The 144179-nt window shown below is 35.8% G+C and overlaps 8 protein-coding genes and 3 pseudogenes across 8 annotated transcripts; 4 read left to right on the forward strand and 7 right to left on the reverse strand.

The window, feature by feature from the left end:
• Positions 1-5116: 5116 nt before the first annotated feature.
• Positions 5117-7218, reverse strand: LOC141829516 (putative LRR receptor-like serine/threonine-protein kinase RKF3). Its single transcript, XM_074717006.1, has 2 exons — positions 5563-7218; positions 5117-5492 (listed from the first exon to the last, which is right to left on the reverse strand). The coding sequence occupies exon 1, from the start codon at positions 7158-7160 to the stop codon at positions 5592-5594; it is 1569 nt and encodes a 522-aa protein (XP_074573107.1). The 5' UTR covers positions 7161-7218; the 3' UTR covers positions 5117-5492; positions 5563-5591.
• Positions 7219-20094: 12876 nt separating this feature from the next.
• On the forward strand, positions 20095-20742 carry LOC141829615 (rapid alkalinization factor-like). Its single transcript, XM_074717129.1, has one exon. It carries the CDS (start codon positions 20151-20153, stop codon positions 20520-20522), a length of 372 nt encoding a protein of 123 aa, XP_074573230.1. The 5' UTR covers positions 20095-20150; the 3' UTR covers positions 20523-20742.
• Positions 20743-23438: 2696 nt separating this feature from the next.
• On the forward strand, positions 23439-38626 carry LOC141829459 (auxilin-related protein 2-like). Its single transcript, XM_074716929.1, has 8 exons — positions 23439-24190; positions 26949-28680; positions 28756-28894; positions 28996-29093; positions 29167-29232; positions 29325-29414; positions 36491-36667; positions 38305-38626. The coding sequence occupies exons 1-8, from the start codon at positions 23571-23573 to the stop codon at positions 38341-38343; spliced, it is 2961 nt and encodes a 986-aa protein (XP_074573030.1). The 5' UTR covers positions 23439-23570; the 3' UTR covers positions 38344-38626.
• Positions 38627-40885: 2259 nt separating this feature from the next.
• Positions 40886-50136, reverse strand: LOC141829234 (pumilio homolog 24). Its single transcript, XM_074716656.1, has 17 exons — positions 49782-50136; positions 49439-49492; positions 47245-47306; positions 47043-47124; positions 46702-46825; positions 46531-46614; positions 46082-46196; positions 45011-45161; positions 44707-44919; positions 44317-44388; positions 43711-43761; positions 43591-43641; positions 43349-43456; positions 43098-43271; positions 41817-41891; positions 41336-41580; positions 40886-41235 (listed from the first exon to the last, which is right to left on the reverse strand). Exons 1-17 carry the CDS (start codon positions 50031-50033, stop codon positions 41094-41096), a joined length of 2055 nt encoding a protein of 684 aa, XP_074572757.1. The 5' UTR covers positions 50034-50136; the 3' UTR covers positions 40886-41093.
• Positions 50137-63038: 12902 nt separating this feature from the next.
• On the reverse strand, positions 63039-64074 carry LOC141829096 (MYB31 transcription factor31-like; annotated as a pseudogene).
• A 6689-nt stretch (positions 64075-70763) lies between these two features.
• Positions 70764-71647, reverse strand: LOC141828955 (uncharacterized). Its single transcript, XM_074716348.1, has 2 exons — positions 70900-71647; positions 70764-70792 (listed from the first exon to the last, which is right to left on the reverse strand). The coding sequence occupies exons 1-2, from the start codon at positions 71591-71593 to the stop codon at positions 70764-70766; spliced, it is 723 nt and encodes a 240-aa protein (XP_074572449.1). The 5' UTR covers positions 71594-71647.
• Positions 71648-74385: 2738 nt separating this feature from the next.
• LOC141828873 (protein FREE1-like) lies at positions 74386-83613 on the reverse strand. The gene is made up of 10 exons (XM_074716260.1): positions 82539-83613; positions 78063-78149; positions 77838-77969; positions 77035-77184; positions 76595-76660; positions 76399-76509; positions 75279-75368; positions 74975-75002; positions 74817-74890; positions 74386-74745 (listed from the first exon to the last, which is right to left on the reverse strand). The coding sequence occupies exons 1-10, from the start codon at positions 83469-83471 to the stop codon at positions 74668-74670; spliced, it is 1749 nt and encodes a 582-aa protein (XP_074572361.1). The 5' UTR covers positions 83472-83613; the 3' UTR covers positions 74386-74667.
• A 6518-nt stretch (positions 83614-90131) lies between these two features.
• LOC141828871 (protein FREE1-like) lies at positions 90132-99213 on the reverse strand. The gene is made up of 10 exons (XM_074716259.1): positions 98136-99213; positions 93749-93835; positions 93524-93655; positions 92722-92871; positions 92282-92347; positions 92086-92196; positions 90967-91056; positions 90659-90686; positions 90500-90573; positions 90132-90428 (listed from the first exon to the last, which is right to left on the reverse strand). Exons 1-10 carry the CDS (start codon positions 99066-99068, stop codon positions 90351-90353), a joined length of 1749 nt encoding a protein of 582 aa, XP_074572360.1. The 5' UTR covers positions 99069-99213; the 3' UTR covers positions 90132-90350.
• Positions 99214-106446: 7233 nt separating this feature from the next.
• Positions 106447-107815, reverse strand: LOC141830075 (uncharacterized; annotated as a pseudogene).
• An 11701-nt stretch (positions 107816-119516) lies between these two features.
• Positions 119517-120987, forward strand: LOC141829166 (aquaporin PIP2-7-like). Its single transcript, XM_074716585.1, has 4 exons — positions 119517-120014; positions 120090-120385; positions 120480-120620; positions 120719-120987. The coding sequence occupies exons 1-4, from the start codon at positions 119723-119725 to the stop codon at positions 120836-120838; spliced, it is 849 nt and encodes a 282-aa protein (XP_074572686.1). The 5' UTR covers positions 119517-119722; the 3' UTR covers positions 120839-120987.
• A 16368-nt stretch (positions 120988-137355) lies between these two features.
• On the forward strand, positions 137356-140328 carry LOC141830215 (protein ALTERED PHOSPHATE STARVATION RESPONSE 1-like; annotated as a pseudogene).
• Positions 140329-144179: the final 3851 nt, after the last annotated feature.

Raw genomic sequence — 144179 nt, forward strand, 5'->3', positions numbered from 1 at the left:
TCATTTTCACTTTGCAAGTCCTTTTTTGGCATCTTTAAAAATAAAAATATAATAATAATTAAACACAGAATAACATAAATAGTCATATAACATAAAATTCAAGTAACATAATAAATTAAAATGTCAACATTCACAATCATCCAATTACAAGAGAATTTGTCTAAAACCACAAGATAAATAAATAAACATAAATATCACATATTATAATCTAACCCACATAACCGTAGCTATGGAAACCCTAAGCCATTTTCCCCTTCTTGCATCTTTATTGTCATTTCTATTACTATGATTTTCTTCTTGATGTTCATGTTCACTATTATTATTAAGTTTAGCATCAACCTTGGCAAGCAATCCCTCGTCTTGATCAACATTAATCAAGTAATTGTGTAAAATACAAAACAGAGAATAATTTCTTTTTGACTTTCAACTCCATAATTTGGCTCTGTTGAACTTCCTATAATAGCAAATCTCTTCTTAAGGACTCTAAAAGCTCTTTTAATTGCATTACGCAAGGAAGAATGTTGAAGATTAAATAACTCCCAAGCATTTTGTGGTAGATTATGGCTATATTCTTTTAAATGATAACGTTCTTCTCGATATGGTGTAATAAGATTGCTTTTCAATATGAATCCAGCATCAACAAGATAGTATTTTTCTTAAAAAATATATTATTAAATTGTAGCAAGGAAAGTCTAATCACAATATATGTCATATAATTTACCTTTTGGAATTTTAAGATACTTTTATATGGTTAATGTATTTTTTATTATTTTTGAGTCGGACGCTGTCCCTTCCCACTTGGCTAAGACATAAGTGAATTTCAGATCAAATGTGCATGCTACTAAAATATTTTGTGTTGGAAAATTTTTTCTACCACGAAACTTTGGGGCATCAAAGGAAGAAACTTTAACACAAATGTGTGGTCCATCTATTGTTGCAGCACAATCTTGATATACTATGTCTAAATTATGAATAATTATGATCACATATATACATAAATCTATACTAGTTAAAAAGATAAGAATAATACTTTCATCTTAAAAAATAGATAGATTCGATTGCTAGTGAAGATTTCTGAATGAACTTGTGATCCATCCGGTTGTTTGAAAAATTTGTCCTCCAACTCCATTATAGCTCTTAAAATATTATGGAAATGACGATTCACTGCTTCTCTCAATTGATAGAAAAAGAAGTCAAGTTCACGATTTGTAACATTGTGACCTAACAAAAAGAGTGATTTTGCTACTTGTTCTTCTACAATGATCCTTATTGTAGGTCGTACACCACCTTCTTTAACTAAAAGATTACACAATCCGACAAATGCAGGACTCATTCTAATTATACTATGACATTGATCATTAGTTAGCACTTTGTCATTAATTCATTTCGTACATGTTCCCCTTCTAATACTATAAGACGAGGAATTTAACTATTTTATTTGTGCCTATTTTGCACAAACCAAGCTACAATCAAATAAACAACTTGTGCTGATGCGAGTTGATACATACGATGTAACTTAATAAAATTAAATTAATATCACACAAAATGTTCATACTGTTAAGTAGAAAGTAAAAAAAAAAAAAAAATCTCAACTTCCTCAAATTAAGATCATACAAGATATTTATCCTAGTAAGCCTAGAGTGCAACAACTATGTCTATTTGAAAAAAAATTTCAAATGCACAATAAGAAATTTCATACATAACTGAAATATAAAAACATAATGAAATTGTTTGATCAAGATTGAACATGTAGGGATCTATATGCGCCAAAAAAAATAATTTTAGCCGCATAAACGCAGCGAAAAGGGATCCCTCCAAAAGATCCATGCGAAAACCCATACTCATTTTATTATTCTATCTACTAGAAGTGAGGTTACCTTCGATGCGAGCCCTTCGCAATCCCGATAGCAACTCTTGCTTTCTGAGGTTGGAGGATCTCAGCGCGATCAGTGTGTTCGCGCCTCCACGGTATCCACACGAACAGCGAGATGGAGAGGAACCAAATTGCGGTGCTAGCCACAAAATATGGTTCGACCAAGGAGGTAGAAGAGAAGGGAAGAAGATCTCGAAATCATCCAAGAGGGGAAGAAAAAAACTCTCACCCTTTTTATATACCACCATGGAATATCAAGGGTTTTGGCTTTTGGTATTCCATGGAATTAATACCCATTAATCCCCTCTTAAGTGATCATGCAACCTCCCCTTTAATGGATCCGAATTTGACTTGAGTCCTACTCAAGTCTCACTTAATCCTACTTGACTCGAGTCTAACTCGAGTCTTATTCAATCCGAATTGACTTGATTGGCACTAAGGGCTGACACTAACAATCTCCCACTAGCACTAGTGCCAATCATTGTAATCCGAATTGACTTGAGTCCAACTCGAGTCTAATTCAATCTGAATTGACTTGAGTCCAACTCAAGTCTTATTTAATGAGTCTACCTTGAGTCACACTCAATGAGTCTAATCTACATTAGACTCAATCTAATGGCCCAATGATTCATCACATGAACCATCTCCAAATCACATGTTCTAAGTGTGTGACCCAATAGGTTCTCATAACATTGACAATGTCTTTAAAACCATTTTAGAGACATAAGCAATGAACAGCATCTAGCAATACATCATTGCTACCCAAGTGACGAGAATGTCGAGATCCGACACAACCTTTTCGTGACTACTATCTTGTATGACTCAGTCCTTCTATCCTTGATATCTAGATTGATCAATGAGGCATAGACCGTATCATCCTCTTATCAATCATGTATTTCTTGATCTCCAAGTAGACTACTCAATCAAATAAGCTCAATATCTCATATTGACTTATTCGAGCATGATCATGCATTTTTGCAGTCCTACTCTATCAAGGGGCCCATAGATATCACTTCCGTCATATGGAAGGGATAGATCTCATCTACATCACTCACATCCCTCCGCATAACTTATTGCATACCCAGTAATCACCTTTATAGTCACTCTGTTACAGGTGACGTTTGACGAAGCCAAAGTATACAATTCATTATGTAGGAAACCGTAGTGACTTCAGGTCTAAGGACTATTCATACTAATAGTCACATGAAAATGTTTATGACACTCATATAATGATCCATGAAACATTCTCATGGCGGGTCAATTCAGTACATAGTCTCTAATATGTACCCATGTGTCAATGTGATATCACATATCCATGACTTGTGAGATTAAGTCATCAATTGACCTACATGCTAGTCTCAACGCATTAATATTGTCCTTGCATATTAATGCTCGACTAGAAATAGTTAAGAGTAGTGTTCTATATATGTCTATAGACTCTCACTATCAATTCAACCAATTGATATGCTGTAGACAAGAACCTACTACTCAAGGACACTATTATATTTATATATATAGCACGGATAACAAATAAATATAATAAGCAGACCTTCAGGGGCGGCTCAAGCCTACGAGAGGCCCTAGGCGAATTTTTTTTAAAATAATTATTATTATTTTTAAAAAAATTCTTTTATCTTTTTTTTATTCGAATTTGAGACCGACAATGGTGGAGTTAAAAATTTTTTAAATAAATTAAAATATTAATTTTAAAAATAATTTTTTTATATAAAATTAAAATTTTAAGCTTTTGAGATGCAAAATTATTAATTAAATTTTTATATTCATTTCATTTGTAATTTCTTTAGTAGAAATTTAATTGATCTAATACATCAGTAATGTTCATATCTTTATATTGTAAAAATTTATTAACAATATTAACTGCGAATAAGATTACAAGTTTACAACAGGAATCATTGATAAGAAAAATAAGAAATTAACAAAAGCATAAAAAAAAAAGATTTGATAGGGAAATAAGGAAGACAATACCTTAATTTATGTTTTAAGATTATCAAAAAATCTGTAATAAAAGATCTTAATTTTGATCGTTTCTCTCCTTACACTCCTTGTGATGATCTCAAAAATATCTTGAGGAGAGAAAATAAGCTATCAAATAAGTAAAATATTTGAAGTTGAGCAAAATAAGTTATTAGGTTAATAAGGAAAGAAGGAGAGAAATATAAAGAAACTAGTAAAATTAGAGTTTTAAGAATTGAGAAATATTAAATATATTGGAATCATGTCAAAATCTTAATGAAATTCAATGACCATGCGAAATCTCTATAAAATCTAATGATCATGTCAAATCTCTCCAATACCTTGCCTTTATTAATAAATATGATACATGTGTTCCCTAAACAATCATCTCATGATTAACACTAAGGACTAACACTAACAGAACGGTCATCTAGTTCTCATGTTCATAAAAAATAATATACTTGTGATAAGAGTATTATAATAGATGATATAAAATCAAAAATCCCTAATGGTGGTGGAAAATTGGAAGGTGATAAAAAGGACAACGCATGAAGCAAGTTCCTAATGGTGTCTGTAATGTGAAAGGTTGCCTAAATCACACTCCTCGCACTACGAGGACAGATGTCAAAATAGACAACAGTTAAATCAAACAATTGATTGGATCTCGAATGACTTCTACGGATTGGTAAAACCATTTTAAAACTATAAACCAAAAGGATAGCATGTTCAGTTTAGTGCAACTTTTTGAAAAAAAATACACGTAAACCAAAAAGAACCAGAGAGAAAACACATAATCCACTAGCATTTTATGGTTTTCAATGTAGCGTAGTCAATGTAGTGTAGTCCACGTTGAATAATGGACAATGAATCAACTTTCTTTTATCCGCTAATTTAGTTCGTTTTAGCAAATTAGGTAGACTGAATAATTTGATAACTCTCACATATACCCTTAGATTAGACGAACCAAGGTTCACGGAGCTCTTAGGAAGGTTCACTTGTTGGCAATTAATAATAGCATTTATCTAAGACAACGGAGGAGGAGGATTATCTATCTCTGTCCTCTTGAATTTTATCCTCGAAGAGATTTATAACAAGGGTCGACGTCGATGTCATGAAATGCGAGCAATTAAATCCTGATGGCTCACATTGTGTGAGGAGCGACGACGACACAAAGATGAGATACCTAATAAATGAGTTATTTTAGAAATTAATATTTTAACATAAAAATAAAATTGAAATAAAATATTTTTGAATTCTTCTTTTTCTTTTCTACATTTCAAATCGGGATATAAAAAATTACATTGTGAGTATACAAGAATAAAATTTATCCTACTCTTCCCTTCTCCTAAACTCATTCCATCCTAAACAAGTATCAAAATTCTCCTCCTACTTATTAATCCTTCTCTTTCCTTCTCTCATCTCCTCCCGAACAAAACATAAAAGTAAAATGTGAATCCATCAAGAGTTATTGCCATGTTGTAGAATCATTTTTGCTTTGCTTTACATCCTTGTGTCTTCTCTCCAATGCCTGGATCCATTCACAATTTCGATATGGACTAGGCTCACCAGTATTTTCCGGTGTCTTGTTGATCACCAAAAGTAACCTCGAAGGACTAGCGAGCTCCAACTCGGCCATGAGAAATCACTGTAACAAGAAGAGATTGTCATTTACAGGGATGAAGGTAAAATGTGCGCCAAGGTGAGACCTTCAATACCATGGAAACCGTAGACATGAAAGCTTCGTTCACAATGATTTGTCCATCTTGGAAACACCCGGCGACCATTTTGATACGATTCCCGAATCATTTGAAGCCTCATCCTTCCCAAAGGTAAATGACTGGTACCCAGCAGAGCTAGAGAGCAGGGCCGACTCACTGCTACTTTCAGTATTCTCAGTGTCCGAGAGAATTGGAAAGGGTCGGTCCGTCGCCGGCACAGCCAAGTCGGTCTCCAATATCTTCAGAATTTGATCCATCGAAGGTCTTGCCTGATACTGAGGATGCGTACAGAGAACGGCGACATGAACGTACTTCTCCAGCACTTCTTTCGGCCCCAATTCATCCATCCCTTCCTCGATAACATCCAATGCCCTCCCTCTTCTCGCCAAGGACCACGCCCAATCGTTCACAACAAAAGCCTGTCCATCGCTCCTCGATCCGAATGCCTTCTTTCCACTGAGGAGCTCGAGCAGCAGCACTCCGAAGCTAAAAACATCACTTTTCTCAGACAATTGCCCGTACAAGGCGTATTCAGGGGCAACGTATCCTAGGGTTCCGGCTACCTTGGTGCTGACATGGGACGTTCCCTCCGGCGTAAACTTCGCCAGCCCAAAGTCTGCTACTTTGGGCTCAAAGTTCTCATCCAGAAGTATGTTGCTCGCCTTTATGTCCCTGTGGATGATCGATGGTTGAGCGCCGGTGTGGAGGTAGGCCAATCCACGTGCCGTTCCAACTGCGACCTTTTGCCGCAGCGGCCAGCTCAACCGGTGGCGGTGACCCTCTGTGGCAAACAGATGGTCATGGAGGCTTCCGTTCTGCATCAAATCGCAGACGATGATCCTCTGGTGCCCCTCCATCTGGGTGGTGGCGATGCAGTAGCCTCTCAGCGCAAGGAGGTTCACGTGGCGGACGCTGGCGATCACCTCCACCTCGTGGGCGAAGCTTGCGTCCCCTGAGGCGGAGCAGTTTTTGAAGCGTTTCAGCGCGACCTCGGTCCCGTCGGCCAGGACGCCCTTGTAGACGTTTCCGTAGCCGCCGCGGCCGATGATGTTGTCCCTCGAGAAATTTCTGGTCGCCAATTGGATATCCTCGTAGGTGAACTTGATTAATGTCGTGCTCGCGCTGATCGACTCTAGCGCCCGAGAGGGCCTAGTCTCCGCTGGTGCTGGCGGCGTCCTCCGCAGGGAACGGCGCCTTCGGATCCAGATCAAGGAGGCGAAAACGAGCAGGAGAAGGAACAAGATGCTGCAAACGGCGTAGATCCAGATGGACGATCGGCCGCCGCGTCCGCCGCCAGAGCGGGGTGGGGATGAAGTGGAGTTAGCGGAGAGGAGGAAGTAACAATACGCATTATCGACGCTGGAGGGGCTGCCGCTGATGGCGGCGGCAGAGTATATGAATGGGTAGGAGTTACAGTCGGAGACGTTTCCGTAATCGGGCCCGGGAAGGTACTCGGCCTTGAAGCGGTTGAGGCTGGCAGTGCAAGCGGCGCAGACTTGAGAGGACTGGAGGGATTGATTGCAGTAGGAACCGATTTCGGCAATGGCGGAGCGCGGGACGCGGTCCTCGAACTCCCCTCGCGAGGTGAGGTTCATGCAGCCCTGGGCGATCCAGTCGGTGCGGAAGCCGCAGGCGGCGCGGACGTCGAACGGACCGGCGGGGAAGATTGGAGCTATGGCGGCCTCGAAGCCGTCCCAACAAGCGGGAGCGGTGGCGAGGGAGGCGTGGAAGAGGGAATTCGTTAGGAGGTATTGGGCGAAGACGAGGTGAAGGAACTGGAGGGTTAAATTGCAGCGGGTTTGGGGGTCGGCGTTAACGGAGGAGGCGGAGACGAAGCGGTTTATGATGGAGAAGTCGAGCGGGCAGGCGGCGGGGGAACTTTGGGAGAGAGCAGTTGGGTAGGGCAGAAGGAACAGAGTCAACACGGACAAGGCGGCGAAGGGGCGCAAGGGCGTAGTCATCGTAACCAACGACGGACGCCTGTTGGAACCTGTGCTACTCGTTCGATCGATCATGTAGTTGATCTCGTAGTTTTTTTATATTTTATAATTTTTAAATAATTTTATTATGCATTTTTTAAGAATAACAAATGAATGCCTGCCGTACTATATAAAAAAACACACAATTAAACTATATTAAAAAGAGGTAATTAATTCATATATTTATTATGTATTTATTGTTTTTGAACCATTAGGATAAACTATTGATGTTTCCAGTATAAGATAATAATGGAGACACGTGTCGCAATGAATGCAGCGAATGAAATAAATTGATGAAAAAAATTATTGTTTTTTATTTAATTATTATAAATTTCAAAGTGTTCGGGTCAACCTCTTTTGGCGGTTAATGAAATACCAATCGACACAAAGGTAGTGATATAAAAATCTTAGAAATTTTGACTTTAGCCCATAATTTATATGTTTTTTTATTTTCCATCTTACTTTATAAATAAAATTAAAATATTTCCATAAAACATGCTAATAAGTTAACGCGTCACAATCACAAGTGAGACTGCCCATATAAGTATTTTTTATTGTATTATAGGATAATTATGCTTTTATTTATTTTATTTTTTAAATAACTGATAATTTTATTCTATTCTGAAATAAACAAAAGAACCAATTGAGTTAACTTGACAAGCATATTACATAGGATCAGCGGATCTAACGAATTAGTTAAATTAAACAAGTGAAGCGATAAGAATCAAAGGGTGAATATTTTGATCAAGTCAATTGTGTTCAATGGACATATCATGTTAAAATGAGTTAAAGTCCCCGGGGCAAAAGGGTGAATTGTAATTTTTGAGCTACGGCGTATTTGTAGGAATTTTTCTCCAAATGGGGAACGCAATCAAAGGATGTTGGGCATCTGGATTGGCCGCCGTATGCGCTTCCCGATTTACCCTGGTGGTCGGTGGAAAACTTCCATGGGACCGGACCGACCACCCCCAGAGATGTGGCTACTGGGATTATCATTTTTTTTAAAATGAGTTAAAGAGTTCATATGTTAATAGGAATTAATATTTTGAAGGCTAAATTTTAAGTATGTATAAATTGTATTTCGAATTTACAAGGATTCAAATGGATTGAGTAAATTATATGACCTAGTTGAGCTTAGCCAGACGAGCACATTGGACAAGTGCAAAATAGATCAAACAATCTAATTCAAATTTTAGCTATTTCATAGGAATAAATCTCATTAGATCACTTTTAAAAAGGAAACTTCAAAGGACTTTTTTTTATATAAAAAAAGGTGTTTTAAGGGCAATTGAAAAGTTTTATTTCTTATTTTTGCTCTTATTGCAGGATACATTTGATTGAATACATCACAATTAGTTCCGAAAAAGACAACACGAAAAATTATTATATCATTTGTAAAATTGTATTATTATTTTTCAATCCGAAAAGACATCGATCGACACTTTCAAAGTTTCAATGACAATGATAAAAAGGATTATGAAAATAATATTTATTCAAATTCTGGATGGAAGAACACTTATTAAGGATGAATAAGCATGGGCCTACTGCGGGGCCCATCATGGTGGCCTTCGTCATACGCAAGGTGCGGCCCCACAGTGGGTCCGAGAATGTGACCTAGGGAAATACGTATTAAACTTAAATTAATGCGTACAAATCAGCTATAAAATTATGACGGAGCAATTTTAATAAACTTTAGGGAAAAAGCACTCATTTAATTATATATATATATATATATATATATATATATATATATATATATATATATAATTTTTATTATATTTATTTGATGCCTTATTTAGAAGAAAATTATAATTTAGCTGTAAATTATAAGGAAATGTTCTAATACTAATATTTTACATGCCGCTTGCACCACCTAATACAAAGTTTCTATTTTACAATTTTTTTAAAAAACGCATCTTTTTTAATATAAAAATTCTAAAATATGCTCTAATCCATTTTAACCTCTAAAATAGTCCTTTAGTAAAAGGGAAAAAAGTTAACTAAATCATCTCTCAAGCAAAAATATATTTACAAAAAACATATGCTTTCCCTCACATAGAGCATTCAAATTTGAGTATCAGCTTCAAGCACTAAGCTTTGACACATTCCTCAGAAACACCAAAACCAGAACTTCTGAAGAACCATAGAGCAACTGTTGTCTTCAATAGCTCTGAGAGTACGCAAACTGATACGGATCGTCGAGGTTAGTGTTCAACACTATCTTCGTAAACGATATTGCTCCGCTACGGTGCTAACGGATAGCAGCAATTCGTTCCCAAGATACAACGACGAACGTCTCGAAATAGTAGCACTCCAAATTCCGAGACCGTCGAACTTTCTCGTAGGCTTTTTAGACTTTGAATGCACTATATGGGATGAATGCACAAGGAACGAGGAGAATCGATGAATTCGATGATATTTCCAGCATCTGGAGGGTTTTATTTATACCAAATGAAGAGGTTGAATGCCCTTTGGAAGAGAGGATGTGTTCCTTGGGCTGGATCGATCTCGATCGTCCAATCTGGAGGGTTGTAACCCTTCACATAGCCCACTTTAATCTCATCCATCAGATCTGAAGGGTTGTGACCCTCAGATCTCGCCTCTTGTCATCAGCAATCGGATCTGGATCTAATGATCCATTCGATTTGACGCTTCTGATCAAATCTCATCCCAAGTGGTCAGATCACAACTCTTCGTGATCCAACGCTCCAGATCGCATCACAAGCGATCCATCACACCTCTTTGATCAACGGTTGTCATCCGTTCGCCCAATCAACAGTCCAGTCATCTCTTCTTGTCCACGTGGATGCCACATAGGCATTGCCACGTCAGATACGATCCTGACACGTCACCCAAGTGCCACGTAGGCACCGCAATGTCACCTGGAGCATAAATTTAAGCTCCTCGCGACGACGCGAAGTGCAAAGTGCGCCTACAAAGCGCCCATTGCGCACGTGCGCGCGTGGCGGGCTCACAGGTGCGAGCACCTGCTCGCCCCTGAGAAGAGAACACCTGTTCTTTTTGTGTTAACTTCATTAACACAGCATCATTAATAAGGAAAGAAAACACATTGAAAATTTTCGATGTGGGACTATTCTCCCTTGCATTTCCTTATATATAACATTAATGAATAATTAATGTTATTCGGGCCGACTTTAAACAATTAATTTCTCATTCACCCTTAATCGGTTTTGAGCAAATTAATAGTCTAAATCTATCTACGCGAAATATAGATTTCGATTTTGAAGTCAATTACGACTTTCATCAATTGATGGCATTCTGATTTTTTCACAAAATCGTATTGGTCCATTAAGGCCCCAATATCCAACAACAACTAGATCAACAGTTGAAACGATCTAAAACTTCTTGATGTATCAACAAACGACTTGAACTTCAGATCAAGATCAACCTTGCAATCTCCACTCACATTTAACCATCATGATTACTTAAGACCATACAGTCTATTTTAAATGCCTTGACATTAGAGCTGAGCAAGCGGGCGGGTCGGACGGGTTCGTACGATTTTCCCACCCGACCCACCATTGGCGGGTTAATAAAATTTAAACCCAACTCGATTTTTTTTTCGCATCAAATTCGGCGGGGCGGGTGCCGGCGGGCGGACGGATTGGCGGGTTATCGAATGTAAAAAAATGAATTTTACGGATGATAATTGATCTAATAAGCGTCTACAAAAGAGTCTAAAATACAATCCACAGTTTTATAACTAATCAACAATGTTCATACCAAAATAGGAAGCATCTCATGGCCACACAAAAAAATAAGGATAATTCATAATTCAACACCAAAGTCCAAGTCCAGGTAATTAGGAATTATCCAAGTTGGGGCAAAAAATTCAAAATGCAGCACTCTTTGGCCTACAAGTAGATAAATCAAAGTTTGTTATATAATAGATTAATAGGACACAAGATTTAATTTGAATGGCACCACTTACAAGTAGGAAAGTATGAGACTTTTAATCATCAAGACAATGCTTGCCATTTTCTTTCAATGTGCTTGAAGAATGAAAACAGAAAAGAAATAATAATGTTTAAGTTTCAGCCTCATAAATGGTTATGAGAATAAATAAAACTAACCAAAGAAACCAAATTAAAGTTTACCATCTACAATTTCTTCATATTGCTTAACAAGTTAACATCCTCCATGGAGATTCCCATCATAACCTCTTTTTTTTCCTTATCTATTATTAAACAAATCATTTTTAATATATGTATACATATATTTTATTATTTGTATATAAATAGGCGGGCGGGTCGGGTTTAGTCGGATTTTAAAATTAAAACCCGAAACCCGCCCGTGTACAAGCGAGTTTGTCAATTTTCTATCCATTTTTATTTTTAATTTTTTTTTAAACCTGCGGGTTGGCGGGTTCCGGATGCGGGTGGTGGGCGGGTTTAGCAGGCCGGGCGGGTACTGCTCACCCCTACTTGACATTATTGTTTCGATCAATTCGCCATGGATGGTTCAAACACCGGTTCAGAATTGCTGACGTACACACTCCTCAAAAAGAATCGCCAAGAGAGACGGGAGGCCCTGAAAAGCACTTAAAAAGAGGGTTAGACTGGCGCCGGAGGTGCGCCCCGGGAAGCTACTCCGACGCTCAAGTCAGAAAAGAGAAAGAAGGAAAGGAAATAAATAGCATGCGTAAGAGCTAGAGCGAGAAAGAGAGAGAGAGCCCAGAGACCTCCTCTATCCTTCATACCTGCAGGGTTTATATAGTATCAGACGGAGCGTCATCTGCGAAGATCAGCGCATGTGATTGGCTATTGATGCGCTATTAATGTGGTAAGGATAATCTTTGAGGGTTTTCGAATATCCAATGGTTCAGATTTATCGATCTTCATCTGACGGTCTTGTGCATTAGTGTGCAGGATTTTAGGGGGACAAGTTTAGGAACTTGATCGTCGTCCTTATCCTTTTGGATGAGGGATAAATCTGAGCCAAGGAGCCAGTCGAGATCTGCCACATCAATTACATAATTAGAAGCCTAATTGCAACACATTGGATACAATAAAAATTATAGATGAAAATCTAGAACAAGTCTGTGAAATATAATGTGCAGACAATGTGCATGAACATCAATCATCTTGGATTAATTCATGGTCAAAATGGTACTATTGTACTTAGAAATGACAACCAGTTCTAAGAGATGAGGCACCACACGCTTTCAAATCAAAGCTTTCTACAAGTTCCTCTGTGCCACTGCAAGTGTGCTAATCTGATGAAATTTCCATCTGCTTCATCCTTTTCTGTATAATTAGTACCTTCTCTGGACTTCCAAAGTTATGATAACCATAAGCGATTTCTTTTGCAGCATTTCTTCAAATAAAATAGCTCAATAGTTCGCTCTTGAGTAGAAAAGTTTGTATTCCAATATGCACTTATGAGAGTAGTTTATGTAATTGCAACAGGGCTAAGGCATTTAACTTCCAAACAAATTAAAGGGCCAAGTATTGAGCCTTTTGCATGCAATTTTAAAATCTCACATGAATACTATTCAATGTCAGAGCCAAGATTTATATATTATAAATATGTATGGGCTAAAACTTTTTAATAAAAAAAATATCCGGGCTATAATAGAATTCATCATCTATTTTTTTCATTTTTAGACTTCCCTCCCTCCCTCACTGTTCGGTTGTAACACCATGAAAAGAATAGCAAAGTGAAAACTTTGATGTCATCGCTCGTAGATGTTGGATGGGGACAATATCATTTTGGCGAGAACACGAGCAAAAGACGTTGAGGTCGAGCGAAGATTTGAAGATTGAAGGAAGAAACAACAGTATCCACTCGGATGATCTTTCCAAACTGTTCGGTTGAAACATCCTTCGGGCAAATCTATCTATTTTTTGATCATATGATATCAGGTTCTTAAAAATTTTACCAATGCATGATCCCAGAGGTAATCAATCTGGCTTCTATAATTCTTTATCAATACGTTCGTTTCTCGGCCACAACAAAGTCTTCTCCCTGATTACAGTCCGTATTCCACAATTTTTGTGATCTGCGACTATGGTCCGTATTGTAGCAACGGCCTTAGGCAAGGAAGAGGAAGAGGCGTGGTCAATGGCCTTCTTTCTCGGTGGTTTCAATTGAAATCCAAATCGTCCAACAAAAGCATGGATACTGTTGTTTTCCTGATCTGACAATTTTTTAGCTCCGAGACCAATCCAAATGGCGGCAATAGCAACCGCAGCAGTGGCCATCCTCGGCAGTGCATCTCTCAGGATCGATATGGCACTGCCCACTTCTCATGCCTCTACGCTTCCTCGAAGGGTTGGCTCTCCCATATCCATCCCTTTTTGCTCTTCGATTTCATCTTCCACTCCGCTTCCTTCCTCTCCATCCTAGATCCGATTGAAGCATCAGGTTTTCCTTCCCCAGTACGGATCTCATCGGCTGCTGCTTGAGGCCTCTCCTCGCATGCTAGCGTAGATCTGTATGAGGAAAAGCAGTAGCAGCGGCGGGGAAGATACCCGAAGGCGGCCAAGATGAGCACAAGGGAGGTGTCGATGCCGCTCTCACTGGCCAACAGTAGGTTCTTCACTCTCGGGCTTGTCACCACCTGCCATATCGTCAACACCGATTATACCCCTTCCCTCTTCAGAACTCGTTCATCAACCTCTAGGTTTTTGTATTCACCCAATCTTAAGCTCATCGCAATTCCTCTTCTGGTTGTCTCACACTCAAAAGTCTAATGCTCCTCCCTCACCTTCTTCACAACGTAACTCACTTGCCGCGCTAGATCGCCGGAGGAGAGGATCCGACATGTCTTCTGACCGAACTGAAGGGAGAAGCCATTGAAGTTTGTAGTCAAAATTTAAGAGATCTACAGTTCTTTTTACTTAATAAGTTTTGAAAGAACTGAAGAATTTTGATTATCAGCGTTATCTTTCATTTTTGATTTGAGGTTTCCAAAATCATTATTTTCATAATTATTTTTCGTTTAATTATTTACTTTTACTCATAACTTATTTTTTTATTTATTTGAATATCGATGGGTAATCAAAACGGTAAACATAATAATTTCATTAAGTTGTATCGTATGCATCAATTAGCATCGACCCAAATTATTTGTTTGGTTGTGGCTTGGTATACGCAAAATAGAAACAAATAAAATAGTAAAATTCCTTGTGTTGTATGGTTAGAAGGGAACTTGTACGAAATGAATTAATGACAAAAGTGTTAACTAATGATTAATGTCGTTGTATAATTAGAATTAGTCCTTCTATAATTGTGAGCTAGATTGTGTAATATTTTAATCAAAGGAGGTGGCTTACGACCTACAACAAGGATCACTTGAAAGAACAAGTAGCAAAACCATTTTATTTGCTAGGTTATAATGTTACAAATCATAAACTTGACTTCTTTTTTATCGATCGGGAGAAACAATGAGTCAACATTTTTATAATATTTTAAGAGCTATAATAAAGTTGGAGGATAAATTTCTCAAGTAATTGGATAGGTCATAAATTCTTTTAAAAATATTCAATAGCAATCGATTCTACTCATTTTTTTTAATGAATATATTATTCTTATATTTTGCTAGAATAGATTCATGTCTGTGTTCATAATTATTAATAATTTGGACATGGTTAATTATATCATGATTATGTTAGAGCAATAGATGAAACACATATTCGTATTAAAGTTTCTCTCTTTTGATGCTCTAAAGTTTTCACATTTGATATGAAATTCACTTATATCTTAATCAGGTGGAAAGGGACAATATATCCACTCAAAAATAATAAAAAATACATTAAACAAAGAAGAGTATCTTAAAATTTTGAAAAGTAAATTAAATGGCTTATATTGTGATTAGCTTTCATTGCTTTTACAATTTAATAACACATAATTTTATTTTAGGAAAATACTATCTTATTGAATCTCCTTTAAAAGAATATAGTTGTAATCCATCATAAAATGTTTGTGAGTTATTTAATCTTCAACATTCTTCTTTGTGTATTGTACTTGAAAGAGCTTTTAGAGTCTCTAAGAAGAGATTTCCTATTATAGGAAGTTCAACGGAGCTAAATTATGACGTTGAAACTCAAAAAGAAATTATTCTCTATTGTTGTATTTTATATAATTACTTGATTAATGTTGATCTTGAGGGATTATTTGCCAAAGTCGATGCTGAACTTAATAATAATAATGAACCTCAAGAGAAAAATCATAGTAATAGAGATGACTATGAAAATGCAAGAATGGGAGAATTGCATATAGTTGCAGTTATGTGGTTAGATTATAATATGTGATATTTTTGTTTATTTGTTTATATTGTGATTTTGGATAAATTCTCATGTAATTGGATGATTATGAATTTTGATATTTTAATTTATTATTTATTTGAATTTTATGTCATATGGTTGTTTATGTGATTATGTGTTTTGATTATTATTATATTTTTATTTTTAAGGATGTCAAAAAAGAAAGACTTGCAAAATGAAAATGCAAGTGTAAGCAAGACAAATACTTAGTGTGTTTGATGCATATTTAAACCAACATAATATAGGCAATAAGGTTAGTGGAACCTTTATTACACATGCATTTGAAAATATTATAAATTGATTGAAAGTAAAATTTTTTGACAAACCTATCGATAAGGGCAGGATTCAAAATCGCATGAAACATATTTAAAAATATTGATTTTCATGTTATGATCTATACAAGAATGATATGAGTGAGTTTGCATGGATCCCACCATGAAAATGTTCATCATTGAACCTGAAGTTTGGCAACAATTAATTGAGGTATCTTTCATGATATGCATTTGAAACCTATATTTGATTTATTCTTTAATATCATCTATGAATGAATGTTTGATGTAATTATATGTAACTTATAGATAAAACCAAAAGCTGTCAAATGGAAAAGCAAGCATATTCAAAATTATGAGAAGTTAGTTCAATTATATGGGAAAGATAGGACTACGAGACAACATGATAAAACTATGTCAGAAATGAGAAAAAGAAGAGCTAGCATAGAAGTGGACAATAATGTTGGTGGAAATCATTTTGAAATCATTGATAAAATTGAATTTATGATATCTCAATAGGAAATTTATTTGGACAATTTGGATGCAATCAATGAGGATCAAATTCCAACTCTTAGTTTTGAACCAACTAAATCTCAAGCAAACTTATTTGTTGGAGCATCATCCAAGAACAAGAGTGCAAAGAAAGGTAAAGTTGATTATGACAATATAAACAATATTGCAATTAAACAAGTAGCTCAAACCATTATGAGTTCAACATCTAAAATGGTTGAGTCAAATGAATTTCTTATTTCTGAGAATGAAGTGTGGAGTTTGTTGAGTCTATTAGGTGTTGAATAACATAAAATTTCTACGTACTATTTGTATCTTGTTCAATGCTTGAAGATATTGAGAGCTTTATTTGGATGTCCTTATGAATATCACAAAAACTTATTATTCCAAATGATGGATGAAGAGAATCCATTGCATAATTACTTTGTTGCTTGTTATGTGATATATAATTGGATGATTATATTTGAATGTTATGTATTATTATTTGGATATTATGTACTTGGATAATTTTGGATGTTTGTTTAATTATTATTATTTAATGTAAGACTTGTTACTTTGATGATTAAATATATAGCGGAAAGGATATTGCTTTTAAGATGGTGCTTTTTTTACTTCACTTTTTGGTTACTAAATTCAACTAAGAATGTAAAGCTTGCAAAGGGCATTTAAACCTAATAGAAAAATGAATTGATAATATTTTATATGAAAACTAATTTAGAGTAGTCAATGATAATTTTTTATTATTGATAGTATAAAAGAATTAAATTTTTTATTCAAAAAATAACTAATTTAAATAATAATATTTAAAAAAATAATTTTTTATTCAAAAAATATCTAATTTAAATTTATAAAATAAATATTAATATTATAAAAAATTAGATCAATTATATCTAATTTAAAAAGTGAGGATATTTTTATAATTTTATATATTTAATTTTAATTCTTCTACTTCTCTTTTCAAACAGGATAACACATATTAAATTAATGAGCTTTGCTCCCTCTCAAATAAAAAAAATATAAATATTTTATTTGTCCTCCCTTTCCCTTCCATTAATTAACTTTCACTCCATCCAAATATAGCATTTAGGGAAATACGTATTAAACTTAAATTAATGCATACAAATCATCTATAATTTAGCTGTAACATTCTAAGGAAATGCTCTAATACTAATACTTAACATGCCGCTTGCACCATCTAATACAAAAGTTTCTTATGTACATTTTTTTTAAAGACGCATCGTTTTAAATCAAAAATTCCAAAATATGCTCTAATCCATTTTAACCTATAAAATAGTCCCTTAGTAAAAGAAAAAAAAGTTAATTAAACCATCTCTCAAGCAAAAGTTAAAAATAAATAAATAAAAACATGTTTTGCTTCAAGCACTATAAGCTTTGACACATTCCTGAGAATCACCAAAATCAGAGCTTACGAAGAAACGTAGAGGAACTAGATCAACAGTTAACAGTTGAAACAATTTAAAACTTCAAGATATATCAACCGTGCAGGTATTCAAAGTGATGACATTCACCCTGAGACATAGCTGAATTGGTTACGACAGAATAAACTTATAGAAAAAGATAAGGATTCGAATCTCAACAAAATCGAGCAATATCCTCTTCCGTCGTGACCAACTGCAGTTTTTCGATTTACCTCTTCACCGATAGTCATGGGTAGAAACGCATCCAAAAATTAGAGTTAGGAGGGGGGGGGGGCTTGACTTAATATAATGAATTATATATTATTATCCCTATATATATATATAATAATAATAAAGTCATTTACACTATACCATTCAATAAAGTTGTGTCCTACGAGATTTTGAAATATAAAATTCATCTATAATAGAATTTATATCTATATCTTTAGTTAAATATTGTTCAATATAGAGTGTCAAACAATCATCAAGAAAATCATCCTCCATTTCATTACGAATTAACGTCTTCACATGCTTCATTGCTAAAAAAAACTCACTCAGTAGTGACGGTAGAAACATGTAACGTCAATACAAGATGAATCAATTTGGTCAACATAACACAAACCTTTAATCGCCCACTCTCAGTCATGGAAATTGAAAAGCAATCTCTTGATCTAGCGGCAGCAACATGCCGACAACGGCCGCGGCGGTAGGCGGCGACAGCAAGCCGACATTTGTGTCTTATATGGACGAATCCATGAATTAGAGTTCAAGGAGTCTAGTTCATTGAAAATTACTAATAAATCTAGTTCATAGTCACCAACTTGTTTGAATTCAGCCACCATATAGTCTTCCATTGGATGACTTGATTTCCTCTTCCCACATATTTGGGCTGGGCTACAGCCCAAGACAGTCATAGTGTAGATCTGTCTCTGGTCATGGGACCGATCGTGTAAGGCCGTTAGGATGACAAATTTCACCTTTTGAAAAAAAATAATGACATTCAAAAGAAACAACAATCCAACTATCCAAGCACAAGGAACAACAAACGACTTGAACTCCAGATCAAGATCAACCTTGCAATCTCCACTCACATTAATCATCATGGAAAGTTTCGTTCTTAAGTCTAGTTCAGCTAATGACGTACTCCCTTGTAGATTATTACTTAAGCATGCTTGGCTAGTTAAGTCTATTAAACCATTGGCAAGTACTCTTTTCTACCTATTCTCACAGTCCAATTTAACTTGTCTGACTGAAATATAGTATTGCTAATATTATTTCACTTTACTATTTCTATCTATTATGTTAATTTAATATCATAGAAAAATTTTAGTGGATCAAAAGAATCAGACACTAAATAAAAGAAGTCCAAATATATCAACTAAATATATAATTATTTCTAACTATGTTTTCAAGAATTATTTCTATTAGTATTGTGCTAATTTTATTTTTCAAAAAATAAAATCTTCTATGATTGAAGGATTCGATTAATCGAACGGAGAGAGGTTCAGTCAATTGATCAGAAGAGGGTAAGCACAACATATCAATTCGGATCTCAACCCAGAAGGAAATACAAACACAATAGACCGAACCTATGTGGAAACAAAGGATCAGATAAGACCATCAAGCAGTGAAGGAAACTCTAAGGTTCAATCGACCGATAGAAATGTTCAATCGATCACAACAATCGGATTATGCGGAATTGAATTTGATCAAATCGAACTAGCAAGAAAAGAAAGAGGATTCAATCGATTGACAAAAGATTCAATTGATGGATAAGAGATCATAAAAAAATTAAATCAAATTTAAATAATTATTTTAATAATTTAATTCATTTTAAATTCAGACTTCATTTAACTCAATTATATTATTGAATAAGTTTAAACATGTTAGAGCTAGACTCGGCTAAGTTTACTGTCCTAATTAAATAGATTTATTATTTCTTTTTAGTTTTATTATTATTATTATCATTATTATTTAATAAGAATAATAATTCTCACCACCACCGCTATTTCTCTATATATCACAAGCCACAATGCATGCGCACCGTGTCACACTACAACAACCACATTACATTACAGCTTGTGAACTTCCATCCAAGCACGACCGCCTCCGCAAGATCACATGGCGAGACCAACCGTTTCACCTCTTCTCCCTCTCTTCCTCCTCCTCCTCCTCCTCCTCGCGGCGGCGGCGGCCTCCGGAGCCTCATCAGCAGCAGGGGTCGCCGGCGAGCTGCCTCTGGGGTGGATCCCGGGCGCCGGATCCGGCTGCCGCGGGAGCATCGGGGAGTGCCTCGCCGGAACGGAGTTCGAGCTCGCCTCGGAGGCCAGCCGCCGCATCCTCGCCCGCTCCTACTACATCAGCTACGCCGCCCTCCGCCGTGACAGCGTCCCCTGCTCCCGCCGCGGCGCCTCCTACTACAACTGCCGCCCCGGCGCCCAAGCCAACCCCTACTCCCGCAGCTGCTCCGCCATCACCCGCTGCCGAAGGTAAATCAGATCATTCTACATCAAGAAAAAAAAGCAAGCAGAACGATCGATCAATCGAACTCCGATCCGTCTCGTTACAATTCTTTCTCCAATTTCTTCGTGGATTGTGTTCTTTCATTTGGTACTATATACTGTAAACAAATTAAATTTCTCTTTTTTATGTCAGTAATTCATCAGTATTTTGAGTCGTCGATGTACGATATATTTACATCGTTTTATATATAAAAAAATATCGTATGGACGTGATATTATAATTGAATTCAGCAGCCTGGACTGAGCTGTTGATTTGACCCAGAAAATATATAGTCGTGCATCCAGACATATCATGATGATATTTTCAGAGTATAAATGATCGAAATTGTTAGAATGATAAATTTTATCTTTTATTAAATAAAATATTATTATCATATTTTCTCGTGTATAACATCCATCTACGATTGAATGAGCGAGACATCCGGAATACTTTTGGATATCTTAGTTCATCCCAATGCTAAATGTCGGGTGAATTCATCGTTTCCATGTGAGTGCCACCTCGCCACACATGGATGGCCAGTCTTTGGCTGTGAGCTGGGGGCAATGAATGAAGTATCATTGCCGACTTATCCAGCTTGCTACAGATATGCGCTGGCAGCTGGCTCCATAATATTTAAAATAATATTTAAAAATTAAAAATCCACGTAATCAAAATCAGATGTTTTTTTAATTCTAGATATTTTATTTTTGTAAAAATAAAAAATAATATTTACATGTTTGTAGGGCCACCGGACCTTTTCAATTAGATCGCGGAAATTAAATCAGGATCTAATAAATATTTTTTTACACAAAATTATATTTTAATTAAAATATAGATTTACATGTTTGTAGGGCCATTGGAGCTATCAAACGGATTAACACACAACGAGACAAACTAATTCATCAAAAATTCATCATATAATAAAACAGCAGAGCAAGAGAATGAGGCATAATAAATCGACCTACTAATTTGCAGATTAAGAAATCTTCAACTTAATTCAAAACGGATTATGGATTAGACAGACCAACCCACAAGTATGTCAAAAAATAAAAATTTATAAAAAATATTAAAATTTTTAAATTTAGATTGAAATTTTTTAAATTTGAATTATGGTTTAGAATGATCAAGTACACAAGCTAGTCCATTAAATTTCCTATTTTAAATTTAAATTTTAAAGAAAAATAAAATTTTTTAATCCATGGACCAATCCAAATCCATAATGGATTGACCCATGTGGATCGTGGGCCTAAACGAATCGACCACTTGAACTCATCTTAAAATTGATTAATAAAATTTCATTAACCCATCTAAATTATTTAACCGGACAGATCAACCTAATAAAATTCAATCTAAATTGACGGTTCTAATGGCCATTAAATCTCCAATTTTATTTTATTTTGAAAAAAATACTCTTTTATTTTCATTATTATAAAAATATTGAAAAAATACTTAGCTCAAAAATATCGTTCTATTATTAATACTATGGTAGTTTTAGTTAAAATTACTTTTAATAGAGATTTTTATTAAAATTATGATATTTAATTGATTTTGAATAAAGACCAATTTTGATCAAATTTAAATAGTTTTATTAATATTTGAACAGTTTAAACTTTACTTAGTAATTTTTAATATATTAAAATAATTTTAATCAAAATGGTTATAATTATGTTGGAATAGAGATATTTGTAAGATATAAAATACTCTTTTGATATTTAATAATAATAAAAATAAAAGAGTATCTTTTTTATTTTCACCATTAAAACAACACAATGAATAAGATTTAGTTATGCATGCCTATATATGAACATAAAGAAGATAAAAATTTAGATGAAGAGACTCAAAATATTTAGTTCCAACTCAAATTTGATGAAGCTACTTATATGATTAATCCAATTGTTTTCTGAATTTATTAAATTCTAACTATAATCTGTAATTATGTACGAAAACACTGATCATTGTAAATAGTTCTTTAGTCACGGCTTATAACGAAATTTAATTTTAATATCCATTGAAGTATCAGATGGTTTGGTTGAATTATATAAACTATGGTTTTTATAATTTAGCATTTTGTACTAGCTTTAACTTTGAATTTTCAATGCTAATTCCAAATTGTTATATTAATTAGTTAATATTTTTTATTTGATGCAATTTATCGTTTCAGCTATTGAAATATCAAACATCAAATTAGCATTTCAATTTTAATATCAAATTTACATATAAATTGGCTAAAATTGATGTAACACAAAGATAAACACATTCATGATTTGAGTTTTTTTATCTCCCGGGTAGTGCAATGATAAAACACTTAGAAAAATAATAAAAAAATTAAAATTAAGAATTTGAATCTCAAATAAAATGAATATCTTACAAATCGATTTTTAAATATACATAAATTTTATTTCAAATTTATTTAGTAGACGAATACAATAACTATTTCCAAAATTTATATATTTAGATTATAAAAAAATACATTATCACATAAACAGGTTACCTTCACACTTAAATCACAAGAGAAAAATTTTATGGATCATTTTTAAAAAAATTTTGATCATTAATGACACAATTATGATACATAAACTCTTACAATTGGAAAAAGGAAAGCAAAAAAAAACCCTTCAGTTTTATGCATTTTCCACGGACCACTCCGTGGGACTAAACTGATTGGTCCAACAGGCTGCATCCTATCCCAACCATTTCTCCTAATCCCTCGTCCCATTCACAACATATCGGTCTTCTTCGAGTTTCCGAATCTTGACTCATCGACTGCTCCGCTCCGAGCAGCGGACACCGATCTCCAACGAATGAAAAATCATGAACCCCGTGAGGCACCCTGATTCTGTACTCCCGGCCCGGGTTTAATTATGTCCGGTCGAGTCAAGGTCCATCCTTTTTCTAAATCCCAACTCATCGCCGAACCTTCGTTGCTCCTCTTCAACCCCTTCCCTCGATCGCCGTCCGGCAGCCGGAGGCCTCCGCCAGCGGAAATCTCTTCCTCCAGAGTACAAACAGTGATAGATACGATCGGAATCTTCCTCTATCATGGATGAGCTATCTGATAACTTTGCTCGCGACTTCGGGCTCCGGCCGCAGGGTAAGTCCGCCCCCATGTCCGCCTCCAAAACAGAGGCTGTAGGACTACGAGAAGGATCCTACTCTGCGGGATCCTCCTGGAGCACGGCAAGATCCGGACGGAATCCAACCTCGACGAACGACCCCTTCGTCAGCGACAGCGGAGCTGGCATCTCCGATGATTATGTCTTCGTTGGCGTCTTGGGATCGTCTAATTCGTCTTCTCGTGGTCGTTCTGCTACTTCTTCATCGCCGACATCCTTGGACGGCCTCGCGGATTTCACTACAAAGACCTCGTCGGCTTTGCCTATCTATGATAAGCCGGTATATGATGACGATATATTCGACGGGGCTCCGGGCCTGAAGAACTCGTCATCGGCGAAGTATGAGGATGTTTTTTCTTCCATTTTATCAGGATCCGGTCATGTTTCGACACCTCCGTTTGCGGATCTTCTTCAGAGCTTTCAGAAGCAAATGCCAGAGTCTAAGGGCAGGAGTGATGGGAGATCTTTGGAGAAGGAGGAACAAAATATCTCAGAGTTTGATGAGCTGATTTCAGGATTCGGTAGGAACAGCCCGCTGAAAGACAGGTATGATGTCTGACCAATAAGTGAATTTGATTGTTGCTTGTTTGCTGAACGTTACAATTGCACAGTAAATGGTGATGTTATCCCTTAATTGAACTTGGGTCAACAATGAAAACATTTACTTAGCTTGGTAATATTTAGAAACCTTGCTTGTATCAAAAATATTCATGCATCAAAGCAGTTTATTAAATATGTTTATATTGAGATTCAGGATAGTAACCTGTTGTGTATGTCCAATTTTCTTATTTTGTTTGTTTAGATCTGTGATACACCACTTTAACTGAATTTTGTGACTTATATCTTCTAGTTGTTGAAAATGGAGGCAAATATGTTATTGGTCTATCAGAAAGAAAAAGTCGTGCATCTGATGTTGTTTTGATGGGATTATTTTCCATCCTCCAAGTGAACATATGAGCAATAACACTAAAGTGGAAGTATTCTAAATAGTTACCCCCCTCTAATGTTGACCTTTGCTTTTATATATGTGCTCCATTGATTAGACCTGGTTTTCTTTTGAAAGTTGGCTATATAAGGAGATTCTTGGAGCCAACTGAGTTAACATTGCTAGAGACACTAGTGAACATGGCTTTTCCTTGTCAATTAAATCAAAAGCTTATAGCTTATCATATCAAGGTATCCAAGTGGGTTTATTTGGATAAGGAATCAGTGTTCGTGGCATTCATTGGCCTCATGGTGCTTGTGTGGGCCTAAGAAATGCCTTAAACCAATTGATTAAATTAAACTAAGTTGCCTTGTGGCATTCTTTGGGGTAGTCAAAGCTACCTAGCAACCAGGCGGACTTGTTTGAGATACATATATGGAATTTGAATGGATGTATCTGCATTATGGCTAGTAGGATCTGCTGTGGTGTTCCATAGTGTCCACACAGGGGCTAGGTTGAGGTAAACATAATCTTACAAGGATATGTAACTATCAACTGGTCACTATGTAGTTATGGGAACATGTGGCATCTTAAGGAACTAACATTTACAGAATGTCAGAATTCATAGGGACAAGATGATGATAGTGATGGCTATCATTGGATTGCTTAGTCTGGGATATCATCTATTGATTGGTCAATCGGGGTAGTTAGTGGTAATGGTGTTTGGTTGGGCAGATTCAAGCATCAGCTCAATCTACTACTGCATCTTTTGGCATGCTCTTTGTTGCTTTTGCCATGTTTCATTGGTTAATGGGTGGGTAAATATACTCTTGCCATATGAATACTATGTCAGGTGATAAAACCTTTAAAATTTACAAGCCAGTGAACCATTTTAATTCCCTTCACCCTTCCACTTCCTCCTCCACCTCCCTACACTTTGGTTCCCCTCCCTTTGTGATAGTAAGATGTATATAAGGTACATAAGAGATAGAATTAAGCTGACAACTTTAGCAATAAGTTCAAGTGGACAAACCAGTTGATCATATCATCTGAGTTAACCGTATAATTTGTGATTTATGCACTTTGGCATATTTATTATAATGGTACCTTTCTTGTCCTTTTGGCAAAAGTCAAGCATAGGGGATGCAATCTCAAATTGTGATGGAAAAGTAATCATCCATTATTTGCAGTTTTCTTGATGAAAACATGCAGGAGACCCTTTGATAAATGATGAGAAACACCATTTTGAAGTAAGTTGTGAGTTTTAAAAATGGTTGACTTTCTACTCTCTTTTGATCTGAAAGCTTTAAAGTGGAAGTAGCCCTTGAGGCATGAAAATCTGTGACTAGAATTACAACAAAATTAAGACTTGAGACTTGAAATTGTAATTTTAAAGTAAATGCTAGACTTGAAACAAAACTAAAACTTGATGCATATAATTAAAAATATTCTAAAATGAACTAGATTTGAAGCTAAGCCAAAATTATGAGCTATGTTTTATACTTAACCCATTTTTTATAGGATTTGCTATCACTATCTTCCACATGGCCAATAAAATTATTTACTTTGCTTCCAATTGTACTAATTTTAGCTGTGAAGTGTTTGAAATGTATGCTTTATCAGTTGAATATTTGTTTTTCTATGACTCCTTGTATTTTCAAGAAATCTTGTCACACTCTTAGCTTCATTTAGTTAATTGTACAAACAATGTACCAAATGGTTCATGTGCAATGTTTGACTTACATGCATATATATCTCTATAAGCTGATGAACTATATACTTTTATTGGGATGGCTGTAATAGCTGGCATGCTACTTGTTAACTTTTTGAGGTGGCTTTGTCAAGTTGGATGTTTTTGTACTCCATACATAGAGTACAAAACTTATGAAGGTCTGAAAAATGGTTAAGATGGGGGAATTGAAGACTTTTTTTTTAAAGATCAACCCAAACAAAATTGAAAATAACCTAAAACATTCTAGAAAAGAAATAATCACATATCTAAAAGGATTCTATTAAACTTGGATACCCTGTGTCCTCTAAATAAGACAATTTCCAAATACTAAATTACCTTAATTAACTTATTCTTTTAAATATAAGGATCTTCAAAATAAACTCTTACATACTTTAGTATTAAGTTCTTAATTTGCATTATCTAACTATTTATCCACTCTCTATAGAAAACAAATCGAGCTGCTCCCCAGATTCTAATCACATTACTGAATTCCTTGAAGTCTCTGCTCTCTGATCTTTTTCCTTAATGCCAAGTCTCCATTGATTATATAGATTCTAGCCCTTATTTCCACATTTGTCAATTTTCATTGATGTCAAATTTTCGTTCTTGCTATCATCATATTTTCATAATATGAAGTTCTTTTGCAGGGAAGCTCCAGAGGCTGGACGCCAGAAGCCAGATGCCTCAGCAGCTACACCATCTACAAATAAGGCAGAAGATCCATTCGTTGTTTTGGAGTCTGTATCTACCTCAGCATACTCATCATCTGGTTTATCTTCTGACCCTTTAGAAAGCATTGGGAGGCCTGTAAGTTCAAAAAACATGCATTCTACTAGTAAGAGGATCTTTGCTAATAGGAATGCTTTTGATGGAAATTCGAAGTCAGTAACTACATCTTCAGACGAAATAGATGAGAGACACAAGGAGAGGAGTTTTTTAGATGATTTTCAGACTAAAAGTTCTAGTTATGATGAATTAGGAACGGAACCACCTCACCACTCTTTCACTTATGTATTTGACAATATCATGCCAAAGGTGGAAGTCAGAAAATTTGATGACTTGCACAGCCCCATTGGTAGAAGTGGCCCTCATACAGACACGCATGAAAGAAATACTACAGGGGATCAAGCACCTAACATTTACAGACATACTGAAACCGGAGATGATGTCTGGCTTACTGTTTCAGAAGTCCCCCTTCGCACTCAACCTACAAATGCTCCACCTCCTTCAAGGCCACCACCTCCACTTGTCATAAAATACACACGTTTCAATGTTGATGCAAAAACAAAAGATAATGAGCCTCTTCAACAGTTTGGCCATAGCCATCCTTATGATACAAGTTCCATAAAGAGATTTCCATTAGACAACCTTGAAGATTTTGCTATGAGCAAATCTAAAGCATATGCTATGCATAACGAAGACATTTTCAATAGTGTAGAATTAAATCAGAAATTTTCTGCAGCAGCTGCTATGGACAGAGGTGAGGCAAAGTTCCAACATGGTGAGGAGGTAATGGAAAGAGAATATGACACAATATTTTCTAGGAACCATGAATATGCGCAGCAAGAAAGAAATGAAAAGATAAATTTCGAAGGAAAAGATCTTGGAGGTATGGAAAGAGTAGAAAGATTGGACCAGGAACGATTGCAAAAGGAAAGAGAAGATAGAGAAGAGGCAAAGAGATTAGAAATGGAGAGAGAGCAAGAACTAGAGAAGGAAAGAGAAAAGGCCAGACAAGTTGCAGAGAGAGCTATAAGAGAGGCTAGGGAAAGAGCAGCTGCTGAAGCTCGACAAAAAGCAGAGAAGGCAGCTGCTGAAGCACGTCAGCGGGCAGAGAGAGCAGCAGTTCAGAGGGCGGCTGCTGAGGCACGTGAAAGAGCTGCAGCATTGGCAAGGGAAAGAGCTGAAAAGGCAGCTGCAGAGGTAAGGGAGAAGGCTGCTATAGAGGCAAGGGAAAAGGCTTCCCTTGAGGCAAGAGAAAGAGCTGCAACCGAGGCTAGAGAAAGAGCCACAGCAGATGCTAGAGAAAGAGCTGCTGCAGAGACAAGAGAAAGAGCCGCAGCAGAGGCTAGAGAAAGAGCTGTTGCAGAGGCAAGAGAAAGAGCTGAAAAGGCAGCTGCAGAAGCAAGGGAAAAGGTGAATGTGGCTAGGGAAAGGGCTGCTGTGGAGAGAGCTGCAGCAGAAGCACGACAAAGAGCCCAGAGAGCTGCAGTAGAAAGAGCAGCTGCAGAAGCTCGGGAAAGGGCAGCTGCAGCAGCTCGAGAAAAGGTGGCTGCTGCTGCTGCAAGAGAAGAACAGAAGGAAGAAAATGATCTTGAATCATTTTTTGGCATGGGCTCCCGAGCAACTAGTGCCCCAAAGCAAAGATCTACCTCTTCGGTAAGAAACAAAATCCATTCTGGGGTCAAGACCATGTGATTTGTGCATGTTAACACTGGCTGTCTTTGTTTTTAGGAAACGACGTTTGAAGTTAAAGTTCAGAATAGAGGGGGCTCTGATGGATCACTGAGAACGGCCTCAGGTTCTTCATCTACCGTTAGGAAGCCATCTTCTAGTGCTAATATTGTGGATGACCTTAGTTCCATATTTGGAGGTAGTGTTTTTTCTAGTGCAGCTTTCTTTTGGTTCCTGTAATTTTTCAGAGCTAGTAGTATAAATAGGTTGTTTCAACTAATAACATGTTTACTCTAAAAGCACCCCCATTATCTGGAGAATTTCAAGATATTGAAGGTGAGACTGAAGAACGAAGAAGAGCCAGGCTCGAGCGCCATCAGAGAACGCAAGAACGTGCAGTAATGTTCACAGCTTTGTTACTTTAATAGACTCCAATTTTAGGCAGTTAGCCCTATTGGAATTTGTTCACAGATAAAAGCCCTAGCTGAGAAAAATGAGCGCGATTTACAAATCCAGAAAGAGCAGGCAGAAAGACATGTAAGCTAGCAAGTTCTCCAAACTAAACTTGGTTGGAATCTTTTCTACCTTCTGTATTTATATGATAACTTATGCTATATGATGAATTTCAGAGGATTGCTGAGACATTAGATATTGAGATAAAACGTTGGGCTGCTGGAAAAGAAGGCAATCTGCGTGCACTACTCTCAACACTACATCATGTGAGTTCTCATTCTAAATGGTTGAATGTCTTGCCTATGTTGCTCAAAAAACATTACTGCATAAAAAGTTCTAAAGCTGATCTGCTGAGTGATTATAACTGTTTCAATTTTCCTATATGCTGTGGTAAATGTTTTTAAAGACACTAGGAGTTAATGAACATATGGCCTAGGAAACAAGATGCAGGCACATGCTAGCAAAACCAAGGCACATACTTATATAATTTCATATTTGAGTTATTTGCATGTGTAATGTATATGTGTAGGCAAGCACATTTATATGCGTATGCAACTGAAATTGTGTAACTCACTAACAATTCAGAAACTTCTATTAATAAGCAGCACTTCAATCCTAGATAGAAATCTAAACTCAAATTTTATATGGATAGTCATCTATTCCTTGAACATGGTCGTCAATACCATCTTATCATTTGATACTAATATAGATTGTGTAAGTTGGATTTGTATTGGCATAGGTATTTTGAAATCTCATAAAGATTGATGTTGTAATTTAAAATATTAGGGATTTGAAAAACTTAACTAGAACTGAATTAGAATTGACTAGAAAATAGATGGAAACCATAGAATCAATTAAATTTTGGTTAAAATAAGAGTGAAAATGATAGAATCAGTTGAAATTTGGTCGAATTAACTTAAGACACCAGCGAGTTAGGTCAATCTAGCCAAAGTTTGGTCGATCCCAACTTAAAACATAGTAGATATGCATGGAAGGGGTAGAGAGCCTTTACTGATATATTAATTCTGTATTAAATTGCTTAGTGTCATCACCTCTTGAGATATATCACGAGATTGCATGTTCAGCCTCAATGCTCACGATTTGACTAGCTTGCCTCATCTGTCTCTTTCACTCTCTCTCGATTTACAATTTTCTAAAATCCTTCCTTCCTATAATGTCAATTTGATCTAATTTAGGTCCCAATTACACTCTATAATACTAGATACATATATTTTTTATCAAATAAGATATATTATTCTAACTTTTTAAAATCTATATTAATAAATTTGATCTTATTATTTATTAAGACCTATTTGTATTATTTTGTTGATTCTACGTTAATAAATATGATTTAATAAATATTATTTTTCTAATCAAATATAATTTTTAATGATAGTACTATTTTATTTAAGATTTCTAAAATATGATATTAAATAAGAACGATGATAGTGAAAAGGTAATTATAATAAGCTTTTACTAATATATGTGTTGCTAATTTAATTCTATTAATTCTACAATTTGTTATTTATGATTTGTATTATTAAAATTCTGGTATTTAAAGAAACATAACAGGAGAAAGAAATAAAAAAGGCTCCCCTTATTTTCAAAATCTTTAAATGAGCATCCTTATTTTGATTTATATCAAAGGGGCACCCAATCACCTTTTTACTCATTATACCCTTTTAGTTTTATCCAAGGAATGAAATCTCGAGCTGTTTCGTCTGATATGGGCGAAAAATTTCATTTCGCTCGCGGACTGAAACCGGCACAGTGAAGGCTTTGGTGTCAACGCACCCTGAGGTCCTGCTGAGCCTTTGCGACTAGTCCGGAGGGATCCCCGCAGCCGTGTGACGAATCCGGAGGCATTGCCGGGCACATGCTCCTCCTTCGGAGGTGTCGTCGAGCTTACGAGACTCATTCGGAGGCATGTAGTGTGAATTGGTTGGTGGTGGCATCAGCGATGACAGCAGAGGGGAAGGCGAATGACAACGGTTCCTCAGCAGGTGTTGCGGCAGTGGTGGGATGTGCACGGCCATAGATGGGGAGGCTAGCTGCAGCGCTACTGCTGCGGTGATCGGAGGACAGCTGAAGGAGGTTGTGGCGACATGCGGGCGTGGGCAGCAGGAGAAGACGAGGGTAAGAAGGAAAATGAACTTAGATTTTAATCAAACCTAAGTTAATGTTTCCTATCAACTCCTCATTTAAATAGGATAACCAAACAGACTTTTTAAAACCCTAATCAATTTATCCCATTAAAATATTTAAAAATTCATTTTAAATTCTAACAAAATCTAATAAAATTCTAATAAATCATATATATTCTTTTATATTTATTTTCTTATTTATTATTTATTATTTATTATTTTATTTTGTATTAACTTTAATGAAGTTCTAATCGATTAATTTGATTAAATTTTTTTCTCTCTCTATATATAATTGTGGTGTATAATAGGAGGCGTCCCCGGGTTCGCGCGATGTCTCTGGAGTAGCGCAGCAACGGGGGTGCATCGTGAGAATGCGTAACAGGACGGAAATAGTGAATTTAGATTTAATTAAATTAATAATTTTAATCAACTCCTAGCTACTATGATTGAGATAATTTAAACAGACTTAATTAAAGCCTAATAAAATTAACCCATTATATATATTTTAAAAAATATTTTATATTTTATTTTAAATATTTAGATTAAATTTTTTATTTTTAATTAATATGTTTTATATTTAAAAAATACTGAAATTATACCGGTACGACACGATACAATATTGAAACTATATCGTTTTGATCCAGGATTGAAACTTTACCACAGGTAGAGATTTTAAACCTTAGTTTTATCTAATAAAACTGCCTTTTTTACCAATCTGAAATAAAAAACATTTTAAGTTCTAACTTTAGTCCTGCTACAAAATGAATATAATATTGCAATTCTCATTGAATTGCTTGAACAGTTTAATTAAGGAATATATTGCAATTGACATTGAATTCTCAAACTAACAAAATGAAAGGATTCAATTTGTTAATTTGAAAACTTTCCAACTCTACATATGAATAGTCAATGGTTTGCAAAGTGAACAGTCAAATACATTTTCATTTGAATTAGGACAGTTTTTGCTTGAAACTCACAAAAGTAAATGGTTTTAAATTTTATCGATTATTTTTAATAAATCAGGATAAAAATGAGTATAATGGGCATATTATAGGTGATAGGGTTCCCCTTTGATAATATTGAAAATAGGGATGACCTTTGATGATTTTGGAAATAAAGGGCACTGCTTTGATCTTTTTTCCTCGAATAATATAAATATTATTAAAATTCAACATAACACACATGCCATCTATGAGTTTGTTCTATTGTTTTCTTTTTTTTCTTGATGAAATTGATTTCACATATCCTACCAATCAATACCACTAGCATTTAGACTTTTCGACTATGTAGTCCTTATATCGTTGGTGATTCTGATAACCATAACCTTGAAATCTAAGATAATACGATCATCATCCTCATGAAATAAAGAACTGGTATTATCATAGTTGTTGCCTAATGTATAATGTCATGCCTTGCACAAGCTAGACATGTCATGAAGCTAACTTTGCTTGTGTGTGAACTGCAATAATGCCAAATAAAAAATATATGCAGATGCCAACCAAACTAATTAAATGCATAACTTTGAAGAAACTCCACCAATATTATGCACAAATCTCAATAAATAATTTAGAAGTAAAAAATGTGAGCATAAAAATACAAAGTGGATATAAGAGGGAAGTGCATGATGTAAAATAATACATCTCATAACCAAATTTAATGAGTAGTAAATAGTCAAGTTTATCATTTTCTATATTTAACCTCGTTAATCTCTTAGCACAAATTTTTCTTAAATTCTCTTGAATGGTTTCATCGTTTATCGTGATTCCTTTTTTATAGTCTTACAATTATTACCTTTTGTATTTATCAGGGAATGCTATAACATTACATAGGGGCAAATGACTTGCAATCTGCCCAATAACCCAATAAAGGATACATCAAACATAGAAATGAACGACCCACGATCTACTCAGTACGAAATGCATCATAAACATAGATAAATATATATATATATTGTGAACAATTTGCAATTCATTCGATAAAGATACCTTGTATATATATAAAGTAAATAACCCGCAATCCACTCAATACAAGAACACATCATATATAAATATAAAATAAAGTGTGAATGACCTGTAATCCATTGAAATGCATCTTACAAAAAAAAGGGTGAATGCCCTTCTATCCACCCAGTGAAAAAAACATTTTATATAATATAGTTGAAGCATACACACACGAAAAGACTCGAGGGACATTTTTGAGCATGGAGGCAATGCTTTATGATATAAGTATTTCATTTATCTTATTAATTCAATATAAGTAGTCATGTAACTCCTTTAGAATGTGAAGCCAAAGCTCTATGGTATAAGTGATGCAATTATTGTTTTGTTAATTTATATAAGTAATCACACAACCCCTATAGAGCGTGAAGCCGAAACACACTAACTCTTTTCAAAATGTGGAACTGAAGCTCTAAGATATAAATAATGGTTTCGTTGTTTTATTGCTCAGTATTGAAAATGTGGAGCTGAAGCTCTAAGTTATAAATAATGGTTTCGTTGTTTTATTGTTCAGTATACAAAGTTATTCTTTAATTCACATATTTTCAGTATACTTATTATTTCTTGTTGATTAGTTGTCATCAAAACACTCTAGACAACTATGAATGTCAAATGGACAAGCAATAGAGATAAGGGTAGAGACAATTACGAAAATAGTTTTCCTTTCCAACAACTTTAGAATTATATGATCTACTTTCATAAATTTAATCATACGCAAGACAAATGTAATGAAAGGAAGAATAAACTACCTCAAAGAAGAAATTCACATCACATACAAGATGACTCTAAACATAACGAGGTTATGCTAGTAACTACATATGTTAGATGTGAATGAGAACACATTAATTTTGATTTTGTTCCATAAAGCATTTTTCATGACAAGTACACTTAAGTTATTCATGATCACTGTCAAAAGGGGCAAACTACTTAATCCTCAAGCTTTATGAAATACACAACATAGTGTCTTATGAAAAAGAGTCTTGATTTATTAGAACATAAGTCATAATATTGAACAAATTTCTGATTTAAATATGTTATATTTACGCTAATAACTAGGCCACAAAGTGGAAACGACTGAGTTACTATTGCTCTCCTTCAGAGCAAGACAATAAAGGTAGCTCAGTAAGAAGCTAGCGCTCGCATCAACGAATCGATTGTGCAAAAAATTCCAACAAGAGGATAGTGATTTCCTGAGATGGGCAAGAACAACCTACAACCATGAGATCAAATAGGATAGTGATCAGTCGCTTGCCTTGTAGATGACTAGGTCACACATCATGTGAAAGAATCAACGAAGTTGTGATTGCTTTGGTGGAAGCAATGGTGGCGACGACCCAAGGCAGCATTGGTACATCAAGAGAGAGATCATGAAGGAAGAGATTGGAGATGGAAGAGGTGGTGGTTCTGGCGGCAATGATTGCTTTGGGGAGAGGTGGCCATGGTTGTGGTATGACGGCAGATGGTGGCGGCAGCTGGATTAGAGGGAAAAGAAAGTACGATACAGTTTGGGGGAGAAGTGGGGTTAGGTTACTCATTAACATTTTTGCAAATGAGTCCATTAATTTTAAAAATTTACAATTAGGTTCCTGAAAAGAAAACAAATACTATAACATATAACCCTCATCATCTTTCTCTACTTGTTGGTCAAATTTATGTTGCACTACAACTTTGATCGAACCACTATCCTATCAAGTGCCTTCTCTTGCCTTTCTTATTAAATTATGTTGTCTATCAAAGTCCAGTCAAAGCTTCATCTCATTAGGACTAAGGTTAATTTCTACCTAGCAGATTGAGTTAGATTTCAATGTTTGGTTTGCTAAAGTTGACGATAGCCATCCTAGTTTAATGCAGGTCTTTCTTAGTCAAGCTTTTCCCTACTCTGTGTGCAGTTTCATTTCTTGTCAAATAAAGTATGGATGCTAGGATCGGACCAATATTTGGTATATGGATACTGGTTCTGGAATCTCACAAGTTATAATTGGCTCTTGCTTATATGTTTTGTTTACTTGATAGTTGGGAAGATGAACGCGTGGAGAAGGGAACAACTACCATTAGTGGTGCTTGTTTTTATGTTTTGTTGCACCTTCATTTAGAGAGAATTATACTAGTTTGTTAATCCTTCAACCCCTCAAGTCCTTTTTAATGGAACTTGTTCCACCTAGTGTGAATTTTGTTTATCATCATGGCATGTGCACTATTGACAGAATGTGAGGTTAACTAGAGAATGCCAAAGATTTACATTATATCTGAATAACTAACACAGGGCTAGGAGTTTACCTATTGAACACTTCTTCTTCCTGACATTTTATTTAAGGACTTTCGACCAGACTATTACTTTTTCACCTTTTTCATTTCTTTAAAATAATTGCAGCCTGTCTTTTGTACTTGATCACATTTTATTCTTATTTAATTATACTAGCCTGTGTATTGGATCTTGTAAGCTCAATAACTAATAACCACTTTCTTTTGAATTGCATTGCCAAGATAATTCCTTGCTCAACAATGTGAAAGCAAAGAGGGTTTTGCAAATTCAGTGGATTTTGCTAATATATCTGCTCATTTAGCTGACTAAATGATATTTTGGGAAATTATGAGGAATGTGTCAACATCCATTTCTCTATCTGAAGCTTCTTCTAGAATATTTTTTGAGGATTGTGTAAACACACATTTCTATATCTGAAGCTTCGTCAAGAATATCTCTTCCAGTGAATCTGCCCTTAGTAATTGGAAAACTAAAGTATATTAGCCCACAATGCCCCATAGGATTGAAATAGGGTATCACACATCATATAGTTGATTTAAGATTAGCTTTTTTCAGTTGTTCCTCAACTTGAGGTGGCCAGTTTTTTTTATCATTGTTAATCTAGCAAGCTTATTATAGAGCTTTCACTTTTAAGCTTTTTGCAATCCATTTTTTCCATGTTGATTCAAGATAAGATCTATGCTGCACATGCCCTTATCAAGTAATCACACAAATTTTCACAGGCAAACTCAGAAATGTAGAAAAGTAGTCTTTTGCGCGTGTGTGTGTATGTGTAAAAGAAACATATTTTTAGAAGGGACGTCTCTGTGACCCTCTCTGCCTCTCAGAAGAAACTTATTAACATGATTTTATTTATAAAAAAAAAAAAGGTGGAAGGAGCACAGTTGAAAACTTTGTAGTTCTTTTACCTATATTTTTGTTTTGAAACATGCTCATAGGTCCTTTGGTCTGAGTGTGGCTGGCAACCTGTATCATTAACGGATCTTATTACTGGTGCGGCGGTGAAAAAAGTTTATAGGAAAGCAACTCTGTGCATCCATCCTGATAAAGTGCAACAAAAAGGTGCTACTCTTCAACAAAAGTACATAGCTGAGAAGGTTTTTGATCTCCTCAAGGTCTGTATTCACATGCTAATTATCCTTGTTTTAGAACTTATTAATTGAAATCATTGACATTGTTCACTCCATATTTAACCTTGTGAGTTTTTATAAGAGTATTGAATGGTTTGTTCTCCATAATGAAGCTACAAACATAACTCCACGTGCTTTTTCATAGTTGAAAGATGAAAATTTGTGCTTAAGAGTCATGACATGGTTGGGCAAAATAATGTTTAACATTAATATTGAACTTTAATGGTGGATCATGGCCTGCTATTTAAATTTTGTGTTATAGCACTAGTGGGAGAAAATTTTCTGGACGTAGTTAAAGAACATGGCATTTATTTTATCATGTTGGATCCATATTTGACGAAGTGACTATCCAGTTGAGCAAATAACTTATTTGCAAGGACAGGTGGCCTGTAAAGGGCTTGGAAGTTGCAAATGCTACTTACACCTTTTAAATAGTTGTATATTGCATTTGCAGGTTGTGACTAATCAATAAAATACCAAAAATAGAATATACATAATTATTCTATAAAAATTATAAGATAAAAAATGTGTATAATAAAATATTTTCTAGGTACATTTACTTGTGTATTACCTATAACATTCTTTTAAACCATAGGAATTCAAATAAAGCATCTATTCATTCCGCATACCAAGCAAAGGAATACCTAATCCTTATCTTTTCAATTCCATTTAGTGAACCCAACACACTATAAATGACTAAATGTGGGAAGAGTATCTTGTGCATTTTTTTTTGCTTTGTAGTTTAAACCCTGAATTCTCCATGTAAAGCCAGCAAAGCTAAAGTTCCCAGAGTGCTGTTTCTTTGTACTTCTGCTTTGTGTAAGATATTCTAGGCTGTAAAATTCTTAGAGTTTAGTCTGTGAAATTCATTGCGAGTTTAGTTAATATTGAATCAACTTGACTGCTGATTTTGCTTTGGTTTGTGCAACTGCCTTTATAATGTCTTTGATTACCTGGTTGGACATTTCAAAAGCGTAAGATGAGATTTTTGGGGAAGTCTAGGGGGGGGAAAAAAATCCCAAGCAATATGTAAATATAAAGGTTCAGGATTTTTTAGGAAATTTTGATCTGATGAGGTAATGAAAAAGACATTTAGATTCCTTGTAATTGTATTCACTATTGTTCATAGCTTTGAAAACAGAACAGAACTAAGAAATATGATATCGTGATTGATCCTTCCCATTTCTTCTTGATTGTAACTTCTAGGTGTTGCTTTACTAGAATTGTTGATGACTTTATTTTGATTAATTTTTTTTATCACAGTTAACATAATTGAGAGAATCATGGTTTAATTTTGTATGCATGAATAAAAACACAAGCTGAGGATATTCTTGTCTCAACTCGAAATTTAGGTCAAATATTTCAAAAGTAAAACCAAGGGCACAGGTGTCTAGAACTTCTTGAGTGCTAGCTTCTATTTTTTTGTTCAAGTCTCCATTTTGTAAAGAGTTTGGCTCTTGACTTAGTTAAGATATCCTTAAAATGCTGGGTTGAATATGGAAATGCTTAGCAAATGTTAGTTTCATAGTTTTCATTTATGGTGAAAGAAAAATGACTGAAAAACCTATTTTAGCATTGACTAGAATGCCTTCCCTTTCTGAATGTTTTGTTATGTAAACCAGGAGGCTTGGAACAAGTTCAACTCCGAAGAGCTCTTTTAAGAAGTCCTCGAGGCGACTTTGTTGCATGACTTGTTGGGTGCATATTAACGTCTTCACATTTTGTTTTCTTCTCATGTTTATGGGTTGTGTATTCTAGTTTGGTTTTTTTTTTTTTTTGCATTTCCAGAAAGTTGCCTATTTGTTTGATTTGTGTAATGCCTTGCAGATTCTTTCTTCTCTATAATGTTTTTCCTCTTTACTTTCCTCCCTTTACACAGTTTTTAGTATTCCTGGTCAGTCTAGAATTTTCTTTAAAAGAATGAGAAATTATGGTTACGCATTATTTTTCTGTTTTTGATAAGATTGCATGTGATTCTTCTCCAATATCCAATGACTTGGCTCGTCGAACTTACATTTTAAACCTTTATTTTTAATATATATTGTACTTATTCTTGTATTGTTACTAATGTGATATGATGTGATGGTGTTATTGTTGGGATTTCTGTCTGTGATATAATTGTATTGTTTATTTATATTCAAGGGTTTTGTAGTGCCTTGTTAAAATATGTCAGTGATTTTAGAGAATTTAATTTTTTAAAAGTACTTTTAATTCAAGGACGGCATCGCAAATGTCATTTATGAAATTTTTTAATAATATATTCTTTTATTAAAAAAATCAAAAGATTGCAATGATATTGCATAGCTGATGACATTTATGATGCTACAATCACAGCGAAAGCTAGCTCTATGATGGGGTTAAAAAAAAAAAAATTAAACTTGTACTTTTTTAACAGATTAAATTTCTTGTCATAAACTTTTTGGGATGATGTATTTTGTAACGGATGTTGTGATAAAATCATGGAAATGGGCTTTGTGATGGAAGATTGAGCATTTGTGGTGACTTTTTAAAGCCCTAGACTTTTATAGTCTAAGATCTCCTTGAACTCCAGCTCAACTACATTTCTACCTCTCCTCCCTTCGCGATCTCATCTTGTGGAAAAACTCAGTGCTGAGCTCTCCATTATTTGGAATTACATCTCCTCCTCCTTGTTGAGCAATAACCTGAGTGACCTGATCCCTTCTTAGATCGGCCAACTACAGAAAACCACCAATCCTGTTGGAGCTAGGTGAGTGCAAGAGCCTAAGCCTGAATAGCAACCAGTTCAATGGGCTACCATCCAACATGATTGACATCACGGCACATGCCCCCGGGGCATAAATAGTCCAACATGATTGGTAACCATCACTTTAGTCATTGACAAAGCAGAAGACAAAGCAACATGTTTAACGCGGCAACGATGGTAGCGATTAGTGTCTTGGCACCAACAGCCTGCTCTAGTTCACCGGGATCCGACAGGACCTAGCCAGTTCTCTGAAATTATCCTTCATTAAAAGTTGAAATCCGTCATCACGACCATCTTTAAGAAGATAAATTGAGAAGTTGCAATTGGTTATGACGGGGAAGGACATTGCCTTGACTTCGTCAAGATTCAATTTTTGCCCACTTCAATAAGTCAACTCTATCGTAACTAATTTTAACTATGTTCCGGGAGCTCTGAAACTACACCTGAGCATGTAACCAACTCAACTATGCCTCAAGAGTTCTGAAATTACACCCGAGCATGCGATACACCAATAACAATGGCGCCGTGATCTAAATTGTCACTTTTAAATCTAAATAAAATAAAATTAATAAAAAAATTCTTAATGACTAATTTTTAAAAAAATAAAAATTATAGCAATCCTGAGTCTCTTGGAAGTCTAACATTAATTCCATATCAAAATAAAGTCCCACTAGCATTTTTTTTAAAAAAAAACATACCATTTCTTCAGCCTTTTTGTTTCCGACTATGTTAATTGCAATGAAAAATTAAGGCAAATTAATCCAGAGTTTTTAAAGTCAAATTAGCTATCAAAGAATTCTTTTCCAAAGCCTCCCAGGAATCAATGTACGCGGCAAAAAATATTCTTAAAAGATTATGGTGCTATTTTTAATATTTGTATTTAATCTTCACTTCATTCACAAGATGTTCCTGTCGATCGATACTTGTTTTATCGGCTGATAGTGGATGACAAGTTTAGGTGACGACGGAAATGGAATTTCACAGGTCCGCAGTTTGGGGTTGAAGACACTTCAAGCCGGCAAATGCATTACAGGCCCTAAAATCTGTGATACACAAAATAGACAGATGCACAATTCGAGAAATAGCAAAAAATAAAAACAAAAAGAGTCAAGATCGCAATCAAAACAGGGATCTAATGAGATATAGAGAATAGATTCCGAATTGACTACAACATTGTTGTAGTCATGGTATATTCTGAATTTGCCATTTTATCGTCATTATCTTTTTTCTGTCATTTTAGGTCTGAATTTCAAAATTATTTAACATTTATTCTTTCTTTGATTTTCTTCCCTCTTACGTTAGTTTTATGAATGACCATATTGAAACCCAAAAACTTAATTCATGACATCAATAAACCAGTCTAAAACTTGCAATAAGAATGACTTCTGCAACATAAATAAATGAATATTTTTTAAGATATTATACACGGATAAAACTAGTAATCGTTTCTCCTCTCATGAAGTCTAACCCGCAAGAATAAACACTCAACATGATTGAGTTTTGATTCTCTGAATCTCGATTTATCGAGAAATGCTGCAACTTCTTTAAGCTGATATGTGAAGCCTACTAAAGCCAAACTTGCATCAGGTTACAAGCAAGAAAAACTTCACAAGGGCTGTGCTTATACCGATCCGCAATCAAAGACATTAAAGACTTGGGTACAAAAACAAAAAAACAAAAGACTGCTTAGGAATCAGCTGTTTTTTCTGTAAGCTTGCTCTCAGGGGCTTTGAGAATGTCGCGGTCCATCAAAAGCTGAAGCTCAGGCTTTGCCAAATCTTGGATTGCAGAAACTGATGATTGTAGGAATGCATGTAGGATTTTGGAACTGTAAGAGGCCACCAGAAAATGTACATTGTCAGATAATCTATTAATGGATATCATATTCATGATCTTTTTACCAAAAACATGAGCAGTTTGTTTCTTACCTGTGACCTTGAGCCCAAATGTCGCACTTGCCTTCTAAAGCCATTTTCCACAGAGCAGTAGCAAAACTAGGGGAGTTGAGAACAAGTTTCCTGATCAGCCTGCTAGAGTGAAAGTTCTCGAAAACATGTTCCTCTTCTGTTTCATTTGTCTTGGGCTGCACAGCCAGAGAAGCTATTGCTTCATGCAAGGCATTTATTCTATCAGTAAAAGATTGCAAGACGCCATCGCTTCCACCAACAGCTAACTGCGACAGAGGGGATAGGTACGACAAAAAATATAAGGAGGATCAAATCCATACAAAAAAATCACTGCTGAGAAACCCTTAAAGATTAAATTTAAAAACAAAATCTAAAGATTAACAATAAAATTCCAAGAAACAATAAAATTCCAGGGCTGCTGGCCATACTAGTTCACCAGGCTAATATAGTACATGGATATTTTAAAGTAATGTAGTTCAAAAAGAGAAATGGCAGGCCAAACCTCATAAACAACATCTTTGCCGAAGTTTGAACAGAGTAGCTCGCCAACATTATCAATACAAATTCCAAAGAGTCCCTGCAACAAATCATCATATCTTTATTTTATTCAAAAAACATAAACTACATATTGCATACATTAAAACACTAGACTTGATTTTGGACTCCCAACATCTGCATTTTAAAAATATTAGAGATCTGCAAGGATGACTGAAAATCTAGAAAAAGAAAAAAAAGAGGTTCAAACATTAATGAGTGATACACGTATAATACTAGAAAATTTGTAAACTAATATTAATAACTAAATTTAAATTTTATTTCTCATAAAACAAACAATCCTGAAGGGGAGCCTTGGCGCAACGGTAAGGTTGCTGCCATGTGACCTAGAGGTCACGGGTTCAAATCCTGAAGGGGAGCCTTGGCGCAACGGTAAGGTTGCTGCCATGTGACCTAGAGGTCACGGGTTCAAATCCTGAAAACAGCCTCTTGCCAAAGGCAAGGTAAGGCTGCGTACAATGGATCCTTTCCCCGGACCCCGCATGGCAGGAGCTTCGTGCACCGGGCTGCCCTTTATAAAACAAACAATCCTGACGGACTAAAATGCCTTTCCATGAATTTGGGAGGAAGCCAAAGTGGTGGAAGAGGATTTTTCTATCCCTCCCTTCTCCCTTTCTACCCAAAGAAATGGAAGAAAACTCTTTTCTTACCCCATTTTCCCTACCCTCGCTTCTTTTTCCCCACCTTTTCTCCATAAGTAACACAGCTTCAGAGAACATATGACAATTTCCATTTCTGAATACCACCAACTTACGCTTCTAAATATCTGATTGATCCTCTAGATTACAGAGCCCACAATTTACTTCCATTATCTCTCCCTACATGCACATGATATATGTGATAGTGTTCGATCAACAGCCCACTGCATAATCTCATTATTCAATTCGTTTGGAATTTAGATTCTAATGTCCATTAAATCAATGTAATCTACAAGTCATAGCAAAAGAAAAGTCAAGTATATTCATGCAGTATCAAAACCTTTATTAGCAATATTATGTGCTTCAGTTTGTAAGAGCATAGCTTACAATAGATCCATAACTATGTGCCAATGTAAAATATTGAACAAACATGAGACACCACTGCATAATATTTTGTTGTAATAAACTCACGCTAATAAGAGGTAGAAAAGGAATAATGCCTTGAGAAAAATGTGTATGTTGTATGCACATTGTACAAACAGAATAGTATTTTATTTTCTCAAAAAAAAAAAAAGAATAGTGAACTTTACCTCAGCAAGCCCACTCTCGACTAATAATTCATGTCTCCTACGAAATGAATTTTTCTTGCTTCCAGTAGCAGACTGAACTATTCTACCTTCCTTTTCATTATTATCAGTCAAGAAGTTCTCCCCTTGTTCTGCTGGAACTTGGTTTATTTCTGAGAGATCCTTTGTCTCATCCACCTGAAATGAATTTCAAGGGCTTAGATTTATTCCCAACTCTGGTGAAAAGCACAAAGTGAGTGGAATTATGTGCTTGCCTGTTCAAAGAGAGAGGCAACAGATAAATTCAGACAAACCAGGTCCTCAGGTGTGAAATATAGTGAACTATGTGGATGAAGCAGCTGTAGTAGCATTCGCCTTCCATTCTAATAAGTGATTAAAAATCTTTTTTCATTAGTCGCATGAAAACAGGTTTAGTTAAAACCACAAATGCTAACATAACTGTTCCTGTGCAACACACATCAGCTAGGTTACCACTGTATGATGCAAAAGCAAATACCTTATCCAATACTAGCTCCTTCAGCATCGTTTGGAGTTCTTGTATCACAATCTGTAAGATGAGCTCCAATTTTGTTAGAAATTGACAAGGTTTTATCGAATAAACTGAGGAACTACTAACCTTTGTTAGAAGCTTTGTGTCATCCACTACTGAAAGAGTGCAAACAAGCAACTGAAATAAAACACTGTAAAATCAGTATGAATTCTTGATGTCAGATATTTTCTTTCATCATTAAAAAATCATTACAACACATTAGATCTTATTATTACTAATGGGCCCTTACAAACAAATCATACAAAACAGTTAAAACTATCTAAACTATTGTTAGACTAGAAGATCAAAAGATGACCAACCAAACAAACAAATCATGCAAAAAAAGTCCTAACAAAAAATATTTTCTTGTAATATGAAAATCTACTCAAAAGAAAAACAAATCAAACTATCTAAAACCTTGATAGATGCTCATGCGCCTCCAACAACTCTATACCTTTGAACTGAGAAAAATAATGAAAATTATTTAACAGATGCATCTAACTGATAATTAATATACACAAAGAAGCAGCAAGGCAAACAAAATGGAAGCTGTGTTATTATCTAGAAAAAGTAATATTGACACCAAAAGGACACAGAAATAATACAGTTACAGGAGGGCAAGAACATGATATAGTAATCAAACTTGGATAGCTTCAGATGTTTCTAGAACTAAAGGGTTAAGAGAGCACTTACAAGACTTCCAAACTGATCAAGAGAAAGCTTTCTGATATGACCTTTCATGCCTTTAATAATTTTTTTCCTTTCCTGAGAGATTACCACAATGCAAACTCAAGGATAAGGTTTTGTAGAAGAAACATTTTTTCTGAGGTTAAAGTAATTATAATCTATATCCTAAGAAAATAACTAAGTTGCATCTTTCCAAATGAAAGTGCCAAATAATCACCTACTCAAACAAGTTGCCAGGGTGATCATAATACTAGGTCATAGAAACAAAAAAAAAAACATAAAAAGGGCAAACATACTCTTGTGCTATCAATCTAAATATATTGAAAATAGTTGTCACTAATAAGCACCTGAGCTGGCTAACAGAAATGAATAAGCACACATAATCATAATACACACCTTTGCAGTTGCATGCTTTACACAGATGATACAGATCTTTAGTCCATCTCTTGTTCGGACCATTCGTGCAAGAAGAGGCTCTTTTACATTTTTGCTTTTGATTTTCCTCTTCTTCTGCATCTCTGGGGCTGAGATTTGTGGATTCTCCTCTGCAGTAGGTGAATCTTGCACAAGAAGAGGTAAAAGTTGTTGAATCACATCTGCAGCAGAGGACTTGAAAGGGAAACATATTAGATAGATCTTATGAGGAAACACATTAGAAAATATCAGTTTTATTAGCATGAATGTTAGAGTGAAAAATCACCTTGTCGGCAATGGTAAAAAACTCGAGGATTGCTTTGTGTACAATTGAATGGTTGACAATCCCCTTCTCAATTAGTGACTGAAGTACAGAATACATATGACGCACTACAGATGATTTTTGTAGTTGGAGCCTAGAAATTATATCCACCAGTCTGAAATAAGACAGCACATAATAAGAGCATCAAGATAAAAAAAAATAACAACAAAATTATTCTGATGCATGGTTTGAAGTTCCATGTCATGCCAGACGGTCAGCCAAAGTGTACTACTACTCCAATAAATTAGCAAAACTTGACATTGGTCAATTAGTATCGTACTGTGTTGGCCCATGTCAGCATGCATCAAAGCCAACTGAGATGAGCTTAAATGAAATTTAACTAATGCACGTAATTTATTTTTTTTGTAACTTGTTTTCCAAAATTCTAGTTTAATTCATTATCTAATTTTTATAGTCTTATTTTCAAAAATAAACAAGTTAAGCAAAGAAAAAGAAAACAAAATTAATGCTTACTCGAATTCTTCTCAACATGTGTTATACTAAAAATTATGCAAAACTCATTTTTATAATTGGTATATATTTGAAGTAAAAAAAAAACTAAGTTGAAGAAGATTGAATGCATAAATTCATTAAGGCACACTTAATCACATGTCATGTGGACTATCACCATAGCATTTACTAAAATATTTCAAATCAATTGACTATGTAGTTGTTAGTGTTATTTGTAGAAATAATGCATGCGAAATTTATTTAAATTGGCTTGCCAAATTTTAAAGCATGCCAAAATCCTGAGTGTCAACATAGTACAATGTCAAAACAGCACAACAAATATAATATTTCTGACTTCTCATTTAAAAACCTTTTCCAAGGTGCTCTTTTTCTCTTTGTTAACATTCCCCCATCTCCCCTTATAAATTTACTCTTCCACAGTAAAAACAATCCAATAACTGTCTTGTAGAATTTTTTAAAATATTATTGCATTATCAGAACTGGTGGTCAGAGAGAGAGAGAGAAGCAACAAACTGTTAGGAAAAATAAGATGCATATGGAAAAAGAACCTTCTGTATCACTTACCTGCCAGAATTTGTCAAGGTTAGGTCCTTAAATAACTGAAGCTCAGTAGAGTACATCTCCACCAAAAGGCTTTGCTTCTGAGACCCACTTGCCAAATGGAACACATAGTCAACGACTGCAAAAAGGAAACAAATTAAACCGTGTTGAAAACACAGAACTAATACTTTATTTAAATCAAATGTGATTATGTAGATTCAAGCTAATGATATCTTTTCAAAAGTACAGGAGATAAGTTGGGATTGGAGTCACCTCTCATAGCAATATCAGATGACCTATACTAATATAAATCTGAAATATTGAGATGATATAATTTATAACAATAATTCTTGCACTTGCAGAATAATCACAATAGGCTTGCGTATAACCCATCTTCCTTGTTCAACAAATTAAAATTAGCATCGAAGATGCAAAAAAAACTGTATTGCATGAATTGTTTATATCATGCATACCTGAAGATCCAACTGAATGGCGCAGAAGTGAGGTAACATGGCCATGAAGAGAGGATATGAACCATTCTAATTGTTTTTTGCTAGCTGAGGTACAAAAAGAAGAAATTTATTCAACTTTACAAAAGACTTGCATAAAAGAAACATCTACTACCCATGAGTTAGGGAAAATACCATGATCCAAAATTTTCTTTACTAAATGAACTGCATATTTTTTGCATGAAAGGGTGAGAAGATGAGGCCGAAGAGCATCAAAAATAGAATCCCTTTCTTCTTGTGTACAGTATTTGACACATGTCTGAGGAATAGTGAAAATCAATAAATGAACTAAATCCATGTAAACTAGAATGGAAAAATGTATTACTAAACATGTCATTTGATGAAGAATTCTCATTTGTCTAATATTCCACCGCAAGTAACACAGTGACAATATGAAACCGAAACACATGAAGATCAGCACTGGAATTTTAATTTCAAAATGGAACAATAGGGTCCATAGTAAAAACTTGACTTACTTGGAGCACCCGTGCAAGAACATGCGAGCCAGCAATCTCCAAATATTTTCCATTCATCTTATGTAGAGCTTGAGTCACTAGCCTAAAGATATACGCCACAATATTAGATAAACAAGATGGGGGGGGGGGGGGGGGGGGGGGGGGGGGGGGGGGGGGGGGGGGGGGGGGGGGGGGGGTTTAGATGACTCATTTGAGCACTTACTTGGATCGATCTTCAGTGCCAACATTGTAACGCCTCATTTTTTCCCACAAAGAAGCAAGTTCCTGCAAGATACTTTAACTTCTTAGATAAAAATTACAAATAAAAATCTAACAAACAGCTTTGAATGTGCTTAATGTATTTATAACTTGTGAATGCAAGACACAATAGAATGAAAAATGGGATCAAGTCAACCCTGAATTTGGGCTCCTAAAGGCCAATGCATGGGATGGATTCTCTGCGATTGCTATAAACTTGGTGTTATAAGTGTTGGCCAAACTAGATATTCAGTATGAGTGATTTAACTACAAATAGCAACTCTTATCTCATCTTCATCTTTAGGTCTTTGATACCCTGAACTAGGTACCAAAAAGTCATTAGGCGACATTTAGTGGATTGACATGTTATCTTGTAGAGTAATGTAGATTACCTTGCGAGTAGATTTGAGGCAAAAATCGCATGTGCAAAACTGTTAGAAATTAGAGAAATTGCATATTTGCCATTACATAAGTCAAAATTTTATGTCAGTAATTACATTATGTATCCAAAAAAAATAGATTTGTTATGATAACAATTTTTATTGACCGTAATTAAGATATATGTTCTTAACTTCTAACCTCTGCCTTTTATTTATGATGGTAATCATTTTTTCAATTAATATACAATTTCTATCCAAAGTGGATCCTAAAATAACATATAGCAATCCATTTTTTTTCCAAATACTCTGATCAAATTCTATGTGGTTTACCTTGAACCAAATGATTAATAGACTCTTAGAGGAAGAAAATGCTGAAGCAATAGAGTATGTCAAACAAAAAGAAAAAACAAGCAGTGTTATTTTTTGCAAAATATCAAAGAAATATATAGCTTTGAGAGACACATTTAAGATGATACAAATATGTACTTAGGCGATGTAAAATTATGACAAATATGCACATTAAACAAGGAAGAGGAACACCAAAGAAAATGATTAAGATAAAATTTATTTAAATATAGATGATGATATAGTAGAAAATAGAGCCCAATAGCGTAGGAGGATCCATATAGCCAAACACACTTAATGGGATAAGCTTGGTGGTTGTTGTATCAAAGAAACGTATAGAGCAAAATACATAAACTTATGATTTAGGCATTTTTGGATAAGAGAGCTATGACACGAAGGAGAATAATGGAAGAAGGAATTTTAAATAAAGGTATATGGGAAACAGTGAGGATTAGGGCTAAAGAGAGATCAAAAGTGAGTAGAAAACAAGGGGATAAAAGACAGAATAATTTCATCTTAAAATATATAGTGATATGACCGAATTGTGTTCCTTCAGATTACCACCTCCATCCCCCCCCCCCCCCCCCCCCCCCCCCCCCCCCCCCCCCCAAAAAAAAAAATAAATAAATAAATAATAAAAAGTCATTTAGATCTCCTTACTAGAGGCAATGCAGAATGCCTTGACAAGATAGATTAAAGAAGACAAATATCTAGATTGCTAGTCACTAAATTTCTATCTGATATCACACTTCCCTCTTGGAATTTTTCCTCCCATATACCACAGGAAACAATAGTAGTTGTTTGCCAAGGTTACCATGTTTGTTGTAGCATGCTAAAACGAGTTTAAATGGCATCAATAAAAATTGTATTGAATCAACATCAACCTACAGGGTACATGTGTCCAAACAACCCTGTACTTACTCTAAGAAAATCCTTGGCTTACAGTATCTACAACATGGTCTACTGTTTTTCCCCCTTATTTAAGATTTGGGGGACATAATTGAATGTGCTCATTAACTTAGTCAGTCAAGTGGAAACCCCCTTCTTGTACAACAAATGAATAACCTCAACCCCAAACCAAGTAACTTTTTCAAATTAAAAAAAAAAAGTGTCTAACAGAGAATGTCCTGAATATAGGACTCCAAAAAATTAGAATATCAACCACGCAGCATATTATCATAACATTAGGTAGACATGTGAATGGATTATGTGCCAGAAGACATTTAGTAAACAAGATTCTAGATTCACTGGTTCCAAGTCAATAAAGTCTGTATTGATTCCTGGAACTAGAGTGGAACAAGTGAAGTTAATGAGATATAAAGGAGTGGGTTAACTTTAAAAAAACACCAAAATACTGAATTCTGTAAGTAGCACTAGTCGTTAATGATATTTTACACGAATAGGACACAATTGTGCAATCAAAATCAAACTTACTTTCTCAAGGTGGTAATTTGGCTTCCTCTTCTTTTTCCTTGCTTCTGACATTTCCTGAACAAGCAGACATACAACATTGAGAATTTGGTGGGTTTTATGGTCCTGCGTTCTCAGTGCAAATTAATAATGAAAAGAATATAGTCCCGTTCCTCCTCATTATCATAGTAAATTCAAGGGAATAAAACAAAGACGATTGAACTCTCAGAAAACTTCGAATCAAGCTTACAAAAACTCAGGAGAAAATAAAATTTCTCAACAAATATCAGTATTATCAACATAATAACTCATCCTGAAAGCCAAACATTAAAAAAAATGTATGCAGAAACATCACAGGTGAACGGACCTTAGCAGCCAAACGCCGTTGTTTGGGAGTTTGAGGCTCCTTCGACCGAACAGAGGCCTTATTATCAGATTTGGAAGGTTTACTAGCTTTGAACCCAGGCTCCTTGGACTTCTTCTTGGCATCCAGCAATTTGAGCTTCGCCGGCTTTGGAGCGGACTCCTTTGGCTTCTTCGACCAGGTCCCGCCTTCTCCCTTACCTACGGAGGCGTCTAGCTTCCTCTTCTTCGTGCCACGCTCCTTTTCGGCCGCCATGAGAAATACTAGTCGAAAGAAACAGAGAAGAGAAGTGGCTAGGGTTTTGGTTTTAAAAGGGAAAAAATACAGTCGAGAGGCACAGAGAAGAAAAGGTGCTAGGGTTTTGGTAGCCGAGAAAGAGTGTTTCAGGGGCAGCAGAATCAATTTAGTTGATGACGTGATCGATTTTTATTTAGGGTGAGTAAAAGTTTGTTTAAACCGAATTAATTAATTATTGATTTAATTTAAAAATTAAATTCGGTCGATTATTTTAAAATTTTGTTTTTTAATTCGAAAAAAAAATATTAATTAATTTGATTAATTTAAAAAATATAAAAAATTTTAAATTTGGATTACAAATTAAAATAATCAAGTTGAAATTTTTAAATTTAAATTACAATTTAGACCGATCAAATTTATTAATTCATTAAATTTTCTATTTTAATTTTATATTTTTTAAAAAATAAATTTTCTCAATCTGTGAGTCAATTTAAATCCGCAACGGATCAATCCACGTGAATCACGGATCTAGTCTATCTGAATCAATCTTAAAATAGATTGATAAAATTTTAACCCAATTCATCTAAATTATTTGACGAAATAGACCAATCTAATGGTCTCAATCTAGATAACTATAGTCAATAAGCACATATGATTTGAGTTTTGATTGCCAGTGTAAAAGGCACAATCAACAAACTTAAATCAAATTTCATACCCCGTGAAAAAAATCCGAATACACCAAAAGTATATGTCAACCATAACTTCTATTTATAGATGACAAGATCATCTAGGGACATGTAAAAGTTTGATTAAATCGAATAATTAATCGATCACTAATTGAATTGAAAGTTGAGTTTGATTATTTCATAAATTTAATTTTTTTTAAATTATATTAATTATTTCAATTAATTTGATTTGATTTCAATTTTAAAAATTTTAATTCCATTAAACTAAATAAATCAAACCTTAAATCTATAAATTAGAAAATCCAAAATCCTTAATTCTAAATTAACCAAATAAAAATTAAAATCAAATAAAATTAAAAAGTTCGGTGAATTTGATTGAAAACCAAATTAATTGATATTATATCGATTTTATTTATTCAATTTTTATTTAAAAAAATTAATTTATTTATTTATCTTGAAAAAAATCAATTCACGATTTCAATTAATTTAATTCATTTTCATTTAATTTTAATCAAATACTCCATCTTAATTTTATCCGTCAGATGTTTTATTTTTTCTAAAATAACCCATAAAAGTATCATTGTTTTAACTAAAATATTATCCAACACTGTTTATAATTCTACTACTGCCATATTATTTTTATATTTATAAACATATTATTGATTTACTTCCTCAATTAGGGTGTAAAAGCATTTAAATTTTTTATTTTATTGAATTTATTTATTAAATTTTTTACCATACTCAAAATAAAATTTATCTAAATCTATTCGCTCTCAAAACTACACTATCTATCCATCAATAGGAAGTTTGATAAAATTTTCATTCTTTAATCTTCAAATAGTTAGATGTAAGTCGGATATCATATGAATTTGATACTAATAAAAATATTAAAATTTGAATTTTAAATGGGTAAATATATTTAAAAATGTTGTTATATATAAATTATATTTTAAAGTTATTTATTTATTTTTTGGTAATCTAGATTTTTAAATTTTCAAATTGACTGATCAAGTGACTGATACAACTTCACAAAAATTTTCTATCGAATACTAAGATAAATCTAAAAAGTGCTCATATTGAGACTATCTACAATCAACTTTCCCGATCAATTCATTGTTACAAAGCATCATAGCTCTACCAGATGATAGTTTAATTTGATCCACTCAGATAATCATACTTCGTACTCAAGCAAGGCATCCGAATCCACAACTACATTATATCGCCAAGAATGAAGCAATCCTACGCAATCGTCGACAATCACGAGCGTGTACGTCAAGTGCGGCTGCATGCATAAAAGATGTCGTCGAGGTGTTCGATACAGTGCCTGATTCAAAGGAACAGCCACATGCGGACCACCGTGATCGGAGCCCACGTGATGCACGATCATTTCCCGGAGACGACGATCACCTACTTGTGCCGAATGCAAGAGGATAGGTTGCAGCCGGAGAGCGTCGTGCTGCTCGGGCCACTGGCCGCATCTGTGCACGCCAGCCCCATGGACATGGAGGCATGGAGGACGGTCTGGAGCCTACTTCTATCGGGCAGAACGGAGGCTTAGTGCTCAGTGGCGCCAGAGCATGCAGGAGAACTACAGCAGTACAGCTGCATCTGTTAGTATCTAATGGGACATTTGTATAATTAATAAATATATATGGTCATCAAATAAATTAAGTCAATTTTGTGATCTAAATTTTATTTGGAATTTGACTTAAGAGCATATTTATTATGAATTATAAATGTGGATACCATTTGTAGTATTTCTAATTTGATGAGGGACCAAATTAGAAATATGTCAATCCTTATAAGGGGTTATGGTCCCCAAAAGGCAGAGCGACAGAATTGTTTCGCTGAATCCCCATCGTTAGAGAAACCTAAGGAAACTTAAGGAACTCTGCACCTTTTGGAAGATCATTCTCGACTGCTAGTGATGGACTCCGGTACGCTTTCGAATTTTTATTTCTTGTTGTTTCTTAAGAATTGGATAGACGATGTATGCGTTGAGATTTCTCGACATTAGGGCAAATGCAAAACTCCAACAATTGGTATCAGAGCCAAGTTTATCTCAGTTCTTAAGAAATTCTACTGTGCTGTTCTATTCTATTTTTTTCTTCCCGAACACCTTGTTGTTCTATTTTTCGCAATTTCTCTACGAGTTTGGCCGACGACGAACACGGCAACACACCGGCACTGTCCGCATCTCGTGGCGTCGGCGATTTGGCAAGAAACGAGCGGCCTCGTGCAGGCGCCGGCAAGGCCGGTGCAGGTGGTGCGCGGCAGGAGAACGCTCGTTTCTCAATTAGGGCAGAGAACGTGAATTAATCAAGTTAATTTTAAAAAAAAACCACCACAAAGTGCATGAACCGTTGCATCGGTTTTGGCAAGTTGCATCGGTTTTGGCAACGTGCCATTCTCGATTTTTCAAATAAACAGTGACGTGGTGTTAAACCATGACATGGCATTTTAAATGAAAAGTGACGTGGGATCAACTTTTCAAATGAAACGTGAGCCTAATTTAATTCTTTTCCCATTAATCAAATTTCAAATTACATGGCCGTCAGTTAATTAATTTTACAGTTAATTACATGGCTATGAGTTCATTTAAAGATTAACCTTCGTTTTTAATCTTGTTCTTTAATTAGCATTTAGTTCTTTATTCAAATTAAATAAGTTGAATTATGATGTTGTCAAAGTGACCTCTCTAATTTGGTTTATTTAATTTTGAATTTTGAATGTTTGTAATTGTGTATTTCCATGTGATCATTTGATCGGCCCAAAGGAAGGTCAATGGTTGACCGGAGTACATAAATTACCTGTGATAGTAAACACGTAACAATTATAAGGATTTCACATGAGAATAGCAAATCAATCCAAAGAGGGGTTTGTTATTTGTTGTGCTTTATTGTTAGTGTTTGATTATTACAACAAGAATATTACTAGCAGTTAATTTTACTGTCCAAAGACTTGAAATTAATGGTGCACTAGATATCTTGAATGGGTTTGCTAATTATTTTGAACTAGATTGAAAAATTAAAATAGTGTGCATGTTATTTACAGTTTATTTTCTGTTCTCTTTTCAGTTAATGTTGCAAATATCTCTGCCAACTTAAATTCAATACCGGTCCTTAATGGTTCCAACTTTAAGGACTGGAAGGAGAACATTCAGATAGTTCTCGGATGCATGGACATGGACCATGCGATACGGATGGAGCAACCCCCTACTCCTACGGTAGCTAGCTCTCTTGAAGAGAAAGCTAAATTTGAGAAATGGGAACGCTCTAACCGCATGAGTCTAATGATCATTAAGCGTGCAATTCCGGAGGTGTTCAGGGGTGCAGTGTCTAAGGACACCACCAATGCTAAAGATTACCTTGCAGAACTTGAAAAGCGCTTTGTCAAAAGCGATAAGGCTGAAACAAGCACTATTCTTAAGAGCTTGATTTCAATGAAGTATAAGGGCAATGGTAACATAAGGGAGTACATCATGAAGATGTCCAATCTTGCTTCAAAACTTAAGACATTAAAGTTTGATTTGCATGAGGAGTTACTTATGCATCTCATTCTGATTTCTCTTCCAGTTCAATTCAATCACTTTAAGGTCAGTTTTAACTGTCAAAAGGAAACGTAGAATTTGAATGAACTGATCTCTCATTGTGTTCAAGAGGAAGAGAGATTGAAGCAAGAAAAGACTGAAAGTGCTCATCTAGCAAGTACATCTAAGGATAAGGGCAAAAAAAGGAAGAATGTGGATGCTGCTGGTCCAAATGCAAAGAAACAAAACAATGGAGATTGTTTCTTTTGCAATAAGGCTGGACACATAAAGAAGGAATGTACCAAATATCGTGCATGGCGCGAGAAAAAGGGTATGTTTCTTAATTTGGTTTATTCTGAAGTAAATTTAGCTTCAGTACCTAGAAATACTTGGTGGTTAGACTCCGGTGCTACTACTAACATCAGTATTTCAATGTAGGGTTGCCTGAACTACCGAAAGCCAAGTGATGCTGAAAGACGCATTTTTGTGGGCGATGGAAAATCAGTAGAAGTTGAAACAATAGGGCACTTTAGATTGTTGCTTAGTACTGGTTACTATTTGGACTTAATAGATACTTTTGTGGTACCGTCTTTTAGACGGAATTTAATTTCTGTTTGTTATTTGGATAAATCTGGTTACTCTTGTTCATTTGGAAACAATCAGTTTAAGTTATCTATTGGTAATTCAGTTGTTGGAACCGGTTCATTAATGCAATATGACAATCTATATTTACTTTATACAAATGCTTCATATAATGAAATCCTAAATATTGAATCAAGAGGTACTAAACGAAAACTAAATGATAATACTTCGGGTGCATTATGACACAAACGTCTAGGTCACATCTCTAGAAATAGAGTTGAACGTCTTGTGTCAGATGGGATCCTGAATTCCATTGATTTCACGGACTTTAATGTCTGTGTTGAATGCATTAAAGGAAAACAAACCAAAGATAGAAAATTGAATGCATATAGAGCTATGAAAGTCCTTGAGTTGATACATACGGATGTATGTGGGCCATTTTCAATTCCTTCTTGGAATGGTCAACGCTATTTCGTATCATTCATAGACGATTTCTCTAGATATGCATACATTTTTCTTATTCAGGAAAAGGCTCAAACATTGGACGTGTTCACGTCATTTAAAGCTGAAGTTGAAAATCAACTCAACATAAAGATAAAGAAAGTAAAGTCCGATCGTGGTGGTGAATACTATGGTCAGTATGACGGTTCAGGTGAACAACGTCCAGGGCCTTTTGCCAAATACCTAGAGGAGTGTGGTATCGTCCCACAATACACCATGCCGGGCTCTCCAAGCATGAATGGTGTAGCGGAAAGACGAAACCGCACTCTACAGGATATGGTAAGGAGTATGGTTAGCCATTCTTCCTTACCAAAGTCACTTTGGGGTGAGACATTAAAAACTGCAGCATACATTCTAAATAGAGTACCAACAAAAGCAGCTGCTAAAACACCTTATGAGCTTTGGTTAGGACGAAAACCTAGCCTAAAGCATTTCCATGTTTGGGGATGTCCAGCTAAAGCAAGGCCTTATAAGTCTCATACGGATAAATTGGACCCCAAAACAGTTAGCAGCTATTTTATTGGCTATTCTGAGCGATCAAGGGGCTATAAATTTTATGATCCCAACTTAAAGTCAATTTTTGAGACGAGTACAGCTGTATTTTTTGAGGATATTGAGTTTGGGGGAAAGAATCAAATAAAGGATTTTGTCTTTGAGGAAGAATCAACTTCTACTTCGGTTAACGAGGAGTTGATTCCTATTCCGATTTCTTTGGACAATGATCAGGATTCTCGTCTGGTCATTGAAAATACCGGAATAATTCTAGAAAATCAAGACAATGTTAATCTTCCAGAGGTGCAAACTCAACAACCTCAAGAAGAAGCTATTGAGGAACAAGTGTCATTGCGGCGATCTACAAGAGAAAGGAGAAGCACTATGTCGGATGACTATGTATTTCTTCAGGAACATGAGGATGATCTTGGTATGACGAAAGATGATCCCATCAACTTTCGTCAAGCCATGGATAGTTCCATTTCAGAAAAGTGGATTGATGTAATGAATGAAGAGTATAAGTCTATGCAAGACAATAAAGTTTGGGAACTTGTCCCATTACCAGAAGGTATGAAACTTATTGGTTGTAAATGGATTTTTAAAATCAAAAGGGATTCAAGAGGTAATGTGGAAAAGTATAAAGCTCGTCTTGTGGCAGAAGGCTTTACTCAAAAACATGAGATTGACTATAAAGAGACTTTTTCTCCAGTTTCAACTAAGGACTCTTTTAGGACAATCATGTCACTTGTTGCACATTTTGATATGGAGCTACATCAGATGGATGTAAAGACGGCGTTTCTTAATGGAGACATTGATGAAACAATTTATATGGTGCAACCAGAAAACTTTGTGTCAGGAGATCCAAAGAATATGGTTTGCAAATTAAAGAAATTCATCTATGGGCTTAAGCAAGCGTCTCGTCAGTGGTACCATAAATTTCATAAGGTAATTCTCTCATTTGGTTTTGGAGTGAATTTAATTGATGATTGTGTGTATCACAAATTCAGTGGGAGTAAACACATATATTTGGTTTTATATGTGGATGACATTTTGCTTGCCACAAATGATATAGGCTTATTGTACTAAACCAAGAATTTTTTGTCAAGAAATTTCGAGATGAAAGATCTTGGTGAGGCCTCATTTGTATTAGGAATTCAGATACATCGGGATCGTTCTCGAGGTATTCTTAGATTGTCACAAATGAGCTACATCGATAAAGTACTAAAAAGATAAGGCATGCAAGATTGTAAACCAGGAAACACCCCGGTCGCTAAGGGAGACAAATTTAGTCTCAAACAATGCCCTAAAGGAAATCTTGAAATTCAGGAAATGCAAAAGATTCCATATGCTTCGGCAGTTGGAAGTCTTATGTATGCTCAGGTTTGTACGCATCCGGATATTGCGTACATAGTTGGCGTATTAGGCAGATATTTAAGCATCGACATCGACATGTTGTGCTGGGTAGCAGTGTAGGTAGGTTGGAAGAGGCGTTGCAGCTGATACGCAGAATGTCGATGAGGCTGCTTGCGTAGGTCTAGGGCTCGTTGCTGACGGGATGCAGGATTCAGAGCAATGTGGAACTCGCGGAGATAGCTGTGGCAGAGCTTCGTGCAAGGCGAAAGAGGCGTCGAGGGAGTGTGTTGGCAGTTGTCCGACATATTTCTACCTGAATGGCAACATGAAAGAGGAAAGGAAAGGAAGGGGAAGAGAGGGAAAGGAAGGGGAAGAGAAGTATTTATATTTTTCTTGTTTGGGAGGAAGGGAAAGTTCATTAACGTAACATGCACTACCTTGTTTGGGAGAAAGGGGAAGGAAATGAAGGTTAAATATATAAAATTACAAAAATATCCTTACTTGTTAAAATAGATCTACAATAATTTAGAAATAATTGTTCGTTAGGTATTTTATTTTATCTAATATCTTAGAACTATTCGTTCAATGAATTCGTCAATCGAAATTATACACTAAATATATAAAATTATAAAAATACTTTTATTTTTTAAAATAAATATATATGTAAAAATATATATATAGCTCATAAGATTAATAAAATTTAATATTTACAACTTAAATAAATAAAAAAATTAAAAAATAATAAGTAGATATATAAAAAATATACGAAATATAGAATTTGTATACTTTGGTACGATAAAAGATAAATCAACATTTTTATATATATTTTTATAAAAATTTACTGATGTAAAAATTTGCGATGAAAGTCGACATCGAGGAGTGCGAGTGATAAGATCCTGTGATGACTGCGTTATGTGACGAGGAGCAACGGTGCAAAAATCTAATAGATAAGTTATTTTAATAATTAATATTTTAATATAAGGGTAAAATTGGAATAAATATGTTTTAACATTTCCTTCCCCTTCCTTACACCCCAAATCGGAGTGTAAGGAATTATGTCTATTTATGGGCATGCAAGGGGAAAGCTTACCCTTCCTTCCCCTTCTCTCCCCTTCCCTCACTTCTTTACAAACAAGGTTACAAATTCCCTTCCCCTTATTTACCCTTCTTTCCCCTTCCCTCACCTCCTCCCAAACAAGTCGTCAGGGATCTCGGAAGCTGGTTGGGAGCAGAGGGAGCATGAAGACGCCTATGCGTAGTGACATCGAAGTCGATGAGAAAGTGAACCTCGATGTTGTGGCAGGGATTAAGTGCACCTCGTCGAAGGGTTGGCCTAGCCTTGCTACGAGATTTGAGTTTGACTTTTTTTTGTTACTTTTGTTATTTGAATAAAGGACTTAAATTAAATTAATTTGATATTTGTATATATTTCTTCTACAAAAGGTGGATCCGCCACCTTAGCGGCCCCATACGGTCGGCCCCACGACCATCTGTGAGGAGGTAAATCGAGAAAGTGCAGTTGGTTACGACGCAGGAGGGTATTGTCGGGCTTCGCCAGGATTCGAATCCTTGCCCTCTTCTGCAAGTCTACTGCGTCGTAACCAACTCATCTATGCACTGATATTTGTATTTCAATGCTAGAGCTCATGACTTTTGAAGGTCGATTATATGTGAATGATAATTTGATATGATTGATAGCTCGGTGACTCTAGCTAAGTTGGAAATAGAAGAAGAATGGATGGAATATCTGAGGGATCACAAGATGAGAAATATTAAAAATAGTATTGATGACAATCTATGAATATGCATGTGTAACTGAAGCATGAAATATGATATATAAAGTGAGTTGAGAGCTTTAATGTATCCGAGAGACAAATAGTCTGATAGAAGATGATCTAGGGGTGAAATTAAGCTACGCAGGTGAGACTCTAGTAGTAAGTTAGGAGAGTTGAGTGACTTGTACATACATGTGGGATAAAAGTAAAACTCAACTTAAGTGCAAGATTTTGATCATTAGGACAATCAAGATCAGGGGTTCTAACTGAGTGAAGAATTAAGTTGATTAAACAATTGACTTGGGCCTGAAGTGCAAAAAAATAGAATGTTTCTATTTGTAACTTAGATGATTGGGCAATCAACTAATACTATAACATGAAAACAAGGAATCATTCATATGATAAACTTGTGCTGCAATAATGGATGACCTAAGAGCTATCATGGATACAGTAGACTCAAATAGTTATTGACAAACTTAGTCGGAGATGATCACACAAAATAGTTAATTGATAGTGGCTAACAGTAAATTGATCGACAAAATATGAGTCTTTCAACAAATAAAAAATGAAAAATTGTTGAAAGCTATAAAAGGAGAGTTTATGTAGAAATTTAAAGATTTGCAAAATAGAATTGGTTAAACTCATTAAAAGTCTCATGGTTAAAAAAGTATAAACAAGTTTAGAAAAATCAAGAGATAAATGGTGTTAAATTTAACACGAACTCAGAGGTCGATATCTTCGTCAAACACTTTTGGCCAATATCTTTTAATAATGACCCTTGATGACTTCAAATTAGAAGGGAAAGGACTACTCAAGTTGTCTAAGTGTCTAATACTGTCATGAATTTAACATCAGGTCATTCGATTGATTGAACATATTTATTGGTCTTATAGAGGACTCCATATATAAAACGATACTCATTTCTCAAGAATTAAAGTTGTGACGATTCTAAAGAGTTTAAAATATAGAAAAGGAGTATAGATGGGATCTAAAGAGCGATAGAAATGCAATGGTATCAATTTCACACATCCAACTTCTTATAAATTATAAAAATATTTAGATGAAAATGTTTGATATATAATTAACAGACAGACCTTTTATTATGTCTTTAAAAAGAAGTTTATTAATTTTAAAAGTTCCTAATAGCAATTAATTCATACTTCAAAACTAGAACACAAACTACCTAGCTTAGCTAGCTACCTGGGTCAAATAAAGCAACTCTCCTTGAAGCTGCTGTGCCATTTTCGAATTTCAGTCTCTGTCAACTCCAGACTATTCTCATCTAACGTTGACAAAACCGATCCATGATCTTAACGCCACTACTCATTTTAGTTTCATCAAGCTCAAAGTCATCTTACACATTTCAGAGTGCAATTATGAAGCGTCTGTCGGTCGTTGAATTCCAGGAGAAGAAGCTTGCGGCGCCAGTGGCTCTGTGGATCAGTTCGGAGGCCGGCAATTCGATCTAAAACATGCATGCTTAATTAATTAATTTGTTAGCTTTGTCCACATACGTACAAATTCTTCAACAACTTGTTCTAGATAGATATCAATCATGTCCTTAATTATTCGGAACGCCATAAACATGCATGTTGTGAATTAAAGCTAAAGGTTGGTGAGTGTTGGAAAAGGAGGGCCGTGTCTATGGACTCTTTCATCGATCGGCAGAGCTTTGGCCGCACACTTGGAAAGCCGAGCTTCCATCACCAGGCAGCTGCATGCCATGCAATGCCATGCCATGCTAGGTGAGACTGATCAATCTTAATTATTCAAAGCACAAACGTCACTTCACAATATCTTGATATATATTATCGAAACTGCACTTTTTAAATTGATTGTGAATTAATGTTCTTACACGGCATTGAATGTAAAATAATTGTTGTATATATGCCTTGGTCGAACTTATTAATGATATAAGCATGTGTCTTGGTGTCCAAGTGTCGATCGACCTATGTGATTAATAGCTAGCCATGCGATCGGGCACCAAATGAGGATGTTGAGGTCAGTATGGTAGTGCAACAAGCTAATCAATGCATGGTAAACTAGTGAGAGCCAACAAGAGTCATCAAGATCATCGACTCCTACGAAGGTTAGTGAGAGCAAGATTAGTAATGGGATCGGATGACAACATGCAAACCAACCACCGTTAGGTGAAGAAGAGGACATGGGTTGACAGGGAGAGACGATTGAGTTTATAAAAAAAAAAACTTTTTTTTCATTCTCTCCTTGTTGCATTTAGGTAAACAAATCACACAAAATCATTTTCACTCTAAATTAGTAGTAGACTACAATACAAAATATTTATGTGTCTAATCGCCGATCAAATCTTAGTCTAATTGAAGTAGGTTGGTTGATTTGAATGAGCAAAGTAAGTCGAGTAGTATAATTAGTTGAAGTGGGTCAATCTATTTTGTTGGATAATCAAATCGATTAGTCTACTTTGGTTGATTATGTTGATAAGTCTAAATGAATCATGCATTATTAACTCATTAATTGGGTTATTTAAGTGATTAGATGATTCTTATTAAGATGGCAATCTAAGTGGGTTAGGCAAGTAAAAGATATGTTCAAGATAATCGAGTTAGTCTATATAGTGAACTTATTCAGTCAAATCTACTTTGGTCTATCTACCTAATGAACTTATGTAACAGATTTAGTCAAAATTACTCTTAACATGTTTAAAATTATTAAGTAATTTTAATTTGGTTAAAATTAATTTAACTTGGTCAGAAGTGATTAAATATTATTGGAATAATTTTGATCAAAATTATTACAAAGTGAAGTGCTTGACCAAAATTACTTAAATTAAAATTGCTCCAACCATTCTGTTCCATGTTTGAATAACTTTTGTCAAAGTTACTACAAGGGTTTCAAAATATGTGTGCCATTTTGATTTTTTTTTTAAAAAAAAAAATAGTGCCATTTTAATTTACACTCAACTTCTATTGTAGGAAACTAATTAATTAGTTTTAACTAAACTTTGGTTGAGTACTAAAGCAATATATAATGTATCTTAATTATAATTATTTACGACAATGATATAATTTTATAATATTTTTTCACTCAAATTAAGATTTAACCAAAGCTAAATAATGTGCTAAATTCTTAGCAGTGGCCTACAAATGAGACTAACAAATAATAAAAATATTAAATATACCTTTAACATCATATTTCAAGCATAGAAAAATAATAGAAAACTAAATTTTGACTAAGATTTATATTAAAATATAATTGAACACTGACAAGTATTTATGAAACGTAGAAATTTAACATTTGACTCAATAATTAGATTTAGAAAAGTCATCCGTTAACTTATTTAAGTATAATTTTCTTTTGACACTCAATCATTTTTGTCAAAGTCTTAATTGAATGTCAAATATATTATACAATTCTTAAAAATCACATCATACATTCTAATAACTCTAAGAAACATATTTTATTTCTAATCCCAACTACGGCAAAGTATTTTTCTTCAATAGAATAAAAATCTAGGACATTATTATTAAATATAAATTAGTTCATGTGTTTTCGAATTTATCCTAGTAATTTCATGAAATCAAATCGACCATTTCAGAATTAATTAAATTATAAAAATTAAATACATAAATTATCAAAAATAAAATAAAATACATATTTATTTTTTTATACTCGACTGTCTTGGACAAGAGTGTTTTAGAAAAGAAGAGTATCATAAAAATTGATCTTCCAAATAGAAACTGAAAATGATGTCCTTTTAGGTTAATTTCAAATGAAAATTTATGTAAATTTTTAAAAAATGTTTAAAATATAGTGCACAAACACAAGGTAGCAATATTAACAATCTTATAGATGGTCATGAGTTTATAAGTATAAACATTAAAAAAAACTAGATCAAATCTTTATTTTCTAGTACTGAAATAATGAAAAATATCCAGGGAAAGAACTTTTCTTCTACATTCATTCACAAGCGATAGAGAGACACAGTGAGGATTTCTTAATTCGTTCATGGTATTTTCTGCTCTCTTGGCGATGGCACTTCTGTTGAACAATGGAAGGACTGATACTGTGATTTCAGTAGCTTCGCCAACAAGGATACCAGTGTGGCAGGAAGGAGAGAAACAACAGATTGAATATCAAAACACTCTATAATCACATTTCTTCACATTAAGATCGCTTAATTAGCTACCATCCACCTGTGGATTCTCCTCCTCTCCCCCCTTACCTACATACCTTCATGAATTAATTTAAAGGATTGAGCAGAAAAGTACAGTAGTTAGCATTAATTTAAAGGATTGAGTTCTAAGTTCTGAAGCCAAGGAATCCTCTGTGCTCGAATTCTTCTGCTCTGGAATTGACCAGCATTGGATTAGCTTGTAATTGCTGCGGCAAGGGAGGCCCAATGGAGAGCTCAAGATTGAGATCCGGGAGCTTGGCTAGACGCCATGCCGACGAGGGCTCCTCGTCGCTGCTGCTGCTGTTCTTGTCTTCCTTGCCAACAAGTTCAATCATGAAAGGAGGAGTTGTCCTTTCGATGGAGATCGGTGCCGAGTTGGAAGAAGAAGAAGGATTGGCGTCGGTGAAGGGCCGGTGAGTCACCGGATTGACTCCCCTGTTCAGTAGCTTTCTTCTGATATGACTGTTCCAGTAGTTCTTGATCTCGTTGTCGGTTCTTCCTGGCAATCTCGCAGCTATAAGAGACCATCTGCACTTTTAAAAAAATTATGCATAATTTGGAGTGATCCTTTGCGATTTTGAACACTACGTTCAGTTTGTGAATATATATACACACTTGTTGCCGAGGAGGCTGTGGAGCTTGATGATCAGCTCGTCCTCGTCGCCACTGAAGTTGCCGCGCTTGAGGTCGGGCCGGAGGTAGTTGATCCAGCGGAGCCGGCAGCTCTTGCCGCAGCGGAGAAGGCCGGCGGCCTCGGGCAGCGACCGCCAGCACCCCTCACCGTGGGCGCGGATGTAGGCCACTAGCCGATCGTCCTCCTCCTTCGTCCATGCCCCCTTGTTCGTGTGCGCTTTCTCGCAGCACGGCGACCTCCCCATCAGATTATATATGAATTGGGCTATCGTCTCACTTCTCCCTCTCTCTCACACACAATCTATCCACTCAGAGATCAGCTTTGGTATGTGTTATAAAGAAGAAGAGATCGAATATCGGTGGGGAAAAAGTAGGAGGAGGGTGAGAGGAAGGCAGGCGTACCCCTACAACAAGAGGTAGGTCGACATCACCATCTTGTTCTTACTCGTTCCAAGTTCAACCTCATGATTGGCCGCCATGACCGCCCACCGAGGTGGGTAGGTGCAAACTGCAAAGCCAGGACACACTACACAGTACATCGATGGAACTGTAATTAATGCTTTGCCAATTGGGATCTTCCTGTCAATTTGTATGAACAGTAAATGTGCTTGACGTGTGGAGTGTAGTGTGTGGTGCATGGTCTGACAGGAACAAGCTAACCGTGAGTGGGAGTTGGTCATCTCCACCTGATTCCATGTGCAGCATCGCCATTTTTCCTCGGGCATCTATGTGCACTTGTCAAGCATACGCACGTTGATAAGACCAAAGGCCTCGACGACTACACTGTAGCTTTTCAATACATGACGCATTCATTTTGCCGGTTGCATGTGACGAACGTTCTTGTGCAGTGAGAAAAGTCGTCGCCGTTCTCATCTTCCACAGACTGCAACATCATGCGAAGACTTTTTCACGACAAATGCTTTGGTATATATATCCCAGGAAGGCAATCAGTCACTGCTGCATGTTAACTGGCATGGGGCTAGTTAACTCACTTTAGGCTTCGAGGATATGTTTTAGCTTGCGTCGTTGGGATTAGGTAGAGCTAGCTGTCTACATGTCTGGAAAGCTAAGGAACTAGCTCGATGGAATCCACATGCACCAGATGCAAACTCCATGTCCATGGCAGTATATGAAGCTAGAAGACGAATGCGGTGGGTAAAGCAAGCTGGGAATGAATGATATGGTTGCGGTTGAAGTACTGTGGAGTTTGGTTCACCCTTCCACCTTTGTTTTTTTGTAAAAATTAAAAGACTAATTTTGCATGTGCTTTTTCTGAGGTGCAAGCGTGAACAGGGAGCTGAATAAGAGTTTATACTTAACAATGATTTAAACAAATATCACTAGGGGGCGCTTGGTATACATTCGGTAATGGGAATGGGTATTATTTCCATTGAGGGGTTAATGACAATGGGAATGATTACCGAATTTTTGGTGCTTGGTATAGATACTGGAATGGGAATGAGAATCAGTCCAACGAGTTCGCCGTCGATGCTGTTGTACTTGAAGTCGTCGAGCACGGTGACGCGGCAGTCGTGGGAGGAGAGGAGGCGGAGGTGGAGGGGATGGGCGAGGAGAAGCAGGTCACCCCATCCCTTTTTCTCCCACATGTACTCCACAGAGAAGGGTTGGGTGAAGAAGGCTTCGTCGGAGATCGGATAGCAAGCGTTGAACCGATCGAGGACTGGCTCATAGGCGGGATCAGGGAGAGCTGCGAGGCGCACGACGCCGACAAAGCCCGGGGCGAAGAGCAGTGAGTTGCCCTGCTGCGCGAGGAGTAGCAGAGGAAGGTCTGGCCGCTGTTGAGGAGGAGAGTGTGCTTGGTGAAGGAGGCGTTGGCGGAGACGTCGATGAAGGCGTTGACGGAGGAGATGGAGATCGCGGTGGCGGCGGTAGTGGTGGAGCAGGTGACGAAGGGGCTTCCGCGGATGAGAAAGAAGCAAAGCGAAGGGGGAAAAAGTTGCGCAGATGGGAATGAGTTTGATAACCAGGGGAGGGGTAGGTTATGAAATCAGGGATATCAAATCCTTATTTTGATTTCCATTCCCGTCTACCAAGCATTAAGAATGGGAATGAAATAGATTTCATTCCCATTCCTCTCTCCTAAACCCGCCTACCAAGCGCCTCCTTAAGAGTGTGTTTCGTTTAAGAGATAAGATAAAGAATGAAAGAATGGAGTAGAAGCTAGAGTTGAAGGAATGCATGAAATTGTTCTTATTTACTTTGTCAATGATGTGGTGGATAAGAAAATCTACGCGTGGCAAGGCTACATCAGAGGTCAAGTTAATAGTTAAGCATAGGTATATCAAAATCAAAGCATATATAGAGGTTAAAGTAGCCACCTGACTATTTCAGTCTGACCACCCGACTTTCTCAGCTCAGATCATTTGACTTTCTCAACTTGGTCACTTGACTTCTCAGCTCAATCATTCGACTCCTCCTTCAGCTCGCCCACTTGACTCCTCTTTCAATTTGGTCACTCGACTTGTCCCTTAGTTTGGCCTACTCGATTTTCTCAGTTTTGCTATCCGACTCCTTCAACTCAGCCATTCGATTCTCTCAGCTCGGTCATCGTTGAAACGGACAACGACAGTGAATATTCTGAAACACGTGACATCGTGTGGGTGGTGAAGCGGTTATGCTTCTGTCAAATCTGATTTCCTAAATGTCTTCCATCACACATGTGACATTCAGTGAATAGAGATGTCATTAATAGTTGCTGCCTTTCCATTAATTCTTTCTCGTATTGAATTGCTTGATTAACGGAAAAAAAAACTTCTTTGTTTTCTTCTTGCTATCAGATGTGACCGGACATCCTCAAGTAGGCCGAGGAAGGGGGATTGAATGCCATCAAAACTTACGTCTTCTGGAACATCCATGAGTCTGTCTATGGCAAGGTAAGCCTTTGCTTCCTTTTCAACCTAACAAAAGTGCAATCACATTGTTGAGATCTAGACAATGATTGAGATCTTACTGTGTCACACACTTCAATTTTGAGGGAAGATACGACGTAGTCAAATTCATCAAGCTGGCGCAAGCCAAATCATGCAAAAGTTCAAGGATGAAATGTAAGAAAAATCGATAGGGAAATCTCAACACAAAACCCTAAACTCTACTCAATTCTCAAGAAATCACAAGCATAATAATCAGAATTGCGGAAGCATACCAGAATTCATGGTTTGCAATCGATCTCGAGTCAAGATCTTCAATTTGCAGATTTTCCTAAGAATCCAGAGAGTTTTGTCGATGGGAACAAAACTGAAGCGTCGTTCTGTAAACTGGGACCATAACCCCTTTTATAATTATCCAAATTTGCTTATTTCTAATTTGACCCCTCAATAAATTAGAAATTACACATGTGGTATCCACACTATTATATTCATGACAATTAAGCCCTTAAGTCAAATTCTTTAATCATAATTTTGACCACATTAATTTTTGACTTATTTAATTGATGACATGACATTTATAATTACAATTATGATCCCAAAATTCTAATAATCTCCCACTGGATCATATATGTAAATTTATAAATGTGTTAACTTTAGTGAGCTCAAAATTTTGTCATCATAGTCATAGGGCTTCCTTAACAATCTCGTCCATTAATTATATAGACATAGGATCAATGTAGTCTTTGTTGTATCTATCACAACTAAACCATCAGTGGTCACGTACATCAATATAATCAAATGACATAGATCAATCATGAATGTGTGGCATGAAAATTACATGCAAGGTGATCTATTCATGTCAATTTTCAACTGGTCCTCCTTAACCAAAGTGAGATCAAAATATTAACTTAAGTTGTACAAAGTGTAATGAAGTAAACATTAAACTTTATATCTGATCAGAAAAATCTTGGTATATAACCAAACATATATAGAAAACATATATAGTACAAACTCCCACTAGATCTAGATTTCACCAAATTGAATAACACCCATATGAGTGGTATGCTCATAGAAGACATTGGGTGGTAAACCCTTTGTAAAAGGATCTGCTATCATGGAGTTTGTGCCTATGTGTTCTATCGAAATCTGTCCACTTTGTACTCTTTCTTTCACAACAAGGAACTTGATATCGATGTGCTTCGATTTTGTCGAGCTCCTATTGTTGTTGGAATATAATACAGCTGATCTATTATCACAAAATAACTTCAATGGTCTCTCAACCATTCCCAAAATACGCAGCCCAGAGATAAAATTTTTCAGCCATATTCCATGATTTGATGCCTCATAACATGCTATAAATTCTGCTGCCATGGTGGAAGAAGCTGTCAGTGCTTGTTTAGCACTTCTCCAAGAGATAGCTCCGCCAGCCAATAGAAAAACATAGCCTGAAGTGGATCTCATGCTATCTTGGCATCCCGCAAAATCAGAGTCAGAATATCCCATGATCTCAAGAGTATCTGACCTCTTATATGTGAGCATGTATTCACTAGTTCTTTTTAAATATCTCATTACCCTCTTTGCTGCTTTCCAATGATCCATTCCTGGGTTGCTCAAATATCTGCCCAACACTCCAACAATGTACGCAATATCCGGACGCGTACAAACTTGAGCATACATAAGACTTCCTACTGCCGAAGCATAGGGAATCTTTTGCATTTCTTGAGTCTCGAGGCTTCCTTTAGGGCACTGTTTAAGACTAAACTTGTCTCCTTTAGCGACCGGGGTGTTACCTGGTTTACAATCTTTCATGCCAAATCTTTCAAGCACCTTATTGATATAGCTCTTTTGCGATAATCCAAGAATACCTCGAGAACGATCTCGGTGTATTTGGATTCCTAATACAAAAGATGCATTACCAAGATCTTTCATTTCAAAATTTTTAGAAAGAAATCTCTTAGTATCATTTAACATAGCTATATCATTTGTGGCAAGTAAAATATCATCAACATATAGAACCAGAAAGATATGTTTACTCCCACTGAACTTATGATATACACAATCATCTACCACATTCACCTCAAAACCAAATGAGATGATAATTTGATGAAATTTATGATACCATTGACGAGAAGCCTGCTTTAATCCATAGATGGATTTCTTAAGTTTGCAAACCATACTCTTTGGATCTCCTGAGACAAAGTGTTCTGGTTGCACCATATAGATTGTTTCCTCAATGTCTCCATTGAGAAAAGCTGTCTTGACATCCATCTGATGGAGTTCCATATCAAAGTGTGCGACAAGTGCCATGATCGTCCTAAAAGAGTCCTTCGTTGAAACTGGAGAAAAGGTCTCTTTAAAGTCAATCCCATATTTTTGAGTATAACCTTTAGCTACAAGACGTGCTTTATACCTTTCTACATTACCATTTGAATCCCGTTTGGTTTTAAAAATCCATTTACAACCAATGGGTTTCACACCTTCTGGTAATAAGACAAGTTCCCAAACTTTGTTGTCTTGCATTGACTTATACTCCTCATTCATTGCCTCGATCCACTTTTGAAAATTTGAATCTTGCATGGCTTGACGAAAGTTGATTGGATCATCCTTCGTCATACCATTATTTTCCTCATGTTCTTGGAGTAGTATTATATAATCATCTGGAATAGCACTCCTTTTTTCTCTAGTGGACCTACGTAAAGGCACTTGTGTCTGCACTAGTTCTTGAGGCTGTAGAGTTTGTTCTTCTGAGGGTTGATTAACAATGTCTTGTTGTTCTTGTATTGCATCCTGATTATTATCAGGAATAAAATCCTGATTATTATCAGAAGCAATCATAGGAAGATATACCATTTCCTCTTGAAGAGTAGTGGGAATACATTCCTCCTCAAAGACAATGTCTGCTACTTTATTCTTCCCCCCAAACTCAATATCCTCAAAGAACGTTGCAGTTCCCGTCTCAAAGATTGTCTTTACCTTGGGATCATAAAACTTATAGCCCCGTGATCGCTCAGAATATCCAATAAAGTAACTACTTACTGTTCTGGAGTCCAGTTTCTTTTCATGAGGCCTATACGGTCTAGCCTCAGCTGGACATCCCCAAATATGAAAATGTTTTAGACTTGGCTTTCGCCTTGTCCAAAGCTCAAAAGGTGTTTTAGTAGTTGCTTTAGTGGGTACTCGATTTAGAATGTAAGCTGCAGTCTTTAATGCTTCTCCCCAGAGTGACTCTGGTAAGGTTGAATGACTAATCATACTCCTTACCATATCCTTAAGAGTCCGATTTCGTCGTTCAGCTACACCATTCATGCTTGGTGAGCCTGGCATGGTGTACTGTGGGACGATTCCACACTCCTCTAGGTATTTAGCAAAAGGTCCTGGACGTTGTTCACCTGAACCGTCATATCTACCGTAGTATTCGCCACCACGATCAGATCTGACTTTCTTAATTCTTTTGTTGAGTTGATTTTCAACTTCAACCTTAAATGATTTGAAAACATCCAATGTTTGAGCCTTTTCATAAATAAGAAATAAGTATGCATATCTAGAATAATCATCAATGAATGATACAAAATATTGTTGACCATTCCAAGAAGGTGTTGGAAATGGTCCACAAACATCTGTATGTATCAATTCCAATACTTCTGTAGCTCTATATGCACCCTCTTTCTTTCTTTTGGTCTGTTTGCCCTTAATGCATTCAACACAAATGTTTAGGTCTGTAAAATCAATCGAATGTAAAATGTCATCCGATACAAGACGTTCAACTCTATTTCTAGAGATGTGTCCTAAACGTCTGTGCCATAATGCACCTGAGTTTTCAGCATTAAATTTACGCTTAGTACCACGTGATTCAGCATTAAGAATCTCAATATAAGAAGCATTTATATCAAGCATATATAGATTGTCATAAAGTATAAGTGAACCGGTTCCAACAATATTAGAATTAATAGATAAACTGAACTGATTGTTTCCAAACGAACAACAATAACCTAATTTGTCCAAATTAGAAACAGAAACCAAATTCCGTCTAAATGACGGCACAACAAAAGTATCTATTAAATCTAAATAATAACCAGTGCTTAACAACAATCTAAAATGCCCTATTGCTTCCACTTCTACCGACTTGCCATCACCTACATAAATGCATCTTTCAGCATCATTTGGCTTTCGGTAGCTCAGGCAACCCTGCATAGAAACACTTATGTTAGTAGTAGCACCGGAGTCTAACCACCAAGTGTTTCTAGGTACTGAAGCTAAATTGACTTCAGAACAGACCAAATTTAAAAACGTACCCTTTTTCGCACGCCATGCGTGGTACTTAGGACATTCTTTCTTGACATGATCAGGCTTGTTACAGAAGAAACAACCTTTCTTGTCATTATCCTGCTTTTGTTTCTTCACATAAGGACCTTTAGTAGCCTCATTCCATCTTTTCTTGCCCTTATCTTTAGTGGTGCTTGCCAAATGGGCACTTTCAGCCTTATCTTGCTTCAACCTCTCTTCCTCTTGAACACAGTATGAAATGAGCTCATTAAGAGTCCATTTCTCCTTTTGACAGTTATAACTGATTTGGAACTGACTGAACTGATTTGGAAGAGAAATAAGCACTAAATGCACAAGCATGTCGTCCGACAATTCAAGGTTAAGTGCCTTCAACCTTGATGCAAGGTGGGACATTTCCATGATATATTCCCGAACATTTCCCTTGCCTTTATACTTCATGGAAATCAAGCTTTTCAGAATTGTGCTTGTTTCCGCTTTATCACTTTTGGCAAAGCGCTTCTCAATCTCATCGAGATATTCCTTAGCTTTGGTGACACTATCAGACACCGCACCTCTAAAAGCCTCAGGTATGCCGCGCTTGATGATCATAAGACTCATGCGGTTAGAGCGATCCCACTTCTCATAATTAACCCTCTGTTCAGAGGTACTAGAATCTGTAGGAGTAGTAGGTTGCTCTGTCCTAATCGCAAGATCTAAATCCATGCAGCCAAGAACAATAAGGATGTTCTCTTTCCAATCCTTAAAATTTGTTCCATTAAGGATCGACACTGAACTTAAGTTAGCAGAAATAGTAGCAACATTTGCTGTAAAAAGAACATAAGAATATAACATAAATAACATGCTCATGTCGAATAAATTAATATAAATGGCAAATCCCATCAAAAGATACCTAGTGCAACAATAATATCAAGTCTTTGGACAGTAATATTATTTGCAAGTGGTACTCTTGTTGTAATAATCAAACACTAACAATAATGCATGACAAATAATAAACCTATCTTTGGATCGATTTATTAAATTCATGAAAAATAAAAACCTTATAAATGTTACGTGTTTATTATCACAAGTAAATGTATAATTTTGTAAATATAAATCTTCCTTTGGGCCGACTAATACTTACATAAATATATACATTTACACTTTATTTAATACCTTAATAATATCTCAATATGTCAAATAAAATTAAATTCAAATATCAGAGGTCACTTTGGTGACATATAATTTAAATTTAATTTAATTTGAAATAATAGATATTAATAAAACTCATACAATCCAATTAAAATTTTAAATCAATATTATAAAATAATAATTTTATTATTATTATTATTTAATTATAATTATTTTATCCAAATAATTAAATTGGATTGTAAAGTTTAAATGGGCCCATGATAGGATGGTCCACATGTGGCCCACATATAGTGTAGGATTTGGAATTTCCAAATGCATTGATTTCTTTCCTTTTTGCAAGTGATCTAACGGTTGTTTTTTTTTTTAATTAAAACCCAAAATCGTTGCCAAAACTGACGCAACTACTCATCGTTGCCAAAACCAATGCAACTGCTTCACCGCCGATGTAACTTTATAAAAACAACTTATTCATTGTGTTTTTTTTTTCAACACCAAATTGAAGGCAGTTTTTGGCAGCGACAGTGATTTCCGACAACGATTTTGATGATCACTTGCCTCATCATGATCGCTTGTCGTGGGTCACTTATGCCGTAAAAAATCGACCTGGATTTGGTCGATTTATTCCATATTTCGACGGCCAAATTCCAAAATCAAATTTCTCCATGTCCGACGATGAACAAGCGGATGAAAAACAGAACAGAACAGTAGGCGTATGAACAACCAAAATAGAATAATTTCTTGAGAATTTGGAATAACCTGGCTCTGATACCATTGTAAGAAAAATCGATAGGGAAATCTCAACACAAAACCCTAAACTCTACTCAATTCTCAAGAAATCACAAGCATAATAATCAGAATTGCGGAAGCATACCAGAACTCATGGTTTGCAGTCGATCTTGAGCAATGATCTTCAATTTACAGATTTTCTTAAGAATCCAGAGAGTTTTGTCGATGGGGAACAAAACTGAAGCGTCGTTCTGCAAACTGGGACCATAACCCCTTTTATAATTATCCAAATTTGCTTATTTCTAATTTGACCCCTCAACAAATTAGAAATTACACATGTGGTATCCACACTATTATATTCATGACAATTAAGCCCTTAAGTCAAATTCTTTAATCATAATTTTGACCACATTAATTTTTGACTTATTTAATTGATGACATGACATTTATAATTACAATTATGATCCCAAAATTCTAATATCCGTAACTTCTTCTCTGTTTCCAGAGACACTTCAATGCTCCCTCTGGAAATGACCCAGTCGCCTTCGACTTGACCTCCATCCTCTTCTGCAACGAAAGATTAAGATCCTGCTTCTCAGAGTGACTTAACACTGCAGACACCATGTGCCACGGTCCATCTTGAAGCCCAAGGACAACCTTCTGGTGATCTTCGAGGAGCACGGAGGGAAGCCAGAGGACATAAAGATATATCGTGACAGTCAAGAGAGACAACATCTGTACCTTCATCTCAGAAAGCCACTCAGCACGGAGGAAAGCCGCTGACGATGCTCTAACTCAAATTAAACATTATATTCATTAGATAACTCGATAGAACTAGACGGCCATCTAAAATATATTATATATGTAGGGGAAGAACTTCATTGAGAAAATTTCATGCTAAATCACTAAGAATTCACCAATAAACTAAAAGTATTATAAGCACATCTGGATATCTATTTCTGATGATGAAATTCAAAAAATAGAGGGACCTCACCGCTTAATTTCGAGGCTATGACTGTTTTACATTTGATATTTTTATTTTAGTCCATTATATAAATAAAAATTACTCTCTAATCTCTACACATTAAAGGTTTAGATCATTTTTACTTGGATTTATACATATTTAACAGTCCATAATGCATAATTATTCATATAAAAGCCCATCTTTTAAATTATTTGTTTTATTTTAATTTTAATTAAATATTTATCTAATAAATCAAATTTATATTATTTTTTAACATATTCTCAATAATCTAAGATTAGAAAATTTTATAAATTACTATGTTTTATTTTTTTATTACATATAAATGAATTCTAAAATTGGTTTTTTAAAAATAACAATAATCATGTATACGCATCAAAAGATTTAAAATTGTTTTTAATGTTTAAAAGATAAAAGTGTTTTAAAATTCTAAATATGTTAAATTCGAATTCCTCTTCAATTAATTTTAAATTTTTAAAATTTAATTTGCTTTAATTTTTAATAAATTTATTTTTTACAATTTATTTCTATATTATCTATGTAGCGCACGTGAGGATAGACTTGTTACTTTTAAAACTATATGATCTCATACACCTTTCCATTACAAAACAAAAAACAAAAAACGTCTCATTAGGGTCGTACCAGTTTGGCATAAATAGAACAGGAGGCAAATTTCATAATGTAGTCTAGTACACCACCATACACACGCGTTGAAGCGACAGAAAAGAATCCTATTTCGTCACATTCACCAATTTATAGTTCTCCTCAGACAAACCATCGTTACGACAGAAACAGAAGCTTCTAAAGTTATCTAAAATTTACTGATTTCGACAAAATAGTTGGGTTTTGAGTTCATTTACAGCATTCATATTACGACCAGGGAGGATGCAGAATGGTAGCAGAACACCACATGCAACAGCAAGCAATGTGGAGTAGACGATCAGTGAGCGCTAACTAGGAAGGGGTGTTGGCAAACACCGCATTCGATCGTCTCGGAACCTGAAGCAGGAACTTGCACCTGAAATCAAGTTAGATACAAAACAATCAGTCCTAGTGCCACCTCAATAGAAGGTTCAAATGTACTCAGACCTGAAGGTGGACTGTGCAGATGGGGCATGCTACTTCTTTCATTCGCTTCCCACCGCTGTCGCTGGTCTTTGTGCCTAAATGAAGATTAACCAGAACATGAAATTAGACTGGATCATGTTTCATGGGGCAATGTCTCATACCAGGAAACAAAAGTGTACCTGATTTGCGGTTTTTGTCCATTTCCTCCTGTTGAGAAGTACATTCAAAACATAAAAAATGTCAAAGTAAGTTTCTATTAAAAGTTGATTATTACTAAGACAGCAAATAGTGTGCTCATTTTATCCAGGCATATACACATTAATTTTATCTAGCATGGTTCAAAGCATTTATGTCTAGAAATATGATACTGATGCCGTGAGCTGCAATTACAACACATCTGTCTCTAGTAGGTTAATCATAATTAAACCTACATTATCTATTCATAATCATGCTTAAGGACAATAGCAACAAAAGAAGCTGCACCTGAAGTTTCCGTGCAAGATCTTCATGGCTCTGTCCAACAGGTTTGCTGGCAACTTCTTTTGCATTGGTTAACCTTCGGGTAACTTCTGCCTACACAAATTACAGAAAAGAGCCAAATACCATAGACGAAAACCACAGGTTCTAAGTTAATGCTTTAGTAATGAATGCTTAAGTGAAAAACTGATTAAACATTACAACTACATAATCATACAGTAAAATCTGTTGTATGTTATGTGGGTAAGATCACCCACTAACTTTGCAAATTGTTGGATGTGCGACACATGTACAATGCAGGATTTATCAAGTTGGAACAGTTACCCACCAAAAGGAACCGAGCTTAGAAATCCAGAAGCAGATAGGAATCCAGTTACATTGGCAGCAGAACAGAGTTGTAACAGGAAACAACCTTGCTTTGCTAGATCCTCTAGGCCGTGTATTATCATTGGCGGGGGACTTACTATGAGGTCTATGAAAGGGGAGATATCCAATTAACTGGGAAAAGGGAAAAAAACTCTAGGCAATTGTGGAATCCTCACCTCAGACCCAATCTGGATCAGCCTTGGACCAGTCTTCTCACATTTCTGCACCTTGGAACCTCCCAGCATAGCCATTCAATCCAAACATCCATCTCTCACCAAAGACACAACCTCACCTTCACTTCGAACCACAAGAAACCTCCCATTTATTCACTATGCTCGAGCACTAACCAGCTACCCAAGCCAACTCCCCCTTGCCCGAACTGCAGGAATTTTGGACAAATAAAACCCCACTCCTAACTTAGCTTACTCAAATTCATTTTACCTCACTTGCTCCTCTAGCCAAGTTAATCAAGTCCGAGCCACATTCTGAAAGCCAGCAAACTTCTACAATCTGTTACAGATATTTTTAGCCTACTTTGCATTCTAAGACAGACAATTTTGTGAAGTGTGAGTTCTGTCAAAAGTTTGCCAAAGTGGCCTGGTACTCTCTATCTAGAGAGAGAGAGAGAGTACTTTTAAATTAAAATAAGATCAAAGAAACTACAAGACACATAAAGGACATAAGCAATAGTGATATAAAATTAGATAATTATATTTTCCTAAATTCCTGGGATGAAACTAGGAGGACAAAGTTAGCATACCATGCATCTATCACAAACTCGGACTTGTTGAGCATTTTCATCTGCAGTTAATGTGATTCTACCCTTAGTGCACTTATCACAGAAAATATCACCACAGTTCCTGCAATGGTGCTGAGAATAAAGGAAGGTTGGTTACAATACTCATGCAAAATTGTATGATCCAATGAAATTGAGATAAATCAGATAAAATTATCACCCTCCGGTTGAAGGCTCCAAAGTCTGATCCACATGATGTACACTTGGCAACAGCTTCATCTGGAACCTGAATTGATAGCAACATGCAAAAGTTTAGTTACAGATGATCATAACTATATGAACGCTAATAGCAGATCAGGATCAAGAGTACGACAGTAATTTAAAAGGTTGCAGTGTCCAGCTACCATCCAACTGTATGGATTTAATACATATGTTGCAAACAAGATGACTATTTGAGCGATTGATGTTCATAAGACAAGAAGAAACAGACTAATGAAAGACACAGTCATAGCAAATGGATATATCAGCTCACCATGCAGCTCAGAGGATATTCAAATGAGATTAACATGGTAATATAGAAGCAGCATACCCTTGATGGGTTTTATATTGCCATTTGAGGGGTAAAAAACTTAGGTTACAAAGAAGAGCATCTGAGTTTACCCAGTGATCTTTCTCTTCATTAGCAGGCTTTATCAAGTTCATCCAATCCACCAATCCTTTTTTTCTTTCAGCTGGTTGATCAGATACCTTGTCAGCATCAGCAGTTGACTTGCCCCTTATTAGGCTGTCACTTCCACCCATCTCCTTGAACTACATTGGGTTTTAGTTAGCTACTTTTACATCATAGAAACATATGCACGAATGGAGAGAGAGAGAGAAAAAAAAAAAGATAAGGCAATTAGGAAGAATTAAATATGAGAAATTTGTGTGATGAGGATTTATGAATTCAATTCACATTTTGTGCAAAAATTACGAAATTAAGAATCTTTAACTCATATTAGTGTATCTTGATTGTGACTAAATGTGTACTGCAAGAACAAAACAAAATATCAGTTCAAGTTAATCTCAAGTATTTGAGGTCAGCTGCATGGATTTTTATCTGCCATGGAACTTTATGCAAGCTCCACAACGGATGCTATGAATAATAAAGCTATCAGCTCATGCTGATCAAATACTATTTCTCCTATGAAAGATAAATACATTTTGTAGAAACCCTTGGCATATGACAAGATTGATAAAAAAAGTAATGAGATTATTCTAACAAAAAGTAACCTAAATCCTAGTGTAGAATAAGAAAAATATCATATATAGCAGACATGTCTTGTGTCCCAGCTATTTTGAAGGGTTTAAGGGAGGCAAACTCGGTTCAAGATATCCTGTACAATATATGACAACAGAGAATTTTACCCTTTCTAAAATATCGAACATCAAAATCAAGGTAAAACCGTCGTCTTAGAGCCAACCTGCACTGTAGCTGCTGTTACTGTGTCAAGTATAGTACTTGTGGTGTAACTATTTGACTGCAACCTAATTCGCCTGGGATCAATGTCAACTGAGCTCTTGGACCAAAAGACAAATGTAGTTGAATCCAACACCTAAATCAACACAAATGAAAATACCATAATTATGAAAAAATAATAATCAGACGTGACACTGAACTTGTATGAATGAACAGTTAAGAATTTTACTTCACATCTGCTCACTGTCTCCAGCGGGTAGATCCTCAAAGTTCTGTTGGTACTTGGGTCAAGCATACGAATTCCATCCAATCCAATCTGGAAAAGAAAGCATGAAAGAAAATCAAGGTAAAAAAATGATAAACTACACAGTCATTTTATTACAAAAACTTTAGAGTAATCTACAGAAACCAAAATTTTGTTGCAAATATTAGCAGCATGGTTAATTGTAAGGAAATTGGAAAGAAAGAAATAGGAAGAAGGGAAGAGAAATAAATCTTGAAGAATTAATATTTACTTCCAGCTTACTTGGGAGCATGGAAAACAGAAAAGAAAGTCAATTGATTTTTTAACTTTTAGAATGGAGTAAAGAAATAAAGTGCCTAAGGAAAGGCACAAAAAAATTAATTGGATAATTAAATCTCTCAAAGGTGTGTGCACGAATCCCGCCATGCAGGATCCGGGGAAAGGAAACATACCTTGCCTTTGGCAAGATAAAAAATAATTAAGGCTCCCCTTCGTGTATTATCCAAAACATAAATGATAAAAAATAATTAAATACAGACCATCTTGAAAAATATAATACACAAGACAAGCATTGCACATTCCAAATTCACCTAAAAGATATAACAAGTCTGCATATCGATTACAAAAGGTCGTTGATTGCTAATTACTGACCATCTTATATATCTATATCTATATATATATATATATATTAGTTTGTTATAAATATCCTTTTATTGATCCAAATCATCAAGGAATAAGGGATTTTCCAATATAAAAATCTCTACTAAAAAAATATTGAGGACTTCAACTTTGAGTGAGAAAGTTCAGAGTTAAGGAAGGGAGACAAGATGATAGCCAGGGTAAAAAAAAGTCATTCGAGAGGACAAGAGCCGTGAGCATTAGAAATGAGGGATGGGGGATGAAAGTGAGAAACACCAAAACTTTAATGTTTAGTAGTTACCATGTTTAAGGGGATAGTCACATTCCTCCAATTTTCTTTCTAAAAAAGTCCTTTTCTCCTTAATTTTCTTCCCTCTACTTTCTCAATTTCCTTTTCCCCTTCGAAATAAACACACAAAAATAAATAACATTCATGTCATTCATCTTCATCATCATCACGTTAGCCATGTTTTCCCCAATTATTTGCGGTAAGCTACACAAATTTTATCATCCTATCACTTGTAACCGTCAGCTCATAAATGTTAGTGCAATAAAAGGAGCATAAATAAGTGTCCATTCCTGACATGAACCATTAGCAGCATTCCACCTAGGTGACCAGACTACCACAACAAAATAGCTAACACTCATGTCCTCCATCATCATCAAGTTAGCCATGTTTCCCTAACTATTTGTGGTAAGCTCATCCTATTGACCTCTATGCAAAAATATATCACTAGTAACCATCAGCTCATAAATGCTAGTGCACAAAACGGAACATAAAGAAGTGTGTCTATTCCTGACACAAACCACTAGAATGCCACCTAGGTAACCAAACTACTGCAACCTGACTAAGATTATTGCTAGCTCGAGAAAGTGGCATTTTCTTTTTTAAAAAAGGGTTGATCCCAGATTTCTACTTCCTTGCCATGGGCATTAGGCCTAACCAAATCTTGTATCCATATCAAAATAAGATCAGATATTGGACCTTAAGATTTGATCTTCTTTCCATATTTGACATTGGCCATTTGTTTTGGTCTATCGACAATATCTAGTGTTGATACAACTGCAGTTTGTGTACATTTGCTAATCACCAAATAAGCAACTAGGTTTTTAGAAGGTGAAGTCCCATGTCTTCACTTTCCCAAGCCTGAAAAAACACCTCTAAGTAGTCCAAACCACTTTACAAAATGCCAAATTATTCTCCATTTAAACTCCTAAAATAAAAATGAAAATCCACATATATTTATGAATTTACAGATTTGCCCTTTCAAAATTTAATTTAGCAAATATCATGGTAGAACTTTAAATTATGCATAAATTATATAGATAAAGAAAAGTTTATCCTCTTTGAATAATAAAATCAGATAGCCATCAATTATGACTATAGAAGCAAGATTTCTACTGAATCAAGCTTTAATTTTTTATGTTGGTTTAGTATTTGGGGGGAGTACCATTCAAGTGTGCATAAAAGTTGAAGTTTGCATTAGAACTTGGCAGATTGTTTAAACATATGTTCATGGATTTTAATTGTGTTTCTCAAACTTTGAAATCACATTTTGAGCTCGTTCTTAACTAGCATTTCGATCCCTAACCAGAATAAAACATGCCATGCATGCTAGGTGTTGGTGCTAGTGGATGTGCCAAATGGTAGAAGAGGAAGAAAAGGGAGAAAGAGTGGAAGCTTCACCAACTTGCATGATTGTGATATGCTAAAGTACCTTGCCTTAATTAAGCATAAAACATGGCACGAAAGCTTCGCTGACTTTGCGCCACATCACGGAAGGCACAAAGCATTCATGTTGATCATGGTTTGCTGAAAAATTTTGCCTCAATCAAAACCTGAAACACCTCATGAAAGTTTTATCGATCTCACTCCACGTTGTGGACGTTTCACTGACCTAAGGGGACTCATGTCAATTATGGTCTACCAAAACACCTCATCTTGATCTACCAAAAACATCGCAAGGAAGCTTTGCCAACCTTTCACCACATCGCAAAAGCTCTGTCGACCTCAAAGGAAGCCTCCTACTATATCGGTGTTGTCATGGAAGCTCTGTGAGATGTTTTGTTGTCTCGGGTATGTTACACGTGTCAATTGGCAGGCAAACAAAATGTTTCACTCATGCTGACTAGCATGAAATGAAAATGCAAAATATTTCCTATAGAACTAGGTTCCTAGTGATATAACTTTCTATAGAACATAATGGACTCCCCAAATATTAAAGCAATATAATAAATCAAGGTTAAATTTAGTATACATTTATGCTATTATTATAAGGACAAACACTCTATTATGCATATAAAGAATTTTATAATCTAGCTTAATATGTGGATTTGTATCGTTTTAATTTTTAGACAATGTTATTTTGTTGTGAGAAAAAATCAAAAATCTTCATTAGGCCGTGGAAGCCAATGCTAAAAATGTCTAAATATATATGTATGGATCTCGGTCATATTTCTTATATGACTAGGTCTTTACCTTGTATAAAGCTCAATGAAGAGATAAGATCCATATAGTCGACTTAAATAGTTGAGACATCTTATTTTCATGGTGATGAATGTTATGCTATTTTAATTGTGAAGAAAGATGATTACAAGGAAATAAAATACATAACAGAGGTGATGGAGGTGAAGAAAGATGAAAGTAAATAACAGTTCGTGTATCACAATTGTCCAATATTGATAGCTATAATATATTATTAATGAAACTTAGCTCATGATAATGAAATTTATAAGGAATTCATACATGGTTTTGAATTTAATTCTAGCTTCACACAATAAAGAACCATTCTGCGGAGACATCAACATCAAAACATTGCCGATATCTCAGCATAAGAAACATGAAACTTTAGGCCTCTAACAACTAGTGAACTTGTAAAGGAGGCAAACAAAGATTTTTTTCCAAAAATTGATATAACTATAAATTAGCGATTAGCCACAAATAACTCTTCTTCCCTTTTTCTTCTTTTTCTTATTCAACCTCTTTATCTTCCAGATATTTTAAATCCTTTTTAACTATGCTTACAACTTGCTCAACTAAAGACCTACTAGTTGACTTTCAATACAGACATACCATCTTACCATATTTTCTCTCATTTTATAATCAGTTAAAACTACACCTATTTGCTGTCAGATATTATTATTATATTTAACCTTTTCTTGTGACATTACACATCCATGTCAAAATTCTTAATTGTAAACTAAATTTCATATTCATTATTTTCTAACAGCCAACATTTTGAACCATAGAATATGGTTAGGCATACAACAATTTCATAATTTTTTTAACTTAAAAACATAGAACCATAAGCTTTTCTCAATTTCAACCCATCACTCTTTAGCCTATTAATTATATCTTCACCGTTATTTCATTCTAGAATGATCTATCTGCGACATCTAAGCTTCTTGTAGAGATTTGAAGTACACCCATCTTTTAATTATTCCCTACTTCTCAGCATTGAGGTTATTTTGTTTACACTTACAGTAATCAAAATATAAAGGTCAGGAGTTGTGTTAGGCCAGCACAACTAGCATAAAGCAATGCCAAAAAAAGTTTTCATGATCTTAATTGTATTTATTACACATGATGCTGAGGATGACACCATAAGCAAAGAGTTGATTGCCTGCTTGGATAAATGAACCACAAAGGTAGCAAATCGGGAACGACACATTATATAGAACTAGTAGCACACATGATGATAAAAAAAAAATAGCTCGTATAATCAGTTAATGAAGCCACCCTGAAGCTTCAAGATTCCAATTTGACAGTGAATAATCAATTAATGATAAGAAAGGACGGTGATCCAAGGGTTGAGGGCAAACCTGGCAAAGTACGTCCATGGTGCTCTGACCGCCCCCTTCTGGCAGCAACTTCACCCGGAACTTCTGCACCCCATTTTTCACATCCTGATTTGTATCCACCTTTGGCACTGCCCTTACTATTTTCCCAAAGCTTCCCCCCTGCTTTTTCCCATCAGACGGGAAGCTTATCGACCTACCATAATCGTCAAATAGGGTAGGAGACTTGGTGGGTGCTGTTCCCCGGGCACCATAAGGCTCAGACCTCCCACCATCATACCGATACACACCATCATCCAGACCACTGTCTTGTGCACCAACATATATGTTCTGCTCATTGAAATCCTGACCAAAGCCCGATCGGCCAAGACCATACCCAGAGCCCATGCTTGCAGCGTATCTACCAGAATTTTCGTACTGCGAATCTTGCTCAGGCATAGAAGCAGAGCTTTGATAAAGAGCATTATAAGAAGGGTAAGAAGAGGTAAAGGCGGAACTTGGGTTGGGGGGAGAGCTGACCATGGAAGCAGGGTTAACAGGCGGCGCATAACTCCCAGCGGCCGAATGATTGGGGTCATAAGGATAAAATGGAACGGAAGAGGGAAGTTGGTGAGGATAGGGAGATGGAGGCGCCTCCGCCGGGTAGCGCGAGGGATTGTAAGAAGGGAAGGAGGAAAATTGGGGCGGGAACTGGGCGTGAGGTTGTCCATACGAAGGATCCGAAGGCATCAAACCCGGAGCGGACTCCGGATTCTGGGAAGCGGGAGGAGCGTAGGAGGCTACCGGGGCGGCGGCGTAGCCTGGAAAATCGGTCGAGAACGGTGGCGCCGAGGCGTATGCCTGTTGGATTGGATTGGACGGAGGGAATTCGGCGGGATTAGGGGTAGGGTTAGGGTTGTACGTCGGCGCCGCGTACTGGGGGGCGTAGAACGAGCCATAATCGCTGCCGTGCTGCATCGCGGCCGGGCGGTGCTCTTCAGATCGGAGATCGCAGGCGATCGGAGGAGTTGCCGGGAGGCCGAAGAGGGAATCAAACGGAGGAATCCGATCGATGATCTCGCCGAGAGGAATTCAGCTTTCGATCGGGTTGATGCGCGTCGCCCGGATATGCTTCGTCTGAAGGGGGAGAAGACGCAAAAAGCCCTTTTCATATAGGTCAGTGTTCCTGAGGTGCAACCAATCGTCACAAGGTCGTCTCAAGGTTTCATGAGGTCTTAGGCTAAAATTTTTTTAGACCTTTAATATATTTTTTTTAAATATAAAATTTTTCTCACCCTTTTTCATTCGGATTTGGGACCGACAACGACGGATTTAAAATTTTTTTTAAAATAAAATATTAATTTAAAAATATATTTTTATATAAAATTTAGTTTTCTAGCTATTAATTTAAAAATAGATTTTTATATAAAATTTAGTTTTCTAGCTTTTTGAGATGTAAAATTATTAATTAAATTTTTATATTTAAGTTTTGTTAATAATTTTTTTTCAATTGATAAAATTGCTAGATTATTTAATCTTTCTTGAGACATTGTTGAACGTAAATAAGACTTTATTAATTTTAATTTTGAAAAAACTTCTTTCTGCTGAAGCTACACTAACAGGTATAGTTAATAATATTCTATAAGCTATCCATGCATTAGAAAAGAATTTAATTTTTTTTATAAGGTTCAATACCTCAATTGTGGTTTTTAATTCTGAATTTATTATTTCTTTTAAAACTTTTAATTCTAAAAATAAATCTAAACCATTAATATCAGATAACATGTTATGTGTTAAATTTTTTTCAAGATTTAAATATTTTATTTTTAAAAAATTATCATCAAGTAATTTTAAGTTTTCTACATCATATAAAAAATTAAAATTATCTTCATATATTTTAAATTGTTCAAACCTACTTTGAAGTGAAAAAATAGCATGATCAATAATATAATTAAAATAATTAATTTTAAAAAATTCTTCAGGTGAAAGTTTCACCTCATTATTTGTATTTTCATCAAATCATTTATTTCTTCTAATTACATATTTTTCACGAAATTTTGGTTCTATATTCATTTCATTTGCAATCTCTTTTGCAGAAATTAAAGCAGATATGAATCCATTTTCCCTATAATTATTGAAAAAAGAAACAAGACCTTTTAACTGATCTAATGCAATAGCAATGTTCATATCTTTATATTGTAAAAATTTACTAACAGTATTAACTGCGAATAATATATCATACCAAATAACCATACCTAATAAAAATTTAAAATTTTTGAACTCATATGTTGCTAAAGAATTTGCTTCACTTTTTATTTTAGGATCATCACTAGTTTCTGCAAGTTTATATAAAGCTTCTCTTATTTGTGGAGCTTGATATTTTATTGCTTTAACACTTTCAAGATGACTTTCCTAACGTGTTTGTGATAATGGTTTAAGAGTTAAATTAGAAACATGATCTTGTAAAATTTTCTATCTTTTTGTAGAAGAAGAAAATAATGAGTAAATATGTTTGTATCACACCAAAAAATGTTATAGCACTAGGACAAGAATTAACCATATCACATAGTACTAAATTAAGACTATAATAACCACATGGTGTATAAAAAGCTCTAGAATTTATATCTAACAATCTCTTTTGTACGCCTTATTGTTTACCTTTTATATTAGCTCCATTATCATATTCTTGTCCTCTTATGTCATTTACATCAAGTTTAATTTTCTTTATTATATTAATAAGTGTATCAAAAACATCTTTTCCTCATGTATCATCTACTTTTAAAAATTCTATAAAATATTCTTATATTTTGATTAAACTTGTTGAAATATCTACATATCTTAATATAAGAGATATTTATTCTTGATGACTTAAATTTGGAGTACAATCAAGTATAACTGAAAAGTATTTTGCTTATTTTATTTTTTTAATTATAATACTTTTTATTTCATTTTTAAATATATTTATTAACTCGTATATTATGACTAAGATAATGATTATGAATTTCACCATTTTGAATATTTTTAAAGTGTTCTTGCAATATAAGATCAAATTCTACCATCATTTCAATTAAATATAAAAAATTTTCAATATTATCTTGATAAATCTTTTTATTTGTACTATAAAATGTCAAATTATTTTTTGTAAATTTTTTAACTGTAGCAATAATTCTTATTAATGCATTCTTTCCAATGTTCTTTTTCCTTGTTTATCTTTTCTTATAAATTTTGATCAATAGTTTCATTTTTAAACAATCTCATTTCAATATCAAACCAAATATTCATATTTATAATACGTTCACTACTTGTTTCATAACTTTTAAACTTGGCACTAAAATTTTTTCAATCTCGATATTTTTCGTTTGCTAATTGAATTATAATTAATTTTTGACTAAATAATTTATAACAAAATTAAAATACTTTATCTAATTCTTTTAAATATATTAGTCATTTCCTATCATATTTTTCTCCATTTGATAATTTTTTAATCTAATAAATAGTATAAAAATGTCTAGAATTTTCATCATTTGGAATTGAACTTTGGAAAAAAGATATTGATTCTAATTAGACTTTTTCAACTATAAATCTATTAAATTAAATTTATATTTATATTTTTTCATTATGTTTGATCATATATATTTTAAATAATAATTTTATCAATATTAATAAAATTTTTATCTTTAAAATCTATTAATTCTTCTTCTTTTAATTTGCTATTATATTCAACATTAATATGAATATTTAATGAATTAGATTTATGATCATTAAAAAAAGTTCTTGATGAATTTCTTTTTATCCTAAAATATTATCTTTTTTCATTTAAAATTTTAATTATTTTATTTTTTTACTTTTGATTTTTGGTACCTTGACTTATCTCTTTGGATATGTCAATTATGATATGTATGATTTGGTATCTAGTAGTAAATTTCTATGCATGTATATATTTGCCCTAGCATGCTTCTACTTGATACAGACTGTTTGCCTTTGTCTGATACTTGTTCTTAGATTAGGGATACATTGTTTCCTTTACTAGGCATTGATTTATTTCTGGTTATACCTTGCATGTATACCTAGACCTATGATACTCAGGGCATTTTGGCTTGGCCAATCTGGTGCATATTATCTGGAGGCATAGTTTGGTAGGATTGCATACATTAGTGTCAAGTATCATCCTTGCATTATTGCATGCTAGCGATCATCGGCTCCTCCTTGATAGTCGTAGTCTGAGATCGTCGTTAGTTACATGATCTGCACACACAACCACTCATGGATTAGTGGTATATCAGGAGGGTGTGTGCAGTTGCTCTGTCAGGGCTCCGCTCGGCCGCATCAGAGGTATATGGTGCCATAGTGCCGTAGCGTGGTAACATTACAGGGATCCCTCGTTCGTATTATAAGACGAGGAGATGAGAGCTTTGCTCCCCCATATGATTTGGGGTAGGAGGATAGGTGTACTCCGCCAGCATACTGTCCACTCGGTCACGCAGTAGTAGTGACGTCAGAGTACACAGTGGTCACCACTCTACCCACGCGACCTCACCATTTGAGTGTGATGGATCTGACGGGCATAGTTCCCACGCGACCTCACATATGGATGATAGATCTGACGGGTATGATACAGTTCCCACGCGACCTCACCATTTGAGTGTGATGGATCTGACGGGCATAGTTCCCACGCGACCTCACATATAGGTGATGGATCAGACGGGCATCAGGGTGGCCAGGACATGTCATTTCTACATGTGCATATTGCATGATTGTACTTGCATTTGGTTGTGTGTTTATTGTATTTGGTTATTGCATGCATATGTTTGATATGCGTACACAGGAGGCCGGATGCATTATGGTAGGTGATTCCGGTATGTACAGTTTCCCCAGTTCCAGTGTGTATTTCTTTCTGTACAGGCATGATTATTTACTAGTAGATAATTTATTATACATATCTATTGAATACCCGCTGAGTTCTTTGAACTCACCCCGTTGATTTCATTCTTTTCAGGTTGACGTCAGTCTGGAGAGCCGCCCTGCTAGTCCCATGTTGAGATGACCTCGACACTTTTGGTTTTGTTATTATTATCAATACTTATGTTTCAGAGTTTGCTTTGTATCATGTAGATTTTCGAATACCTCTTGTGGTTTTGGTGTGCATGTGATATGTTACTAGTTGTGGATCTTATTTCAGTTTTAGTACTGGTGATGTAGTTTTGTTATGTTTATGGATTGTAGCCGTGTAAGCTTATTTGTGGCCATGTAGACCTTTGTATATATATATATGTATTCAGGGTAATTGTCAGCGTTACAAGGGAGATGCTGTCGAAATTTTCGGACAGTCGTCTCTCGGGGCGTGACATTTCTTCTGGTGTCATAGAAGAAATCTTCAATGAGAAAGGAGCGAGCACCGTTCGATGGGAGAAGGCTCAGAGTGACTTGACTGTGCAATCGTATGGTACAAAGTAAGATGCTTCATCTTCATGCGCATGGAAACTCTTTTCTGAACATTGATTGACTACGATATCCGTAACTTCTTCTCTGTTTCCAGAGACACTTCAATGCTCCCTCTGGAAATGACCCAGTCGCCTTCGACTTGACCTCCATCCTCTTCTGCAACGAAAGATTAAGATCCTGCTTCTTACAGTGACTTAACACTGCAGATACCACGTACCACGGTCCATCTTGAAGCCCAAGGACAACCTTCTGGTGATCTTCGAGGAGCACGGAGGGAAGCCAGAGGACATAAAGATCGTGACAGTCGAGAGAGACAATATCTGTACCTTCATGTCAGAAAGCCACTCAGCACACTGTGAGAACGTGGTCTAGGGAGGAAAGCCAGCTTCGAGGCGCCGCTGACGATGCTCTAACTCAAATTAAACATTCATTAGATAACTCTTCTGCAAAGAAGGAATACGCTACTCTAACGGTTTCACACGATCGATTCTATAATTATCTATAAGGAGGTAAATCGAGAAACTGCATTTGATCACGACGGAAGAGAGTATTATTCGGCTTCGTCGAGATTCGAACTCTTACTCTCTTCTACAAATCTGTTTCGTCGTAACCAATTCAGTTATACCCCGGAGACATTCATTAGATAACTCAATAGAAATAGATGACCATCTAAAATATATTTAGGGGAAGAACTTCATTGAGAAATTTTCATACTAAACCACTAAGAATTCACCAATAAACTAAAAGTATTATAAGCACATCTGGATCTATTTCTGATGATGAAATTCAAAAAATAGAGGGACCTCACCGCTTAATTTCGAGACTTTACTGTTTTACTTTTGATATTTTTATTTTAGACCATAATATAAATAAAAAATTACTTTCTAATCTCTACACATTAAAATTAAGCCCATAAGACCTGAAAGCTTTAGATCATTTTTACTTGGATTTATACTTATTTAACAGTCCATAATGCATAATTATTCATATAAAAGTCCATCTTTAAATTATTTTTGTTTTATTTTAAATCTTTTTTATGATTTAAAAAATATAAAACACCATTTCTGATCTTAGTTTAAAATTGAGATTGTAAACTAATTATCCAATCTATATGGAAAATTTAAAACTTTTATATTGTTAACGTTTTATTTATTTATTTAAACATTACATAATTGTTTATGTTTATATACTTAGTTGCATTTGCTAAATAATAATTTAATAAATATAAAAATAAAAATATTATATTTTACAATTTTATATACTTTTTATTAATATTTGTATATTTTTTATATTTATATAGCTTCGCAAAAAGCGGAGGGTAAATTTTCTTTTACCATTATTATTACTATTTATAATAATACAAAATCAGCATCACTAATTATAACTAATTAAACACTATTATTAGATTGTTACTAACACTAAATTTGAATCTAGTAATAACACATGATTTTCTCATTGAATATGCAAGTATACTAAAATATCAAAAACATTTTATTATAATTTTATATAAAAAAATTACGACCATTAGAGATGTAGGTGAATCGAATCGAACTAAGCTTTTCTATGTTCAAATATTTTTTATTGAGCTTGTTCAAATTTATTTATTAAAAAATTTATCAACCTCAGCTAAACTTTAACTTTTTATCAAGCTCAATTAATAACTTTGTTGTTCTTATAATTTAAATTAAATATTTATCCAATAAATAAAATGTATATTATTTTTTAACATATTCTCAATAATCTAAGACTAGAAAAATTTTATAAATTACTATGTTTTATATTTTTTTTATTACATATAAATGAATTCTAAAATTGGTTTTTTAAAAATAACAATAATTATGTACACGCATCAAAATATTTAAAATTGTTTTTAATGTTTAAAAGATAAAAGTATTTTAAAATTCTAAATATGTTAAATCCGAATTCCTCTTCAATGTAATTTTAAAATTTTAAAATTTAATTTACTTTAATTTTTAATAAATTTAATTTTTTACAATTTATTTCTATATTATCTATGTAGCGCAAGTGAGGATAGCCTTGTTATTTTTAAAACTATATGATCTCATACACCTTTCCATTAAAAAAACAAAAAACGTCTCTTGGCTTTAACTTATTAGGTTCGTACCAGTTTGGCATAAATAGAACAGGAGGCAAATTTCATAACGTAGTCTAGTACACCACCATACACACGCGACAGAAAAGAATCCTATTTCGTCACATTCACCAATTTATAGTTCTCAGACAAACCATGGTCACGACAGAAATAGAAGCTTCTATAGTTATTATCTAAAATTCACTGATTTCGACAAAATAGTTGGGTTTTGAGTTCATTTACAGCATTCATATTACGACCAGGGAGGATGCAGAATGGTAGCAGAACACCACATGTAACAGCAAGCAATGTGGAGTAGACGATCAGTGAGCGCTAACTAGGAAGGGGTGTTGACAAACACCACATTCGATCGTCTCGGAACCTGAAGCAGGAACTTGCACCTGAAATCAAGTTAGATACAAAACAATCAGTCCTCGTGCCACCTCAATGGAAGGTTCAAATATACTCAGACCTGAAGGTGGACTGTGCAGATGGGGCATGCTACTTCTTTCATTCGCTTCCCACCGCTGTCGCTGGTCTTTGTGCCTAAATGAAGATTAACCAGAACATGAAATTAGACTGGATCATGTTTCATGGGGGCAATGTCTCATACCAGGAAACAAAAGTGTACCTGATTTGCGGTTTTTGTCCATTTCCTCCTGTTGAGAAGTACATTCAAAACATAAAAATTGTCAAAGTAAGTTTCTATTAAAAGTTGATTATTACTAAGACTGAGCGAATAGTGTGCTCATTTTATCCAGGCAATATACACATTAATTTTATCTAGCATGGTTCAAAAGCATTTATGTCTAGAAATATGGTACTGATGCCGTGAGCTGCAAGTACAACACATCTGTCTCTAGTAGGTTAATCATAATTAAACCTACATTATCTATTCATAATCATGCTTAAGGACAATAGCAACAAAAGAAGCTGCACCTGAAGTTTCCGTGCAAGATCTTCATGGCTCTGTCCAACAGGTTTGCTGGCAACTTCTTTTGCATTGGTTAACCTTCGGGTAACTTCTGCCTACACAAATTACAGAAAAGAGCCAAATACCATAGACGAAAACCACAGGTTCTAAGTTGATGCTTTAGTAATGAATGCTTAAGTGAAAAACTGATTAAACATTACAACTACATAATCATACAGTAAAAATCTGTTGTATGTTATGTGGGTAAGATCACCCACTAACTTTGCAAATTGTTGGATGTGCAACACATGTACAATGCAGGATTTATCAAGTTGGAACAGTTACCCACCAAAAGGAACCGAGCTTACAAATCCAGAAGCAGATAGGTATCAAGTTACATTAGCAGCAGAACAGAGCTGTTACAGGAAACAACCTGGCTTTGCTAGATCCTCTAGGCCGTGTATTATCATTGGCGGGGGTCTTACTATGAGGTCTATGAAAGGGGAGACATCCAATTAACTTGGAAAAGGGAAAAACTCTAGGCAATTGTGGAATCCTCACCTCAGACCCAATCTGGATCAGCCTTGGACCAGTCTTCTCACATTTCTGCACCTTGGAACCTCCCAGCCTAGCCATTCAATCCAAACATCCATCTCTCACCATAGACACAACCTCACCTTCACTTCGAACCACAAGAAACCTCCCATTTATTCACTATGCTCGAGCACTAACCAGCTACCCAAGCCAACTCCCCCTTGCCCGAACTGCAGGAATTTTGGGCAAATAAAACCCCACTCCTAACTTAGCTTACTCAAATTCATTTTACCTCACTTGCTCCTCTAGCCAAGTTAATCAAGTCCGAGCCACATTCTGAAAGCTAGCAAACTTCTACAATCTGTTACAGATATTTTTAGCCTACTTTGCATTCTAAGACAGACAATTTTGTGAAGTGTGAGTTCTGTCAAAAGTTTGCCAAAGTGGCCTGGTACTCTCTATCTAGAGAGAGAGAGAGAGTACTTTTAAATTAAAATAAGATCAAAGAAACTACAAGACACATAAAGGACATAAGCAATAGTGATATAAAATTAGATAATTATATTTTCCTAAATTCCTGGGATGAAACTAGGAGGACAAAGTTAGCATACCATGCATCTATCACAAACTCGGACTTGTTGAGCATTTTCATCTGCAGTTAATGTGATTCTACCCTTAGTGCACTTATCACAGAAAATATCACCACAGTTCCTGCAATGGTGCTGAGAATAAAGGAAGGTTGGTTACAATACTCATGCAAAATTGTATGATCCAATGAAATTGAGATAAATCAGATAAAATTATCACCCTCCGGTTGAAGGCTCCAAAGTCTGATCCACATGATGTACACTTGGCAACAGCTTCATCTGGAACCTGAATTGATAGCAACATGCAAAAGTTTAGTTACAGATGATCATAACTATATGAACGCTAATAGCAGATCAGGATCAAGAGTACGACAGTAATTTAAAAGGTTGCAGTGTCCAGCTACCATCCAACTGTATGGATTTAATACATATGTTGCAAACAAGATGACTATTTGAGCGATTGATGTTCATAAGACAAGAAGAAACAGACTAATGAAAGACACAGTCATAGCAAATGGATATATCAGCTCACCATGCAGCTCAGAGGATATTCAAATGAGATTAACATGGTAATATAGAAGCAGCATACCCTTGATGGGTTTTATATTGCCATTTGAGGGGTAAAAAACTTAGGTTACAAAGAAGAGCATCTGAGTTTACCCAGTGATCTTTCTCTTCATTAGCAGGCTTTATCAAGTTCATCCAATCCACCAATCCTTTTTTTCTTTCAGCTGGTTGATCAGATACCTTGTCAGCATCAGCAGTTGACTTGCCCCTTATTAGGCTGTCACTTCCACCCATCTCCTTGAACTACATTGGGTTTTAGTTAGCTACTTTTACATCATAGAAACATATGCACGAATGGAGAGAGAGAGAGAAAAAAAAAAGATAAGGCAATTAGGAAGAATTAAATATGAGAAATTTGTGCGATGAGGATTTATGAATTCAATTCACATTTTGTGCAAAAATTACGAAATTAAGAATCTTTAACTCATATTAGTGTATCTTGATTGTGACTAAATGTGTACTGCAAGAACAAAACAAAATATCAGTTCAAGTTAATCTCAAGTATTTGAGGTCAGCTGCATGGATTTTTATCTGCCATGGAACTTTATGCAAGCTCCACAACGGATGCTATGAATAATAAAGATATCAGCTCATGCTGATCAAATACTATTTCTCCTATGAAAGATAAATACATTTTGTAGAAACCCTTGGCATATGACAAGATTGATAAAAAAAGTAATGAGATTATTCTAACAAAAAGTAACCTAAATCCTAGTGTAGAATAAGAAAAATATCATATATAGCAGACATGTCTTGTGTCCCAGCTATTTCGAAGGGTTTAAGGGAGGCAAACTCGGTTCAAGATATCCTGTACAATATATGACAACAGAGAATTTTACCCTTTCTAAAATATCGAACATCAAAATCAAGGTAAAACCGTCGTCTTAGAGCCAACCTGCACTGTAGCTGCTGTTACTGTGTCAAGTATAGTACTTGTGGTGTAACTATTTGACTGCAACCTAATTCGCCTGGGATCAATGTCAACTGAGCTCTTGGACCAAAAGACAAATGTAGTTGAATCCAACACCTAAATCAACACAAATGAAAATACCATAATTATGAAAAAATAATAATCAGACGTGACACTGAACTTGTATGAATGAACAGTTAAGAATTTTACTTCACATCTGCTCACTGTCTCCAGCGGGTAGATCCTCAAAGTTCTGTTGGTACTTGGGTCAAGCATACGAATTCCATCCAATCCAATCTGGAAAAGAAAGCATGAAAGAAAATCAAGGTAAAAAAATGATAAACTACACAGTCATTTTATTACAAAAACTTTAGAGTAATCTACAGAAACCAAAATTTTGTTGCAAATATTAGCAGCATGGTTAATTGTAAGGAAATTGGAAAGAAAGAAATAGGAAGAAGGGAAGAGAAATAAATCTTGAAGAATTAATATTTACTTCCAGCTTACTTGGGAGCATGGAAAACAGAAAAGAAAGTCAATTGATTTTTTAACTTTTAGAATGGAGTAAAGAAATAAAGTGCCTAAGGAAAGGCACAAAAAAATTAATTGGATAATTAAATCTCTCAAAGGTGAATTATCCAAAACATAAATGATAAAAAATAATTAAATTACATACCATCTTGAAAAATATAATACACAAGACAAGCATTGCACATTCCAAATTCACCTAAAAGATATAACAAGTCTACATATCGATTACAAAAGGTCGTTGATTGCTAATTACTGACCATCTTATATATCTATATATATATATATATATATATTAGTTTGTTATAAATATCCTTTTATTGATCCAAATCATCAAGGAATAAGGGATTTTCCAATATAAAAATCTCTACTAAAAAAATATTGAGGACTTCAACTTTGAGTGAGAAAGTTCAGAGTTAAGGAAGGGAGACAAGATGATAGCCAGGGTAAAAAAAAGTCATTCGAGAGGGCAAGAGCCGTGAGCATTAGAAATGAGGGATGGGGGATGAAAGTGAGAAACACCAAAACTTTAATGTTTAGTAGTTACCATGTTTAAGGGGATAGTCACATTCCTCCAATTTTCTTTCTAAAAAAGTCCTTTTCTCCTTAATTTTCTTCCCTCTACTTTCTCAATTTCCTTTTCCCCTTCGAAATAAACACACAAAAATAAATAACATTCATGACATTCATGTCTTCATCATCATCACGTTAGCCATGTTTTCCCCAATTATTTGCGGTAAGCTACACAAATTTTATCATCCTATCACTTGTAACCGTCAGCTCATAAATGTTAGTGCAATAAAAGGAGCATAAATAAGTGTCCATTCCTGACATGAACCATTAGCAGCATTCCACCTAGGTGACCAGACTACCACAACAAAATAGCTAACACTCATGTCCTCCATCATCATCAAGTTAGCCATGTTTCCCTAACTATTTGTGGTAAGCTCATCCTATTGACCTCTATGCAAAAATATATCACTAGTAACCATCAGCTCATAAATGCTAGTGCACAAAACGGAACATAAAGAAGTGTGTCTATTCCTGACACAAACCACTAGAATGCCACCTAGGTAACCAAACTACTGCAACCTGACTAAGATTATTGCTAGCTCGAGAAAGTGGCATTTTCTTTTTTAAAAAAGGGTTGATCCCAGATTTCTACTTCCTTGCCATGGGCATTAGGCCTAACCAAATCTTGTATCCATATCAAAATAAGATCAGATATTGGACCTTAAGATTTGATCTTCTTTCCATATTTGACATTGGCCATTTGTTTTGGTCTATCGACAATATCTAGTGTTGATACAACTGCAGTTTGTGTACATTTGCTAATCACCAAATAAGCAACTAGGTTTTTAGAAGGTGAAGTCCCATGTCTTCACTTTCCCAAGCCTGAAAAAACACCTCTAAGTAGTCCAAACCACTTTACAAAATGCCAAATTATTCTCCATTTAAACTCCTAAAATAAAAATGAAAATCCACATATATTTATGAATTTACAGATTTGCCCTTTCAAAATTTAATTTAGCAAATATCATGGTAGAACTTTAAATTATGCATAAATTATATAGATAAAGAAAAGTTTATCCTCTTTGAATAATAAAATCAGATAGCCATCAATTATGACTATAGAAGCAAGATTTCTACTGAATCAAGCTTTAATTTTTTTATGTTGGTTTAGTATTTGGGGGGAGTACCATTCAAGTGTGCATAAAAGTTGAAGTTTGCATTAGAACTTGGCAGATTGTTTAAACATATGTTCATGGATTTTAATTGTGTTTCTCAAACTTTGAAATCACATTTTGAGCTCGTTCTTAACTAGCATTTCGATCCCTAACCAGAATAAAACATGCCATGCATGCTAGGTGTTGGTGCTAGTGGATGTGCCAAATGGTAGAAGAGGAAGAAAAGGGAGAAAGAGTGGAAGCTTCACCAACTTGCATGATTGTGATATGCTAAAGTACCTTGCCTTAATTAAGCATAAAACATGGCACGAAAGCTTCGCTGACTTTGCGCCACATCACGGAAGGCACAAAGCATTCATGTTGATCATGGTTTGCTGAAAATTTTTGCCTCAATCAAAACCTGAAACACCTCATGAAAGTTTTGTCGATCTCACTCCACGTTGTGGAAGTTTCACTGACCTAAGGGGACTCATGTCAATTATGGTCTACCAAAACACCTCATCTTGATCTACCAAAAACATCGCAAGGAAGCTTTGCCAACCTTTCACCACATCGCAAAAGCTCTGTCAACCTCAAAGGAAGCCTCCTACTATATCGGTGTTGTCATGGAAGCTCTGTGAGATGTTTTGTTGTCTCGGGTATGTTACACGTGTCAATTGGCAGGCAAACAAAATGTTTCACTCATGCTGACTAGCATGAAATGAAAATGCAAAATATTTCCTATAGAACTAGGTTCCTAGTGATATAACTTTCTATAGAACATAATGGACTCCCCAAATATTAAAGCAATATAATAAATCAAGGTTAAATTTAGTATACATTTATGCTATTATTATAAGGACAAACACTCTATTATGCATATAAAGAATTTTATAATCTACCTTAATATGTGGATTTGTATCGTTTTAATTTTTAGACAATGTTATTTTGTTGTGAGAAAAAATCAAAAATCTTCATTAGGCCGTGGAAGCCAATGCTAAAAATGTCTAAATATATATGTATGGATCTCGGTCATATTTCTTATATGACTAGGTCTTTACCTTGTATAAAGCTCAATGAAGAGATAAGATCCATATAGTCGACTTAAATAGTTGAGACATCTTATTTTCATGGTGATGAATGTTATGCTATTTTAATTGTGAAGAAAGATGATTACAAGGAAATAAAATACATAACAGAGGTGATGGAGGTGAAGAAAGATGAAAGTAAATAACAGTTCGTGTATCACAATTGTCCAATATTGATAGCTATAATATATTATTAATGAAACTTAGCTCATGATAATGAAATTTATAAGGAATTCATACATGGTTTTGAATTTAATTCTAGCTTCACACAATAAAGAACCATTCTGCGGAGACATCAACATCAAAACATTGCCGATATCACAGCATAAGAAACATGAAACTTTAGGCCTCTAACAACTAGTGAACTTGTAAAGGAGGCAAACAAAGATTTTTTTCCAAAAATTGATATAACTATAAATTAGCGATTAGCCACAAATAACTCTTCTTCCCTTTTTCTTCTTTTTCTTATTCAACCTCTTTATCTTCCAGATATTTTAAATCCTTTTTAACTATGCTTACAACTTGCTCAACTAAAGACCTACTAGTTGACTTTCAATACAGACATACCATCTTACCATATTTTCTCTCATTTTATAATCAGTTAAAACTACACCTATTTGCTGTCAGATATTATTATTATATTTAACCTTTTCTTGTGACATTACACATCCATGTCAAAATTCTTAATTGTAAACTAAATTTCATATTCATTATTTTCTAACAGCCAACATTTTGAACCATAGAATATGGTTAGGCATACAACAATTTCATAATTTTTTTAACTTCAAAACATAGAACCATAAGCTTTTCTCAATTTCAACCCATCACTCTTTAGCCTATTAATTATATCTTCACCGTTATTTCATTCTAGAATGATCTATCTGCGACATCTAAGCTTCTTGTAGAGATTTGAAGTACACCCATCTTTTAATTATTCCCTACTTCTCAGCATTGAGGTTATTTTGTTTACACTTACAGTAATCAAAATATAAAGGTCAGGAGTTGTGTTAGGCCAGCACAACTAGCATAAAGCAATGCCAAAAAAAGTTTTCATGATCTTAATTGTATTTATTACACATGATGCTGAGGATGACACCATAAGCAAAGAGTTGACTGCCTGCTTGGATAAATGAACTACAAAGGTAGCAAATCGGGAACGACACATTATATAGAACTAGTAGCACACATGATGATAAACAAAATAGCTCGTATAATCAGTTAATGAAGCCACCCTGAAGCTTCAAGATTCCAATTTGACAGTGAATAATCAATTAATGATAAGAAAGGACGGTGATCCAAGGGTTGAGGGCAAACCTGGCAAAGTACGTCCATGGTGCTCTGACCGCCCCCTTCTGGCAGCAACTTCACCCGGAACTTCTGCACCCCATTTTTCACATCCTGATTTGTATCCGCCTTTGGCACTGCCCTTACTATTTTCCCAAAGCTTCCCCCCTGCTTTTTCCCATCAGACGGGAAGCTTATCGACCTACCATAATCGTCAAATAGGGTAGGAGACTTGGTGGGTGCTGTTCCCCGGGCACCATAAGGCTCAGACCTCCCACCATCATACCGATACACACCATCATCAAGACCACTGTCTTGTGCACCAACATATATGTTCTGCTCATTGAAATCCTGACCAAAGCCCGATCGGCCAAGACCATACCCAGAGCCCATGCTTGCAGCGTATCTACCAGAATTTTCGTACTGCGAATCTTGCTCAGGCATAGAAGCAGAGCTTTGATAAAGAGCATTATAAGAAGGGTAAGAAGAGGAAAAGGCGGAACTTGGGTTGGGGGGAGAGCTGACCATGGAAGCAGGGTTAACAGGTGTCGCATAACTCCCAGCGGCCGAATGATTGGCGTCATAAGGATAAAATGGAACGGAAGAGGGAAGTTGGTGAGGATAGGGAGATGGAGGCGCCTCCGCCGGGTAGCGCGAGGGATTGTAAGAAGAGAAGGAGGAAAATTGGGGCGGGAATTGGGCGTGAGGTTGGCCATACGAAGGATCCGAAGGCATCAAACCCGGAGCGGACTCCGGATTCTGGGAAGCGGGAGGAGCGTAGGAGGCTACAGGGGCGGCGGCGTAGCCTGGAAAATCGGTCGAGAACGGTGGCGCCGAGGCGTATGCCTGTTGGATTGGATTCGACGGAGGGAATTCGGCGGGATTAGGGGTAGGGTTAGGGTTGTACGTAGGCGCCGCGTACTGGGAGGCGTAGTACGAGCCATAATCGCTGCCGTGCTGCATCGCGGCCGGGCGGTGCTCTTCAGATCGGAGATCGCAGGCGATCGGAGGAGTTGCCGGGAGGCCGAAGAGGGAATCAAACGGAGGAATCCGATCGATAATCTCGCCGAGAGGAATTCAGCTTTCGATCGGGTTGATGCGCGTCGCCCGGATATGCTTCGTCTGAAGGGGGAGAAGACGCAAAAAGCCCTTTTCATATAGGTCAGTGTTCCTGAGGTGCAGCCAATCGTAACGTGGACTGTTCACAAGGGCTGTCTCAACCTTTCTATGAAATTTTAGGTTAAAATTTTTTTAGATCTTTTAATATATTTTTTTTAAATATAAAAATTTTTCTCATCCTTTTTCAATCGGATTTGGAATCGATAGGTTTTAAAAAAAAATTTAAATAAAATATTAATTTAAAAATAGATTTTTATATAAAATTTAGTTTTCTAGCTATTAATTTAAAAATAGATTTTTATATAAAATTTAATTTTCTAGCTTTTTGATGTAAAATTATTAATTAAATTTTTATATTCAAATTTTGTTAATAAATTTTTTTCAATTGATAAAATTGCTAGATTATTTAATCTTTTTTGAAGACATTGTTGAATGTAAATAAGACTTTATTAATTTTAATTTTGAAAAAACTTCTTTCTGCTGAAGCTACACTAACAGGTATAGTTAATAATATTCTATAAGCTATCCATGCATTAGGAAAAAGAATTTAATTTTTTTTATAAGGTTCAATACCTCAATTGTAGTTTTTAATTCTGAATTTATTATTTCTTTTAAAACTTTTAATTCTAAAAATAAATATAAACCATTAATATCAGATAACATGTTATGTGTTAAAATTTTTTCAAGATTTAAATATTTTATTTTTAAAAAATTATCATCAAGTAATTTTAAGTTTTCTATATCATATAAAAAATTAAAATTATCTTCATATATTTTAAATTGTTCAAACCTACTTTAAAGTGAAAAAATAGCATGATCAATAATATAATTAAAATAATTAATTTTAAAAAATTCTTCAGGTGAAAGTTTCACCTCATTATTTGTATTTTCATCAAATCATTTATTTCTTCTAATTACATATTTTTCACTAAATTTTGATTCTATATTCATTTCATTTGCAATCTCTTTTGCAGAAATTAAAGCAGATATGAATCTATTTTCCCTATAATTATTGAAAAAAGAAACAAGACCTTTTAACTGATCTAATGCAATAGCAATGTTCATATCTTTATATTGTAAAAATTTACTAACAGTATTAACTGCAAATAATATATCATACCAAATAATCATACCTAATAAAAATTTAAAATTTTCAAACTCATATGTTGCTAAAGAATTTGCTTCACTTTTTTATTTTAGGATCATCACTAGTTTCTACAAGTTTATATAAAGCTTCTCTTATTTGTGGAGCTTGATATTTTATTGCTTTAACACTTTCAAGATGACTTTCCCAACGTGTTTGTGATAACGGTTTAAGAGTTAAATTAGAAACATGATCTTGTAAAATTTTTCATCTTTTTGTAGAAGAAGAAAATAATGAGTAAATATGTTGTATCACACCAAAAAATATTATAGCACTAGGACAAGAATTAGTCATATCACATAGTACTAAATTAAGACTATGACAACCACATGGTGTATAAAAAGCTCTAGAATTTATATCTAACAATCTCTTTTGTACGCCTTGTTGTTTGCCTTTCATATTAGCCCCATTATCATATCCTTGTCCTCTTATGTCATTTACATCAAGTTCAATTTTCTTTATTATATTAATAAGTGTATCAAAAAGACATTTTCCTGATGTATCATCTACTTTTAAAAATTCTATAAAATATTCTTCTATTTTGATTGGACTTGTTGAAATATCTATAAATCTTAATATAAGAGACATTTGTTCTTGATGACTTATATGGGAGTACAATCAAGTATAACTGAAAAGTATTTTACTTCTTTTATTTTTTTAATTATAATATTTTTTACTTCATTTCCTAATATATTTATTAACTCATTTTGTATATTATGACCAAGATAATGATTATGAATTTTACCATTTTGAATACGTTTAAGGTGTTCTTGTATTATGGGATCAAATTCTACAATCATTTCAATTAAACTTAAAAAATTTCCATTATTATCTTGATAAATTTTCTCATTTGTACCACGAAATACCAAATTATTTTTTACAAGATTTTTAACTATAGCAATAATTCTTATTAATACATTCTTCCAATGTTCTTTTTCCTTATTTATTTTTTCTTGTAAATTTTGATCAATAGTTTTATTTTTAAGTAATCTCATTTCAATATCAAACTAAATATTCATATTTATAATATGTTCACTGCTTATTTCATGACTTTTAAACTTGGCACTAAGATTTTTCCAATCATGACATCCTTCATTTGGTAATTGAATTGTAATTGATTTTTGACTAAATAATTTACAACAAAAGTAAAATACTTTATTTAATTCTTTAGAATATATTAACCATTTTCTATCATATTTTTTCTCCATTTGGTAATTTTTGAATGTAATGAATGATAGAAAAATGTCTAGAATTTTCATCATTTGGAAAAGAAATATTGATTTCTCTAATTGGATTTTTTTCAACTAATAAATCAATTAAATTTGTATTTATATTTTTTCATTGTGGTGGATCATATATATTTTTAATAATAGTTTCATCAATATTATTAAAAAAATATCTTCATGATCTACTAAGTCGTCTTCATTTTTTGAATTATTATTATCTTCTTCGTTGATATTAATATTTGATGAATTAGATTTGTGATCATTAGAAAATTCTTGACAAGATTTTTTTGTCCTAAAGTATTATCTTCAGGTGAAAATTTAATTTGTTTTTCATTTAAATTTTTAATTATATTATTTTTTAAATTTTAATTTTGATTATTAGTAATAAACCTATCAAGTGCACCTTTTTGAGATTGAATAAATTCTTCTATTTTTTTCATATGTTTTGTATATCCAGAATTATATTTTTTAGTAGACATATTTAAATTAAAAAATAATAAAAAAGAAAATATAAGTATCTACTTGATCAATAATTTTTAAGTGTAAATAAAACCTGGACAAAAATGATACACCATGAGTTATTGTTATAGTAGCATAATTTATGCTAAATAAAAAAGCTAAATTGTAAAAAAAAATAAGGCTGACATGGATAATAGGTATATGGATGAGAGCAAGAACAGTAACGATATTAATAATTTAAGAATCATATTTTATGACATTTTAAGCACATAAATCAGGTTTGTGATGGTAATAATTTACTTGCATAAAAAATGAGAAAAAAATACTATTCATTGTATCTATAATTTACAATTTATACAGAATTAAAAAACTATTTCGAAGAAGATTAGAAGAAAAAAAAGAGTGAAAAAAATATTACCGAGTGAAGGAGGAGTGGAGGACTAAGCTTTGTGGAGAAGGATGCCTTTTAGAAAATCATCGATCAAGAAAGAAAATTATAGAGCACATAGTATTGATCTGTTAGCTCTTGAGAGAATGAAGATATAAAATGAGATTAAAAAAAATTACTTGTATTGACATATAAATAGAATTTTATATTTTTATAATAATATAATGATTATAATTAATATAAAATTAATTAGTCGTAAGTCTTATCGTTGTTTTTAGAGTGATGCATCAATTCAGTCATGTCATTAATTCTCATACATGCAGGCGTGCATGCGTGAGCAGTACATCAAATGCACGAAGCGACATCAAATTCTTATGTGTAGTCATGCAGGCGTGATGTGACCCTGCGAAAATCGAAACATCGCGGTCTCGTAAAACGATCGCTCTGTTTGATTGATATAAAAAAAATTTCATTAAAATAAAAATTTTTTAAATAATAATAGGCCCCAATTTATTGGGGCCCTAGGCATAGGCCTTAATGACCTATTCCTTAAGCCATTTTGAATCATGATCATTTTAAAAAAAATATTTTATTTTTTACCACCAGAGTACTTATGCAATTATATCATAGTTAGCCTAGTGCGATCATAAATTTTTTATGATTGAATAAAAAATTTAAATTGAGCTTTTGCTTATATCTTAATGTGTGTTTGACTATTTAGGGAGACATATATGAAATGTGTAGATGACTTAGCATGATTAAATTCATACTTATTCAATCGCTTAGATTTATATAGATCGGAAAAGAATGATACGGAATACCCAAGAGTATCAGAGTGCGACTGTATCTAGAAAGCAGACTATGTAAGCGAAGCAAATAAAATAGAAGAGAGTTAAGGGCTTGATGAATTTGAGAAACTAGGCAGATGACTAAAAGCAAATTACATAAGTGGAGTGAGGACGACATAGAATAAAAAGCTAAGGATCAGATTCATCCAACGAACTAGAATCTTGATAACAGAATAACTCGTGGCAAAAGATAATGACATGGTAATCCAAGAGTTGAGTGAAAAATATACTCTAATTAAATATATCTCAACTTAGATGAATTAGATCATTCGATAGGTTATAGTCAACTAATCGGTCAATTGAAAGAGTACTTTAAACAATAGATAGTTGGGTTGACTAGAAAATTGACTCAAAATTGACAAAATCCTATATTTTTTTATTAACTATGAGCGTTCAATGAATGCAGATTGGATGAAACAATTATCAAGGTTGCGATTTGTTAGATTTAGTCCAAGCCAATTGATTGGGTGGTTATTATGAATTGGTCGACGAACCTAGGATGAAATAATTATCAAAGGAAATATAAAAAAACAATTGCAATCTACTGGAATTAATTATAAAAGTCGATTAATAGTGCATAACAGTCGACTAATGGTCAATTCAGTAAGATGAGTCACAGATTCTTTTCATACGGAGGAGATTATTACGAAATGATAATAGCCGGAACTTTCGCACCAATACTTTGTTATTCTTGAGTTTCGATCTTATAAAAACTTTCAACCTCTATTAGTTAAGACAGCTAGGTTTCTTTACCTTAAGTTCTTGATTGCAAAGAAAACAGTTAGAGAATTTTGGGAATGATCTATAAAAAAAATTATAGATTATGTTGTAGAAGGGACTAACAAATCACATAAATATTTGGGTCGTTATTTTTTTTTTCATTCTTACCAAAATTACAGTAAAAAATATTAATTTTATTTTCGCAAGCACGAGCTGTGTTCACCTCTTCTATTCATCATCTCTTTGCTTCGCACGTGCACCGACACTTACATCAAAGAGTGTTTATTAAAAGGGGTTTTTTTTTTAATAATTTATTATAAAAGGTCACCTTATACATTATTTTCTATCAAATAATTTACTTCTCTAAAGCTGTCTAAATTGTTCCATTTTCACCTGCACACATAAAATAATCAAATCAGGTAGGGGCGTCACCTAAACCTATATATGAATCCGATCCTGTCTAAATAATAATTCCATCATGATTGTTTTCCTTTTTATTTCTCTTATAGAATTCTAAGGTGTTCAAAGCCCAACATTCTCAAAATCTATAGTTCTTCTATTCTAAGTTGAAGGTTGTTGTATCTCAAAGATTATGATAGATCATAAGCACCCATATAAGAAAACATCATCTAAACAGAAAGAGTATAATTTTTTATCTCAATCTTATAATTTCTTTTTTAAAAAAAGTAGGGGTGTCAATTCTTATGAATCAGAGGGATCGAATTGGATTGAAATAAGAGTATTATAAAAAAATCTAAATTTGAATCCGAATCAATTTGAAAATTATAAATATAAACTTGAATCCAAACCAATTATCTGAATAATCCATCCAACCCTTCAATCAGATCTGATTTTTTATCATACCATATTATTCTTTTCATTTTTTAATAAAATAAAAATTCACAATACATAATAATAATAATAATAATAATAATAATAATATTTTAATTTAGACACATAATAACAAACCTCCTATTTGAATATTTAAATTTAAAATTTTAATTATCTAAACTATTATTGACTCCATAAAAATAATTATTTAAACAATTTAAATCTTTCATAAAATAAATATTACAAAATGAAAATTTATGATATCAATATAAAATCAAAAAGTCTTCAAATATCACAAAATAACTTTTAAATTTTGAGCTTCAATTCTTCATCATTTTATTTTTTTTTGTGAGTCAAACCTTGAAACAATGTATGAAATAAAAAAAAATCTAAAAGCTTTGAAAAACCTTTAATTAACAAACTTCAATTATTTGCTTTTTACTAGAATCATCAATCATTTATTGCAGGGTTTTTATCGAACATCCTCATCATTAATGGGCTATATGATTAGGCCCTAAGCGTTTAGTCCTAAAAATTAAAATATAAAAAAATAATGAGTCAGGTGGGATTTGAGTTGATGGGTGACTTGATTCTTAATTTAGGTGAATCCGAATCCAACCCAACTCAAAAAATTTCTAAGTTAAATTTCAGGTCCAATCCGATCTGACCTTAATTTTAAAATCTCAATCCTAATTCGATATTTTTCATATCGACTTGAATCGTACAGCCCTATTAAAAAAAGTGCTAATTACCTAAAGGACAACCGAGAGATACTAAATCTATCTAAAAGACTATTTGAACAACCGATTACTTAACCATCCAAAGGGCCAGTATATCCATCTATCTATCTATCTATCTAAAGAAGTGTCTCGACATGTATGAAAGAATCTACATCATATCAAACATCTTGTTAATTATACCAATGCCCTGCTTTTCGCATTCAGAAATTAAAGCCCCATTCCTCCTTGTTCTGGCCTATCGAACAGGCCAGAACAAGGAGGAATGGGCTTCTTTGGTATTATTGTCTTGTATGAAAGAATATTGGCACGTTCATCCCATGCCATGCATCTTAGCTAACGTACGCACCTTTGCAACTTAATCAGTTTAATTACTTGGATGGTGATCAGTAGTTTAAGGCTGATGAGTATAGTATTAAAACTGAACAAATCAAATCGATCTAATAGAACTAATTAATGCATATTTTAAAAACAAATAAATTTAATTAGGTCCGTTATCCTAATTTAACCCAAGTTTAGGGTTCAGCGAAAGCGAAAGCTTTTTTAATTTTTGCTCGCCGTACGGACACTTTCTGCCATTCCGACACTTGCTCCCCAGAAATATAATATACATACCTCAGGAGCCAGCCTCAGTCTAAGTTTATCAATTTTCCGCATAATTTTCTTTCCCCTTAATTAACTCCTCGATCTTTAACCACCCTTTATTTAACCCTTTCTTTTGCAAATAAATAAAACACAATGCATTATATCCCCGCGGGCCCACCACCACGAAGGATAAAGAGAAGGAAAAAAATCACTTCGGAGTAGATCTCTGCTGAAATTTGCACAACAAAATAATGCGCGCCATGAAGCTGGAAAGCGACAGGACATGATTTGATAGGCCGCTGCTACTGGTCCACGCTCTGCACCGGTGCCATATGAAGCTTTAAAAATTATTCGTGACAAATAGTGGCGCATTAACAATGATGTTTATGTGTGTGTGTGTATGTGTGTGTGGGAGTTTCTTTGGAACTTGTAAAATTGGAAACCGTGACTCGCATCATCGTCAGCCAAGAAACCAAATGCGAAGACAATTAATACAGCGACAGAGAGTAGTAGTTCAGCTTCCTGCACAACAATGGGGGGAAAGTATTACTCCGTCGTCGATCGATGCTCGCCTCGCACAGGGATGATAGACATTGCCAAGCAGACAAGGTTTAAACAATCAGGAGAAAACGCTTGCTTAGCTTGCTCGTTAGATTCAACCTCTAGAGGTTTTGTTCTACTTAGATACCAAATATATGCGGTCTCGTTCCTCTGAAGTTTGCCATATATACACAAGCAAAATCTGTGAAATCCCCCCTGCTGGCTGTCCTCTCACATATATATATATGCATATGTGTATTTATAGAAAGAAAGAAAGAGAGAATTTAGTTAGGTCTCTCCTTCAGAATGGAGCAGATACAGTTCGTTGGATCTTCCTCTTCTTGACCTCTGGAAGTCCAGCGGCGAGGGTTTGCTTAAGCAGCTGTAGATCCGAATGAAAGCATGTATATATTTATGTAATTACAAACTTACAAACAAGAAGATGAATAGTTGTTTACCATCTCATACTTGAACTTGAGCCTCCTGTTCTCCTTCGCGAGATGATCCACTTCCTTCTCCAGCTCGTTCGTGTAAGCCTGTTGAATAAATTGACTGTGTCAGGGCCAAAAAGGAACAGGGCCGGGGAAGGCAAAGATAGGGAGGGAGGGAGTGCCTGCTTCCGAGCCCTGGATCGGGCCGCCGACTCGCGATTCTTCATCATTCGTTTCTTGCGGGGGTCGACGGCGACGGCGTTTCCGGCGCCCTCAGTGTTGGCGACGGTGGAAGCGGCAGAAACTGCAACGGTGGGAAGCGGCGGCGCCGGCGCCGCGGGAGATGAGGATGTTGTGGAGGGAGAGGGAGTTGGGCGCGAGGGAGAGTGGGTCAGGCGCGTCGCGGCTGAGGCTGCCTAGACTGATCTCCTCCCAGACCTCCTCCGCCGTGGCCCTGCTGTTGTGGGCGGGCGAAGGGACGGAGGAGGAGGAGGTCCGGCCGGGGGAGGAGGCTTCGCTGATCTGGGCCATGGCAATTGGCGAGAAGAACGATGGAGCCTGAGGGCCGGGCTGGCGCGGGCTCAGCGCCGATCTGCTCCGGGCACCAAATTACCGTATCAGGTAAAAAACCCAGCGGCGCCTGGAGGAGCTCGAGCAGCAGATTTTTTTTTGGGAACCATTCGCATCCTTTACAGGAAACACATATCGCTGTCTTTATTCTCTTCGAGTCACGATAACGAACCACGACATTAAAAATAAAATTAAAGGCCAATTTTCGACTCGACTTTGATAAATAATTAATTTAATTAAACAGCTGCCACCTAACTCTGATATTTATTATTTAAAATATCTTTTATTAATATTTATTTTTTCAAAAAAAGGAAAATAATACTTTTACGATCTTATAAAGCTGCTCGCACCTTTTATTGCTAAAATTGATTTTTCTTCTCGCTCATGATTAAAAGGAAGTTGGACGAGACAGGAGAAGAAACATTATTCAGCATGCATCGAACAAAAGATATTAGCTAAGAAAATATTTGCTTGAATGAATATGTAGTATTAGTTGTAATTTTGATATAGATTATAATTAAGACATGCTTCATTTCCATTTAAATGTGTGTTTGTCGAACTTTAGTTTTATACATTTGAACTTTGACCAACAAGTATGCAGTCGTATGTTTAAAAACAATGAGGTTATTGATTGTTAAAATTTGAATAAACATGTATGTTCGAGTCAAAAATCGTGAAGGGTCAAGCCATCAATCAGCGAGCAGATCGACATGGACGACCTCCTGGATGAGTTAGGACATGAGCGATAATTAGAACTTAAAACATACTTCAAGAAGAGGTTAGACTGGTACCAAGGAGTTCCTGAGGAAGATGATGAAAAGTAGGCGAAGATCACTCTGACGCTCAAGTTATGATTCTGAGGAAGATGATGAAAAGTAGGCAAGAAAGAAGATAATACTAGTAGAGTTTTCGGAGTTGAACCTGGAATAAGACGGTGGGCTAAACCTTTTATAGTCTACTCAAGGCATCTTTATATCGGATGAGATAGAGCCCTTATAGCAACCTACAAAGGAGATCAGATTCGACAGCCATTTCCTTTTGGCCTTATGTGCAGAAAGAGAGGTATCCGAGGGGACCGAGTCTAACAACCTCGTGACTGCTTGTATGTCCTTAGACTGTTGCATGTCTATGAGAACAATGGCGGAGCCAGCCCGGGTGATTTACCCGGGCTGATCTCCGACTGTGGATTGTTCCGACGAGACAACTCGGGTTGTCTCCTTCGTTTTCTAAAAAAAAAAAATCCCTTCTGTAAATTTAAGGATTTTCACATCGAGCTACCCGGGCTATAGCCCGGGTAGCATACAACGTGACTCCGCCCGTGTATGAGAATATTCACGTTCTCCTTTAGCAGACCATGTAAGATATATAACAGTTCACCAAAGACATGAAGGCAGAACCCAGGATGAGAGCAAGCGAGATGGAGTGGCCGAGACGAGATGACTGGGATGGCCGAGATGAAGATGGCCAAGACAAGACGCCGAGATGAGACGATTGGGACGGCTGAGACGAGGCTAGTTGAGACGAGACAATTAAGATGATTGAGACGAGGTTGACTGAGATGACTTCAGGAGCCCAAGTCGAACCTAGGACTGAGCTCATACTGCGCCCGAAGTACAATCTAAGCCCGGGGTGATAGATATCCTACTTTGGTGGGATTGAGTCCGTGTTGATCCGTCTTGTCACATCGGCCTAGACCTTGACCTTCGTATGACTCTTGACTTTTATCCCAAAGGAAGCCATGTCCTTCACCACACCCGCATCAATATATACATTAGACATATTAAAAAAAACGATCTTATTTATCTTCACAATTTTGTTGGTCAATTAATATATACTTTTAATGCACAACTTTATTCCCAACTTCTTCATCGCTCTAAAGGTACGTATTTTCCTCTCTTGTGGCAGTGGCACCTTATCAGACTTCTCCTCCTCTGAAGGAACTTCTTTCTTTCTCTCCAAAGGCACTTTTTTATTTTGTGGCATCCTCATCGACTCTTTTTACAACCATAGAGCTAGGCATCTTCTTGTTCCTTCATGAATTAAGTCCTCGATCTTGCTATATATCTAGCACCTTTAATTTGTATCTTTAGAGGCAGAGGCAGGGATTTGCTATGACAACTACTTTATGAATACTTTATCGATCTACCCTCTTTATAGTACCTTCTCATCTAAGGTATGATCTACAGCCATCGTAGAGTGTATCTGTTGCACAAACTTACTCTATTTAAGATTATTGTCGGACATAAATAAAAAATTATTAAATTTAAATTCAGACTTATTTAGTCCGTCAAAATGAGCTTGACTTATTATCGAGCTGTGCTGGGTATGTGAAGTTGTCAAGGAAGACTAAGTTGCTTATTGGTGCAATCAGCCTTAGGTTAAGATTGGCTAATTCGAGTTGATTCGAGTTGGAATTCCATGTTTGATCAATATATTAGTTTGATGTCAAGTAGATCGAAGTTGACTGGATACTTAACAGTAGAAAAAAATTCAAGTGGATTAAAGTTGATCGGACATTTAGTGATCGAAAGTCCAATGAAAAATTAGCAAGAGAAAAATCCAAGTGGATTAAGGTTGATCGAACACTTGATGATCATAAATCCAACGAAAAATTGATAAGAGTAAACTCCAAGTGGATCAAAGTTGATCAGATACTTAGTGATAAAAAGTCCAATGAGAAGTTGGCAAGAGAAAAGTTCTAGTGAATCAAGATGGACCAGACACTTAATAAGAGATGAAAGGTCCAAGTGGATCATGTATGATCGAACACTTGGTGATGACGGAAGTTCTGACAGGTTGAGATTGATCGGATGATAGGGAATAGAAAGTCTTAGCATGTCAAGGTTAATTGGATGCTGAGCAATGGAAAATTCTGGCAGGCCAAGATTAATCAAATGTTGGGTGACAAAAAATTTCAGTAGGTCACGAATGACTAGATGTTGGGCAAAAGAAGTCATAGTAGGTTGAGGTCAACCAGATACTAGGCAAAACGTGAATTCAGTCTTGGAAAAGACTGAAATTAGAGTTAACAATCGAATTCAGTCTTGGTGAAGTTTATCAATCCATTGACAAACTCTAAATCTTGAATTCTAGGTTTGTTGGTGAGCAATCGATTGGGGCAATTGATTGGTGCAATCGATTACTCGACCCTGGCTAGTGAACAAAATGGTTCGGAATCGATTGACCAGTTCGACTAGGATCTACTAATCAATTGGTGCAATTATAGTCGTCAATTTAGGTTGGGTCTGTCGGATTGGCTCGTCCCGCCAAATCATTTAGGCGGATTGGGTTGAAATTGTATATCAACTTATTTTAAGGTGGATTTAGATAGGGTTAACTCACCTAGACCCGCGACCCATGTGGGTTGGCTCGTGGCAGGCTTGGGTTGGCCCACAGGTTGATAAAATTTATTTATTTCTTCAAAATTTAAATTTAAAGGTAGAAAACTCAATGGATTGGGTTTGATTTGTCTAAACTGCAATTCAAGCTTAAAAATTTCAACTTGACTCATTCAAAAAGGTCGAACTGCATAGGATAGTCAAGCTATTAAGGATGGTCGAGTTGCTAGATTCACCGAGTTGTCAAGTGGCCCGAAGGGGTTGAGTTGCCGAGTGGGGGTAGAGAAAGGAGGCCGAGTTATCTCGCATAAAGACGTTAGCCAAGGAGGTCAAGCTGCTGCGCAAGAGGGTAAGGCTATCGACCAAGGAGGTGTGTTGAGCATTGTTGAGTCATTTCCTTAAAATAGATTCATCTCCTTTGAATGGTACTTAGAGGTGTCGTTGGACATCTATTTTTTAGGATATAATGGCTCGATCACATTTGCAACCAAGCACTAGTTGTACATGACAAATTGAATTGTATCTAAATGCTATCACTAGGAAAACAAAAAGAGTTGCCGAGCAAAACTGTCTGTTAGAAAAGTGGAAATCATGAGGAATGAAGTTGGATGAAAGTCATTGTGCTTTGTGCACTCTACTCTACTCTGTGTTCTCCATTCTATCCAATGAAGAAGCCTCTTTTTATTAGCTCCGAACTTCAACATTGAATGACTGAGTAATGATCATTCATTTCATTTAGTTGGCTTAAACCGCCAATAGTTGAATGACTGAGTAATTATATGGCATCCATTAATGTCATGTCTAATCGTTTTAGGTCAGACATTAATGTGTTTGTTACACATTTGAGAATAGTCCATATGACAAAATGCTAGTTGGTCCTTGGATAATTTTTACTTCGACTGATTCGCACTCACATACAAATCAACTAGGTTTAGTGTAATCTAGATTCAGAATATGCATTTTCTATGGGTGCACATATGAGAGAGAGTCTCTCATCTATATATGTTCACAACATCAAAAATTATGATTTAATATAAATCAATTACGTTATCCCAAAACTCACAATGTGAGACTAAACTTTCATCTCTATTGGAGTTCATTTTTTTTTTCATTTACACTAACTTCTTTAACAAGTTCCTTATTTTTTTTAACATGGAAGTATTTCACTTCCATTTTAGATTTTTATTTTTTGATAATGCAGATATCTAGATCTTTATCCAACTAATGATGAGTTGTCTTCCTCTTAATTCACCTATTAGATAAATTTGAAAACATAAACAGTTTCTCATCTAGTAACCAACGTCCTAGGAGAAAATACTTTATAATGTGTCAGAGTTGAAATACAAACCATAAATACTTAATTAATTTATTGAACATCTTATCATTACATCATAACCGAGGTATTCTATTTTAGATCCTTAAAATGACCTCAAATTTGGATGATCATACATAGCAAAACCTACAAAACAGGATAAACATTAACTACATGTTACATAAATATTTTAGATAAAAAAAGATAGTTATAACAATTTAGCCCTAATAACCCAATAAAATTTCTAAGTGTTGGCTTCTATGATAAATCAAGCCCTTGTGGTTTCGATCTTATTGATGCTAGTACAAATCCAATTGCCACTAAATGTGGTGCCATGAATCACATCTACCACATCTAAAAGTGATAGGACTATACTCGAATCCTGGCGAAGCTAGGTAATACCCTCCTGCATCGTGACCAACTGCAGTTTCTCGATTTACCTCCTCACAAATGGTCGTGGGACCGCTAAGGTGACGAATTCCACCTTTTGCAGAAGATAGGACTATACTCTTACAACACTATATATATATATATATATATATATATATATATATATATATATATAGAAATGATATCCCGCGCGACGGAAAATCTCGACTCCCGTACGCGACCGCCCGACCTCCCGCCGTTCATCGTCGCCGTTCTTCGCCGTCCGGTCACCGCCGGCCACCATCCCGGGCTCGTTGGAAGCGCAACTCGACGGCGAACACATCGGCACCGGATTCCGGTCGGATTGGGCCGGAATCCGGCCAGAATTCCGGGCCGAAACACAGCAGACGCCCTGTTCGTCGATTTCGCCGGAATCCGATCGGATTCCGGCCGAATCGGGGCCGGACTCCGGCATCCACCGGACCGCCGGTGAGTTGCGGTTCCAACGGGTCCGGTCCGGCGGCAATCGGTGGTCGGACGGCGATGAACGGACGCCGGGAATCGGCGAACGTCCGAGGAGAAACACTGTGCAATCGCGAGAAATGGACGGCTGAGATTGGATCGCGCACGAGCGCGCAGCGGGCTGTTGCGCAGGATATCAAACTCGTATATATATATATATATATATATATATATAAAATAAAATAATCTTTAATTATCATCTATTCTATTTAGTCGGTTATTTCAACTTTACTTTCAACTCTTTTAATTCTTGAATATTGTTTATTTTAAAAATATTGTAAATTGCTATACCATACCATGATTTGATAGTCTAAGGACAGGTGCGCATCTTTCTTTATAAGATTTATCAAGATTATGAAAGATAAAGAAGCCAAGTCAACTCTAAATCATCTTCATATATAAGACCTATAATATTGAAAATTTATTATCAAGAACATAGTCAAATTAATACTTGAATGATAAATTATGATATAAAAATATGAATTCCTATCATTTGAAGACGTCATTTGGTTAGACATCGAAAGATGTTCGCGATGAACGTTTCACTTTCTTTTTTTGCCACATATAACATTGAAAATTTTCTAAGTATATACAAATTCATAATATAAATTATGTTCTTGTAACATGAACATGTGTTTCATGGTGTGGAGTCTAATATTTTTTCGGAGGTTAAGATGGTAGATTTCACTTTTTATTACATAAGAATAATAATACCCAAAATGGAGGTGCGTTTAGAGATTAGAATTTCGTTTTAGATATCCTGTGCGACGAAAAATCCCGACTCCCGTGCGCGACACCCGACCCACGCCCACTGCCGCCGCTCCCGTTTCGCCGTCCGGCCACCTCCGGCCGTCGGACCGGCCCCGATCGACGCGCCACTCGCCGGCGCGTCGACAGGCGTCGGTCCGGCGGCCGCCGGTGGCCGGACGACGGCGAAATCGGCCGGAAACCGCCGCTCTCCCACCCACGCCCACTGCCGCCGCGATTTCATCGCCGTCCGGCCATCTCCGGCCGCCGGACCGGGCCCGATCGACGCGCCACTGGCCGGCGCGTCGACCGGCGTCGGTCCGGCGGCCGGAGGTGGCCGGACGGCGGCGAATTTGGCCGGAATCCGAGACCACAGTGGCCGGCGGCGATTCCGGCCAAATCGCGGCCGGAATCCGGCCAAATTCCGGCTGGAGACCGGCCGGGGAAGGATCTCCGGATTCCGGCCGCGATTTGGCCGGAATCGCCGCCGGCCACTGTGGTCTCGGATTCCGGCCGATTTCGCCGTCGTCCGGCCACCGGCGGCCGCCGGACCGACGCCGATCGACGCGCCGGCGAGTAGCGCGTCGATCGGGGCCGGTCCGACGGCCGGAGGTGGCCGGACGGCGAAACGGGAGCGGCGGCAGTGGGCGTGGGTCGGGTGTCGCGCACGGGAGTCGGGATTTTTCGTCGCGCAGGATATCAATCCTATATATATATATATATATATATATATTTAAATAATTTATATAATTTAAGAATAATAATATGTAACATAAAAAAAAAATATATAATACGAAATCAACATGACACACTGCATGCAATAAATTTTACATCTAAAATTTACAATCATACAATTAAATATGTCATATTAATTTCATATTATATTTTTTTCATGTTGTATATCATTTCTTATCATTTAAATATCTAATTTGTATCATAAACACGTCGATCAGATAAATTTTGAAATTTCAAACCAGACAGTCTAATAGTTGGAACACCATCGTACTGTATGATATATCTTACTAGAGAATCGAATCTCTCATTGTATGATTATCTCATCTTATTTTATTGTTTTTCCAGGGGCCAATAGATTCTTCAACTATGTTATGCGAAATGATTGAATAAAATACTGACACAGCTAAAGGAAAGTTCTCGAAGGACGCGTACAATTTTGAATTTTCATTTGACATTTAAAAAAATTCATAGTGCTCTTTTTTTATTGTTAAAAAAAACTCTTTTTAATTTTATCTTTTTATCTAAAAATAGTGTTAGAGTAGTTTCAATGCAGCTAACTTTACTTATTTTAATTAATTTTAACTATTATAAATAAATACCCTTAAAATATATAGTCCTCTACTATCTATTTTAAAATATTATTTAAATATTAAAATATAAAACAAATAATATCATCTATATTTTCTTTTAATTATATATATATATATAATTGTTTCAACCATGGAGCTCTCAATATAAATTTTTCCTCCAAATCAAACATTCAACTATATTCTAATTGGGGATCGAACTATAATACTCTAAATTTCTCTAAAGACATCTTACTGTTGTATCGTAGCCCGATGATTCTTTTTGCAACCACTCTCACACACTTTAATCATTTTACTATACAAAGTTGGTAGCCTCAAAGTTTTTTATTTTTCTATTGTAAAGTTCACATAGATCGATTGTCTTTTGCCCCTAACCACAGTATTAATGATATGGTACAGAGCTAAATTGTTAATTAATTAATTAATTAATTAATATATCCTTGATATCATATTTATGCCAGCTATTCTAATCTATTTTAAATTGCCATCTACTTAAACAATAGACTCTCATTTTTTAGATTATCATTCTTTCTTTGACTGTCCCCTAAAGTAGATATCAAATATTCATTTTATCAATAAAAAAATCAGCATATTTAATGTATATTCCATTAAAAAAAAGACTTAATGAGAAGAGATTGATTCTGGCTTCTTCTTTTTGTTTTTGAAATACACGTGTCCTTTTAATATTTAAAGTCATTTTGCTTTCTCTTATATTAATTAACTTTAATTAAAGTTATTATAATAGTATTTTCATGATGAAACATTATAATGAAATATCTTTTTGATATACTTTTTTTTTTTTTAAAAAAATATGCTTTTTTTATGATGGCATGGAATTTTATTTTATTTTTACCTTTCTTTCCGTTCCAGTTAAAATATTCACAGTCTATCATTATCATACTTAACTCAGGATATTATCTATTAATTAATTAATTTTTTAATTTTTTAAATTTAAAATCTGTACCCATTCAAATGACCATATGGGCGCTACCTATCTGAATTGACCACGAATTAATTGGATAATTAAGATATGCACATTGCACGACATAATCACAATTAATAAAATTAAATTTAATAAAAATTTCTTGCACTATTATAACTTAATGAAATTGCCGAATAAAAATAAATTTAATTCTAAGAACAAGATAAATATCATTATAAAACAATAATTTAAATATTAAATTCACCATATAAGGTTTAAATCATTATATATATGTATCTATATTTTTATTTGTGGATTTGTTACGTTGAACAATTTGAAATTAAATACTGTATACTTTGGGGTCCAACACATCTTAGGAAATAAAGATGTAGCTTCCCAAAATAATTTATTAGTCTCCCCTAAACCCTAAACCATATATCCTAAAGTCTAAACCCTAATTCTTCCATTTATATTTTAAAAATCAGTGATTTATTTGGAGCGAATTATGCTTCCTCCTTTATGTAGATTATCTTCTTGAATTTTTCTGTTTATCTTCTTTTGGAGCGAAAGATGCTTCCTCGCTTATATAGCGAATGAGGCTTTCTCTATCTATGTATATTTTAATTTTTATGAATTGTTTAAAGTATTTTTCCAACCCTAAATCAGCACGAGAATAAGTTAATTGGCCAAGACAGTATCCTTTTTTGTAATGATCAACTGTAGCTTTCTGATTTACCTCCTTATAGATAGTCGTGGAGTCGATTGTATAGAACTGCTGGATGACGAATTCTATCTTTTACTGTAGAAAATAAGTCAATTGAACAATAATATAACGAAACTGTATAACAATGAAGAATTAACTGATTGATTCTCACATAATTAGGAAGGTGCCTCACACCTAAAGAGACCAATTAGGTCAAATCAAGACTCATTTGCATCTATGTTGTTAAATAGTAAGATAAAAATAAAAAGGAAGTCCCATATTTAAAAAATTAGTAAATGGACGTCCTTTTCGTAAAAATCATTTAATGGACATCCTATCGTATTTGTATTTCAAGAATACTTATACTTTCAACGTTGATGCAGTGGGCATGATTTAATACTGCAACACATAACAACTACTTTATAATTGTTACAAAATGATAAAATATGATATTTTATTTTAATTAAAATTATTATACATAGAATATTATTATATTAAATATTCTTTACCAATATGCTCAAAATTACTTAAATTTTATTAAAATCATTTTAAAATTTTTTAATAGTTACTTAGTAGTTGTTATAATATTATAATAGTTCATACAATACTATTATAGAATTGTTGCAGTTAGTAAGTTGTTATAAAAATTTTAAAATAATTTGGATAGAATTTAAATAATTTTAATTAAATTGATAAAAAATATTTTAATATAATAATATTTTATGTATAATAATTTTAATCAGAGTGAAACAATTATTATAGCAGCCACCTAAAGTAGCCGTTATATATTTTAGCAACTATGTTTTATTTTTTATAATAATATTGAAAATAAAGATATTATCATAATAATAAAAAAATGCCAATTTGATAGTGTGATGAAGGTCTATTTGATGATTTTTGCAAAAGGATCATCAGGAAGGTGGGGCTTTGCCTTTTTCTCACGTGGCTTTTCTTTGACAAGCAAAGCCCAGGGGGCTGGTTTGTTTTATCGTGGAGCATTTTTCCATCAGGAAGGTGGCCCATGAAAGCTTTCGGCCATGTTTTGCTTAATCCGAAGCAAAGCCCTATCAAGTAAGCCCATTTTAATATTTTGTAAAATGAAATGAAATGAAATTCTTTCGGAAGGTTTAAAATTTAATTTTTGATGATTTCTGTGAAACTATATTATAAGTTATTCATAAATCCGCTTCTATTTTTTTATTTATAAATTAATTTACACAGTAATTATTTTTCATCCGGTCGTACTTACTTTAACAATATGTATTTATTTATTCAGAAATCACGCACAGTTTAATTTATAAATCGATTCGTATATTATTGTGTAATTTTTAACCACCAAGACAATTTTGTGTACGGTCAAAATCAAAATTTATTCAAAACTATTATGTCGCATTCAACTTTTAAAAATACCTTAATTATTTATAATATAACTTTTTAAAATAATGGCTCTATCTAATATATTACCTTTTTTACCTAAATCAAACCAAAATAAAATAAAAAAATAAATAAATAAATAATAAATAAAAAATTAAAGTCACTCAATTAGCTGATCATAAAATCATCGAACGGCAAGCTAGCTAGACATAAAATTACAATCAAGAGGCCGTGAAAACTATGTCCCCCGATCGATGAAATAGTAGTCGAGCGACCGAGCCAACCGTAAAATCATGATCGATATATCTAGTATGTTTTGAAATCGAGTGCGTATGTATCGATAAAGGTTGTTTGGAGAGGAATAGAAGAGGGGGAGGGATGCAATTAAATATGCGAGCGAACATGCTCGAGACAAAGGCGTATCCGATGCATGTGAGTGTATCTATCTATATATCTATATATCTATCTTCCATTATATTCCGCAACTATTTCCTTTTGTCCAACGTGCATAAAATGCCACGAACATGCGGCAGTTGCGGCCAAGTCAAGCCAACTGTCCGCATTGCCAATCATTCCGTCCGTTAATCATCGTGCCTAACCACTTCGACGATTACTTCTCATTATTCTCTATATTTTCTTCATAATTCATATATTTAATTTTTATAGATTCCACAGCTAAATTCGGAAATACAAACTTTTCTATCTGGCCGGTTCGGTGATCAGTGGGTCCCGTGCAAATGGTGATCCACGTCACTTACTGCCGCTCCACGATCCATCCACAGCTCGGATGCGGTGGCTGCGTGACGTCATCATTGGTGGTCCCCGACAGGAACAACCCTTTCAGTGCACGGCCGGCACCGAGTCGGGCCGCCCGGTTCAGCCGTCATTTCTCTGCGATCACAATTGCGGCCGCATACTTTCGGCGTGGCTGCCCGCTGCCCGCTGAGTTGGATGACAGGCTTTCTGGTCCACTTCCGACGAGCAAGCATGCAACGGCGTTTCACGGATAACATGAGTACGCGATGAATCATCACGGGGACACGCAATAAATGTATGATATTAATCATTACGATGAAATGTAAGATTTGTTTTTTTTTTTGGATGAAAAATTTAGGATCGCTGAGTGAGGAACAGTTCGTATTTTTAAATTTATGCGACAGATAAACATGAAAACATATCCGTCGAATTGATTGAAGGACATGACTGTCCATGTGTGGAGAAGGATGTAGATCGCCGTCGCCACGATGACCTGCTTCCTCACATGGATTAGCTGTCGAGACGAACAGCTAGTAACCTACCTTCCTTCCCTATAAATCGCCACCGCCTCTCTCGCCTCCTCTTCAACTGCATGTCAAAGAGAGCTGTTTGCTTCTGCTGGCTGGAGCTTAGTGGCGGGAGAAGAGATAGGAGATGTCGAAGGAGGTGGTTGGGGAGGCGGAGCACCCGCCGGTGAAGGACTACCATGATCCTCCTCCTGCTCCCCTGTTTGATTTTGGGGAGCTCAGGCTCTGGTCCTTCTACAGGGCGCTCATCGCCGAGTTCGTCGCTACCCTGCTCTTCCTCTACGTTTCGGTGGCCACCGTCATCGGGTACAAAGTCCAGTCGCAGGGAGACGAGTGCGGCGGCGTCGGCACGCTGGGCATCGCCTGGGCCTTCGGTGGCATGATCTTTATCCTTGTCTACTGCACCGCCGGCATCTCAGGTGCGCGCGTCGATTAGGATCGTTTTTTTTTTCTTTCTGTTGTCAATATCTTGAGCTCTGGATGGTGGAGTTCAGGCGGGCACATCAACCCGGCGGTGACGCTCGGGCTGTTCCTGGCACGGAAGGTGTCGCTGGTGCGCGCGGTGCTTTACATGGCGGCGCAGTGCCTGGGCGCCATCTGCGGCGTGGGGATCGTGAAGGGCATCATGAAGCATCAGTTCAACCAGTTCGGCGGCGGGGCGAACTCGGTGGCGTCGGGCTATTCGAGGGGCACCGCGCTCGGTGCCGAGATCGTCGGCACCTTCGTCCTCGTCTACACCGTCTTCTCCGCCACCGACCCCAAGCGCAGCGCGCGCGATTCCCACGTTCCGGTATGTATATATATATACACACCTCATCTACGCTTGACTCATCTTCTCCAAACCGCTCTGGAGCTCGATTAACTAACATTTGGGGCTGTGATAGGTCCTGGCTCCCCTGCCCATTGGTTTTGCAGTGTTTATGGTGCATTTGGCGACGATCCCCATCACCGGCACCGGCATCAACCCCGCGAGGAGTTTCGGAGCCGCCGTCATCTACAACCACAGCAAGCCATGGCATGACCACGTCAGTCTCTTCCCTTAATTAGTTACCTCTAATAGCTTCCATTTTCCGGCCAAGTGATCGACCTGCTTAATTACTCTTAATTTGGTCGTTGCATCCAGTGGATCTTCTGGGTCGGTCCTTTCGTCGGAGCACTTGCGGCGGCCGTGTACCACCAGTTCGTGCTGAGAGCGGCGGCCGTCAAGGCCTTGGGATCGTTCCGGAGCACCCGCAGCATCTAGAACTACATGGAGCAGCACTGCGCCTTCGTCTTGTTCATCATTGTTACTCTGTTGCGTCCAATCCGCTCTTTAATTTATATTGAATAATTGAAACTAAGCGAGCAGCTTGTAGTGGCTTTAAATCAAGTTTCTTTGGATTAATTTCTTCAGTGGCTTCAGCTTTGTTTAATATCGTTAATCCCCCTTTGTTCCAAGTGGACATTGAGAGAGAAATAAAACAAGGATGAAAGATTAGAGTCTAAATCAATCTACAAAACTTTGTTTGGATGGCTTAAAAATAGGGCTTCATAAGCTTATCTATAATTCTTTGGTAGGACTAGATGAAGAGAAAGCTATACTTGATGACTTATTATTTTTCAGTAAAAAGTAAAATTTGCCCTCTCAACGGTGCTGCACGATTGATATCATCATCTGTAAAAAAATAAATCAAAAAATTATAGTTTGATGATCTACTCAACTTCCCTAACGATAACAGTGGCTCAACATGTGATGAACTTGTTCGATTGGAGAATGAACACCAACTCTTCTTCTCCACAATCTCAATCAAACAAGTCTAACCTTTCCCTGCCTTTCAATTCCCCTCCCTCCAACAAAACACATCTACAACACCCAACAGGTCACATTGATTAGATCGTTGATCATGCACATTCTTATTGCTTTGTCATAAGTAGATCGTAACCTAGTGGCTCTGGAACAGACAAGATAGCACGGATCGTCACGCACCATGCATATGCAGGCTTTCAAACTTTCAAAGTGGCGTAGCAGTCAATCTATTACTGCCATAGAATCTATTATTGGATCAGATGTGGGTCTACACTCCACTAGCATCAGATCAGATGTGGGATCTAGACATCAAAAGATGTTCCCCTTGGTTTGCTGATCATCACTTTGTCTGCAGGAAACAACGTGAACTGTTGTGCGTCCAACAAAAACACACCGCGCCCACCTGCATCCACCATGCCTTTTGCACTCGAAGGTGCGTTTGGTGGGAATCTCAAACATATATGCGAGCCATGCTATGCATATCGAACTCTCCGAGCGTGATTGATCGACCGAGAACGACGACCTATACACAAGAACTGTTGGTGGGGCTGTACCTAACTTGGTAAGGAACCAATTACTGCTCTCTGGTGAGTGGAAGTCCCCGTCAGAATCGTCGATCGCAAGTCACATGGCACAACATTTACCTATGGCTTCGTCCTTTCCAGTTTCTTTTCATTCATGGCCTTCGGTGGTGGGACGGTGGAAAAGGTGCATCACCAAACCCTGCTCGAGTTCATAACTCCAACCTTCTTCTTGATTTTCCTAGTACTCAGATTCCTTGATTCGCCTTACTGTCGACTGCACGAGCATTGGAATATTGGAGCAAGACAAAAGCAATCTGGAGTGGCAATTCACCTAATCCTAACCTATTCGTTAATTAAGAGTTTGTTTACAGGACGATGACGACGATGAGATGCTGTTCCATGCTACTTGTAGTGCCAAAGCTGCAGCCTTTTCAAGTTCATTTCATGCCTGTGGAATCGGATTTATCTGTGTCTCTATTTAGAGGAAAGCTGCAAAAGGTAACTGAGAGCATTAGTTAAAGGACTGGAGTTTGTGCTTAGATCCCTTGATTAGCCTGGATAGGACAACCATTCTCCTGCAAAGGAATACCAGTCACTTCTGAGTTCTGAGGAATGCCATTAAACTGTGGGCATATTTGGATCATATGGAAATAATTAGCCTTTTTTAAAAAGTTTATAAAGGTTTCGGTGTGATTGTTCTTTCAATTGTGATAGTTTAATAAGTTGGTTGGATTCCTTAAAACTAACTTTGAGTTTGTTCTTTCTATAGTTACTTTTCTTTCTCTCTTTAGTGGGCTCAACAAAAGAGCATCCATGGGGAAAGGAGGGGATAATGTCATTATTACGGGTGAATATGGAAGGATGGATATTGCCTTTCTAGATGGAAAAAAGAAGATGATTTTAAATATTCACTAAATAATCATTTTAAATGAGACAATGAGATAAACCTTTATATATAAATAAAAAACAATATCAAAATTGATAAATTTTTTCACAAGCTAAAAAGTTTGACAGAAACAAGGGATTTCTAGTAAGATAAAACTTATCCAAGCTCTTGGTTATACTTTGAACACTTGGTCTCAATGAGTTATAATCAAATCAATGCCTTTTCAAAATAATGTGAATTGATGCCCAACACATTTTAAGATTCCTTAGACACTATAATATAATGTTTACCTCTAAAAGGCTGGTTTCAATTGACTAGTAGTACATAATTTGATCAATGAAATCTATTGATACTATTCTCAATTGATCCGAACATCGCTCCTAGTTGATCGGCCATAATTTAGTCAACTAATTAAGGTTATCCAGTTGATCAATCTCAAATAAACTTATTTCATCTCAAGTTTAGTTTATTAGAATTTTAGGACCATAATTGTAATTATAAATGTCTAATATCATCAATTAAATAAATCATAAATTAATATGGTTAAATTTAGAATTAAAAAATTGACTTAAGAGTTTAATTGTCATGAATAGAATAGTGTGAATACCACATATGTAATTTCTGATTTGTTGAGGGGTCAAATTAAAAATAAACAAACTTAAGCAATTATAAATATGAGTTATGGTCCCAATTTGCAGAATGACGATTTTATTTTGTACCCCATCAATAAAACTCTCTGAGGTAAAGGAAATCTATAAATTAAAAATTATTATCTAAAATCGACTGCAAACTATGAATTCTGTTATGCTTTCATGATTCTGATTATTATGTTTGTGATTTTTTAAAAATTGAATAGAGTTTAAGATTTTGTATTGAGATTTTTCAATCAATTCCAAATTCTTAAGAAATTATTTTGTTTTCGTTTATCATACGACTACTGTTCTGTCTTTCCATCTGCTCCTTCATCGTCGGAAATGGGAAAAATTCAATTTTGAGATAAGGCTACCGGAATACGGTATAAATCAACCAAATCTAGGTCAATTTTTTATGGCATAAGGTGACCCACATAGGGGCGACCATGATGGGATGAGTGGTTGTTGAAAATCGTCGTCGGAAAGATTGTAGTTTTAGATCTTGCGATGCAATGATTTAAAAAAAAGATGAATCAACCATTTTTCCAACGGATTGGAGGCTGGAGACAACGTATCATTGGTCGTTTCGTTATGGGCTATCGTCAATTGATAGTAGTTCAATCGAAAGGAGCGACAACGACCAATTGGTGGTTTTGGAAAGTTATGTCGATTTGGAGATTATGAACAGTTGGCGTGGTTTCAAATTTTAAATTTTGATATTAAAAAAATAATTAAATAATTTTATAATATTAATTTAAATTTTTGATTGGATTGTTTGGGTTCTATTAATATCTATTATTTCAAATTATGATAAATTTGAATTATGCGTCGCCAAAGTGACCTCTTTATTTAAATTTAATTTTATTTGAAACATTGAGATATTATTGAGATATTAAATAAAGTACAAATGTGTATATTTATGTAAGTTTTAGTCGATCCAAAGGAAGATTTATATTTATAAAATTACATATTTACTTGTGATAATAAACACGTAACATATATAAAAATTATTTGTTATTTTTTATGAATATAATAAATTGATCCAAAGATAGATTTATTATTTATCATGCATTATTATTAGTATTTGATTATTACACAAGAGTGTCACTTATAAATAATATTACTGTGCAAAGACTTGATATTATTATTGCACTAGATATCTTTAGATGAGATTTATCATTTATTTTAATTTACTTGAACTGAGCATGTTATTTATATTAATGTTCTCTTTATAGTAAATGTTACTATTATTTTTGCTAACCTAAGTTTAATGTCGATCCTTGATGAGACAAATTTTAAGGATTGGAAGGAGCACATTCTATATGTTGAGAATATTTAGCTTGCCACAAACGATACAGGTATGTTAAACAACACCAAGAGATTTCTATCTAAATATTTTGAAATAAAATATCTTAGTAATGTATCTTTTATATACACTACAAAAAAAAATTGCTTCTGCAACGAATTTTGTTAAAAAATTCATTGCAAAATTTTTTGCAACAAATCTAAATTCGTTACAAATAACTCGTCGCAAATATTAGCAACGAAAATTATTTTTTCGTCGCAAATTTCTGCAACAAAAATCTGGATTTGTCGCAACATTTGTTGCCAACGAAGAGATCCGACCGACAGATTCGCGAAAAAGGCACCGGCGGCGAGAAACGAGCGAGCGAGATCGAGAGGAAGAGGGAGTCGGCGGCGTGTTGCGAGAGAAAACAAGGAGAAATGATTTCAGATCTAGGTTAAGTAAAAAAATTTGGCAACGAAAATGATTCATCACTAAATTTGTTGCAAAATCTGCAACGAATCTGTATTCGTTGCAGATTTTGCACCAAATATCCAAATTCATCGCAGATTTTACAACGAATATCCAAATTCGTTGCCAACTCTCCAACGAATCTGTATTCGTTGCAGCTTTTGCAACGAATATCCAAATTCATTGCCAAATCTACAACGAATACAAATTTCGTTGCAGATTTAGCAACGAACAGAAAGTTCGTTGCAAAATATGCAACGAATTCATTGTTCGTTGCAGATTTTGCAATGAATTTACTTATTCGTTGCAAAATCTGCGATGAACTCTCTATTCATCACAGACTTAGCAACGAACCTAGAGTTCGTTGTCAAAATTCTATAGATCTCATGTTTTGGCGCCAATTTGACCACGAATAAATTTTTCGTTGTCTATTTGCGACGAATGTCGGATTCGTCGCAAATTTGCAACGAATTTAGCAATGAATATTTCGTTTGCAACGAAATTTGTGACGAAAATTATATGTTGCTAAATTTGCAACAAATATATTTTCGTCGTAAATGTTGTTGCAAATTTGCGACGAATTTCATTTTTGTTGCAGATTCTATTGTAAATTTGCAACGAATATTTTTCGTCGCTAATATGCTATTTTTTTGTAGTGATACTAGAAATGCAAATATACCGAGATCGTTCTCAAGATATTCTTGGATTATCATAAAGGAGCTATATCGATAAGGTGCTTAAAAAGTTTGGTGTGTAAGATTGTAAACCAGGTAGCACTCCGGTTGCTAAAGGAGATAAGTTTATTTTTAAACAATGCCCTAAAGGAAGCCTCAAGACTCAAGAAATCCAAAAATTTCCTATGCTTCAGTAGTAGGAAGTCTTATGTATACTCGAATTTGTATGTGTCTATATTGCGTACATTGTCGAAGTGTTAGGCAGATATTTGAGCAATCTAGGAATGGATCATTAGAGAGCAACAAAGAGGGTAATGAGATATTTAAAGAAAACTAGTTATTACATGCTCATATATAATGTTATATTTGAGAGGTGTCCTAAGGCAATCGCTTTATGGTTGTATTATTTATTGGATAAATAGAAATTTACTATTTGAGTATACATTCTCTATGTGTTTGATTGGATCTTAAACTCATTTACTGAATGTCCATATATGATTCATAGCATGAGAGAATTTATAATTAAATCACAATTAATGAACATCTCTACATGTGTAATTATGAATGTATTGAAATTATCCTTAGTCGATGAATTGATGAGCACAGACGTCATTGATTTTATTGAGACTAGCACGTTTTAAACTCCTTGTTTATCAAGCTATTGTTCTTGCTAGATGGAAACATTGGATGTTGAGAGTTAAACGTGGATGCTAGTTAAAGGTAATTAATTCATTGGTGTGATCTACTATGAGACTTCATATGATTATATATATATGTCAATGAAGATCTCAGTACAACTTAAGTGCGAGTTTCCTTTGACTTGCAGTATTTAAGTCATCTTAGTCATAGAAACTTATATTTTGACATATTAAGCAAACATCTCCAAGGAGGTGTGGACCCGAGATAATTGGGTATAAGTCAAAGTGCCCGAAGGTGTTTGGATAATCCACAGAAGATTCACCGCTCCTTAAAAAAGAAGATGTATACTTTGCGACTGTTTATTAGAATTGTTACTGAAAATCTTTGGTCAAAGCATCACATATCAAGAGTATGATACTCTTAGACACATGTACAAGTAACTTGAATCAATAAGATAAGAAAGCAAGCTAGGGTTAGGTGTGACGTAGTTAGTCTAGTAGGGACTGACACATATAGACCATGTTCTAAATTAAGCGGGTATAAGATGGTGAAAGGAATGAAGCACGTTTCATTGTAGCTGCTGAAGGGTTTAAAAATGATTCTGAAATCAATCGTTGATTTTTCGATCAATTAGGGATCATAATGTACTACTAGGTGTCACTCATAATCGTAATTAATGATTAATTACGAACGACCAACATAATCGAGAATCTATTGGGTCAAACACACTATAAGTTTTTTAAAAGGACTTAAAACAAGTTTGAGAATTGAATTCTCAGAACGAGAGAAATAAGTCTGGTTGGATCAGATAAAAAGACAAAAATGATGGAATTTCATCTCATAAAGATGAAACGAACCAAATTGATTTGGTCCTTGATGGAAGATATTTTGGTAGATCGAAAGTGTTGATGGATTTCATCTTATGAAGACGAAATGAGCAAAACTGATTTGGTTCAAATCGGAGGTGTTTTATTTACTGAATCAAACGATTTAATTTTGAACCAAATTAAACTAACTTGGTTTAGTTTGAATCGAACTCAAGTTAATCGACATATGAGGTTTTGGGTACTGAGCGAATTTTGAATTGAATCCAAATCTAATAAAATATTATATGAGATATAATATTGGAATAGGAATGAAAGGTTAAGGTTAAATCCTAATGGGTAGGATTAATCACAACCATTCAAATATCAAATCCACGGTTGCTACAGTAAACACTAATTTGCTACAGTAATCGGTTCATCGGTTCGCTACAGGGAACCTTAGGGTGAACTCGATTCATCCCTTTCTTCTCCTCCCGATTGCGCGTGGCCAGCCTTCTTTTCTTCATCCCTAATTGCGTGTGAGAACAGAGGAAAGGAAATCACGATTTTGGGAAAATCACGCGATGTCTCCCAATCGTGCACCACAAAAGTAAGGATCCGACTTTCCTTCTCCGCTCAATCCTGATCGCGTGCAACAAGAACATGGAACCGCGATCTTTTCCTCGCGATCTCGAGATCGCCGGCATGGAAATTGCATGAATCGTGATTTAAGTTGGCCGCGATCAGGAACCTGGGACATCACCCTAGCGCGCCGCTTTCTTCTTCCTCCTGAGTGCCATGTTTCTCCCTCACGAGTACACCCGTCGCCTTCTTCGTGAGAGCAGCCGAAAAACCCAAGATGATCGGAGCCCTAAGCGCGTAGAGGAACTGAAATCACACATTTTGGGGTCCTCTACTCTGCATTGCCGACCGCGGGTGTAGAGACGCCCAATCGCGATCTCTGTCTTCCGGTGGGTCGCCGGCCTTCAAGGCTTAATTACGATTTTGCCTACCTCACTCGCAATGTTCTCCTCATTCGAATGTACCCGACCGTGAGAGAAAAGACCGGATCGCGATTTATGCCTGTGGGTGTGTCGGCCGCCTCTTTGTTGAAGCTTGGTCCACCGCTCTCGGACAGGTGTAATCGATAAGCTGACTGTTGTTAGTTTCGAGAGAGTGGTGATCAGAAAGCCCTAATCGATCGCACGCCAGCCTTCTCCCTCTTCCATGTAAACAGTCCATCACCGATCTCCGACCACCAAGCTTGTGAAGCTACCGGTGCCGGAGTTCTTGGTGAAGAACTATCCAGCAGCCATCGATCAGAGCCTTAGTGAAGAGTTTTTCTTTCTAGCAATCGCTAGTCACTAGTTCGTCGTCGGAAATTATTTCCAGCCATTGGAACTTGTTGTCCACGGCCAACGATCTATTTGCCACAGTCGAGCTTGCTCCTTTTCGTGTGTCGCTTACTGTTTAACACTGAAAGCTTGTGAAGTTTCTGGAGATTATTCCAAAAGTTTCGGCCATTTGCCCTAAATCGACGATCAAAGGTTGACCACTAGAAACTACGTCGAGAATTCGATTACCGACAATAGTTAGAAAGCCCCGGAGATGAATGCGATGTGTGTTGTTGTGTGTTTCCAATGTTAGGATTTTCTCTCGTATCGATCATTGTTGATCGTCAACTAGTACCGAAGATGATGATGTAACTCGCGACTTCGGAAGCCGTCTGGACGAGAGCTTAGCGTAGATCACCAGTAGAAGCAGAGCTTCAATAGAGTCACTCAATTGATGTCATTCCCAATTCCGCTCAACGTCATATATCAGGTATGTCTAGAATAAATTATTATTTTTTTAAAAAATTAAAATTTTAGGTATGTCATGTAAACACGCGCAACATCATCTATCATGCATGTGTGTGTTGCGAGTGTTGTACTAATTAGATTTAATTATTATTTTATTTTCCGCTGTGGACGTCTGTGAAACGTGTAAACATGCACAACGTACCAGGATGATCCCAACATATAAGAGGTCAGATACGGTTATATCTTGAAATAATTAAAAGAGGCTCAGTTATAAATTTTAAAACTTGTTGGACCTTTATGTAAAAAGGCAAATAAAGGGTGAATGTTTTTTTCCTCATGACTTTTTCTTTTTTTTCCCTTTAAAACCTCTCTAATCCTAAACCCTAATCTCCCCAAAAATAATCTCACCCTCAAACTCTTCACACCACCGCCGCCATCGTCGTCCTTGCTCTCTGTCGTCATCGTCGCTATCGCCATCCTTACTCCTTGTTGTTGTCATTGTCATCGCACGTCATCGTAGTTGTTGCATGTCGTCGCAGCACTACCAACATTTCACAGCATCAAGCGCGAGTGGATATTTAATTGAGGTGGAGGTTTTTGCTTAATCTCTCTCGATTTTCTTTCTTGTATGATTAAACTGTTGGATCCCTTTTTGTTTGATCTTTTGTTGATTCCAAACTCAACAACATCCAAGAATTTCTTAGCTCTGTTCGATTGCTAATTTCGCTCAAAGTATATGATACAAATCAATTATATGTAGCGTATAAAATACTATCAATTTTATTTAGATTTTCATACGTGAGAAGTAAAATTCATTTATTTTTGATTGTTCTTATTAAAAGGTTATTTCATTTACAAGTTATTGTATATGTCACTGTAAGGATACCTCCTTATGATAATAAATAAACAAAAGAAATTCATTCTATTAGCAAATATTAATAGATGATATGTTTCTTTTGTTATCCGTATGGTTGATTTTTATCATGCATGTTGCTTGTCTTTTCTTATGGAATCTATGAATTTTTTCTAAGAATTAATAATGAAAAAGGAGATAATTTGAGTTATGAGTTATGATGAGAAAATAAGAAGGGATGAATATAATTAATATATTATATTCTTGTAGTTTTTATAACTGAAATAAGTAATATAATTATATGAGAGAATTTCGGCTCAACGCTCATAGGAAGTATATGACTTCTCAATAATTTAATTGAGAAGTGAATATACCTCTCGTGTCATGGAACTCAGTTCTAATTGTTATAAAAGATATGAGATTCATTATATCAGAGTAATGAGTGAAATAACTCTATAAATATAGGACTCTTTGCTCTACAATTCGAAAGAGCTTTTGAATCTTTATGTGTGTGCCTAAACTTTGAACAAATTGATATAAAATTTTCCTCACAGGGTGGATTGTAGGTCATTCATCCTATTTTTATGTGAGGCATCTCACGTAATAGATTGCAGATCGTCCATTCTATTTTCATGTGAGATATTTTTCGAGTGGATTGTGGGTTGTTCACATGAGCTATGTATGTATAGATGCATACTTACGACGCAATTTCATTACGGGTGAATTGTAGGTCGTTTACTTTGTTATATGATGCATCTCTTTCAAGTGGATTGCAGGTCGCTCACTTTGATATTTTTTTCATTTATACGTGATGAGTTTATATTAGGAGGAAGGTAGATTGTTCACTTTTACTTAAACAACACCTTCTTGATGAGTATATTGTATATTGTTCGTACACTCAATAAATCATATTGAGTTGTCGAATAACATAATAAAATAATGAAAATTTATGATATTAATTAAGAAGAGAATAAAAGACAAATGAAATGGAAAAAAAAAAAAGATAAATGATAAATGATATTATTGCCTCTTTAATACTATTTTTCATGCATGTATATAGTATCTTCATTTTGCATTTTGTGCTCACTATCCCTTTTCTTTGTCCTCAGGTTAATTATTAAAAAATATATATAACACTAATAGAGTTATTCTAGAGGTATGCATGTAGTCAGGTTATTTAATTTTACTCAGTATTTTACTATAATATTGTTACAGTTTACGCTCAGCCAATGGCGGAGCCAGCCCGGGTAATTTACCCGGGCTGATTCCAAACTACCCGGGCTATGCTCTTTATTTTTTCAAAATTTTCTTTCTTTTACTCATAAATCCAAAAAAAATTATTCTTTAATGGTATTGGGCCCCGGGCTACAACCCGGGTACCTTTTAAGGTGGCTTCGCCCTTGCACTCAGCGAGCGAAGCTAGCGTCGTGGCAAATCTAATTTGTGCGGGGTGTGACAGATACTCTTGAGATCATGAGATATTTTGTCTTTGATTTCGCGAGATGCCAAGATAATACGAGATCTACTTTAAGCTATGTTTTTTTGTTGGTTGGTGAAGCTATCTCTTGGAGAAGTGCTAAACAGACACTGATGGCTTCTTCCACCATACCATCAAAGTTTATAGCATATTACGAGACATCTAATTATGGAATATGGTTAAAAAATTTTATCTTTGGATTGTATATTTTGGGAAGGATTGTGAAACAATTAAAATTATTTTATGATAATAGATCAACTGTATTATATTATGCAACTACAATAAAATTGTGATAATAATTTGTTATAGTTTTTTTATATATGAGTTATAGTCATATTATTAATAATGTTTAATAATAAGAAATAATATTAATTTATAACTATAATCGAGCATAATAAATAATACTACTATTAATTTATAATTATATTTATTGCGTACTATATTATTTTTTTAATTGGGATTGGCATGCAAGTTGTGATTAGTCCAACAAATTAGTGTCTGATTTGACTTCAGATTAAGTCTCATTCGTCACGTTAAAGATTAAGATGGAGATTGGATTGGGTTAGTCAAACATACCGGTTGTGTCTCTATCATCTAACACTTTAATTTGTTAAAAATGGACCATGTTAAGCAGTGCAATTAAAATCGAATCGGATCAAACTAAGCGCATCCAATTTATCTATTTGACAACTCTAATGCTTTATTTGTTTGGAAGCGCAGACAAGGAAAAGAAGATTGCACATCCTTTTCTTATCCACAATATAATAATGATAGAATATAGCTACCGTGTCCAAAATAAGAAAAATGTGATTTGACTAAATATGTCCATGCGATAATCATGTTTGATGATTTTAAAAGCACACACCGAAGATGTAAAATTTTGTGGATGTTCGTGGATAACATTTTTATTGAATCCATAATAAATTTATAAAGAAATAAAACTTTTAAAATAAATAAATAAATAAATTTATAATATCAAATCGATCGATTAATTGAAAAAATCAGTGGAAGTAAAAGTATTGATAAAATAAATTTAATTTCCAGAGCATATCCCCAAAATGAAGTTGATAAATTCCGATCTAACCATTTCCATAAGAGTCCTATTCTCGCTCCGCCATTATCTATTGGGGTGTACCAGGTGCAAACAATTGGAATTGAATCCCAGCCTCTGATAAGTAACTCATAAATTCTCCTAAGAGGTACTCAGCTACCACGATCAGACCGTATCGGATAAGTGTACCATGATATTTGTCCACATCAGCCTTGTATTCTTTGAGTCCAGCATCCTTTGATTACGCTTCCATTTGGAGAAAAATTTTTTATAAATACACCGTAGTTGAGGATTGAATCATAAGCAAGTGTATGGGTACAATAAACTTAATTTAAAGATAAGCCCACGTGGTATTGGCCAATGGAAAAAGCGAGGGCTAAATGGATTCCAACGGCTACTATCAATTAACAATGATCATCATCGCCCGCCATAAAACTGATCCGCGAGGCACCACAACGGTTCTTCCTCGTCTTCTTTCCGTTCCTTCCTTGATCTCCCAAATTCCACCGACCACAAGAAGAGCCAGAAGAAGAAATGGGATCCCTTGCCCGATCCGATTCCGACCTCTTCACCTCCACGGAGATGGACGCGGCGGATCAGCTCGTGCAGCTCAGCAGCAGCGCCTCCCTCGCCGCTTCTTCCTCCTCCTGCTCTTCCAGCTCCTCCTGGCCGCGATCCGTCAACACCGACGCTATCTTTTTGGATGTCGGCGAGGAGGAGGAGGAGGATGAAGAGGTCGGATTGCGGCGGAGGATGAACCGGTACCGCACGGTCGCAGATCTCTACGCCGCTACGGAAGCCATCGCCGGAGGGAAGCGATCGAGGAGATGAGTTCGTGGGCAAACCTGAACCTGATCAGCCAGCGCCTGAGGATTGTAAGATGAAACTTTGTACATAATCTTTGGAGACATCGATCGGTACGTTCGAAAGATCAAGAAGGACTTGATTTGTCGTTGTCGATATTGACCGGCCTCTCGATCGTTTCATGCTTGCTCGATTGAACCTGTCTGTGCGAGTCGATTCTTCACTTCTCCGATTCAATAGGTGCAAACTAATCGAAACTTCGTGAGTTTTTCAAATCGACTTAGAAAATATTTAATCCATATTTAAAATATATATTTAATTTATATTTAAAATTATTGAATTCGAGTCATTCCATCAAATTAATCCTTAAAATAATTTAAGTCTATTGGAATCATTTGAACCATTCCCTTTTAAATTATTTTGAATTATAATTTAATTTTGAATTAAAATTATTTATATTTTTAAATTTTAATATATATATATATATATATATATATATATATATATATATATATATATATATTTCAAATTCAAACTCAAATATTAATATTTTCATACTATTCAACACTGTTAGTTCGCAATCCTAGTAGCAACAAATGAGATCGTTAAACAGGTTCGTTGGATTTCCATATGCACAATGAGACTAAACATGACCCATCTAGGTAGAGTAGCTTCCGAACTCCAACATGATACACTAAGATTATTTAGTGATTACGTAGATGTCTGGTAAAAAAGAGAATATAAAAAATATGATAAATATAATTATCGATTAAATTTTGAAAGTATTTCATAAATCCAAATATTAAACCCTCGACCTCCTACTTCGGTCTCGCTTTCTAAAGCATGTGTCGACCTCCCGCTCTAGTCTCGATATGCTTCTTGAAGCATGTGTCAACCTCCTGTTCTGGTCTCGATATGCTTCTTGAAGCATGTGTCGACCTCCTGTTTCGGTCTCGAGTATGCTTCCTCAAGCATGTGCTGACCTCCTGCTATGACTTTGGTATTCGATTTTGGTATGCTTTCTAAAGTATGTGTCGACCTCCTGCTTCGATCTCAGTATGCTTCCTAAAGTATGTGTCGACCTCCTGTTCCAGTTTTGGCATGCTTCCTGTATCACGTGCCGACCTCATGACTTCCGGTCTTGACACGCTTCCTGCATCACGTGCCGACCTCATGATTTGGTTTTGACACACTCCCTGCATCACGTGCCGACCTCATAACTCGGTCTCGGCATGCTTCCTCAATCCGGGATCAACCTCAAGCACGTGATTCCTATATAAAGACATGATCGTTCCATTTAAATCGCAGAGCATAGAACTGATTCTCCCGTAAAAGTGGAAACACCTTCTCAAATATATGTAAACGGACAAAATCTTTCCAGAAGAGAACAAGTATGTCAGAATATTTCTGAAATGGTTACTAATATTTTAGAAAATCAACTACTATAAAAAGGTAACTCATACTTATAGGCAGAGGTATGCACATATTTACCCTAATTTTTTCAAGTCATTAAACTCCTTCCTCGTACCGAACCCTAACTTAAGAGTCGGAGTGGTTTGTAGGACCCATCCCGGCGCTATTCTAATCCTCTTTTTGAGTACTTTACATGTTTCTTTTTTCTTCTGCAACTTTATTTCAAGAGTGTGCACATCGGCAATCATTGAACCAGTATTGGAACCATTTACGGTGTATTGATCGGAACAAATAGATCAACTCGCCCAGAACGACCAATTTAACATGACCTAATTATTTGTTTTTTATAATTTATATATTTAAAATTTTGAATTGATTAATTTTAGAGATGATCAATTCAATTTCATAAAAATATTTTATCAATAATCAAGATAAATGGAGAAGAATGAATCATATATCACTCCGCAATTAATATTTCAGATTAATGTTTTCATAGCAAAAAAATTACTTCTTAGTATATAGTAGTTAAGAATTGATTTATGAATGTTTGATTAATTATAAAAATATTTTATTATTATGATAAAAAATAAAATCATCATTTTAGCGTTCATATTCTGAGATAAATAAAACAACCCTTTTATACAGAAAAGTACTTTATTGTTGCACAAAATCCCGGAGCCAAATGATTCTCAATAGTCCTGACGACATCCTCCCATCTACTCGCAATCCTAAACCCTCAGGCAGCCGGCCTGCCCAGCCCAAGCTCTGCCCACAGGCCTCCACCCATCAGCCCCTTCCAGCTCCACTCTCCTCGCGGGCTCACGGACTTTGCACAAGGTGGATGGGATGGGAAAATCAAAGCGGGTCAAGCTTTCCACTTCCTTTATTGGATTCGATGCCTGCGACAGCATGCGTAGAGAGGACACAATCTCAAGATTGGCTACTTTAACGAACCATGATCGGCGTACACCGGGCCGTCGCAGGACTCCCCGGCCGTCTCTATTTGGTCTTAATTTCTGCCGCAGGACGTACCCTGCAGTCATGTACGCAGCGCCGACGTCATCCTGCGAGGCCAAGCAGATCATTTGTGCTATTCGCTGCTCCTCAAATCCTGTAATGATATTGAATGCAATCGCCCAACTCCTCCTCCTCCTCCTCCTCCTCCTCCGTTTCCACCGTCCAGTGCACGGCGGCAACATCTGTTCGTTTTGTGTCTTGGGGAAGGGCGATGTCCCAGTGCTCGTGGCGGTCCCGCCGTTAGCCATTAAACTGCCCCTGGCAAGAGCTGGAGGGCCAAGCAGGTGTGTGGGCGCGCGTAGGAGACGAGAGCAGCGAGAGATGGGAAAGGCGAGACTGCTGCTGCTGCGGATGTGGCCTATCACAACGATCCGTATGAGAAAGCAGTCAAATCGAGGGCACGGCGATCCAGGCAGGTAACGCCACCCCCGCACGACAACAATATGGCAGCAGACTATAATTACATCTACCTGAGCCGAGCAATAGCATTTAGTAGGTTTTTAAATTATTATTAATTGATTCCCCCACGTAAACTTTTATATCACAAAAATAAAATTATATATTAAATAATACAAACTTAATTTATATATTTTAAAATCATCATTTATTTAAATTTTAAATCACCTGCATCATCAGTGTGAAATCATAATTAATATAATATACGTAATAATTATGAAATATTAATATGTTCATAAAAGTGCCTTTTTTTCATAAAAAATAAAAGTGAAATATCTTTTTAATAATTTGAAAATAAAATAAAATCATTCTTTTGATTTTTACCCTTTTAAAAATTTGTATAGTATAATTTAACAATCAATTAAAAAAGAGCTTATTTTTTTAAAAAAGATAATGTATTTAATTCATTGTTATTTAAACTGCTGATGTGTGCTATTCAAGAATATATATATATATTGATAAATTGATTAAAACTTAATTGAGTTTTATTTTTGTGTTAAAAAATATGATGTTTAATATATTATTTAAAATTTGTGTAATGTATTTCAATAGCCAACTAAGTTTTGACTAAAATTTTTAATTAATGTACAAAAATAATAATCAACAATATAAAAAAAATCTAAAAGAGATCACAAACAATTATAATACACATTATTTCCAACACAACGTATTAGCATAAAAAAGTATTTACATCTAACACAATATATTAGCATACAATACTAATTAAAAAATATTTGAATGGCAAAAAAAGTTATATAATTTTTGAAAATTATGTTAAATATTCTAAATAACAATCAGATGCATTATTATTTTTATATTTTTTATTTTAAAATTGTTGTCACTCAATCAAAACTTAATTAAATATCAAAATATATTATATAAAATTTTAAACTTATATTACAAATCTTAAATAATAGCAAAATGCCCCAAGGCACCCAGCACAATCTTTAACCCTCACTGTTTGATGCTGTTTGCTAACTGACAAAGTAACGTCAATTTCCCCCTCCTTCTTCCTCTTCTTCTATCTTTGACTTTCTCTCTCTCTCTCTCACACACTCGCTGCTCAGTTAATGCTGGCTCAAAGCTCCTCCTCCTCCTCCTCCTGCCCTGCGCTTCGGCTTCAACGCAAGGATAAACTCGTCTAAGTCCGTCCGAAACCCCATTTTTATCGGCCAAGGAAACACCAAATGGGGGGCTGTGCAGCGTCCAGGCTTGGGTTCAGCGGCGAGGAGGAGGGCCCGGTGGCGCTCTGCCGCGAGAGGAAGCGCCTCATCAGAGCGGCGGTCAACTGCCGCTACGAACTGGCTGCTGCTCACGCCGCCTACATCCACTCCCTCAACGCCGTCGCTGCCGCAATAGACATTTTCGTCTCCCGCATGTCCGCTCCGACTCCCTTCCTCATCACCCTCCCTGACTCCTCCTCCGCACCCCCGGCCATTTCCTCCCCTCCATGCGTCTACCTCCGCCAGACGCCGACGGAGCCAAAGATCGAGTCTTTGCCCTGCCACGCCTCCCCTCCGCCCGCGAGCTCGAAGTCCACAGAGGCGGCCGAGTCAGTGGAGGAGGAGGTGGAAGAAGATAATAAGAGGGGTGGGGAAACGAGCTGCGGTCACTTCTTCTCCGCGACAGGGCCAATGCCTCCGTCTCCTCCACCGGAGGTGTTCGGTTGGGGACTTCTTTGGCCCGTTCGATGAGGTCCAACGGGCAGCGGAACCGGCAGTTGCGGTGGGACGACTCGACCGGAGCTCAGATGAGTATTTCAGGGCGGTTAGAGAGCAAGAAGGCATTCCGGATCTCGAGGAAGCGGATGAATATGAAGAAGAAGAGGAGCTAAAAGGTGAGACTTTGGGTGCGGAAAGGGTGCCCGACTGCGGCGGCAACACAGAAGTGGTGGAGGTCGTCGCAAACCAAGAAGAAGATTTGGCTTTGTCCGAGAAGGCAAGAGAGGGCAGAGATCTACTGCAAGCGCTGAGAGAAATCGAGGACTACTTCATCAAGGCGTACCATTCAGGGAAGGACCTCTTAAGGATGTTGGAGTGCAACTTTGTTCAACACCAACCAGGGCATGAGGAGACAAAAGGTTTGGTAACATTTTCACACGCTTGTATGTGCTTTTTTTTCACTGGGTGCTCAAAAGATGGAACACAAAGGGTAGTAGGAACAATTTCTTCTCCCTTAAATGGTCCTTGTGTTGGCTATCTTTTGGCCCTGTGAGTCTAGCCTTATTGATCTCTGTAGCTCTACCATTTTATTTATCAACAGTCTTCCTTGTCATTCTTAAATGAATACTAAGGATTACAATTCCTATTTACCAAAGAAAACAAGAAGTTTTCCTTCTTCATCACTCAGACAAACGCTTACAAGTTTGTAATGATCTGATCCTTTGATTCTTAGCTTAAGGCACAGTTTTCCTTGAAATATCATATATCAAACTTTACTGATTCCGTGTGTGCATCATAATCTTTGATCTAGAGAACTCGTCGAAAGTTATTCGAGCTATTACATGGCATCGGTCTGCATCGTTCTCGTCCTCTCATAGAAGTCCAGTTACTTCGAGCTCCAACGGCGCATCTTGGGCAGAAACTACAAGCGAACTTTTGGACGACTATGTTGGAATGGAGTCTGGAAGTCATTCACAGACTCTAGGAAGATTGTATGCTTGGGAGAAAAAGCTGTATGAAGAAGTGAAGGTACTTTGTGCGTCCTTGGAATTCTCTGGATTCTATACTTTTTGCGAGCTAACAATTCTCCTGTCCAACTAAAACCTTCTCTGGTCTCTGTTATCACAAAAGGCGAGTCTTTTTTCTCCCATAAATATTGATTGACATTTCACAGCATCAGGCTAGTTGAGTTCCTTTATCAAAAAGTACAAAGATATGTAGCTTTTGATCTCTCAAGCATGAATTGTATATGTCCAATTTTATGTAGCAGCAATAAATCATTTTCATGACAGCTTCACAGTAATGTGCAAATATTTCCCTTACAATGATGTCTGAGAAATTTCTCTCTATCTATATTTTGCTTGATGCATTGGTTTGGTTTCTAGGCTGGGGACCAGGTTTGGCAAACTTACTTGAAGAAATGCATGCAACTAAGGAACCAAGAAGCCAAGGGATCAAAATCAAGCTCTGTGGACAAAAATAGAGCTATTGCAAGAGATCTACATGCAGGAATATGTGTTGCACTACGAGCTTCTCAATCGATATCACAGAGATTAGAGAAATTAAGGGACGAAGAACTGCAACCACAAATCATAGAGCTTCTACAAGGGTAAGAAGAATGATATCCTGAATTTATGAATCTTAATTAGTAATTGGCATCATTCTCTTCATTGTTGCTTCTTCTGTAGTTTGTCCCGGATGTGGAAGACAATGTTGGAGTCGCATGAAACTCAGAAACATATAATGTTTGAGGTGAGCACATTCATATGCCCGGCACATGGAAAATTCACTAACAATACGCATCGTCTTGCCACCGTTACCCTCGAGGCCGAGCTTCGCAACTGGAGGTCATGCTTTATAGTCTATGTTGCAGCACAGAAATCGTATGTCGAAGCTATTCATGGTTGGTTATCGAAGTTTTTTGCATCTGATGTGGAATACTATTCCAGAAGTAGAACGTTATTTCCTTCCTACAGAGCTGGAACACCTCCTTTGGTTATCATGTGTCATGAATGGCTGACCTTACTAAGGAAGCTGCCTGACCAACCTGTATCCTCTGGCATGAGAAGTTTCATTAGAACTGTGCAGGGCCTATGGATTAAGCAGGGGGAAGAACAGCAACAGAAGAGAAAAGTCGATCGGCTCACCAAAGAGCTCGACCGCAGGGTTCTTGCCCTGCAAAGGGAAGAGAGCAAGGTTGTGGAATTCAAGCTGTCTGAAAACAATCCTGATTCTGATATGCGACAGCGAGTAGAGTGTTTGTCTGAGAAGAAAGAGCTGCTAGACATGTTCAGGAAAAAATTGGAAGCTGAGAAAGCGAAACATCGAGATTGCCTGCGCAAGACCCACGAAATCACCATCAACGGGTTCAAGATCGGATTGGCTAGCATCTTCGAATCGCTAACGCAATTCTCAAAGGATTCAGTTAGCCTGTATGATCTGTTGATGCATGAAATGGCTGAGAAGACTACTTGCATAGAGGCTGTTGGACATGGATGAAGTTGATATCGAATGGCAGGTGTCCTGCCCATCTTTTTGGGGCATGTAAAGTAGGATAAATGTGATTACACTGAGGAATCCTGTAGGCCTTGCCTTATTGCTAGACTTCTCATAAGCATTTCAATTGCCTTCTCAAGCTGCCTTCTTTAAATCCGCTGCTAACTGGTTAAGGCCTATGTACATTTGATGAGGACACTGAGCTGTTGATGTTGTTTAATTGTAGGCCTTTGTAACCTCCGCAATCAGCAAAGGAGAAATCAATAGAAACGCACAACGTGACCAGCTGAGAGTTTTGTTGTGAGAGGGAAAGGTCAAATCTAAAGGTATATATATGAAGAAGACACACAATACTCTGAATATAAAAATAAATTTTAATAAAGTAAATGTTCCTGTTCGATGCTGTTGATGGTCAAATCACTAGTTAATGATCTGCCATCTCAATATTCGTTAGTCCAGTTGGCGAGAAGAACCTGAGGAAGAAGAGAATTGAACGAGCAGATTAGTAGGGCGTTAGATATTTTTGACGGGGCCATTTTAATGTTCAAGTCAGTCCCTAGAAGTCGCGAGAAAAAGAAAGAAGTAGTGCTTCTAAAATATGGAATTCAAGAGAGAGCTTTTTCATATCTGTTTCGGAGTTTTTATATTTATTGAGAGAGATATCTATGCGAAGGTGCGAGGTAGTTGTGGGGACAGATTCTGCACATTTCTGATAAGCGAGCAGGCAGTATAGCATTTAGGGGATAATGTCTGCAAATTTAATAACCGTCCTATGACTCGAGCATGCGGATTATTCTTGTCCTTTAGTCAAGAATGAAAACCCGGAGGGATAAAGGTTTGACAATCTAGTAACCGTCCTGATTCTGTGACAGAGCTCGCACGCTTGAGCATCTTGGTACTAGGTGTGGCCAGGTTGCCTTTTGGTAGGGAGGTACCAAAGAAGGACCGCGCCGGAGTGGCATAGAGCGATTGGGTTTGTTGAGGCAGAGTCGATTGAGGCCGAGAAAGAGACTGAGCAGCTGAGTATATTAGAACTGATAACAACGAAGGGCAACCGAGGATTGAACTGAGCGAATGGGTGAGTGAGTAGGGTAACTGAGTCTGTATCCGAGTGGCTGAGACAGCTGACTGTCAAGACAACCGAGTGTCGAGTAACCGAGTGACTGAATGAGTGAAATCGTAATTGCATCGGTCATATGAGATTTGATGGTTGATCCATAGATTTATCAGGCTGGATTATTAACTTTCATTTTATCACGTCAGGTATATAAGACCATCTCCAACGGATGCCCTTTTACACCAAAATGGTGTAAAAGTGGCACCATTTCTCTCCAATGGATACACCAAAATGGTGTCCATGAACAGTGCAACACCATTTTAGTGCTACACTGTTCACTTGCACCAAAATGGTGCAAGTGTAATATTAATTAATTAATTAATATAAAAATATTTTTAAATGCTAAAAATACTATAAATATTAATGCATTAAGTAGAATAAATTAATGTATTAAATATCACATGCACGAAAATATTTTTTAATATTATAAATTAATATTATTTAATTTAATTTAATTAATTTTGTAAATTTTATATATTATAAATTTATATTAGTTATTAACTTAAATAAGTAATATGTAAAATATTTATTATATTGCTAAGTTTATAAATATTTTAAAATTTATAATATTGGTAATTTCATAACAAACACATATTTAAAATGTTAAAATGCATAAATATAAAATACATTAATAATTATGATCATAATAAAAATATTTAACAAATTAATATATATATTAAAATTAATATATATTATAAGATGGAAAAATAGAATATTCTAAGGAATATTCTTTTTAGTGTAGGAAATGGTGTCTCTTGATTGGAGTTGAAAAAAAATTTGGTATTGAAATGACACCAATTGATCCGGCTCGTTACCACCCAGCCAAAGGGATAAGGACAACGACCAATTCCCCAAACTTGGCCCCCCTAAAAACCTGCATATTAATGCACCAGGCCGTTAGATGAAGATCGGTAAATCTGAACCATTGATATTCGAAAACCTTCAAAAGATTATCCTTACCATGTCAACAACCAATCACATGCGCCGATCTCCACAAATAACGCTCCCCCTGATATTATATAAACCCTGCAGGTATGAAGGAAGAAAAAGGGGGGCTCTCTCTCTCTCTCCCTTTTTATTTCTCTCTTTATTTCATACACGCATATATTTCTTCTATTTCGGCTCTAACTTGGGCGTCGGAGTGGCTTGCCGGGGTCCCCCCGGCGCCATTCTAACCCTCCTTTTTCTTAGTGATTTTCAGGTCCCCCTCTTCTGGCGATTCTTTCCGGGGAGCGCAGTTCTGATTTGGTGTATAAATCATCCACGGCGAATTGGCCGGAACATTTTGGCGCCGTCTGTGGGAAAACTGAGCTGAGACGCTGGGTGATTACACCGGAAGAACCAGTAATAATCACGGCTCCGTCGAAAAGAAAAGCTACGGCAATCTGAATTTTTCCTCTTGATCCTTTTGACAACAACAAAAAATCTTCTCCGTCAAAAGCTAAGTATTCAAGGATTCATTTCTATTAGACTTATTAATATTATTTTTTGAATAACTTGAATAACATCTTTATGCGATTATGCATATTTAAGAAAGGTTATTTCTAGTGCTCCTCCCTCCGTTAATGCTTGTGCAACTTTTAAAAGCATAGATCTCAATCAAAACCCTATAGCCCTTTGCCTTCCTTAGGTAAAATCCTAGCACGTAGATCCACTTCTCTACTTTTAAATATTCTTCCTTTTTTTTTTAAGTTTCTCCTGTAGATCCTTTTAACGGCGGCTTAAAAACCCCTAACTTTTATTTATTTATTTTTCTTTGTGGCTAATTCATTCCCACCACTGCACTTTGTCTTCGGGCTACCATCACTGATGAGTTCTGACGGCCGAGTAGCCTTCGCAGGCAGACACATCTTCGGTGGTTGCCGCCACCTGCATCATCCCTTCTCACGCGCATGACACACAGGTGCCACGTCTGCACTGCTCGTCGCCACACTAAATGCCTACCACCTCTCCTGATCCACTACGACCTCACAAGAGTTTCTACACGAGGAACCTCTTTTGCCCTCTCCCGAACTATCGATGACCGTCAACATGGCTATGTGGGGCCATCATACCTGGATCAACATCTCCTCCGTCAGTTCCTTCTGCTTGAAACACCAAAAGAGCCTTCACCCATTAGCTATGGGAGATCGGCAACTTCTGCTTCAATTGGGAAGGACTCAATTCTGTGGCCCGTCCTAAACCACTATTATCCTTTTTATTTCAGTTACTTCAATTTTTTGTTTCACAACTTGGACTTTCTTGCATGCATAAGATAGCAATAGACACAAGCAGTTCTATAGTTCATTAAGATTTCTTAGAGTTGACACATTTTATGACAAGAGCAATCAATTACCAAGATTGTAGGAAGTTCTTGACTTACGTGAATCTAAATCAAAAGTTTTTTGTGGTCTCTGAATTTACAGAGAAATTGAGGAGATATTATGCTGATAACTCACCTAGTTATAAATATCATACTTCGTTGTCGTTATTTTATGACTCCGGATAAATTCAATATGACATGATTCACATAAGGAGGATCAACTGATAATCTCATGGAATTCTCACCGGTAAGATAAGTCATTTATTTCTCATAACCTAATTTATGTTTTGCAACACCAACACTCGATATTTGATATATCTAGTAGACGAAATCCTTTCCCTATTCATGCTTAAATCGGTATAAACGTGTCTATCATGATTATCCTCTAACCAAACTATTTAGTTGCATGCTAACATTTTCATTCATTTTTTCTAT

The sequence above is a fragment of the Curcuma longa genome, chromosome 5, assembly GCF_044706935.1.
Source record: "Curcuma longa cultivar G26 ecotype Majalengka, Jawa Barat chromosome 5, ITB_CL_G26_1.1, whole genome shotgun sequence".
NCBI classification, from domain to species: Eukaryota; Viridiplantae; Streptophyta; class Magnoliopsida; order Zingiberales; family Zingiberaceae; genus Curcuma; species Curcuma longa.

What these genes read in the sequence shown, in the direction of transcription:
- LOC141829516 (XM_074717006.1), bottom strand. Translation starts at nt 7,160, where the DNA reads ATGAACCTCACCTCGCGAGGGGAGTTCGAGGACCGCGTCCCGCGCTCC.
- LOC141829615 (XM_074717129.1), top strand. Translation starts at nt 20,151, where the DNA reads ATGGCGAGACCAACCGTTTCACCTCTTCTCCCTCTCTTCCTCCTCCTC.
- LOC141829459 (XM_074716929.1), top strand. Translation starts at nt 23,571, where the DNA reads ATGGATGAGCTATCTGATAACTTTGCTCGCGACTTCGGGCTCCGGCCG. An exon ending in AGAGAACGCAAGAACGTGCA is followed by an intron (nt 29,094 to 29,166) that starts GTAATGTTCACA and finishes ATTTGTTCACAG; the next exon opens with ATAAAAGCCCTAGCTGAGAA. An exon ending in AGGTTTTTGATCTCCTCAAG is followed by an intron (nt 36,668 to 38,304) that starts GTCTGTATTCAC and finishes TATGTAAACCAG; the next exon opens with GAGGCTTGGAACAAGTTCAA.
- LOC141829234 (XM_074716656.1), bottom strand. Translation starts at nt 50,033, where the DNA reads ATGGCGGCCGAAAAGGAGCGTGGCACGAAGAAGAGGAAGCTAGACGCC. An exon ending in CAAATTACCACCTTGAGAAA is followed by an intron (nt 47,307 to 49,438) that starts GTAAGTTTGATT and finishes AGTATCTTGCAG; the next exon opens with GAACTTGCTTCTTTGTGGGA. An exon ending in TTGATCAGTTTGGAAGTCTT is followed by an intron (nt 43,762 to 44,316) that starts GTAAGTGCTCTC and finishes GTTTTATTTCAG; the next exon opens with TTGCTTGTTTGCACTCTTTC.
- LOC141828955 (XM_074716348.1), bottom strand. Translation starts at nt 71,593, where the DNA reads ATGGATTTAGATCTTGCGATTAGGACAGAGCAACCTACTACTCCTACA. An exon ending in CGCATGGCGTGCGAAAAAGG is followed by an intron (nt 70,793 to 70,899) that starts GTACGTTTTTAA and finishes GTTTCTATGCAG; the next exon opens with GGTTGCCTGAGCTACCGAAA.
- LOC141828873 (XM_074716260.1), bottom strand. Translation starts at nt 83,471, where the DNA reads ATGCAGCACGGCAGCGATTATGGCTCGTTCTACGCCCCCCAGTACGCG. An exon ending in CCATGGACGTACTTTGCCAG is followed by an intron (nt 78,150 to 82,538) that starts GTTTGCCCTCAA and finishes TTTCTTTTCCAG; the next exon opens with ATTGGATTGGATGGAATTCG. An exon ending in GAGTTTGTGATAGATGCATG is followed by an intron (nt 75,369 to 76,398) that starts GTATGCTAACTT and finishes TAATTTGTGTAG; the next exon opens with GCAGAAGTTACCCGAAGGTT.
- LOC141828871 (XM_074716259.1), bottom strand. Translation starts at nt 99,068, where the DNA reads ATGCAGCACGGCAGCGATTATGGCTCGTACTACGCCTCCCAGTACGCG. An exon ending in TTGGAGCCTTCAACCGGAGG is followed by an intron (nt 92,197 to 92,281) that starts GTGATAATTTTA and finishes CTTTATTCTCAG; the next exon opens with CACCATTGCAGGAACTGTGG. An exon ending in TCTGCACAGTCCACCTTCAG is followed by an intron (nt 90,429 to 90,499) that starts GTCTGAGTATAT and finishes ACTTGATTTCAG; the next exon opens with GTGCAAGTTCCTGCTTCAGG.
- LOC141829166 (XM_074716585.1), top strand. Translation starts at nt 119,723, where the DNA reads ATGTCGAAGGAGGTGGTTGGGGAGGCGGAGCACCCGCCGGTGAAGGAC. An exon ending in CGCGCGATTCCCACGTTCCG is followed by an intron (nt 120,386 to 120,479) that starts GTATGTATATAT and finishes GGGCTGTGATAG; the next exon opens with GTCCTGGCTCCCCTGCCCAT. An exon ending in GCAAGCCATGGCATGACCAC is followed by an intron (nt 120,621 to 120,718) that starts GTCAGTCTCTTC and finishes CGTTGCATCCAG; the next exon opens with TGGATCTTCTGGGTCGGTCC.